The 144179-nt window shown below is 39.0% G+C and overlaps 4 protein-coding genes and 3 pseudogenes across 4 annotated transcripts; 2 read left to right on the forward strand and 5 right to left on the reverse strand.

Moving 5' to 3' along the window:
* Nucleotides 1-9811: 9811 nt before the first annotated feature.
* Nucleotides 9812-10738, reverse strand: LOC123796478 (olfactory receptor 2G3-like). Its single transcript, XM_045803958.1, has one exon. The coding sequence runs from the start codon at nucleotides 10736-10738 to the stop codon at nucleotides 9812-9814; it is 927 nt and encodes a 308-aa protein (XP_045659914.1).
* Nucleotides 10739-16728: 5990 nt separating this feature from the next.
* On the reverse strand, nucleotides 16729-68739 carry GCSAML (germinal center associated signaling and motility like). Its single transcript, XM_045803959.2, has 5 exons — nucleotides 68587-68739; nucleotides 55089-55148; nucleotides 46021-46070; nucleotides 18551-18579; nucleotides 16729-17421 (listed from the first exon to the last, which is right to left on the reverse strand). Exons 1-5 carry the CDS (start codon nucleotides 68613-68615, stop codon nucleotides 17179-17181), a joined length of 411 nt encoding a protein of 136 aa, XP_045659915.2. The 5' UTR covers nucleotides 68616-68739; the 3' UTR covers nucleotides 16729-17178.
* Nucleotides 19989-20771, reverse strand: LOC123796483 (small ribosomal subunit protein uS2B pseudogene; annotated as a pseudogene).
* Nucleotides 68740-84572: 15833 nt separating the features above from the next.
* Nucleotides 84573-85535, forward strand: OR2C3 (olfactory receptor family 2 subfamily C member 3). The gene has a single exon (XM_045804027.1). It carries the CDS (start codon nucleotides 84573-84575, stop codon nucleotides 85533-85535), a length of 963 nt encoding a protein of 320 aa, XP_045659983.1.
* Nucleotides 85536-102622: 17087 nt separating this feature from the next.
* Nucleotides 102623-104800, reverse strand: LOC123796518 (putative olfactory receptor 2W6). Its single transcript, XM_045804028.2, has 2 exons — nucleotides 103892-104800; nucleotides 102623-102640 (listed from the first exon to the last, which is right to left on the reverse strand). Exons 1-2 carry the CDS (start codon nucleotides 104798-104800, stop codon nucleotides 102623-102625), a joined length of 927 nt encoding a protein of 308 aa, XP_045659984.2.
* Nucleotides 104801-121571: 16771 nt separating this feature from the next.
* LOC123796525 (U4 spliceosomal RNA) lies at nucleotides 121572-121653 on the forward strand (annotated as a pseudogene).
* Nucleotides 121654-134056: 12403 nt separating this feature from the next.
* On the reverse strand, nucleotides 134057-135004 carry LOC123796481 (putative olfactory receptor 2W6 pseudogene; annotated as a pseudogene).
* Nucleotides 135005-144179: the final 9175 nt, after the last annotated feature.

The raw sequence follows: 144179 nt of genomic DNA on the forward strand, positions 1-144179 counted from the left end.
ATGAAACGATCCAATGTTAGAATCATCGGCATCCCCGAGGGGGTGGAGAAAAACAGAGGTCTAGAAGAGATATTTGAACAAATTGTAGCTGAAAACTTCCCCAATCTAGAAGAGGAAACAAACATTCATGTCCAAGAGGCAGAGACGACCCCTCCCAAGATCAACCATGACAAACCTACGCCACGTCACGTCATAGTGCAATTCGCAAATATTAGATCCAAGGATACAGTATTGAAAGCGGCCAGGGCAAAGAAATTTCTCATGTACCAAGGCAAAGGCATCAGAATTACGTCAGACCTGTCTACACCAACCTGGAATGAGAGAAAGGGTTGGGGGGACATTTTTAAAGCTCTTTCAGAGAAAAACATGCAGCCAAGGATCCTTTATCCAGCAAGGCTATCATTCAGAATTGATGGAGAAATAAAGACCTTCCAGAATTGCCAGTCATTAACAAATTTCGTAACCATGAAACCAAACCCACAGAAGATATTAAGGGGGGTTCTATAAAGGTAAAAAGGCCCCAAGAGTGATACAGAAAAGAAAGTCATAACCAATACAAACAAAGACTTTACTGGCAACATGGCATCATTAAAATCATATCTCTCAGTATTCAGTCTCAATGTGAATGGCTTAAATGCTCCCATAAATCCACAGGGTTGCAGATTGGATAAAAAGAAATGACCCATCCATTTGCTGTCTACAAGAAACTCATTTCGAACCCAAAGATGCATTCAGACTGAGAGTAAGGGGATGGAGTACCATCTTTCACGCAAATGGACCTAAAAAGAAAGCTGGGGTAGCAATTCTCATATCAGATAAATTGGATTTTAAACTACAGACTATAGTTAGAGACGCAGAAGGGCACTATATTATTCTTAAAGGAAATATTCAACAAGTGGATATGACAATTATAAATATATATGCCCCCAACAGGGGAGCAGCAAGATACACAAGCCAACTCTTAACCAGAATAAAGAGACATACAGATAAAAATACATTAATAGTAGGGGACCTCAACACTCCACTATCAGAAATAGACAGAACACCCTGGCAAAAACTAAGCCAAGAATCAAAGGCTTTGAATGCCATACTCGATGAGTTGGACCTCTTAGATATATATAGAACACTGTACCTCAGAACCAAAGAATATTCATTCTATTCTAATGCCCATGGAACATTCTCAAGAATAGACCATGTTCTGGGACACAAAACAGGTCTCAAACGATACCAAAAGATTAAAATTTTCCCCTGAATATTCTCAGACCACAACGCTCTGAAATTGGAACTCAACCACAAGGAAAAATTTGGAAGAAACTCAAACACTTGGAGACTAAGAACCATCCTGCTCAGGAATGACTCGATAAACCAGGAAATCAAAAATCAACTTAAACAATTTATGGAGACCAACGAGAATGAAAACACAACGGTCCAAAACCTATGGGATACTGCAAAGGCAGTCCTAAGGGGGAAATACATAGCCATCCAAGCCTCACTCAAAAGAAGAGAAAAATCTAAAATGCAGTTTTTATATTCTCACCTCAAGAAGCTGGAACAGCAACAGAGGGACAGGCCTAATCCACGCACGAGGAAGCAGCTGACCAAAATTAGAGCAGAAATCAATCAATCAGAAACCAGAAGTACAGTAGAGCAGATCAACAGGACTAGAAGCTGGTTCTTTGAGAGAATCAATAAAATTGACAGACCACTGGCAAGACTTATCCAAAAGAAAAGAGGAAGGACCCAAATTATTAAAATTATGAATGAAAAAGGAGAGGTCACGACGAACACCATTGAAATTGGAAGGATTATTAGAAACTTTTATCAACAGCTTTATGCCAATAAATTAAGCAATGTGGAAGAGATGGAGGCCTTCCTGGAAACCTATAAACTACCAAGACTGAAACAGGAAGAAACTGATTTTAAACAGTCCAATTAATTATGAAGAGATTGAAACAGTGATAAACAACCTTCCAAAAAATAAAACTCCAGGCCTGGATGGTTTTCCTGGGGAATTCTACTAAACATTCAAAGAAGAAATAATACCTATTCTCCTAAAGCTATATCAAAAAATAGAAACAGAAGGAAAGCTACCAAACTCATTCTATGAGGCAATTATTACCTTGATCCCCAAGCCAGGCAAAGACCCCATCAAAAAGGAGAATTACAGACTGCTTTCCCTAATGAATACGAATGCCAAAATCCTCAACAAGATCCTGGCTAATAGGATCCAACAGTACATTAAAAGGATTATCCATCATGACCAAGTGGGATTCATACCTGGGATGCAAGGGTGGCTCAACATTCGCAAATCGATTGGTGTCTTAGATTTAATCCAGAAGGAAAAAGCCAAAAATCATATGATTCTCTCAATAGATGCAGAAAAAGCATTTCACAAAATATAGCATACTTTCCTGATTAAAACCCTTCATAGTGTAGGGATAGAGAGTACATTCTTCAATCTCATAAAAACCATCTATGAAAAGCCTACAGCAAATATCATTGTCAATGTGGAAAAGCTGGAAACCTTTCCCTTAAGATCAGGAAAACGACAAAAATGCACACTTTTTTTTAAAAGATTTTATTTATTTATTCGACAGAGATAGAGACAGCCAGCGAGAGAGGGAACACAAGCAGGAGTGAGAGAGGAAGAAGCAGGCTCATAGAGGAGGAGCCTGATGTGGGGCTCGATCCCATAACGCCGGGATCATGCCCTGAGCCGAAGGCAGACGCATAACCGCTGTGCCACCCAGGCGCCCCAGGATGCACACTCTTGCCACTATTACTCAACATAGTACTAGAAGTCCTTGCAACAGCAATCAGACAACAAAACGGGATAAAAAGTATCCAAATCACCAAAGAAGATGTCACACTGTCTCTCTTCGCAGATGACATGATACTCTATATGGAAAACCCAAAAGAATCCACTCCCAAACTATTAGAAGTTATAGAGCAATTCAGTAATGTGGCGAGATACAAAATCAATGCTCAGAAATCAGTTGCATTTCTCTACACGAATAATGAGATGGAAGAAAGAGAAATTAGGGAATCCATCCCATTTACAATAGCACCAAAAACCATACGTTCCCTTGGAATCAACTTAACCAGAGACGTAAAGGACCTATATTCTAGAAACTATAAATCACTCTTGAAAGACATTGAGGAAGACACAATAAGATGGAAAAATATTACATGCTCATGGATCGGAAGAATTAACATAGTTAATTCTGGATTAAGAGTTCTCATGTCCATGTTACCCAGAGCAATCTACACTTTCAATGCTATCCCGATCAAAATACCGAGAACGTTTTTCAAAGAACTGGAACAAATAGTCCTTAAATTTGTATGGAAACAGAAAAGGCCCCGAATTGCCAAGGAACTGTTGAAAAGGAAAAACAAAGCTGGGGGCATCACAATGCCAGATTTCGAGCTGTGCTACAAAGCTGTGATCACAAAGACAGCATGGTACTGGCACAAAAACAGACACATAGACCAATGGAACAGAATAGAGAACCCAGAAATGGACCCTTGGCTCTTTGGGCAACTAATCTTTGATAAAGCAGAAAAAAACATCCAGTGGAAAAATGACAGTCTCTTCAGTAAATGGTGCTGGGAAAATTGGACAGCTACATGCAAAAGAATGAAACTTGACCACTATCTCACACCATACACAAAAATAAACTCCAAGTGGATGAAAGACCTCGATGTGAGACAGGAATCCATCAAAATTCTAGAGGAAAACATAGGCAGCAACCTCTACAACATCGACAAAAGCAACCTTTTTCATGACACATCCCCAAAGGCAAAAGAAGCAAAAGATAAAATGAACTTATGGGACTTCATCAAGATAAAAAGCTTCTGCACAGCCAAGGCAACAGTCAGAAAAACTAAGAGGCAGCCCACAGAATGGGAGAATATATTTGCAAATGACACTACAGATAAAGGACTGGTATCCAAGATCTACAAAGAACTTCTCAAACCCAGGGGCGCCTGAGTGGCACAGCGGTTGAGCGTCTACCTTCGGCTCAGGGCGTGATCCTGGCATTATGGGATCGAGCCCCACATCAGGCTCCTCTGCTATGAGCCTGCTTCTTCCTCTCCCACTCCTCCTGCCTGTGCTCCCTCTCTCGCTGGCTCTCTCTATCTCTGTTGAATAAATAAATAAAATCTTTAAAAACTAAAAAAGGACATGTGGTCCATATATACAATGGAATATTACTCAGCTATCAAAAAGAATGAATTCTCAACATTTGCAGCAACATGGACGGCGCTGGAGGAGATAATGCTAAGTGAAATAAGTCAAGCAGAGAAAGACAATTATCATATGGTTTCACTCATTTATGGAAGATAAGAAGTTGGAAGATCGGTAGGAGAAGAAAGGGATAAAGAAAGAGGGGGAATCAGAAGGGGAAATAAGCATGAAAGACTATGGACTCTGAGAAACAAACTGAGGGCTTCGGGGAAGGGGTGGAATGGGATAGGCTGGTGATGGGTATTAAGGAGGGCACGTATTGCATGGTGCACTGGGTTATATGCAAGTAATGAATCATGGAACCTACATCAAAAACCAGGGATGTACTGTATGGCGACTAACATAGTATAATAAAAAAATTATTATTAAAAAAAAAAAAAAGAAAACCCTCAACAACCTAGATTTAGAGGGAACATACCTGAACATAAAAAAGTCCATATGTGAAAAATCCACAGCCAATATCCTCAATGGGGAAGTAGTGAGAGCTTTTCCCCTAAAATCAAGAAAAAGACAAAGATGTCCACTCTCACACTTTTACTCAATGTAGTACTGCAAGCGCTAGCTGCAGGAATCAGACAAATAAATAAATAAAAGGCATCTAAAACATAAGGAAGAAGTAAAACTTTTACTCTTTGCAGATGACATGTGACAGTATATAGGAAACCTGAAATTCTCCACCCAAAACCTGCTAGAACCTATAAACAAATTCAGTAAAGTTTCAGGATACAAAATCAATGCACAGAAATCTGTTGCGTTTCTATACAGCAATAATGAAGCAACAGAAAGAAAAAAGAAAAGAATGCTATTCGTAATTGCACCCAAAATGATGATACCTAAGAATAAACCTAACCAAAGAGGTGAAAGAGCTGTACTCTGAGAAGTAAAACACATTGATGAGAGAAATTGAAGAGGACACAATGGAGAAAGACCTTCCATGCTCATAGATTGGAAGGACAAATATTTTTAAAAAGTCTATATCAGCCAAAGAAATATGCACATTTAATGCAATCTCTATCAAAATATCATCAGCATTTTTTCACAGAACCAGAATAGACAATTCTCAAATTTGTATGGAACCACAAAAGACCCCAAATACCCGAAGCAACCTTAAAAAAGAGAAGCAAAGCTGGAGACAACACAAGTCCAGACTTAAAGGTATATTACAAAGCTATAGTGATCAAGACAATATGGTACTGGCACAAAAATAGACACACAGATCAATAGAACAGAATTAAAAAAAAACAGAAATAAACACACAACTATACAGTCAATTAATCTTCAACAAAGCAGGAAAGAATATCCAATGAGAAAGTCTTTTCAACAAATGGTGTTTGTGGTATAGCATTTAAACTGTAACATGCAGAAGAATGAAACTGGACCACTTTCTTACACCATACACAAAAGTAAATTCAAAATGGATGAAAGACCTAAATGTGAGATCTGAAACCATGAAAGTCCCTGAAGAGAACATAGGCAGTAACTTCGTTGACATCGGCTGTAGCAACTTCTTTTTCGATATGTCTCCTGACACAAGGGAAACAAAAGCAAAATCAAACTATTGGGGCTTCATCAAAATAGAAAGCTTCTGCATAGTGAAGGAAACAACAAAAGTAAAAGGCAACCTATGGAATGGGAGAAGATATTTTCAAATGACATAGCTGAGAAAGGGTCATTATCTAAAATATATAAAGAATTTATACAACTCAACACTCAAAAAACAAATAGTCCAATTTTAAAATGAGCAGACAAATGAACAAACACATGAAAGATGTTCACCATCACTTTCCATCTGGGAAATGCAAATCAAAACCACAGTGAGATAACACTTTACACCTGTCAGAATCACTAGAATAAAAACGACAAGAAATAACAAGTATTGATGAGGATGTGGAGAAAAAGGAATCCTCGTTTCTGTTGGTGAGAATGATAAATTGGTGCAGCCACTGTGGAAAATGTTTTTTCCACTTGGCCTCCTACCAATTATCTACCCTTCTTTAACCTTTGCTCTCTGCTAGGGAAAGCTGATCCCTATGGACTGTATCTCAGGTTTATTTGCTTGCTGAATTCTAGTTGGAGTTCCTGAGTCTAGGCAATTCAAGGCACCAGGAAGACATGAACAAATTTAGAATGAAAACCATCAGGGTAATTTCTCCCTACTTTGTCTCTGTTTAAATACATCTCTGAGAGAGGCAACATCCCTACAGCATGCTCAAAGCAGCTCCATCCACAATTCCCAATAGCCCTCTAGAGGGATGACACTTTCTCCCTCCATTTTTTTCTTTCAGACAATGGGGAACATGCTTCCCCTTGAGCTAATTCCTTGATGCTTCACCACCCCTTCTGCATTCCCAGATTCCCACTCAAAATGGTAGGTATAACTTCATTAGACATCAGACTCACTTTTTCTAAACCATGCAGGATGATTTCTCTTATATGTAAAGTCCCCCTCCACCCATACTTGAATGATTTCTAATGGTATGATTGAGCCACCAACCTACCAGACTACTTTTTGCCTAAGAAACATAGCCCATCTAACATTTAAAGTAATTGCACAGATTTCCTGTTCCTTGCACCAAAACTCACTCCACTGTCCTACGTAGATTTTAAATTAAATGCAACGTCCTCTTGGAATAAGTCCTTCTCAATGCTGTCCGTTTTGCATTGCCTTTATATCCCCATTTCAATCTCTTGCTCTCATTTTGATCGTCTTCAGAAGTAGAATGTCCTATGGTATTCTTCACTGATCATCAGAATTGTGTTCCTACAAAAGTGCTAGGTCGGAAGAATTACAAAGACTTATCAACATTGACTGAAAATACAGAAATGAAATATTTATTAAATACAAGTAAACATTTTTAAATTATTATCAAATAGAGTTTATATGAGTTTTGCAAAGTGAGTCAATCACAGGAAATATAAGAATACAATTCATTAGAAAAATAGCCCAAAAGAAAACTTTCACATAATTTTTAAAGTAAATACAGGGGGAAAAAAGCATCTGGTAGAGTTCAACAGCAACTTGTGGTTTTTCTTAAATCTCAGAAAACCAGAAATGAAATGGACATTCTGTATCTATTAAGAATTATATACCAAAACCAACTTTTAATAATATATTCAGTGGAAAAAACTTGAACACATTACTTTTAAGATTAAAAAAAAGAAGAAGAAAGAAAAAAAGACTGCCTGCCATTACTGCTCCCTACTAATGGCCCAGGTCAATATAAGATAAGGAAAAACATGGTTAATGCACAATTCAAAATTATAAAATAATAAACTGAGTTTACCCTTAACTCGTTATTGCTGGTATATAAAGAGTGTGTTTGAAGTAGCATTGTTATATAAATGTTTATTTGTATTTAATATAGCATTGTTACCTAACCAATTTATTGAAGCTAATCATTATTTATTTGATTCATTCACTTATTCAACAAGTATCTATACAGCCTATTGTAAGCAAATAACATTCTCTTTTAAGTTAGACTAGAAATGACGGTAAACTAGTCTGAGGAGCATTAAGGAGATATATCCATGGATATAATGGTTGATTGGATATGGAAAGTGAGAGAAGAGAGGATTCACAGATGTCTTGTATGTTTCTGGTTGAGGCAGCCAAGCGGAAGGAGAAAACTTTGTCTTTTTTCTTGCTTTACTGTGTATTTTATAGGGACATAATATAACAGTTTCTATACTGAGCAAGAATACTTGGTGGGAAAGTGACAAAAGGACTTCAGCAACATGTGTATTCTCCTGAGCTTTGAACAGTCCTGAAAGTACTCCTGTGGAGTAGGGATGTAATTCATAATGGCCACTGCTTAATCTTAGTGGATGTGGCAGCCTATTGCCTGTCAATGATATTACAGCCATTTTCCTTTCTACAAAGACAGAGAGGAATGCCTATAGGAATTAACTAGATAGTAACCTCCCAGTTTTTAAGTCATGTTGGCTTTTAGCAAAATATACTCATGGAATATAAAATACAAACTCAGTCCACCTTACTATGTCCATATAAATCAACTTGATCAAAAAGTTGATTAATTGAAGCAGATTTTTCAAAAAATTTAATTAATTTAAAAAATAAATACCAAGATTGTGAGAAGAGTTGGCATCATGAAATAATGAATCATGGAACACTACATTAGAAACTAAGGATATACTGTATGGTGACTAGCATAACATAATAAAAAATTATTATAAAAAAAAAGAGTTGGCATCATGGTACCAAAGAAAGAGTTCAAATAATTATGCATTCATTCAGAGAAGTTGTACACCTTTTACAGACAATCCCTGACTTACAACAATTTGACTTACAAATTCTTGACTTTACAATGGTGTAAAAGTGATTCAGTAGAAACCATACTTCAAATTTTAAATTTGGTATTTTTGCAGGATAACAACATTGGTACTTTAGTCTCATGATGCTGGGCAGCAACAGGAAGCCACGGCACAGCCTCCAGTCAGCCACGTGATCACGGAGGTCCACGTGATCACGGAGGTAAAGAATGATACGCTCACAACCGTTCTGTACCCACACAGCCAATCTGTTTTTCACTTTTAAAAGGTGTAGTATTAAATAAACTACATGAGGTATTTAACACTTTTTTTTTTTTATAAAATGGGCTTTGTATTAGATTTTGCCCACTGCAGGCTATTGTAAGTGTTCTGAGTATGGTTAAGGTAGGTTAGGATGAATGTCCAACAGTGTCCAATAGTTTAAATGTATAAAGTGCATTTTTTACTTAAAATATTTTCAGTTGATGATAGGTTTATTGGGGTGCAATCCCATCATAAATTGAGGAAGATTTCTGGTCTGTTCCATATATTGAACACGTTTAGGTAAAGGGAACATTATATTTTCAAGGGTCATTTTTTTTTCTGGCTCTGCAGGCCAAATCCCAAATCAATAAGGTTAAATTAGTAAAAAAGCAAATTTCCAGCTTAATCTAATTTAAAAAACAGTATAATGAGCATATATTTCAAAATGTGGAATATATACCTTGGGATAAAACAGATTTTGTGGGAATGTTCAAGCAAGCTTGAACAACTACTACTCAAAAGTATTTGACAGGGATTTGTATACTAGATAAAGCCAGATGTCTTCCAAGGTCCCTACCAACTTGGAGATTGTATACTTCCAAATAAGCAACCTAAAACTAAAACTAATCCCCCAAAATTGTATATAGGATTGCTTATGTTTTATATTTTTAGGCAATAAATCATAATTTGTCTAGCTCCATCTTCAAAATAGACTCTCAGCTCTGTAGGATGGGTATTTTCATACCCATTGAAAATAATAATGACAATAAAAGAAATTACATAAGTTGACCTTTGTTATGTAGCTAGTTAATTGGTAGAGTGAAGATAGGTGTAGCTAAACTCATTTACCTTATCCTTGTAAATAAGCTATAAAAATATAATAACATGATAAAATGAATTCTGACACAGGAGTTTGGCTACTCAGAAATAAAATAAACTTGACCATTTCTTCAGAATTAAAAGCATCTCATGAATTGTTTGCATTAAGCAGTTCTCCAGTTTCCATCATCTCTTCAAACTCCTTGTTCTTTAATCTTTCCCTATCATCTTCCTCAGTGCCCCTTTCATGTCTTTGTTACGTAATGTGTAGATGAAGGGATTTAGAGTTGGGGTGACAATTCCATACAGTAAGGCCATGAACTTCTCCCGGTTCTGGAAGGTGGCTGCTGTGGGCTGCAGATAAGTGGCCATAGCAGTGCCATAGAAGAGAAACACCACCACCAGATGGGAAGAGCAAGTCCCTAGGGCCTTTTGGCGACCTTCATGGGACTTCATCTTCCACACAGCCTGAGCAATGCAGCTGTAGGAAATAAGAATGAGAGTGAGAGGCACCAGGAGTAAAAGTGCACTGACCAGGAAGAGTTCCATCTGATTAAATGTGGTATCCACACAAGCGAGTTTGAGGAGAACTGGTACTTCACAGAAGACATGGTCTATGACGTTCCTTCCACAAAGGGGAACCTGTGTGATAAGCACAGTCTGTACCAGTGAGCTAGCCAAGCCAGTCAGCCAGGTGGTGGCCGCCAGTTGCCGACAGACACGTGGATGCATGAGAACAGTGTAGTGCAAAGGCCAGCATACTGCCACATAGCGGTCCACAGCCATGACTGCAAGGAGAATGCATTCTGTAGAACCCATTGCCAAGGACACATACAGCTGACCAACACAGCCACCATAGCTAATTGTCTTTTCTGGGCCCTGCAGGTTAAACAGCAGCTGGGGGACTGTGCTGGTGGTGTAGCAGAGGTCCATTAAAGACAAGTGGATGAGGAAAAAATACATTGGGGTGTGGAGCCGGGGATCCAGATGAGCCAATACGATGATGGCCATGTTGCCAAGCAGAGTCAGCAAGTAGAAAAGCACAATGATGACAAAAAGGGTCATCTCTAACAGAGGCTGCTCAGAGAAGCCCAACAGGAAAAATCCACCAAAGGAGCTGGCATTACGAATAACCATTACCTTTCACTGCATATATGAGACTGAATAGAAATCTATACGGTCATCATCTTTCCTGGGTGCCAACCTAAAAGAGGCAAAGAGAACACATTCCTCTCTGTTTTTGTTTTTTTTTTTAATGATTTTTTATTATATTATGTTAGTCACCATACAGTACAACCCCCGGTTTCCGATGTAAGGCTCAATGATTCATTAGTTGCGTATAACACCCAGTGCACCATGCAATATGTGCCCTCCTTACTACCCATCACCGGTCTATCCCATTCCCCCACCCCTCTCCCCTCTGAGGCCCTCAGTTTGTTTCTCAGAGTCCATAGTCTCTAATGTTTCATTCCCCCTTCTGATTACCCTCCCTTTCTTTATCCCTTTCTTCCCCTACTGATCATCCTAGTTCTTATGTTCCATAGATGAGAGAAATCATATGATAGTTGTCTTTCTCTGCTTGACTTATTTCACTTAGCATTATCTCCTCCAGTGCCGTCCATGTTGCAGCAAATGTTGAGAACTCGTTCTTTCTGATGGTTGAGTAAAATTCCATTGTATATATGGACCACAACTTCTTAATCCAGTCATCTGGATTCCTTCCACGATTTAGCTATTGTGGACAAAGCTGCTATGAACATTGGGGTGCATATGGCCCTTCTCTTTACTACGTCTGTATCTTTGGGGTAAACACCCAGTAGGAGAGCACATTCCTCTCTGAACCATAAATAAGCACTTTAAATTTAAACCCTCACCCTCTCTTATGCTTACATTAATATTTTCTTCCTGCCTTCCTTAGGATTTTTGTCATTTACTTATTTTATATATTTACATCACCTGGAACCTTGACTACTCCCATTTTTTTTTTACCTCTGCCTTCAAATATGCATATATCCCCCCTATTTTGAAAATCGGGAACAGAAATTTTCATTCTGAACCTAGCTAAGGACCTCATGTATGTTGCAGCATGCTTGGAGCTTTGTTGGAAGGCTCCATCTGCCAGATCCTTATTACCAAAGAAATTCCTTAAACATCATCCTAATAGGCAGGAAAACAAAAGTACATTTGACCACTTTAAAATGGATTATGTTGGTATATTCACAATGAACACCATCCATATTTTACTTTCCTAATATTTTTTAATCAGTTTATACTTTCTGAAAATTTAATTGAACTATAAATGTGTTGTATGGCACATTTTGTCTACATAATAACATTCATATATTGGAAAAGGACGGAACTATTTGAGATATTTACATGAAATCCAAATAACATTGTTTTCAAGTTAGCACTTCCTCCACGACATAGAGGGAACAGATTGGTAGTTTGGGATCTATGTGCAAATAGTTCTTTCAATTAACTGACATAAGAGAAACATGTATCTGTCTGGTAAAATACTGAAAAAAATCATACTAGCTCCCCTTAAATCTAATTAATAACGGAAAACTTTATTCAATTCTGTATTTATTATAAAAGAGCCACAAATAAGTGATTGCTTTACTTCCCATAGAGCCTCTTGTCGTGAGATCTATGGACACATACACGTGAAGAGAAATAAGGGCATTGTTACTGACATTGTTTACCTGAGGTCAAAAAGCAGGCACCGGCAAAGGGAAAATGAGTCTACTCCTGGAGTAGACTCTCCTTCGTCTCTAAAATGAGCGTGTAAGGAAGTAACAAAGAGGGATATACAGTATGTTTACTTGGCTGAGGTCACTGGGGCAAAGAACCCCAAGGAAGTAATTAAGACGTGTGTTCACTAGTGTATAGTTCATCAGGAATCACTTAGGGAAAAGGATGCCTGTAGGATAGACATTTGTGTCAGTCTAGGGGCGCCTGCGTGGCTCAGTCGTTAAGTGTCTGTCTTTGGCTCAGGGCGTGATCCCAGCGTTCTGGGATCGAGTCCTGCATCAGGCTTCTCCGCTGGGAGTCTGCTTCTTCCTTTCCCACTCCCCCTGCTTGTGTTCCCTCTCTCACTGGCTGTCTCTCTGTCAAATAAATAAATAAAATCTTTAAAAAAAAAAAAGAAAGAAATTTGTGTCAGTCTAATCTTACTACTTAGCAAGGGATTATTTGCAGTTTTCAGCATTCAAATAAGATGACCAACTTATTTCACTAAGCATTACAGTTTCTAGAGCTATCCATGTTGTTGCAAATTGCAAGATTTCATTCTTTTTAACAGATGAGTAATATTCTAACATATATATATATGTACATATATAATATCACATCTTTATCCATCCATTTATTGATGGACACTTGGGCTGCTTACATAATTTGGCTATTGTAAATAATGTGTAATAAACATAGGGGTGCAGATATCTTTTCGAATTAGTGTTTTTGCATTCTTGGGTAAATACCCAGTAGTGGAATTACTGGATCATATGGTATTCTATTTTTCATTATTTCAGGAAACTCTATACTGTTTTTCACACTGGCAGCACCACTTTGCATTCCCACCAACCATACATGAGAGTTCCTTTTTCTCCACATGCTCACCAACACTTGTTTCCTGTGTGTGTTGGGGGGGTGTTTTAGCCATTCTGATAGGTGTGAGGTAATATCACATTGTAGTTTTAATTTACATTTCCCTGATGATGAGTGATGTTGAGCATCTTTTCATGTGTCTGTTGGCCATCTGGATGGCTTCTTTGGGGAAATGTTTGTTCATGTCTCTGACATACACCCTGTCTTTTGATTGGAGCATTTAGTTCACTTAGATTCAAAGTAATTATCAATAGGTATATACTTATTGTAATTTTATTTCTGGTTTTATGGTTGTTTTTGTAATTCTTCTCTGTCCTTTATTTTTGCCTTGCTATCGTCTCCTGTGGTTTGAGGCTTTCTTTAGTGATATGCTTGGAATCCTTTAAATTTTTTATGTATCTGTTATAGGTTTTTTATTTTGTTTACCATTAGGTTCACATATAACATCTTATGAATACAGCACTCTATATTATGTTGATGGTCACTTAAATTTGAACCCATTTTAAAAGCACTAAATTTTTACTCCCCTCCCCATGTTTGATGAATATGATCTCATAGTTTACATTCTTTTATTCTTACTTTCCCTTGACTGATTTTTGTATTTATAATTGATTTTACTGCCATTGTGCTTCAACCACCATACTGATTTTATAATCGTTAGTCTACTACTTTTTTTGTATGTTTGCATTAACTTTTAAATGTTTTCCTTACCTATTATAAATAATGTTCCTACTCCCGATTATGGTCTTTTCTTTCCACTCGCATAATTTAATGTTTTTTGTAATGCTGGTTTAGTGGTGATAAACCCCTTTAACTTTTGTCTGGGAAACTCTAGATCCCCTTCTACTCTGAATAATGAACTTGCTGGGCATTCTTAGATGCATGTTTTTTTCTTTTATTCCATTTTTTTTTCCCTTTGAGGGCTTTGAACCTATCATGCCACTCTCTTTTTGCTGTAAAGTTTTTTTAAAAGATAGCTGATAACCTTATGGGCTTTCCCTTGTTTGTAACTTTTCTCTGCTGCTTTCAAAGTTCTCTATCACTACTTTTTTAAATAAAGATTTTATTTACTTATTTGTCAGAGAAAGAGAGCACAAGAAGGGGGAGAGGCAGGCAGAGGGAGAAGCAGGCTCCCTGCTAGGGAGCCTGATGCAGGACTCGATCCCAGGATCCTGGGATCATGACCAGAGCTGAAAGCAGATGCTTAACCAACTGAGCCACCCAGGCATCCCTCTATCACTGCCCTTTACCATTTTAACTGTTATGTGTCTTGGTCTGGACCTCCTTGGGTTGATTTTGTCAGAGGCTCTCTGTGCCTCATGGATGTGGATATCTGCTTCCTTCTTCAGGTTAGGGAAATTTTCAGCTATTATTTATTCGAATAAATTTTTTTGCCCCCATCTCTCTGTCTTCTCTTTCTGGGATCCTTATAATGCCAATGTTATTAGGTTTAATGATGTCACCTAGTTCCTTATTTTTTTATTATTTTTTTATTTGTTATTCAGCTTTATTACTTTCCATTACCCTGTTTTCCAGATCACTGATTTGCTCTTCTGCTTCCTCTAATGTTTTATTGATTCCCTTTACTGTATTTTTTTAAAATTTCAGTTATCATGTTCTTTATTTCTAGTTCATTTTTATATTTCCTATATCCTTGTTGAAGGTCTCACTAAGATTTTCCATTCTTTTCATAAAGTGAGTATCTTTATGACCCTTACTTTGAATTCTTTATCAGGCATATCCTATCTCTTTCATTTTGTTCTTTTTTTTGTGGCTTTGTCCTGTTCTTTTATATGAGAGATACTCTTCTGTTTCTCCATTTTGTCTGACTCTCTGTTTCTATGTATTAGGAAAGTCAGCTATGTTCCAGATCTTGAAAATAGTAGCCTTATAAAGAAGAGGTTCTATGGTGCCCTGTCATACAATACCCCTTACTCCCCAGACCAAGCACTTCAGGTGTGTTTCCTATGTAGGTTGCATGTGCCCAACTCTTGTGGCTGAGCCATGTTTATTTTCAGTCCAGTTGGCTGCAATGGCCCAACACAGTAGGCAGGGTTTTGTTCCTGTGCTGTTAATGGGCCTGTCTGGAGCCACCATGGGCTTGTAGTTGCCATGTCAGCAGTCAGAGCTGATGCCTGCCTCAGCCTATTTGCTGGGACTGCAGTCACACTCAACTGCAAAGCCCTCTCACTATGCTGCACCGAAGAGACTTTTGTGGCTGTGCTGATCTGGCTATCAAACCAGATGCCTACTCCCAGTCCATCTATTGAGACTGCAGTCACACCATCTTGCAGGGTGCTCTTCCCTATGTTGTCCCCTGAAAGGCTTTCATTGGTGGGTAGGACCAGAAACGAGATGCCTGCCCCCAGTTTACCCACCAGAGCTGCAGTTGCACTCTCTCTGTGCTGCCAGCTATAAGATTCAGCTGCTAGGATGGTTGGTGCACTGGTCTGATTATCTTCCCCTCTCCCTAGGGCGGGAGTCACTTCCAATTGGTGCCTGTTCCTGTTGGAGTTGCTTCCAGGGTGTTTGGGGGGCAGTAATCACTTTGGAGGGAGACCTACAGAGTGGGGTGGGTTGATTGGGGTGGGTCTGCAGGGGAAGATGTGGGTGAGGGGCATGGTGTTAGCAAGGGAGGTGAAGGGCATTCCCGCCAATCCCTGCAAATGTCTGGCTATCTAGAAAGTGATGCCTTTTTGTTCTTGGAGAAGTATTTATTTACTTAAGATTGGTACATAAATCTCCTCTTGCATATTCCAGGCACTTTTCGAACTGCTGCTTCCATGTTGCATCTCAGCAGGGTTATTTTTTTAAGCTATCTCTTTAGGGGTGGAGACTCAGCTTTCTATTGACCCCCAGCTCTCCTGGAGCTAAGCCCACTGATTTTTAAAGTACCTGGAGTCAAGGCCCACTGTAGAAACTCACAAATTTAAGCTCCACTTGTTATCAAGGCCAAATCTTATGGGGACTGGTCTTCGTGCAGGTCCCCCACACCTGGGGTGCCAGGTGTGGAGTCTTATCTTGGTTCACCATGCTTATGGTGCCCCTTGTGTTTGTGGTCAGCCTTGTCACGTGCTTGTTTCCCAATACATCTGCCCTTCCTGTCTTTTCTGATATGACCTCTTCTCTGTAATTAACTATGGAAAATCTGTTCTGTCTGTCTCCAGGTCTTTTCAGAGTTAATTGCACTAATGTGCCTATTATATCAGTGTGTTTGTGAAGTGAAGTGATCTCAGGATTTCCTACTCTGCCATCTTCCCAGAACTCCCAATATGCCTGAAGTTAAGACAAACCCTCTTCACAATCCTTCAGCAGAGGTTCCTAGTAATAGATTAAATTAACTAGTATGTTGTGAACAAAGCTATATGCACAAAGTTTACTTTTTTTGTTTGTTTTTGTTTTTGTTTGTTTTCCTAATCTTTGAACAGAATCCCCTGACTTACCATTGGAGAAAAAGACAGTGGGTAACTAAACTTGATGCATTTCTTCTTTTTTAATGACTTTCAGCTTCCCCTCTCAGAAAGGTCAGTATCAAAACATATTGCTTACCACAGCTTACAAACAAGAATTTCCAATACATGAAGAAATAAAAATTTAAGTAAAAATCAGGTTAGCAGAGGGTCTGGTCACTGGTCTTATATTTTAAAAGTTTATTGAGTAGATTACACCTCAAAAGTGAGATAGATAGTTATGAGTGGAAATTTTTGGCATTTGAAATTTAGAGAGCAGTGTTGGAATAGGAAATTATGTCATATATCTATGGATGTCCATTGCCCTACGAAGGTTCCAGCATCTCCATGTCTTCAAACCTTACAGGCAAAAATACGTAGACTATTCTATACCTTTATGTCCATTTATAGTGCTTAACCCAAATCACAGAGTCGTCATGTTCCAAAGAGGCAGAAACACTCCCCTGTAGGTCACTATTCTGTATCATCTTTGTTAGTGTAAGATGATGAAGCATGAGATTTCTAGTGGGGAAGCACAAGTTCATAATCATGCTCGAGGGTACAGGAAGAAGGCCTGGTAACACAAGTCATCTTGACAAGGGCATATTCTGTTTCTGACCCATTTCTAAATGGCTTCACTCGCTTTGTGGTAGAGTCGATATTCTCATAACCATCATCATTGGAGCTCAGGGAGGGCCTCCGATAAGGTCTGTGACTAATGACGGAGTAGCACAGTTCCTCAGAACCACTGCCATTCTCATTTTCCTGCCAAGCACAAAAATAGTAACAATCATAAATCAAGGATCCAGGACCATCCATCAGATTTAAGCTCAGTGACCGCACCTCCTTTCTTATTGTATGACGGTAATCTTACACAGCAGGTATCCAAAACCCTTTCTCCAAGTCCTAATACCTTACAGACTTCATTTTAGCAAATATGTACTGTGTTCTAAGCTACTATTCATTATTCTTTCATTTCACTTCAAATAACAAAAGAAAAAAGAAGGATATTATTACCCTTCTGAGTATCTAAAAGAAAGTCGTTGTATACATTGTCACACATATTCAGACATAATATATGCAATAATCATACCTCAAGTAAGTAATTAATCAAACTACATAAAAATCAAGTTTCATAAGCAATTTAAAATTAAATTTCTTTTTTTTTTTAAGATTTTATTTATTTATTTGACAGAGATAGAGACAGCCAGCGAGAGAGGGAACACAAGCAGGGGAGTGGGAGAGGAAGAAGCAGGCTCATAGCGGAGGAGCCCGATGTGGGACTCGATCCCAGAACGCTGGGATCACGCCCTGAGCTGAAGGCAGACACATAACCACTGTGCCACCCAGGCGCCCCTAAAATTAAATTTCTGAGCTTAAATACATTCTCAGTTACATAGACCATGAAAGAAAAATGAAAACATTAAGATATTATATTGTAATTAAATCAATAAAATGCTTGTGATGTAATATTAAAAGGAATAAACACTTTTATGTCTATTAATTTCCACCATATTTGTAAATATAAATGCTAATTCCTGGGCTTAAATATTGGAAGGCAACATGGAAAACAAAAGAATTAATGTTTTATGGTAGTTAAATAATATGTGTAAATTTATTTCATTTTAGTTTTGTTATGGTACCTTTGAAAATTAAAATAATAAACTTCAGTAGAATTGGGTCAACAATAAGAATTTGCCAGTCACTAAAATCAGTTAAAATAATGTTTTTTTTAATGTTCTCTATTTCTTCATTAAAATTATAAAGAAAATTATTTAAAGCATAAAATACATTGATAAGCTCATTCAGAAATTACAAGAAAGACCTACAGCTATCCTTAAATAAAGTCATCTGTATTTTGACATTTATCACACAAATTAATATTTTTTATTACCTGATTAGAAGTAGATGAAACTTCTTTACCTGAAGGATTAAGAAAAAAAAAACAACAAAACTAAGATTTTTTGAACTATCACAAGTTGGAGGGAAAGGGGAAAATGATAAAATGCAGTGATAAAACTGCAAGGAAGTCCACCATCCAAGTATGTGACATTATCTCATGTTATTACTGAGGTTCTCAAGCTGAATGACAAGATCAGGAAAGAATAAATGTTAATATATGTGAATATATGTAAAAAAAATATATGAATATATGTTCAAGAAGCATTAATACTATGTTTCTGTGTAATTTGCTAAAATAAAGTAAATTTGCTAAATGAAAGTAGATTTTGGAATTGAGTAATAAAATTTTCTTCACAAACATGCCATGACAATAAAGTATGGCAAGTTCAAAGAAAGAACAATTATGTGTGAAATTTAAGATATAAATTCTATAAAACTATCATAAGGAAATCTTTCTTTTTATCATAAGGAAATCTTAATTCTTACAGATAAATAGTTATAGCAGAGATAGACACTGAAGTAACAAAATTAACTATTTCAAATTAAATACAAATATAAAGATTCAGGTTAACTGCATCTATGAATGCTAAAGTAATTTATATTTTTATTGTTAATCTGAGATCCACAACTAGTATTTTTTTAGAGAACTATTTCTTGATTTGTTCATGTTCATTTTTTTTAAGTTTATTTTTGTTTTTTTTTTTTATTTCCCTTGCCTCAGAAGACATACCTAGAAAGAAGTTGCTATGGACAATGTCAAAGAGGTTACAAAACTAAATGACACATGTGGAATGATAGAAGATATTTGCAAATGACATATTGATAAATGGTTAGTTTCTAAAATATATAAAGAACTTTTAAAACTCAAAAACCAAAAAAAAAACAAATAATCGAATTACAAATAGGCAGAAGACATGAATAGACATTTGGCCAAAGAAGACATACGAATGGCCAACAGACACATGAAAAGATGCTCAACATCATTCATCATCAGAGAAATGCAAATCAAAACTACAATGAAATATCACCGGACACCAGTCAGAATGGATAAAATCAACAACATAGGAAACAACAGGTGTTAGTGAGGATGTAGAGGAAGGGGAACCTTCTTGCACTCTCAGTGGGAATGCAAGCAGGTGCTGCCATTTTGGAAAACAGTATGGAGGTTCCTCAAAAAGTTAGTCTTCATTTTACAGTATAGTTTATCCAGTGTAAGTATTGCTACTCTGGCTTTCTTCTGACACTCATTTGCATGATAAATGTTTCTCCATCCTCTCACTTTCAGTTTCCAGGAATCTTTAGGTCTGAGATGAGTCTCTTGCAGGCAGCGTACAGATGGGTCTTTTGTTTTGTTTTGTTTTTTTTCAACTTTTAGAAACTGTTTATTTTCTGTCAACTTTATTTCAACTTTGCCTTTTTGGAAGAGCAGTTTAAGACCACACAGTGGTTATTCCTACCCATTCAGTGGCCTGAGCAGTGGGAGATGCAGACCAGTCTTTAGTGGCAGGCTGAGCACTCCAGTCTTCATTAGGGAACTACTGAAAAGGCACAGAGGGCACCTGCATGCCTTCGGACCAGTTTGCGACTTCAGGATGAGTAATGGTGAACTCAGGAGCTGGAGCAGTGCATTCACCCTGAACTCCCTCCTTGGTCACAGCATTTTTAGCAGGGGCCTGCTCTTCCTTTTCAATCTCTTCAGAATCTCTGTAGAAGTAGGTGTGCATGGGAAATGGTGCCACTCAGGCACAGAACTTCCCTGGGGCCAGCATCCACCACATGGGACCTGCTGAGTGAGCTCTCTTATTGTTGCAAGGGATGACGATGTCCACACAGCATGGGGGAGAGTCTGTGTTACACAGAGCAATGGTAGGCAGGTTAACATAAGACACCTCTGTGACAGGCTGGTGTTCAGCCCTGGGATCAGGAACCACCAGAAGTCTCAGCTCCCAGAAGGCTGCCTGGATCTGGTTCCTGACAGTTCCAGGAGTGAAGCAGCCAGAAACAGGAGTGGCTCCAGTAGCATCAGCAAACTTCAGCACAGCTGTCTGGCCAGTATTCCTGGATGATATGACACTGATATCAGCTGGGTTTCCAATGGCAACAATGGCATGAGCTGCCAGCAGAAGCTTCTCCCAGGTTCTCCTCAGATTCGTGATGTAGATGCCATCACTTTTCCTTTTGTGGATGCACTGTTCCATTTGGAAGTCAAGGCTGGTGCCACATAAGTGTGTTCCTGCTGCAAGGAATTTGAGGACACCCTCTCCATTCATTTTCAGGACATCAAGGGCTCTGAACTTTGTGAAAGTTTCCCCGTAAGTTATGATGGAAACACAAACAATGCCATAGGGACCCCTCCTTGGGTACTGTGGAAAGGGATGGGCTTGGTCTGTTTTTGTTTTGTTTGTTTGTTTTTGTTTTGTTTTTATCCATTCTGACCCCTTATGTCTTTTGATTGGAGCATTTAGTCTCCATGTACTTTGAATGTAAATTCAAAGTAATTATTGATAGATATGTACTTGTTGCCATTTTATTATTTATTTTGTGGTTGTTTCTGGACATTTTCTCTTGTCCTTTCTTGTCTTTCTATTTTTAGGCTTTGCTGATTTCTTTAGTGATATATTTGGATTTCTTTCTCTTCATTCTTTGTATGTTCATTAATGGTTTTTGATATATGGTTGGTATTACACTTGTATGCAACCTCTTTTGCAAGTAGAAGTCTATATTAATTTGATGGTCATTCAAGTTTGAACCCAGTCTTTTCTCCTTTCCTCCCACACATTTTAGGTATATGTTGTTATATTTTATATCTTTTTTTGTTTTTGGTGTGAGTTCCTTGGCTGATTTTTACAGAAACACTTATTTTTTTTACTGCTTCTGTTTCCTGTCTTTATACTGTCACTTCCGATCTCTCCTTTCCACACAAAGAGTCCTCTTTAATATTTCTTGCAGGACTAGTCTACTGGTTATGAGCTCCTTTCATGTTTGTTTGGGAGACTCTTCATCTCTCCTTCTATTCTGCCTTGTTGTATAGAATATTCTTGGCTGCATATTTTTCCCATCCAGCATATTGAATATATCATGGTACTCCCTTCTGGCTTGCCAACTGTCTGTTGAGAAATCTCAAGCTAGACTTACGGGTCTTCCCTTGTAAGTTAAGGACTTCTTTTGTCTTGCTGCTCATGAGATTTTTTTTCCCTTCATTGCTATATTTTGCAAATTTAATTATAATATTGTTGTTCTTCTGTTTTTGTTGATTTTGAAGGGAGTTCTCTGTGCCTCCTGCATCTGGATGTCTGTTTTCTTCCCCAGATTAGGGTAGTTTTCAGCTATTATTTCTTCAAATAAACTTTCTGTGTCCTTTTCTCTCTTTTTTTTTAAGATTTTTTTTTTGAGAGTGAAAGAGAGAGCATGAGCAGGGGGAGGGGCAGAGGGAGAAGCAGACTCCCTGCTGAGCATGGAGCCCAATGTGGGGTTCGATCCCAGGACTCCAGGATCATGATGAGCTGAAGGCAGACGGTTAACCAACTGAGCCACCCAGGTGCCTCCTTTTCTCTCTTTTCTTCTGGGACTCTATAAGACAAATATTATGTTTGATGGAGTCACTGAGTTCCCTGAGTCTATTCTCCTTTTGCATAATTCTTACTTCTCTCTTTTGTTCAGCTTCACTGCTTTCCATTACTTTGTCTTATAAGCCATTAATCTATTCCTCTGCTTCTTCTGACCTGCTGCTCATTGCATCAGGCCTGTTTTTAATCTCATTTATTGTATTCTTCATCTCTGACTCATTCCTTTGTATACCTTGTGTCTCTGTGGTAAGGGTCTCATGGATGTCTTCTCTTCTTTTCTCAACCCCAGAGTGTATCTGTATTATCATTGCCTTGGATTTTCTATCAGGCATGTTGCTTATATCTGTTTTACTTAGATCTCTGGACCAGTCCTCATGTTGTTCTATCATTTGAGATAAATTCCTGTTTTTGCATTTTGTCTAAGTCTCTGTCTTCTTTTGTGTGTTAGAAAAGCCAGCTATGTCTCCTGCTTCTGAAAATAATGGCCTTGTGAATATGTCATGTAGCACCTGGTACATCAGGGAGTATCTCTGGTGTGAGCTGTGTACATTTTGCTGTTGTGTTCTGGCTGCTCTGTCCTTCAGGCCAGTCATCTGCAGAGGCTCTCCTTGCCTGCTGTGGGCAGTATTTGGTCCCTGACCTGAATATCGTGAGTTTTAACGAGGTGTGCTCTAGTCTGCTTGTGTAATGAGACTTGACACCACCTCCACTGGAAGTGAAGTCCTGCAAAACTCCTTAGTCAAGAGACGTGTCTTCTGGGGAAAGGGACCACTGCACTGGGACTGAGGCAAATGTGACTGAAAAGTGCAGTTCCACCAGAGCACAGGGGTGTGGGTCTTGGGGTAAGCAAGTTAGGCAGCCAGTGTAGGGACTGCACTGCTTCCCACAGATGGATATGTATTTAGGCCCAATTATTTGCCTGCCTTCTCTCCAGGAGCAGCACTGTGCCCTCCAGGCTCTATTCCAGCCAAGCCCTAGCCTTTAAAACTCCGAGTTTTAAGCCTTGCTGGTAGCAAGACCTCATGATATTCAGGTACCCCCACTTTCCAAGCCAGTGGCTTTGGGGAAACATTCTCCTTGTGCATTCATCTGTTTGCTCCTCTCTCTCTCTTGCCCTTCTTCATGAGCAGGTTCCCTCCCTTTCACAGCACCTGTGATCTGTTCTCCCCTAAACCACATCTCTGCACTTCCTTCCCTTTAGTTGTCGAGTTTGTTCTGTCAGTCTTCAGGTCTATTTCTAGGGTATTTAGGATGATTTCCTTGTTATCTAGTCATGTTCATGGAATAAGGCAAGCCCGGGGTCCTACTCTGCTGCCATCTTCCTGATCCCCACAACTAGTATTTTTTTTTAATTAACAATATTGAATGAGAGAGGTCACAGAACACTAAATATGGCAAAAATACCAATTTATAAGCAGAATATCAAGTAATTCTGAAATTTACAACTTAATAAGCTTGATAGTGACCTTTAGTATATACGAGGCACATCTAACAGATTCTGCAAAAACAACATGCTGATAGTTTCTCATAGCTCACTATTTTCAAAAATAAAATGTCATGTTCAATGCACCAATTTCATGTATGGGACTTTATTTATTTATTTATTCATATAAAATAATTTGATGAAACAAAATTTCAATCTTAATATTGTTTTATAATCATGAACTGAGGGATGTCCCCTCTCACCTCTTTTATTCAACATGGTAGTCCTAGCTGCAGCAATCAGACAAAAAGAAATAAAAGGCATGCGAATCAATAAGGAAAAAGTAAAACTTTCACTATTTGCAGATAACATGATACTCTACATAGAAAACCTGAAAGACTCATCCAAAAATCTGCTAGAACTGATGAACAAAGTCATTAAAGTTGCAGGATACAAAATCAGTGTACAGAAATTGGTTGCATTTCTATACATTGATAAGGAAGCAGCAGAAAGAGAAATTAAGGGATGGATCCCATTTACAATTGTACTGAAAATAAGATACCTAGGAATAAACCTGATCAAAGAGGTAAAAGATCTGTACTCTGAAAAGTAGAAAACACTGAGGAAAGAAATTGAAGAAGACATAAAGAAATAGAAAGATGTCCCATCCTCATGGATTACAAGAACAAATATTGTTAAAATGTCTATACTACACAAAGAAATCTACACAATTAATGCAATCCCTATCAAAATAACAACAGGATCTTTCACAGAACTAGAACAAACACTTTTAAAATTTGTATGGAACCACAAAAGACCCTAAATTGCCAAAGCAATCTTGAAACAGTAAAGCAAAGCCGGAGGCATCACAATTCTGGACTTAGTTATATCATAGAGACGTAGTAATCCAAACAATATGGTACTGGCACAAAAATAGACACACAGATCAATGGAACAGAATAAGGAACCCAGAAATAAGTCTGCAATTATATGGTGAATTATTCTTCACAAAATCAGGAAAGAATATCCAATGAGAAAAAGACAGTCTCTTCAACAAATGGTGTTGGGAAACTGGACAGCAACATGCAAAAGAATGAAACGTACCACTTTCTTATACCACACACAAAAAATAAATTTAAAATGGATTAAAGACCTAAATGTGAGACTTGAAGCTATAAAAACCCTAGAAGAGAACACAGGCACTAACTTCTCTGACATTTGTCATAGCAAATTTTTTCTAGATATGTTTCCTGAGGGTGGGGAAACAAAAGCAAAAATAAACTATTGGAACTTAATCAAAACAAAAACTTGTGCACAGCAAAGGAAATAATCAACAAAAGTAAAAGGCAGCCTATGGAATGAGAGAAGATATTTGCAAATGACATATCTGACAAAGGATTAGTATCAAAGTATGTAAGAAACTTATAAAACTGAACACCCAAAAAACAAAGAATCCAATTAAAAATGAGCAGAAGACATGAACAGACATTTCTCCAAAGACATACAAATGGCCAACAGATGTTCTGCATGAAAAGATACCCAACATCACTCGTCATGAGGGAAATACGAATCAAAACCACAATAAGATACCATCTCACACCACTCACAATGGCTAAAATCAATAACACAAGAAACAACAGGTGTTGGTGAGGGAGTGGAGAAAGGGAAACCTTATCACAATGTTAGTGGGAATGCAAACTGGTGAAGTCACAGTGGAAAACAATATGGAGGTCCCTCCAAAAGTTAAAAATAGAACTACCTATGATCCAGCAATCCAAGTACTGGGTTTTCACCCAAAGAATGAAAAAAACGCTAATCCAAAAGGGTACATGCAGCTTTATGTCTATAGCATTATCAATAATAGTGAAATCCTGGAAGCAGCCCAAGTGCCCATCGACTGATGAATACATAAAGAAGATGTGGTATATACATACGATTTCACTCATATGTGAAATTTCAGAAACAAAACAGATGAACATGGCAGGAAAAAAAAAAAAGAATCAAGCCAGGAAACAGACTTTTAACTACTAGAGAACAAACTGATGATTACCGGAGGGGAAGCAGGTGGGGGTATCATTGAATAGGTGATGGGGATTACAGAGAGTGCTTCTTGTGATGAGCACTGGGTGTTCTGTGTAAGTGATGAATCACTAAATTCTACACCTGAAACTAGTACCACACTGTATGTTAACTAACCAGAATTTAAATAAACACATCGTAACCCAAAACTAATAAAACACTGTAGGTTAACTAACTTGACTTAAAATAAAAACTTTTTACTTATTTTTTTAAAGATTTTTAAATTTATTTATTTGACAGAGAGAGACAGCCAGTGAGAGAGGGAACACAAGCAGGGGGAGTGGGAGAGGAAGAAGCGGGCTCCCAGCGGAGGAGCCTGATGTGGGACTCGATCCCAGAATGCTGGGATCACGCCCTGAGCCGAAGGCAGACGTTCAACGACTGAGCCACTCAGGCGCCCCAATAAAAACTTTAAAAAAAAAAAACCCAAGATATTCTCTCCACCATAAGATTCTTAATTATATCCTCAAAATCCCATTTTGTCATCTTAAAGAAAAAATAATTCAGATTTAAACTTGTTATCTTTCGGGGCCTGTTATCTTTTGGGGCCTTATCTTTAGGCCTACCATAAAGACCTAAAGGTAGGCCTTTATGCTGCCTACCACGCATGTATCCCTTATTATTGAGGAAAACATCTACAGATTTGGGAGTATATGAATATTGAATATAAATATATGAATATATATATAATGTATTAATATATTAATGTAACCTGCTCATCCATCCCCCATTTCATAAAATGAAAACCCCCCTTTTCCTAAGTCCATGATGTAATATACTGGGGAGCATCACAACTTTTTTTCTGAAATACAAAAGTAATCTTTTGTTTGTTTCTTATTTAGTAAATCTGGTAGCCCTACTATATTATTCATGAGACTTTAGTGGACTGCAATGTTTTTTCTGCAGTTGGTACCATGAATGATTGAAAGCAACAAACTTCCCAAAGTATGAGAAACTGGTTTTACTTATATCATCAGGTTTGGTGCAGAGGCAGAGAGAACCACAATGGTATTGAAATATGGGACACAAGTGGTCCACAGCACCACTGCTAAGAGTTTGCTAAAGTATTAAGGAGGGCGTGTATTGCATGGAGCACTGGGTGTTATATGCAAGTAATGAATCATGGAACTTTACATCAAAAACTTGGGATGGACTGTATGTGACTAACATAAGAAAAAATTATTATAAAAAAAAAGTTTGCTAAAGTTAACCTGCAGTCATCTCCGTGGAAGAGGCCACCCGAAATGGCTGCTCCAATTGACCATTATGAAAAAAATGAGGAGTACAAAGACTGAGCAATTGCTTCTGAAGCACATAAACACAAATCAAGATACCATCATGACTTTAGATTTGTAATTCAAGAATTAAAAGACCAAGTAAATTGCTCTGAAAGAATATCCTTTGTACCTGAGCCCACTAATCACAGTAAAGGGTAAAATATTTTTCTCCTATATCTATTTCACAGTGAGTGGAGACGAACCATAAACACAGCCTGTGAATATCACCACATAATGAAAACAAGGGTAAAATAGATATATTGACCAATGGGCAACATGATCACATTGATTCTCCTATTCTGCTCTGGTGACCTGGTCCATATGGAATGTAAACAAACTAACCAATAGCAATGTATCTTCCCCAAGGAAATCAGGAAATTAGTGATTTGAATATTGAAAAGATGCAAAGGTGGTGATTTTTAAAAGATTTTATTTATTTATTTATTATTTATTTATTTTAATTTTTTTTATTATATTACGTTAGTCACCATACAGTACATCCCCGGTTTCCGATGTAAAGTTCGATGATTCATTAGTTCCATATAACAACCAGCGCACCATGCAATACGTGCCCTCCTTACTACCCATCACCAGTCTATCCCATTCCCCCACCCCCCTCCCCTCTGAGGCCCTAGTTTGTTTCTCATAGTCCATAGTCTCTCATGCTTCATTCCCCCTTCTGATTACCCCCCTTTCTTTATCCCTTTCTTCCCCTACCAATCTTCCTAGTTCTTATGTTCCATAGATGAGAGAAACCATATGATAATTGTCTTTCTCTGCTTGACTTATTTCACTTAGCATTATCTCCTCCAGTGCCGTCCATGTTGCAGCAAATGTTGAAAATTCTTTCTTTCTGATAGCTGAGTAATATTCCATTGCATATATGGACCACAACTTCTTAATCCAGTCATCTGTTGAAGGGCATCTCAGTTCCTTCCACGCTTTGGCTATTGTGGACAATGCTGCTATGAACATTGGGGTGCATATGGCCCTTCTCTTCACTACATCTGTATCTTTGGGGTAAATACCCAGTAGTGCAATGGCTGGATCATAGGGTAGCTCAATGTTTAACTTTTTAAGGGACCTCCACACTGTTTTCCAAAGTGGCTGTACCAGCTTCCATTCCCACCCACAATGTAGGAGGGATGCCTTTCTCCACATCCTCTCCAACAAATGTTGTTTCTTGCCTTGTCAATTTTTGCCATTCTAACTGGCATAAGGTGCTATCTCAGTCTGGTTTTGATTTGAATTTCCCTGATGGCTAATGATTTTGAACTTTTTTTCATGTGTCTGTTAGCCATTTGTATGTCATCATTGGAAAAGTGTCTGTTCATATCTTCTGCCCATTTTTTGATTTGTTTGTTTCTTGTGTATTGAGTTTGAGAAGTTCTTTGTAGATCTTGGATACCAGTCTTTTATCTATAGTGTCATTTGCAAATATATTCTCCCATTCCGTGGGCTGCCTCTTAGTTTTTTTGACTGTTTCCTTAGCTGTGAAGAAGCTTTTTATCTTGATGAAGTCCCACAAGCTCATTTTTTCTTTTGTTTGTCTTGCCTTTGGAGATGTGTCATGAAAAATGTTGCTTTGGCCGATGTCATATAGGTTGCTGCTTATGTTCTCCTCCAGGATATTGATGGATTCCTGTCTCACATCGAGGTCGTTCATCCACTTGGAGCTTATCTTTGTTTATGGTGTGAGAGAGTGGTCAAGTTTCATTCTTTTGCATGTATCTGTCCAATTTTCCCAGCACCATTTATTGAAGAGACTGTCCTTTTTCCACTGGATGTTTTTTCCTGCTTTATCAAATATTAGTTGCCCAAAGAGCCGAGGGTCCATTTCTGAGCTCTCTATTCTGTTCCATTGGTCTATGTGTTTGTTTTTGTGCCAGTACCATGCTGTCTTTGTGATCACAGCTTTGTAGTACAGCTCGAAATCCGGCATTGTGATGCCCCCAGCTTTGTTTTTCCTTTTCAACAGTTCCTTGGTGATTCGGGGCCTTTTCTGGTTCCATATAAATTAAAGGACTATTTGTTCCAGTTCTTTGAAAAATGTCATTGGTATTTTGATCGGGATAGCATTGAAAGTGTAGATTGCTCTAGGTAGCATGGACATTTTAACTACGATAATTCTTCCAATCCATGAGCATGGAATATTTTTCCATCTTTTTCTGTCTTCCTCAATGTCTTTCAAGAGTGATATATAGTTTCTAGAGTACAGATCCTTTACGTCTCTGGTTAAGTTGATTCCAAGGGAACGTATGGTTTTTGGTGCTATTGTAAATGGGATGGATTCCCTAATTTCTCTTTCTTCAGTCTCATTATTCATGTACAGAAATGCAACTGATTTCTGGGCATTGATTTTATATCACACCACATTACTGAATTGCTCTATAACTTCTAATAGTTTGGGAGTGGATTCTTTTGGGTTTTCCATATTGAGTATCATGTCATCTGCGAAGAGAGACATTTAGACTTCTTTGCCGATTTAGATACCTATTTTATCCCTTTTTGTTGTCTGATTGACGTTGCAAGGAATTCTACTACTATGTTGAATAATAGTGGTGAGAGTGGGCATCCTTGTTGTGTTCCTGATCCTAAGGGAAAGGCTTCCAGCTTTTCCCCATTGAGAATATTTGCGGTAAGCTTTTCAAAGATGGCTTTTATGAGATTGAGGAATGTACCCTCTATTCCTACACTCTGAAGGGTTTTAAGCAGGAAAGGATGCTGTATTTTGTCAAATGCTTTTTCTGCATCTATTGAGAGAATCATATGGTTCCTGACACTTTTCTTGTTGATATGATCTATCACACTGATCGATTTGTGAATGTTGAACCACACTTGCATCCCAGGGATGAATCCCACTTGGTAATGATGGATAATCCTTTTAATGTACTGTTGTATTCTATTAGCCAGTATCTTGTTGAGGATTTTGGCATCCATATTCAATAGGGAAATCGGTCTGTAATTCTCCTTTTTGAGGGGGTCTTTGCCTGGTTTGGGGATCAAGGTAATATTGGCCTCATAGAATGAGTTTGGTAGCTTTCCTTCTGTTTCTATTTTTTGAAATAACTTTAGGAGAATAAGTATTATTTCTTCTTTGAATATTTGGTAGAATTCCCCAGGAAAACCGTCTGGGCCTGGAGTTTTGTTTTTTGGAAGGTTGTTTATCACTGATTCAATCTCTCCACAATTAATTGGCCTGTTTAAAAAATCAATTTCTTCCTGTTTCTGTCTGGTAGTTTATAGGTTTCCAGGAAGGCCTCCATCTCTTCCAGATTGCTTAATTTATTGGCATAAAGCTGTTGATAAAAGTTTCTAATAATCCTTCCAATTTCATTGGTGTTGGTCGTGATCTCTCCTTTTTCATTCATAATTTTATTAATTTGGGTCCTTTCTCTATTCTTTTGGATAAGTCTTGCCAGCGGTTTGTCAATTTTATTGATTCTCTCAAAGAACCAGCTTCTAATCATGTTGATCTGCTCTACTGTACTTCTGGTTTCTAATTCATAGATTTCTGCTCTAGTCTTGGTCAACTGCTTCCTCGTGAGTGGATTAGGCCTGTCCCTCTGTTGCTATTCCAGGTTCTTGAGGTGAGAATATAAAAACTGCATTTTAGATTTTTCTATTCTTTTGAGTGAGGCTTGGATGGCTATGTATTTCCCACTTAGGACTGCCTTTGCAGTATCCCATAGGTTTGGACCGCTGTGTTTTCATTCTCGTTGGTTTCCATAAATTGTTTAAATTGATTTTTGATTTCCTGGTTTATCGAGTCATTCCTGAGCAGGATGGTTCTTAGTCTCCAAGTGTTTGAGTTTCTTCCAAATTTTTCCTTGTGGTTGAGTTCCAATTTCAGAGCATTGTGGTCTGAGAATATGCAGGGGATAATTTCAGTCTTTTGGTATCAGTTGAGACCTGTTTTGTGTCCTAGAACATGGTCTATTCTTGAGAATGTTCCATGGGCATTAGAATGAATGAGTATTCCTTGGTTCTGGGGTGTAGTGTTCTATATATATCTATGAGGTCCAATTCGTTGAGTATGGCATTGAAAGCTCTTGTTTCTGTGTTGGTTTTCTGCTCCGGTGCTCTGTCTATTTCTGATAGTGGAGTGTTGAGGTCCCCTACTTTTAACGTATTTTGATCTCTATGTCTCTTTATTGTGGTTAAGAGTTGGCTTGTGTATCTTGCTGCTCCTCTGGTGGGTGCATATATATTTATAATTGTCATATCCACCTGTTGGATACATCCTTTATGAATAATATAGTGCCCTTCTGTGTCTCTAACTGTAGTCTTTAGTTTAAAATCCAATCTGTCTGATATGAGAATTGCTACCCCAGCTTTCTTTTGAGGTCCATTGGCATGAAAGATGGTATTCCATCCCTTTACTTTCAGTCTGAATGTATCTTTAGGTTCAAAATGAGTCTCTTGTAGACAGCAAATGGATGGGTCATGTCTTTTTATCCAATCTGCAACCCATGGCATTTATGGGAGCATTTAGGCCATTTACATTGAGACTGATTATTGAGAGATATGATTTTAATGATGCCATGTTGCCAGTAAAGTCTTTGTTTCTATAGATTGTGACTTACTGTTCTGTATCGCTCTAGGGGCTTTTTTACTTTTATAGAACCCCCCTTAATATCTCCTGTAGGGCTGGTTTTGTGGTTACGAAATTGGTCATTGACTGGCGATTCTGGAAGGTCTTTATTTCTCCATCCATTCTGAATGACAGCCTTGCTGGATAGAGGATCCTTGGCTGCATGTTTTTCTCTGAAAGAGCTTTAAAAATGCCCCCCCCAACCCTTTCTCTCATTCCAGGTCTGTGTAGACAGGTCTGACGTAATTCTGATGCCTTTGCCTTGGTACGTGAGAAATTTCTTTGCCCTGGCCTCTTTCAATACTGTATCCTTGGATCTAATATTTGTGAAATGCACTATGACGTGACGTGGCGAAGTTTTGTCATGGTTGAGCTTGGGAGGGTTTCTCTCTGCCTCTTGGACACGAATGTTAGTTTCCCTTGCTAGATTAGGGAAGTTTTGAGCTACAATTTGTTCAAATATCTCTTCTAGACCTCTGTTTTTCTCCACCCCCTCAAGGATGCCAGTGATTCTGATATTGGAATGTTTCATTGACTCAGTAATCTCCCGTAACCTGCATTCCTGTGCATGGATTTTTTTGAGTCCAGATTCTATTTTAGTTTTTTCTCCTACTAACCCGTCCTCCTGCCAATTTGTTCTCCTGTCTCATTCATTCTGGCCATCAGAGCCTCTAGTTTTGACTGCATTTGGCTCATAGAATTTTTAATTTCTGCCAAATTCACTCTCATTTCTGCCCTTAGAGATTCTATATTCTCATTAACATTTTAGTTAATACTTTTTTCAAGTCTTCACATCATCTTGACCATTGTTACTCTGAATTCCATTTCTGATAATTTGGTTATATCCATATCCATTAGTTCTGTGGCAGAGGCCACAGACTCATTGTCTTTTTTTTGCTGGGGGGGACTTCTCCTTCTCGTCATTTTGATGAGGAGAGGTTGCGGGGTTGTCCAGAGCCCACATTATTGACCGGGACCCAGGCCGTGCACGCTTGTTTTATAGGTATCTTTGGGATGAGGGCTTCTTGATTTTTCTGCCTGCCTTCTGGTGGAGGGGCCTGCCACTCCAATACTCAGGCAACCCTGTTTGGGTAGAGTCTCCGTGTCCCCTGCAAGGGGGGATGGGGATGGGCACGCTGTGAGCTGGTATTTCCAGGCTTTTGTTCTCTGGTGGCTTTCCCTGGCGGTTTGCTGTGCCTCTTCTGAGAGTCCGAGCAGCAGTGGCCGAATCTCGACCTCTGTCTCAGAACAGAGGGATTGCGGACCATTCTCCATTGATCATCTGGCCACTTTAACTGTGTTTCTGTTGGTGCTGCTCAACCCTGCAGCGTCCCGGGATGTGTGCTCCCCACTGGTCGTCCCAGCCCTCACTTCCAGGGCTGGCGCGTCTCTGTCATTTGTGTTTCTAATACCGCCAGCCCCCAGCCGCCAGCCTCCAGCCACCCCCGTGCGCTCCCGGAGCTCCCGGTCTCAGTCTGGTTCCAGTGAGCACACCGGAGTTCCGTGAGAAGTCTGGTGGCGCGCGCTCCCTGGCTCATGGTCTCAGTCTGTTCTCTCACGGTGCCGTCCATGAGTCCGCCCACTCCCCCGTGCAGGTGGCTACCGCTTCCTGACACCCGAACGCAGCGGCTCCCTCCCCCTTCTGTTTATCTTCTGATATATGTGCGTGGTTTCACGGCTCCCCGCTTCGTACCTCAATACTCAGCGCTGGAGATGTTCATTTGTAGAGATCCAAATGTATCTTCCTGCGTCTTAGGCTGATTCCGTGGATGTTCAGGCTGGTCTGGTACCTATCCAGCTCAACTCAGGCGACCGGCTGAAAAAGTGTTCTCCTACTCCTCCACCATCTTAACTCCCTCCTAAAAGTTTTTATTTAAATTGTACCTAAGACGGAAGAGTAGTAGGGGCCTCTGAGCTTGCCTTGTCCCTTGAACACAGCTAGATCAACATCAAACTATTTTTTTTAAGATTTTATTTATTTATTTGACAGAGAGTGCCCGTACAAGCAGGGGTGTGGCAGACAGAGGGAGAAACAGCCTCCCCACTGAGTAGGGATTCCCAATGTGGGACTCAATCCCAGGACACTGAGATCATGACCTGAGCTAAAGGCAGGCACTTGACCAACTGAGCCACCCAGGTGCTCCAACATCAAACTATTTTGAATAACTAGGAATACTATCTGAGGATTAAGGAAACAATCTGCACAGTGGGAGGGGGAGAGAATGTGAGCTTCAGAGGTATGAATTGGAGGAGAGGAAAGCCACAGAGCTGCAAAAAGGAGGGAACCCTTTTCATGGAGCAAAGTCAAAGAGAGGGAGAGAGCAGGAGAGAGTGCTGCAGGTAAGGATTGCTCAATAAGCCTGGGTGAGGGGATCCTCTGGCTAGCATGGAAGAGATCAGTTCCGTTCCTGGAGTACATTTGGAAGAGTGTGTTTTACCTCTCCAAGGACAAAAGGACAGGTGGGAGCTCAGACATAGGTGCTCACAGAGGGCAGATATCCTGGTAACAGTCTTTCACTGTGATCCACAATAGACTCAAGCCACTGAGCACGTGCTGAGCAGCTGCTCTTCTGGGCCAGAACTGAGCACAAGAGAATCAATAGACACAATACTGTGCTTTTCTGGGACTGAGGCATGCACAGATGGCAGATAACCTGGTCACTTTTCGTTGTGTGACACCATAAACTCTAGCCACAGTACACACACTTTGCAACTGCTTTTCTGGGACAGGATGGTGCTGAGCACGACTTAAGGCTCTCCTCTGGGGGAGAGAAGTGAGGTTGCACCTTGCCAGGCCCTTAACAATTGGGAGTTTTGAATTCCAGCCACTGGCCAGAGATAAAATATGGGAGATCTGCAGAGCCAGGTGCCCCAATGGCCTGGGCACACACAGGTTAAGGGCAGGGATCTGAGGAAAACCTAGAACATGGGAGAGTATTTGCTTTTCTGTGAGGGCCACCTGAATAGCAGCAAGCCATGAATTCCCCTCCCCAGAGATGAGAGGATGGTGTGATGCCATCTTCTTCCTCCACCACCACTCCCTTTCCTTAGCACAGTTGGACTACAGACAGAAACACTGCACCTCCAGTGGAGGCTGGAATCCTCTACCCTGAGCCAGACTCCCTCAGCTCTTGATAGGGGCATTTTTACAAGGGCAAGTCAGCTTGTGAGTCAGACCAGTGAGCCTCTCCCTGAGTAGACCAACACAAGCCCCCCCTGACGCACACATACACATACAACAAGTCTACTGATTAAAGAGTGCTCCAAAGCATCAGCTTCAGTTCTGGCGAAAATAGGATAAGGCTTTCTCTTTTTTTCTTTTAATTTTTTTTATTTTTTCATTTCTTTCTTTTTAATTTTTTGTCTTTTATTTTATATATTTTCTTTTTTTGTCCTTTTTTTTTTAAATCAGGCTTATATTTTTTTTTTTCTTTTGTGGGATTGTTTCCTTCTCTTATTTTTTGGATCAGGATTTTTTTCTTTTCTTTTCTCTTTTCTTTTCTTTTTTTCTTTCTTTACTCTTTGTTGCTTCTTTCTTATTATTTGGAATCAGTCTTACATTTTTTGGTCTGTTTGTTTTTTTGTTTCTTTTTCTTTCCTCTTGTCTTGGATCAGACCTTTTTTTTAATTTTCTTTTCCAGGCTTATCTTAACAAACAAATCAAAGCACACCTAGTTAAAGGTCCAAACACTCCCCACTAAAAGCAAGGGAGAACTATGTAAAGGACAAACCACTGGGAAAGAGCCAAAATGCAATAGCAGAGTGCACACAGCCTAAACCAGAAACACTGGCCAGTCCCTGAACAGTGTATGACTTCTTTTTAATATATCATTATTCTGAGATGCAGTTTTCATAACACTCAAAAGACAGAAACTTAGCCAAAATGACAAGATGGAGTAATTCTCCCTGAAAGAAAAGTCAGGAAGATACCATAGCCAGGGACTTGCTCAAAGCAGATGTAAGCAATATATTTGAACTAGAATTTAGATCAACAGTTATAAGTCTATGAGCTGAACATGAAAAAAACACAGAACACAGCAGAGAAACACCTGCTGCAGAGATAAAAGACCTAAAAAGTAGTCAAGCTGAAATAAAAAATGCTATAACAGAACAGATGCAAAACAGACTGGATATAATCACTATAAGGACTGAAGAAGCAAAGGAGAGGATAGGCGATATAGAAGATAAAATTATGGAAAATAATGAAGCTGTAATGAAAGGGGAAACAAAACTATTAGGTCAGGAAGATAGACTAAGGGAACTCAGTGATTCCATAAAGCAAAATAATATCAATATCATAGGAGTCCCAGAAGAAGAAGAGTGAGAAAACGGGCAGAAGGTTCATTTGAACAAATTATAGCTGAGAACTTTTGTAATCTGGGGAAGGAAGCAGGTATTCAACTCCATGAGACACAGAGGACTCCCCTCAAAATTGACCCAAACAGTTCAACACCAAGATATAACATAGTGAAACTTGTAAAATACAAAGATAAAGAGAATCCTGAAAGCAGCTCAGGAGAAAAAGTCCTTAACATACAAGGGTAGACACATAAGGCTGGCAGCAGACCCGTCCACAGAAACTTGGTAGTCCAGAAAAAATTGGCATATTCAACATGCTAAGTGGGAAAAAATATGCATCCAAGAATACCTATCCAGCAAGGCTATTGTTCAGAATAGAAGCAGAGATAAAGAGTTTCTAAGATAAACAAAAACTAAAGGAGCTCATGAATACTAAACCAACCCTGCAAGAAATATTAAAGGGGACCATTTGAGTGGGAACAAGAGACAGAAAGTAAAAAAGACTAGAAAGGAACAGAGACAATCTTCAGGAACAGCAACTTTACAGGTAATTCAATGGTATTAAATTCTTATCTTTCAATAATTACTCTGAATGTGTATGGATTAAATGCTGCAATAAAAAGACACAGGATATCAGAATGGTTTAAAAAAAAAAAGACCCATCAATATGTTGCCTACAAGAGATTCATTTTAGATCCAAAGTCACCTCCAGATTGAAAGTGAAGGGGTGGAGAACCATTTATCATTGCTAATGAACATCAAAAGACATCTGGAGTAGCCACCCATATATCAGACAAACTAGATTTTTAATCAAAGACTATAATAAGTTATGAAGAAAGACACTATATCACAATAAAGGGGTCTATCCAGCAAGAAGATCTCGCAAATGTAAATATGCCCCTAACTTGGGAGCAGCCAAATATATAAATCAATTAATAACAAATTATAAGAGACTCATTGATAATAATACAATCACAGCATGGACTTTAACACCCCACTCACAGCAATGGACAGATGATGGAGGCAAAAGATAAACGAAGAAACAAGATCTTTGAATGACACACTCAACCAGATGGACTTAAAAGATATATTCAGAACATTTCTTCCTAAAGCAGCAGAATGCACATCTTTTTATTATTATTATGTTATGTTAGTCACCATACAATTCAGAACATTTCTTCCGAAAGCAGCAGAATGCACACTCTTCTCAAGTGCACACAGAACATTCTCCAGAATAGATCACATACTGGGTCACAAATCAGGACTCAACCAGTACAAAAAGATTGAGATCATACCATACATATTTTCATACCACAATGCTAAGAAACTTGAAGTCAACTACAAGAAAAAATTTGGAAGGACCACAAATACATGGAGGTTAAAGAACATCCTAACAAAGAATGAATGGGTCTACCAAGAAATTGAAGAAGAATTTTAAAAGTATATGAAAGCAAATGAAAATGAAAACATGACAGTTCAAAACCTATGGGATGCGGCAAAGAGGGAAGTATTTAACAATATAGGCCTTTTTCAAGAAGCAAGAAAAGTCTCAAATATGAACCTAACCTTACACCTAAAGGAGCTGGAAAAATAACAGCAAATAAAGCCTAAAACCAGCAGGAGAAAGAACAGAGTAAAGATTAAAGCAGAAATCAGTGATATAGAAATAGAAAAACAAAAACAAAACAGAATAGATCAACAAAACTAGGAGCTGGTTCTTTGTTTTTGTTCTTGTTTTTTCTCATTTTTTAAACTTAAATTCAATTAGCTGGAGCTAGTTCGTTCAAAGAATTAACAAGATTGATAAACCCCTAGCCAGATTTATCAAAAAGAAAAGAGAAAGGACCCAAAAAATAAAATCATGAATGAAAGAAGAGACATCACAACCAACACCACAGAAATACAAACAATTATAAAAGAATATTATGAGCAATTATATCAACAAATTTTTAGGCAATCTGAAAGAAATGGATACATTTAAGAACTAGGAAGATCGGTAGGAGAAGAAAGGGATAAAGAAAGGGGGGTAATCAGAAGGGGGAATGAAGCATGAAAGACTATGGACTCTGGGAAACAAACTGAGGGCTTCAGAGGGGAGGGTGTGGGGGAATGGGATAGGCTGGTGATGGGTAGTGAGGAGGGCATGTATTGCATGGTGCACTGGGTGTTATACGCAACTAATGAATCATCGAACTTTACATCAAAAACCAGGGATGTACTGTATGGTGACTAATGTAATATAATAAAAAATATTATTATAATAAAAAATAAAAAATAAAAATTTGTTTCTAATTTTGAAAAAAAAAAGAAACAAACTACAAAACTGAAACAGGAAGAAATGGAAAATCTGAACAGACCCATAATGCTCAAAGAAATAGAATCAGTAATCAAAAAATCTCCCAAGAGTCAAGGGGCCAGATTATTTCATAGGGGAATTCTACAACCTTTGAAGAAGAATTAATACCTATTCTTCTGAAACTGTTCCAAAAAATAAAAATGGAAGAAAAACTTCCAAATTCATTCTATGAGGCCAGCATTACCTTGATCCCAAAATGGGACAAAGACCCCACTAAACAGAATTACAGACCAATATCCCTGATGAATATGGATGTAAAAATTTTCACCAAGATAATAGCTAATGGGATCAAACAGTACATTAAAAGGATTATCCACCAGGACCAAGTGGAATTTATTCCTGGCTGCAGGGGTGGTTCAACATCTGCAAATCAATGTGATACACCACACTGATAAAAGAAAGGATAAGAACATATGGTCCTTTCAATACAGGCAAAAAAAGCATTTGAGAAAACACAGCATCCTTTCATAATAAAAACCTTCAACAAGGTAAGGATAGAGGGAACATATCTCAACATTATAAAGGCTATAAACAAAAGACCCACAGTGAATATAATTCTCAATGGGGAAACCTGAGTGCTTTTTCCCTAAGGTCAGGAACATGACAGGATGTCCCCTCTCATCACTGTTGTTCAACGTAGTACTAGAAGTCCTAGCCTCAGCAATCAGATAACAAAAAGAATTAAAGGCATCCAAATTAGCAAAGAAGAGGTCAAACTTTCACTCTTTGGAGACAACCTGATACTTTATACAGAAAACCCAGAAGACTCCACTCCAAAACTTCTAGAACTGCTACAGAATTTCGGCAATGTCTCAGGATATAAAATGAACACAGAGAAGTCTATTGCATTTCTATACAACAACGAAGCAACAAATTGAAAAATCAAGGAATTGATCCCATTTATAATTGCTCCAAAAACCATAAGATGTCTCAGAATAAATCTAACAAAAGAGGCAAAAGATCTGTACTCTAGAAACTATAGAACACTTATGAAAGAAATTGAGGAAGACACAAAGAAATGGAACAACATTTCATGCTCATGGATTAGAGCAAATATTTTTAAGATGTCTATACTTCTCGAAGGAATCTACACATTGAATACAATCCCTATCAAAATAACAGCAGCATTTTTCACAGAGCTAGAATTAACAATTCTAAAACTTGTATGAAACCAGAAAAGACCCCAAATAGACAAAGCAATGTTGAAAAAGAAAACCAAAGTTGAAAGCATCACAATTCCAGGCTATTCAAGCCATATTACAATGTGTAATCAAGATAGTATGGTACTGACACAAAGCAGACACACAGATCAATGGAACAGAATAGAGACCCCAGAAATGGACCCTCAACTCTATCGTCAAATAATCTCCAGCAAAGTAGGACTGAATATCCAATGGAAAAAAAGTATCTTCAACAAATGATTTTGGGAAAATTGGACAGCCACATGCAGAAGAATGAAAACAGACTACCTTCTCACACTATACAGAAAAAACAAATTCAAAATGGATGGACATAAATGTGATACAGGAACACATCAAAATCCTAGAGGAGAACACAGGGAGCAACCTCCTCGACCTCAGGTGCAGCAACTTCTTCCTAGACACATTCCAAAGGCAAAGGAAACAAAGCAAAAATGAACTATTAGGACTTCATCCAGACAAAAAGCTTTTGCACAGCAAGGGAAACCATGAACAAAATTAAAAGGCAACCTATAGAATGGGAGAAGATATTTGCAAATGACATTATCAGATAAAGGGCTAGTATCTAAGATCTATAAAGAACCCATCAAACTCAGCACCCAAAAAACAAATATTCCAGTCAATAAATTGGCAGAAGACATGAGACATTTCTCCAAGGAAGACATACAAACAGCTAACAGACACATGAAAGGATGCTCAACATCACTCATCATCAGGGAAATACAAATCAAAACCACAATAAGATATCACCTCACACCTGTCAGAATGGCTAAAATTAACAGCTCAGAAAACCACAGATGTTGGTGAGGATGCAGAGAAAGGGTAACCCTCTTCAACTGTTGGTGGGAATGTAAGCTGGTGCAGCTACTCTGGAAAACAGTAGGGAGGCTCCTCAGAAAGTTAAAAATAGAATGACCCTAGGACCCAGCAATTGCACTACTAGGTATTTATCCAAAGGATACAAACATAGTGATTTGAAGGGGCGCATGCACCCCAATGTTTATAGCAGCAACATCCACAATAGCCAAAATATGGAAAGAGCCCAGATGTCCATCAACAAATGAATGGTTAAAGAAGATATGGTGTATATATACAATAGAATATTACTCAGCCAGCAAAAAGAATGAAATCTTGCTATTTGCAATGATGTGTATGGAACTATTATGCTAAGGGTATTAATGCTAAGCAGAATAAGACAGAGAAAGACAAATACCATTTGATTTCACTCATATGTGGAATTTAAGAAACAAAACAGAGGAACACAGGGGAAGGGAAGGAAAAATAAAATAAGATGAAAATAGAGAGGGAGACAAACCATAAGAGACTCTTAACTATAGGGAACAAATTGAGCGTTGCTGGAGGGGAAGTGGGTGGAGGAAAGGGGTAACTGGGTGATGGGTGTTAAGGAGGGCACTTGATGCAATGAGCACTGGGTGTTAAATGCAACTGATGAAGCACTAAATTCTACCCCGAAATTAAAATACACTATATGTTAACTAACTTGAATTTAAATAAAACAAAAAATTAATTAATTAAATTAATTAATTCCAATTAGTTAACATACAGTGTTCTATTTGTTTCAGGTGTACAATACAGTGATTCAACACTTCCATACAACACCTGGTGCTCATCACTCCTTACTCCCCAACTTCTCCTTTTAATTTCCCCTTTTGGACATTTTCACAAATTTAATTAAATGTCAAGTTTAATCACATTTATTATTGTGAATGAGGTCTGTTTACTTGACTAAAGTAATAGGACAGACATCTAACATGCCTTTTATTTTACATGAAGGAACACCAGCACAGCTGCATTAGTGTATTTCGGGGTTTTATCCATTTCTGTCTATCAAAATCTGCTTTGCAGGAATATTGATCATTTCATATATCCACAGGACACAGTAATGGTCTACTACATGGAGAACATAAAGCCAATCCAGGTGAACTGCAAGGAGCAGGTACCCTAGCCTACTTTAAATACACAGCATGTCTAAGGAAAATGAAAGTAGCAGCACCTCAGTGAAGTTTCAGGTGGTTTAGTAGTCTGAATTATTTCAGGGTAAACCCATCCAAATCAATTTGCATCTCTTTTTCCTGTAAAACAGCACAGTATTTGGGAATCTGTTAGAATTTGAGTAAGCCATATACCAGTTGGAGTTGAACCTGAAAAGAGATTCTTCTGTGGTAGAGAACTAAAAAAAAATCAAAATTTTATTCTTTAAAAATATGAATGAAGTGAATGAACTCTAGCAAGACTGATTAAAAAACAGATGGAAAGCACACACACACACACACGCATTCACACACACAGAAACAATGTTAGAAATGAGCAAGAAGGGGCGCCTGGGTGGCACAGCGGTTAAGCATCTGCCTTCGGCTCAGGGCGTGAGCCCGGCGTTATGGGATCGAGCCCCACATCAGGCTCCTCCGCTATGAGCCTGCTTCTTCCTCTCCCACTCCCCCTGCTTGTGTTCCCTCTCTCGCTGGCTGTCTCTATCTCTGTCGAATAAATTTTTTTAAAAAATCTTTAAAAAAAAAAAAGAAATGAGCAAGAAGGCACCACTATAGATCCTGAAGACTTTAAATACATGCAAGGATATAATGAATAATTTTAAGGTTTAATACTTTCAAATTTTAATTGAAAAGGACAAATTTAATGAGAAATGGAACTTGTGAAGCTGACAAGATGAAACAGAAAATGGTAATAGTCTGTAACTACAAAAGTGTTTTCATCTGTATGTTAAAAAATTTCTTAATAAATATCATCTCCCCTAGATAGCTTCACCAGAAAATTCTATGAAAGATTAGAAGAAGAAAGATTAATCAGACCCAAATTCCTCATGAAAGCAGAAAAAATCCAAGGCTGGTTCACTGAGGAGAACCAGCATTTTAGGTGTCCCCAAAACAGGGCAAGTCAGATATCAGAAAGGTGGCTGTGACCTAGGACACGAATAGTAAAGTGTAGAAGTCAAAGAAATGGAGAAAGGAACAATTTTAGGAGGGAGATGTTGAGCAATATTTGTAAGTGCTAGAGATAGGGTAATTGAAATTAAGATTGACAATTGTCCTTTAGAGTCCGTAGTTAATTTTGGCAGAAGCATTCTGCTTTTTTTTTTTTTAAACCCACAGTTAGGAATATATTTTCTACCATGCTTTAGTACAATCATATACACATACATACGATCAATATAATTGTCTCATATGACAGTTTAATGTGCAACACCTCATGATGCTTTTAAAATATATCATTCTATTTATGGATCTGATGACATTTGCTGAAATACATTTATTGCATGGCCCATGAAATGTGCTCAGTGAAACAGTAGTCAGAAGCAAACCACCATGAGCTGAGAGGTGATTAAGAAATGCGAAGTTCCGAATAATGAGACTACTCAATTCTTTCAATAAACCTGGCTGTAAGATGAGAAGACAGCAATAAGAAGTGAGTTTCTTCAAACTGAGGGCTTCAGAGGAGAGGGGGGTGGGAGAATGGGATAGACCGGTGATGGGTAGTAAGGAGGGCATGTATTGCATGGTGCACTAGGCGCTATACGCAACTAATGAATCATGGAACTTTACATCAGAAACCAGGGATGTACTGTATGGTGACTAACATAATATAATAAAAATATTAAAAAAAAAAAAAAGAAGTGAGTTTCTTTCAGATGTGTCTGTCCCCAGGGAACAAATAATGCTATTCATAATTGTTCATTCTGAGTAGTTATATTATTACTACACTTGGTTAGTATGTCAAAAAAAAAAAGTGAGTGCTACAGCAAAACAAAAAAAAGGAAAAGAAGAGAGAAGAGAAAAGGAAAGAAGGAAAGACAGGAAAGGAAAGGAAAGGAAAGGAGAGGAGAGGAGAGGAGAGGAGAGGAGAGGAGAGGAGAGGAGAGGAGAGGGGAAAGGAAAAGAAAAAAGAAAACACAGCTAATTTTTTTAAATGGCCTATTTAAAATGTTTATATAGAAGTTTAAATCAGCAGGATTTGGGTTAATTGCTTCCCATGGAAGTTTATAAAGTGTTGTTCAAAATAAATCATATATCATAGTTTAATTTTGCTTTTGTTTCCTTTGCCAGATAAGACATATCTTTTTTTTTTTCTACAGCTGATGTCAAAGAAATTACTGCCTATGTTTTCTTCCAGGAGTTTTATGGCTTCAGGTCTCACATTTAGGTCTTTAATTCATTTTGAGCTGTGTGTGTGTGTGTGTGTGTGTGTGTGTGTTGCAGAAAAGCGGTTCAATTTCATTCTTTTGCATGTTGCTGTTCAGGTTTCTGGAGACCATTTCACCATTTGTTGAAGAGACCATCTTTTCCCAATTGTTTATTCTCACCTCCTTTGTCATAGATTAATAGTTGTGGGTCCATTTCTGGTTTTTCTGTTCTGTTCTATTGATCTATGTGTCTATTTTTGTGCCAGCAGCACACTGTTTGCATTACTAGCCCTTTGTAGTACATACTGGAATCTGACATCGTGATATTTCTGGTTTTGTTCTTATTCACAACTGCTCCGCCTCTTCAGAGTCTTTTGTGGTTCCATACAAACGTCAGGATTATTTGTTCTAGTTCCATGAAAAATGTTGGCATGCTGATAGGGATTGCTTTGAATCTGTAGATTGCATTGGGTAGTGTGTACGTTCTAACAAATTGGTTCTTGCAATCCATAAACATGGAATGTCTTTCCATTTATTTGTGTTGTCTTCAACTTATTTCATCAATGTTTTATAGTTATCAGGGTACAGGTTTTTCACCTCCTTAGTTCAGTTTAATCCAAGGTATTTTATTCTTTTTGGTGCAATTGTAAATGGGAATTTTTTTTTTAATTTCTCTTTCCTGTACTTCATTATTTGTATAGAGAAATGTGACAGATTTCTGTATATTAATTTATTTTGTAATTTTATATACAATTATTCAATTTATATACAACATTCAATTATATAATTGAAATATCAGTTCCAGTAGTTTTTGGTGGAGTCTATAGGGTAACTATAAATAGTATTAAGTCATCTGCAAATGAAGGTTTTTCTTCCTCCTTACCACTTTGGATTCCTTCTATTTCTTTTTCTTGTTTGATTATTGTGGCTATGAATTCCAGTATGCTGTTGAATAAAAGTAGTAAGAGAAACTATTGGGACTACACCAAAATAAAAAGGTTTTGCAGAGCAAAGGTAACCAACAGCTGAACAAAAGGAAAACTACTCAACAGGAGAAGATATTTGCAATGATAGATCTGATAAGGAGTTAATATTCAAAATGTGGTAAGAACTTACACAACTCAACACCAGAAAGCTAAACAACCCAATTACGAAAATGGAAAAAGGACCCAAATAGACATGTTTGCAGAAAAGACATACAGATGGCCAATAGGCATGAAAAGATGCTCAACATCACTCATCATCAGGGAGCACTGGGTGTTATACACAGACAATGAATCATGGAACACTACATCAAAAATAATAACACACTGTATGGTGACTAACATATCATAATAAAAAATAATAAAAAATGGAAATACAAATTGAAACTACAATGACATATCTGTCAGAATGATTAAAATTAACACAAGAAACAAGAAATGTTGGTGAGGTAGTGGAGAAAAAGGAACCCTTGTGCACTGTTGGGGGGAAAGCAAACTGGTACAGCCACTCTGGAAAACAGTGTGGGGGTTCCTCAAGATTTAAAAACAGAACCACCCTAGAATCCAGCAATTGCACTACTGGGTATTTACCCCAAAATACAGAAACACAAACTCAAAGGAATATACACACCCCTGTGTTTACAGCAGCATTGCTTGCAATAGCCAAAATACAAGGAGCTCAAGAGTCCATTGACTGATGCAGGATAAAGATGATAGAGTATATATAAATATGCAACGGAACGTTATTCAGTAATAAAAAAAGAGTGAAATCTTGCCATTTGCAATGACATGAATGGAACTACATAGTATAATGCTAAGCAAAATAAGACAGTCAGAGAAAGACAAATCCATATGATTTCACTCATATGTGGAATTTAAGAAACAAAACACCAAACAAACTGATGGTTCCCAGAGGGGAGGTGGGCAGGGGGATAGGTGAAATAGGTGATGGGGCTTAAGGAGTGCACTTGTCATGAGCACGGAGTAATGTTTTGAACAGTTGAATCACCACATTGTACACCTGAAGCTAATATAACACTGTATGTTAACTATACTAGAATTAAAATAAAAACTTAATAAATAAAAAAATGTACAATTTACAAGAAAAAAAAAGAAGAAATTCAGGCTACCCAGGAAAGAATTAGAATATTTCTAATACGACAAATAGCTAAGAATCTGCCTTTTTTCTGTCTTTTTCTGTATTTTACATGTCATTTGGTTAACGTTCTATTGAGTTATTAGATTTTTAACAAGGTAAATAAATTACTACCGCTAACAAAAAAAATGAATAAAAAACTTGTAAAAACTCAACATTTTAAGGAAAATGAAATAAATCATATGTAGATTTTACTGTCATACAAAAAGTAATGAGATCAGTTTTGCTAGACAAAAAAAAAAAAAAGGACTAAGACATCCCTATAAGGACTCGAAGCTGTTTTTCCTTCAATCCTAACACAGCATCAGAACTAATTTAGATGTTTAAATTTACAGCTTCCCTTGTATGAAAAATATTATGAAGCAATTACTTACTTTTCTTATCTTGAACTTGATTTTGTCTCTCGAATGTAGTCATTTCCTGCCTACAGGAAAGAGATAATAACATGAGACTGCCCAGTCATGTGAAGCGGAAAACACACTGGAAAGAAAGGTTCATTGCTATCAACCTAATGTCGCTGGTACATTTACAATTCAAATGTTCATTAAAATTAAAAGCTTGCTTACTCTAGTTGTTTCTGAAAAACCAGTTGATAACACTGTGAGACTGATGGGTATGTTAATTAACGTGACGAGGAGGATTCTGTCACAAAGTATACATATATCAAATCACCACACACACTTAAAATATTTTAAAATTTTATTTGTCAATTATAACACAATAAAGCTGAAAAAAACCAAAAATCTAGGAAAAGAGGGGTGCCTGGGTGGCTCAGTCGGTTAAATGTCCAACTCTTGATTTCAACTCAGGTCATGATCTCAGGTTCATGAGATCGAGCCCCGCAGTGGGTTATGTGCTGGGCATGGGTCCTGCTTGGGATTCATTCTCTTCCTCTCCCTCCACCCCTCCACCCTTGCTCTCACACATGTGCACTCTCTCTTTCAAAAAAAATTTTTTAGGAAAAGAATAAGAAGCAGAAAATAAAATTCCATATTTTATGAAACTTAAGGAATTACTAGATTATCATACTATGTATAATACCAAATGTATGAAGAACAGATGTGCACTATAATAAAATTTGGAACAATTTATTTTTTTAAAGATTTTATTTATTTATTTGACAGAGAGAGTGTGTGCTCACAAGCAGGGGGAGCTGCAGAGGGAGAGGGAGAAGCAGGCTCCCTGCTGAGCAGGGAGCCCTAGTCAGAACTTGATCCCAGGACCCTGGGATAATGAGCTGAGCTGAAGGCGGACCTGAGATGAAGCCAGATGCTTAACTGGCTGAGCTACCCAGGCATCCCTAAAATTTGGAACAATTTAAAGGAGAATATTGAAAGCCAATTTATTTCTCTGCTGTCCTTGATGAGGAAGTCTATATCTTTAAAGGTAAATGAGAAGGTCCTAAAAATTCTGAACATGAATTTACAGTGACCAATATTATTAAGTGTGGGTTGTTGATGAGAGAAAATAGAGATTTTCTCTACAGGGACACACCACAACAGAGAGTGAGTGGTTAAGAGGGGATGGAGTAGCTAGCATGTCACCTTTTATTTCTCTGTGTCCCAGACTCCCAAGCTTGAAGGGAAACGTAGATACAGAATCTTGCAATGACCTGCCCACATCAAAGAGGGCAATATGCACAGAACAGAGATGTGTCCAGTGCAGAGGGGAAAGAGTATTTGGTGAGGAGGCAGTCTGAGACCACACAACAAAATCAAAGCCTGAATCTTAGCTTATTTCTTCTCTGTGTCCTCCCCAAACAGATACACAAAGGTACAAGCACACCATTTTATTTCACCTACTTCCATTCAAAGTACTAAGGACAAAGTTGTAAACATTACTAGATTAAAAATAATAATAATAATATACAAAGAAGAACAATGTATTAAAGGCAGGTATAATCATCAGTTAATAATTATTGTTAAAAAATTGTAATAAATGGAGAAAGAAAGTGGCCACCATAAAGCAAGAAGACAATGGAAAGGAATGATTAAAACAATATTAAAAGCATCAATAAGTATACAATCAATTCTTTTTTTTTTTAGTTTCAGAGGTAGAATTTAGTGATTCATCAGTTTCATACAATACCCAGTGCTCATTCCATCAAGTGCCTTCCTTAATGCCCATCACCCAATCACCCCTTCTCCCCACCCACTTCCTCTCCAGCAACCCTCAATTTGCTTCCTATCGTTAAGACTCTTATGATTTGCCTCCCTCTCTGTTTTTATCTTATTTTATTTTTCTTTTCTTTCCCCTACGTTCCTCTATTTTGTTTCATAAATTGCACATGAGTGAAATCAAATGGTATTTGTCTTTCTCTAACAGACTTATTTCACTTAGCATAATACCCTCTAGTTCCCTCCATGTCATTGCAAATGGCATTTCTAAAACAAGCCAGCAGCATGTAATGCATGCTTTAAGTGAACATTAAGTGATAGAAAATGAGAATGTAGTACGGTTATAGAAAGAATAGTAAAATGGAAAAAAATGATCTCATACACACAGTTGTTGATCTTGGAGACGAGAACCACATAAATGAAACAAAAGTATTGAAAGATGTAATAAGATACCTGAAATAAAGACTTCAACCTGAAAATGTATTTTATGGGGGAAAAAACCCACAAATCACATGGAATCTTGAGATATGTAATAGCTTCTGAACTTCAAGAATAAATAATAAATTCTAAAACATCCATGAGGAAAACACTTATTGTAATACTAATTCGTCAATGAGATGAGCTTAAGGTAGCCCAACCTTCCCACCTGAAGCCAAGCCCACAAAGTGGTGAGGAAAATAAGATGACGAGAAGAATTCTATGATTCTCCAAGAAATGAAAATGTGCTGTCAGGTACGTTAGTACCCAGGGAATATAAAACCTATGAGTTCTTTAAGGAAAAGGACAAATCAGAAGATGACTGTAAACTGCATTTGAATATTATAGAATGCAAAGTCATGTTACAAAGAAGTCGATGAATGATGAGTCTAACTTGCTCAGCCAGCTCTGTCACTGAGGGTCTGGCCATAAAATCCAAATCTGTCCAAATTCACATTGTGGATTATCACCGTCTACTACTGACGTCTATCTTAAATAGAATGAGATAGTTCTGGGTCGTGTGGCTAGCTGTAACTTCCAGACTGGAACTATCCCTAGATTTTCTTCCTTCCTTCCTTCCTTCCTTTCTTTCTTTCTTTCTTTCTTTCTTTCTTTCTTTCTTTCTTTCTTTCTTTCTTTCTTTCTTCCTTCCTTCCTTCCTTCCTTCCTTCCTTCCTTCCTTCCTTCCTCTTTCTTTCTTTCTTTCTTTCTTTCTTTCTTTCTTTCTTTCTTTCTTTCTTCTCTCTCTTCCTTCCTTCTTTTCTTTCTGTTCTTTTTTTCTCTCTTCTTCTTCTTCTTCGTTTTCTTCTTCTTCTTCTTCTTCATTACTATTTATTGACCTGTGTTATGGATTAAATGGTGTGCTACCCAAATTAATGCCCAGTACCTTGGAATGCAACTGTTTTTGGAGACAGGGCCTTTACAGAGGGAATTAAATTAAAATGTGGTTGCTGAGGTGAGACTTCATCTAATTTGAGTGTTGTCCTTATAAGAGGAAATTTGGACACAGACAGGCATAGAGTGAAGATGATATGAAGACACAGGGAGAAGACAGGCCTATAAGCTAAGGTGAGAGGCTTCAGAAGAGACCCACTCTGCCAGCACTTTGATCTTGGACTTAGGGCCTCCAGAATTACCAGAAAATAAATTTCTGTTAAATCTTCCAGTCTGCGGTACTTTGTTATGGCAACCCAAGCAAACCAATGAAGCTTTATATGTAGAAATTAATAAGGCAATATTAAGTGTTAATATGATAATCACCCTTATCCTCTTTGTTTCCTGAAAGGGAGTTGCCTGCCATTCCCCCATCTAGATTGACCCTTCCACCACATGCATCTTCATACATGTTAGAAGATAAAGACAAACAAATTGCCCTTCTCTCATTTCAGAACAAAGATGGACAGGAGATGACATGATAAAGACAAAACCACAAACACCAGCAACTCTTATGAAATGTTACTTACTGAAATACTTAGAATCAATATGAAGCAAAGAAAAAAACAGCATTAACTCAAATGAAATAGTAGCAGATTAATTTCTCTCAGACAGAAACAAAAAGTAAGAAAAATAAGGACACAGAATATCTGAAATACATAATTAATCAGCTTTCTCTAATAGATAAATTTCAAATTATGATCCTTAAAAAATTATCATTGGAATCTTCAAAGCCTATGAGGTATAATAGACATAAGTCTAGCTTACACTTATTAAATGCTGGTTCCATCCAGACATGGGCTAATGTCTGAACATTAATCTTTAAAATGTTACTTTTACAACCACAATCTAACGTTGCAGTATTTTTAATTTTAAGACTATTTTCCATACAAAGAAACAATAATTTAAAGAAAATAAGTAATATAAAGTGATGCACAATACATGACAATGAACTTTGATAAAACCCACAAGCAGATACTGATAATAATGCAATAAAATCAGAACTTATTATTAAAAAAATAAAACAATGTTTGGAATTAAAAACAATCAAGTTCAAGAAAACATAAAAAGCAAAGTAACAAAATATTGGGCAATAATATTATTTCCTTTAACAACACATGGGATACAGAGCTAATGGAATACTACTCAGCCATCAAGAAGAATGTAATCTTGCCATTTGCAACAATGTGGATGGAACTAGAGGGTATTATGCTAAGCAAAATATGTCAGTCAGAGAAAGACAAATACCATATGATTTCACTCATATGTGGAATTTAATAAACAAAATAGAGGAACATGGGGCAGGGAAAGAAAAATAAAATAAGATAAAAACAGAGAGAAAGGCAAACCATAAGAGACTCTTAACTATACGGAAAAAATCGAGAGTTGCTGGAGGGGAGGTGGGTGGGGGGAAGGAGTAATTGGGGGATGGTCATTAAGGAGGGCACTTGAACTAATGAGCACTGGGTGTTGTATGAAACTGATGAATCAGTAAATTCTACCTCTGAAACTAACAGAAAAAAAAAGAAAGAAGGAAAGAAAGAAAGAGAACTGATTGTACTTATTGTTGCTTTTAATGTTTTAATCTCTAAAGATTTTATCATTCCTTTCCATTGTTTTCCTGCTTTATGCTACCCACTTTCTTTCTCCATTTATTTATTAATTTATTATATATTATTATTTATTTATTATTTTTAACAATAATTATTAATAGATGATTACATCTATCTGCCTTTAATATGTTTTCTGCTTTGTATGTTATTATTTTTTAATCTAGTTCCTGTTTACAACTTTGTCCTTAGTACTTTGAGTGGGAGTAAGTGAGATAAAATTTTTAATGTTATAGAGCTATGCTACAACCCAGCCATTGCACTACTAGGCATTTACCCCAAGGGTGCAAACATAGTGATTTGAAGGGGCACATGCACCCCAATGTTTATAGCAGCAATGTCCACAATAGCCAAAATATGGAGAGTCCAGATGTCCATTGACAGAAGAACAAATAAAGAAGAGGTGAGATATAGTGGAATACGACTCAGCCGTAAAAAAGAATGAAATCTTATTATTTGCAACAACATGGGTGGAACAAGAATGTATTATGCTAAGTGAAATAAATCAACCAGAGAAAGACAAATACCTTATGATTTCAATCGTATGCAGAATTTAAGAAACAAAACAAAGGATCATAGGGGAGGGGAAGGAAAAAATAAAATAAGACAAAATCAGAGAGGGAGACAAACCATAAGAGACTCTTAACTATAGGAAACAAACAGGGTTGCTGGAGGGGAGGTGGGTGGAGGTATGGGGTAATTGGGGGATGGACGTTAGGAGGGCACTTGATGTAATGAGCAGTGGGTGTTATATGCAAGTGATGAATCACTAAACTCTACCTCTGAAACTAATACACAATATGCTAATTAAATTGAATTTAAATAAAAAATTAAAAGAAAAAATATTGGAGAAAAAGTTATATTTTACATGCCCCCATTTTTATTTTTTTATTTTTTTTTAAGATTTTATTTATTTATTTGACAGAGATAGAGACAGACAGTGAGAGAGGGAACACAAGCAGGGGGAGTGGGGGAGGAAGAAGCAGGCTCATAGCGGAGGAGCCTGATGTGGGGCTCGATCCCATAACGCCGGGATCATGCCCTGAGCCGAAGGCAGACGCTTAACTGCTGTGCCACCCAGGCGCCCCTACATGCCCCCATTTTTAAACAAGAAAAAATTGAAAACACAAATATTAAGTTTTGAATTCAAAGCAATTAGAATAGCAACAATGAAAAAAAAAACTAAGGATAGCAAAAATAAGAACCTAATGAAGATAAAAGCAATGACACAGTGACATCCTGGAAAAAAGCAAAACAGAAGTCAGATCAGTGGTTGCCAGAGGTTGTCAGTGAGGGGAAGGGTGATAAAAATATTCCATATCTTGATTGAGATGGTGGTCACATGACTGTATGTTTTTCTAAACTTATCAAACAATTTACCTAAAAAAGGATGAATTTTACTGTGCTATACCTCTAGAAACCTAAACTTTAAAAAGCTAAATGACTTGGAAGAGCTCATACTATACCTTTGGTAAATATGTTTAAAATTATGAATTAAATGATAATATTCTAGTGAAAATGAAATAACCAAAATGGACTCAGGAAGATGTAGAGAATGGAACTTTAAAAGAACATCATCTGGCCAAATTAGCCAAAATGAAACTGAATTTAGTTCTAGCCCATATAAGTCTTTTTTAAAGATTTTATTTATTTATTTGACAGAGATAGAGACAGCCAGCGAGAGAGGGAACACAAGCAGGGGGAGTGGGAGAGGAAGAAGCAGGCTCATAGCGGAGGAGCCTGATGTGGGGCTCGATCCCATAACGCCGGGATCACGCCCTGAGCCGAAGGCAGACGCTTAACCCCTGTGCCACCCAGGTGCCCCTAGCCCATATAAGTCTTATATAATATATTTGATTGCAATTGTCTCAGGTAGTCAGAACAGTTGAGTTCTTCCTTACCAAACTGACTGGTTAAAGTTCTGTGAGTCCCACTCATAAAATTTGCAGCCACTGCAGAAAACAGCATGGAGTTTCCTCAAAAAGTTAAAAATGGATCTACTCTATGATCCAGCACTTGCACTACTAGGTATCTACCCAAAGGATACAAAAACACTAATTCAAATGGATAAATGCATCCCGCTTTATAGCACCATTATCAATAATAGCCAAACTATGGAAAAGAGACCAAATGTCCCTAGACTCATGAATGGATAAAGATGTGGTGTATATATACACAGTGGAATATTACTCAGCCATCAAATAAAATGAAATCTTGCCATTTGCAGTGGTGTGGATGGAACTAGAGGGTATTATGCTAAGTGAAATAAGTCAGTCAGAGAAAGACACATACCATTTGATTTCAGTCATATGTAGAACTTAAGAAAGAAACAGCGGTGCCTGGATGGCTCAGTCACTTAAGTGTCCAACTCTTGATTTCATCTTAGGTCATGATCTCAGGGTCATGAGATCAGCCCCAGGTCAGGCTCTGTGCTGTTCATGGACCCTGCTTTGGATTCTCTCTCTTTCCCCCTCTGCCCCTCCCCCTTGCTCATGCTCTCTCTTGCTCTAAAAAAAATAAAAATAAAATAAATAAAATAAAATAAAAATTGTTTAAAAAGAAACAAGACAAACAATCAAAGGGGAAAAAAAGAGAGAGAGAAAGGCCAAACAACAAACAGACTCTTACCCTACAGAGAACAAACTCATGGTCCCCAGAGGCAAAGTGTGAGGGGACATGGGGGAAACAGGTGATGGGGAATAAGGAGTGCACTTATGATGAGCACTGGGTGTTGTATGTTAAGTGTTGAATCACTAAGTTGTATTCCTGAAATTAATATAATACTGCATGTTAACTTCACTGGAATTTAAATAAAACTTTAAAAATTGTTTGGATAGGAAGACACCCTGGAGACATTTAATATCTCCTCATTTAGTTACTGTCTGTTTGTAATAAAGACTTGATTGTATTTGACAATGTCAACACTTCAGTTCCTTTAAAGGGAAGATTTGGAGAACATCAGCTAGCACAGATCTCATTTTAGACACAAGAAAGCAAAAGCCAAGTTTAAAAGACTTTATGTTGTACAGGACTGGTTTGTGGCAGCCTGAGAAAAGGAACTTGGGTCAATCACATCACCTCTTCAGGCACACACTGTAAAGGGGAGTTAGTTACAATGATGGCATAGCCACCCCACTGTCTACCTTTTCCTTTGTGCCGACGTAAGTGAAATACTCAGGTAGTGGCTGATTCCTGCAAACATCATTTCATATCAGCAATAAATATGGGCCTTCCCTTCAATCCCTCACCCTTTCACACTTAGAGAGGAAGGAGCCATCTCAGATAAAAACCCAGATCTTGAGATAATATGATTAGGAAAGAGGTTGAGTGCAAAGATATGGAAACCCCACAGTCAGCAAACAAGGCAGGGTTTATCAAAGCTGGGGTAAGATAATCAGTGTCCAGATAGCTGTTGTTTTTCCACTCTTTTTTTTTTCCTTTTTTCCATTGAGTGTATCATAAAGGTTGAGCAACAGATAGGCAAGTCAAGCAGTTGTCAGAGCCTCAAAGACCACATGGTCTATAAAGGAAGATGGATTACAAAAAGCTAAACTAATATAACGTTACTAGGTGATAGAAAGGCAGAGTGGGCAGTGCAGAAAATCCATGCAGTGTGGAAGCAATGTTCCCACGTTGTGTAGTCTGGGATGTTTTCTGGAGGAGAGTGTGAAAGCCAGAATTTCCAGGAAGAGATGCTATGAGGCACAAGCATGGAAAATAAAAACCATGAGTGCTAAAAGAGCCTTGTGCACTAGGGCACTGAGTTCAGGCTGAGCTTGGTGGCTTAAAGAACATGAAATAACAGCAGAATTCCTGGAAGATGATGGCTGAGGGTGGAGGGTTGGGAATGAAATCAGAGAGGTATGCAGGGGTGAGTCCTTATAGGATTGTAGTCCCCAGTGAAGAGTTTGGATTTTATTCTGGAAGCAACAGAGAACAATTTAAGGCTCTCAAGAGAAAGGCATGATGAGAGTTAAATTTTCCAAAGACTATTCTAAGTGTGAGGAATAAGTTGGGGGTGGAAATAACCAAACTAAAATTAGCATCCTTTGTTTCAGCTCTATGTTTGTACATGTGCTTTATATAATCATGAAAGAATGAAATATGTGCACTAATACCCCATTTCTTTTGTTTACAGCCTCCAACTAACCTTCTACCAAGTCTTGGAGGCAATCACCAAAGAATTCTTTGATTGTAGCTCTATGAGGTCTAAAGTAAGATGTTAGCTCTTATGAGACAGAGTCTCAGTCCCTAGTGAGACAGGTACATCTCAAAGAAAAATGCTCTGATACACTGTGCGCTTACCGTTTTCTTTCCACATTGTGGTTTACCTTCTTGAGCTTCTTTTGATTGTTTCTCAGGCAACTAGATGGAAACACATAGAAAAGAGACTCTTATTTTCCCTCGAAAGTTTTCATCCCCTTTTCTTTCTTTCCTTACCAATAAGACAAAGCCTGTTTTTCCTTTTTGACAAGCCTCTCTGTCCTTTAGAACTGGCAGGCAGTCACAAATACAGAAACAGGTCAGAAATTAACCACAGAGCCCAGGCGTACACTGGGTTGGAATATCTATAGTCCGACCTCTCCAGAAGAGGTGGGAGGGACCAAGAATAGAGAAAGATCTTAACAAAAGGAAGGTGTGGCTTCTCCAGTGAGCCCAGAGGAGACCATCAGCTCCCGAGCATCCATCCCGGTGAAATACTTGCACCATTAACTTTGGCCTTCTGAGCCAGAGCAAGATTCTCCAAACCCTGCTGTTTGGCCATCCCTGCACATATAGGACACTATGATCCACACCTACATTCAGAGAAGTTTGTTGTGCATGTTACTCTTGGTGTTTTCCCAACAATTATCATCTTCCTTATAAGAAGCAAGCAAGCACTGAGTGATAGAATTGAGGCTAGAGAAATCAGTGACTTTCATGGTTACACAAGAGTGAGATACAGACCCAAACCCGTGATTGAGTTAATCAAATTGGTCACTATACTGGTTATCCAAACAGTATTTCTTTGAATGGTCTTTTTCTTTTATTATCACATCCCCAACACTTGTCTATTCTCCCACTTCTACATAGGGCTGCATGCAAAATATCCCAGACTATGAGCCTCGCTCTTGCTCACTGTCAATATTTGAAGGAGACATTTCCCCAGTGTTGATGTTTAAAAGTTCAAGAATACAGTTAGATATTAACATATGGGGCCAGTAAGCAAAGAATAGAATTTGTTGAATACCAAGTAAATCAAATTTGAGAAAGAAGGGCCCTTTTTGGATATGTGTTCTGATGTAGCGATTTCTGGATAATATTCACAAATGATTAAATTTGGATGTAATGATTACTTCATAGCATAGATTGCAAATCAGGCAAAAGTTAATTTCAGTGTTCCACGTGTTCTCTTGTGTTTCTCTAGAGTCCAATTTCCTCAATACTCCATTTTTCTAAACTGATCAATGAAAAAAGATTCTGCTAAAATATTTCTCCTTGAGGTTATTGATTCACTGACTTTCCCTTCTCATGGATGTTTGCATTTTAAAGTTAAAAACAGGAACATAAAATCCTTAACATTAGCAGAAACCTAATGGGAATCCCATGCCATTACTACTGAACATAAATGGACACTAAATTCTGCTGTACATGAAGTAATTTTTTCATCAAGCAGAATTCAGATAATGTCAGGCCATAAGTGATATACAAAGATTTGTTGACTGAATTAATATATCATCTTATACTCTATCGTTAAGACAATAGACATTAAGTGAATCTTAAAAATGTATCTTGGTCAGGGGCGCCTGGGTAGCGCAGTCATTAAGCGTCTGCCTTTGGCTCAGGGCGTGATCCTGGAGTTCTGGGATCAAGTCCCACATCGGGCTCCTCGGCTGAGACCCTGCTTCTTCCTCTCCCTCTCCCCTGCTGTGTTCCCTCTCTCGCTGGCTGTCTCTCTGTCACATAAATAAATAAAATCTTTAAAAAAAATGTATCTTGGTCAAAGTGTTGAGATCATGGGTGATTTTTCCTGATTTTCTGTTTGTTTGTTTTCAATTCATTTTTTTTAACTTCTCAAATATTTGGAATTAATTTAAGACATCATAACTCCACAAAGGAAATCTAAATACCAAAAAATCAACAGTTTACATTCTATTTCTTTACCAAGCAATAAAATTGAAAATCAACAATGAAATACCTAAAAATGTACATATGTCTAGACATTAATATAAGTAATCCTTATCTTAAAGAAGGGGATATAAAGAAAATTCCTAAAACACTAATGATAGTGAAAGTCACAGAAGACAATTTCTAGGATATGGAAAAGGGAAATGTGAAGAAAATGAGTTGTTTTCACAAGAAAACACAAAGGATTGAAAATGACAAAGTAAGTAGATATTTCAAGGTATCTGCTTGGGTATAACTTTCAAGGAAAGTTATGAGCAGAAATGAATGTGAGAACCAAATATTAGAAAAGAGTAATATTGGCAAGATGGGCAAAAATCTGGCAGGATCATTTAAGTAAAAAGAAAAGGGGAACGAAACTAACATCAAAACAAATTTCAGAGTAAGTACTACAGAGATACAAAGCAAGTAACATGAACAGTTATATAATAAACGTGATGACTTGAATATCTGAGAAAAACAAAATGCAAAAATTGTCTCTTGAGCATCATCCATATCTCAAAATAGTCTAGCCAACGTTTCCATATAAGCTTTACCAAACTTCATGTGACAAATATATCCTCTTATAAAAGATGTTCCAGAAATGGAAAAACAGAAAATGATGTCAAATCCATTTAATGAGATTAGAAGACTCTTCATTCCAAAATTAAATAATGGGAGAAAATAATTGTAGGTCCAATTTACTCACGAAAATAGATACAATAATCCTCAATAAAATAGGAATTAACTAATTCTAAAAGTTCAGTAAAAACAACACACACATGACAATTGAGTGGGTTTTATCCCAGAAACTAAAGGATAAGTCATCAACAAAAAACCCTATTGCTATGATTTACCACCTTAGGGGTCTAAGAGAAAAATTACAAGTTTATCGTAATAGTTTCAGAAAAATGCATTTGATGGTATCTAGTCCCATTAACAATCAAAATTAAACAATAAACCTTGTTATAAGATGATATTCCTTACTGTGATAAGGTCAATATACCAAAAACATACAGCGAACTTAATGAACAATTCAGAAAAAAAATCTAAGATCATTTACAAGACAAGGACATCCAAGAATATTGAGAGTTTTAAACATAATAATGACATAAAACAAGAAACAAGGTATTAGTTGTAAGATGAAAAAGGAGAGAAAATCTTTAACTTTATAGATGATATGTTAACTATGTAGAAAGCTCGGTAAACTTATAAAGCATTAAAAGAAATGAGGTCAGCAAGGCTGGTAGATATACAATAATCTTACAAAATTTAGTAGCATTTCACGATAGCAGGCTAGAAAATAAAACACTCCCTAAACTGACTGTTGTAAGTGGCTTTTAGAAATCAACCTAACAATGCAAGAAAGACAAAAATTATCACTCTACATTTTAGCATGAGGGGAGACTTGAGTAAATGCCATATAAATAATTGTTTTTATTGAATAATGTGTTTGCATAAACATAACATTTTTCCCTCAAATTGATCTGCATAGTCAGTGTCATCCCAATCAAAATCCAAGCTTGTCCTTTTGATAAAACCAACAAATTCAGTGTTAAGTAAATGTGGGAAGAGAAAGTCCACAAAGAGCTAAATCAGTCTTGAAACAAAGAACGAAGAAGGCATGTCCTGGAAACTGTTAACAGGAAATGTTAACGTCCATTCCACATTCTTTCTGGTCAAAGAGGAAAGCAAAGCGATAGCTAGCTACCTTTCTCTGACTCAGAGCCAGTATTCAGGCTGCAAATTAGGTGCTATCCAAAGTGCCCAGAGGCCTTTTGTGGATCTTCCTCTGACAATCAGGCTCAGAGGTGGGAAGTTTTCTGCATCTACATTCTGGTGTCCATTCTCCAACCTTGCAGACATTGCTGGTGGTAAATTCTTGAATGTGGAATCACTCAAAAAGCCTCCTGGGCAGCAGTAGCTCCTTGGGTCAATTCTGTCGGGTGAGGGTATCTTTACAAGAGCCCAGCCTCAAACCCACACCTTCAGCCATTCCAATGATTTTGTAAGCACATAATTCTCTCTATTGAAACCCATCTTACTTTTTAAAAAAATCTGCCATGGTTAATATCTCCTGTGCTAAGCCTCTATGACGTCATAGAGGATGACAACACACCAGATACCAAATGATGCTACAAAGTCATAATAATAAAAACAGTATGCTGCTAGTAAAGGCAAACAAAAAACAGGTCAATATAAAGATATTGAGTACAAAGAAACATATCTATCTATATGTAGATATTTGATATGTAATAAAAAAGTAACCATAATTCAATGGGAAAAGAGTGAATGTTTTAACAGATGAAGTTGAAAAATCTGACTCACTATTTGGAGAGGGAAAAAAAAGCAAAACCCCTACTTCATGCTATATTCAGTGGGGAATAAAGATCTAAATAAGAAAGTCAGAGAAAATTTAGAGAAATAGCTTTGTCATATAACAGTGGAAGAAAATATAGGAGCCTTCACAAGAGAATGAAGACCCAAAGAAGTGACCAGAGCCAGAAGCTTTCATACCTTTTAGACAAACAATACATTTGTGAAGAATTGGCAAGGCAGAGGGATTTGCACTAGAGAGAGTAAATGGTGAATTAACAAGGTTTGTTTTTACAGCCTTCTCAACCCTAAATTCCCTGTCTCTGGTGATGAGGATGTCTCCTCTCCTTCTGGTACAGGAAGAAAACCCTTTATGTGAGAGATTTAGCTCCTGCTTCCAAGGAAGAAGGGTGAGGGGTTAGGGAGATCAGAGTGACCTTTCTGCTTCTGCCATTTTCTCAAACTCCTTCAGTGTAAGACATTCAGTATGACTGATTTCTGAGCATTGATTTTGTATCCCGCCACATTACTGAATTGCTCTATAACTTCTAGTAGTTTGAGGGGTAGAGTCTTTTGGGTTTTCCAAATAGAGTATCATGTCATCTGCAAAGAGAGACAGTTTGACTTCTTTACCGATTCGGATACCTTTTATCCCTTTTTGTTGTCTGACTGCTGTTGCAAGGACTTCTAGTACTATGTTGAATAATAATGGCGAGAGTGGGCATCCTTGCCGTGTTCCTGATCTTAAGGGAAAGGCTTTCAGCTTTTCCCCATTGAGAATGATATTCGCTGTAGGCTTTTCATAGATGGTTTTTATGAAATTGAGGAATGTACCCTCTATCCCTACACTCTGAAGTGTTTTAATTAGGAAAGGATGCTGTATTTTGTCAAATGCTTTTTCTGCAAGTGAGAGGATCATATGGTTCTTGACTCTTTTCTTGTTGATATGATCTATTACAAAGATCAATTTGCATGGTGCACTGGGTGTTATAGCGCAAACAATGAATCATGGAACATTACATCAAAAACTAAGGATATACTGTATGGTGACTAACATAACATAATAAAAATTATTATAAAAAAAGATATTCGGTATGACAAGTTGCCATATTTTGGGGTAGTGCATCCTGAAATCCATCAACGGATATATTGAAAGAATAATTCCTGCATTCTGCATGTAATGTGTGTAACAGCTATAGGTTTCTAGAAGACGGAACACTCCCCATTATTCATTTAATGTTGAACTCCATAGATGAGCAACAGTTAGAATGCTTTGTTTCATCCCCTTAATCCCCTTTGAGAACCATAGAAGGTCCTGGACACAGCATGGGCTCACTTAACATGGAAAAGAGTCCTATAGAAGACCTCTCTCAAGTAAGTAGAGAAGACCAGTGGGTTTTGGAGTCTTGTTTGGTTCATGTCTAATGATATAACGTACCTTTTCTTACTGTGAAACTACAATCCTTTAACCTTAATTTCAAAACTTACAAAAATTAGAATAACAATGTCTCCTTTATAATATCATTGGGAAGAGTAAGGCCAACATGCTTGGCACCCTTCAATAGCTTCACAAACGTTGTTTCCCTTCCCCATTAATTCCATTGGACGAGAATGACTGAGAATAAAATCTGGAGAGCCTTTGGTACAAGTCCTGTGGCTCTTTTGTTGCATGGCTGACCCCACAGGGGAACTGGGTAATGGTTGGGTCTGGAGACAGTGAAACACTTTATCATAGAAAGTGAAAGTGACTCATGATATAGAGTGAGTGTCTATTTCTTATCCATTCTGTTTCTTCCATCTGGTACACTTGCTGAGGATCTGACAGCCAAGGAGGAAATTGGGAATTTCCCAACTCAGTATCTCCTCACATAAAATCCATCCCTGCTCTCCCTCCATATGTGTACAGTATATTCCAAGATTCTCTAATGATGGAGAGCTCTCTGGGAGATACCAGGAGTAACTTTAAATTTCATTTGGGGAAATACTCTTAGCCTTCTCTTACACCACATCTGTGATCTAAATGACTGACAAACATCAAGACAAATCATTGGAAATGATGTTACTTTTACTGAACCTTTTTTTTTTTTATTTTGGTTGTTCCTGCCAAATTTCAGCTCTTTACCATCTATTGCTTGGTATATTTTAAATTTCTTAGCTTGTCCATTTTTGTCTGCCATTCCATCTAATGCACAGAGGACAAACATTTCTCCCTAAAATATGAGCCACATTACATCTTTCTGCAATTCACAAATATCCATTGAATCACCAGTTCCTATGGGCCTTTGAAGACTGCATCATCAAATGCCTAACCTCATTTCGAACTTCTTTACCCATTGGCTCTATTCTTGAACCATATGCTTGTTATTGACAGCTATTGTCATTCCTGAACCACCAGATACTTCAAACTCATACATTTTCACATCTTGTCCCTTCAGTTAGGAAAAGTCTTTTCTGACTTTCATTAGCTTGTTAAACATTTGCAGCACAAACCATGCAGCCATTCCTCAAGTGTGACCTTCCTTCTGGCCATTCCAAATCAGAATTGAATTCATTCTTTCCTCTCATTTCTATAGCACATTCTTTGTGTTTCTACCTAAAATACATTAACTTCCTTTTTTTTCTTGCCCTTCAAATATTTTATTTATTTGAGAGAGAGAGAAAGAGACAGAGCATGACAAAGTGCAGAGGAAGAGGAAGAGAGAAAGGATCCCAAGTAGAATCTGTGCTGAGCCCAAAGCCCAATCCAAGGCTCAATTTCAGGACCCTGAGATCAGGACCTGAGCCAAAGAAACCAAGCCTTGGACACTTACCTGACTGAGCCATCCAGGTGCCCCGTGGCTTTCCCTTTAATCTCACTACATCTTTCAAAGAAGTTTTAAATTTTTGCTTGTCTCAATTACATATTTTTTTATGGGTGATGGGCATTAACACATTAACTTCTCCCCTATCTGTAAAAGAGACTATGGCGGTATAGTGGAAATGACACATGACCTGACATCAGAAATTTTACCTTCATACTCACTTTACAGTAGTTTACATATTATATTAAATCATCATCCCATAAACCCTGAAAAAAAAGGAAGACAGAAATTACACTATAACTTCATCATTTAATAGCAAAGACCTTGACAAGTTTTCATCTTCTCTTAGCTATGTCATCTCTCTTAAGCTTAAGCTACAGCATAGTGATTAAGTGCAGTGTATCAAAAGAATCAAAATCAAGATCTTAAAGACCTATCTGCACACCCATGTTCATTGTAGGATTATTTACTAATAGCCAAGATATGGAAACAACCCAAATGTCTCTCCGTAGATAACTGGATAAAGAAAATGTGACATATACATACAGTGAAATGTTCATCAGCCATTAAAAAAGAAGGAAATACTACCATTTGCAACTACGTGAATGAACCTTAAGGATATTGTGCTTAAATGAGATAATCCAGTAACAGAAGAACAAATACTGAATTACCTCACTTATGTGTGGAATTGAATATAGTCAAACTCTTAGAAGTGGAAAATGGAGTGACAGCTGCCAGGGGCCAGGGAGCTTTTGCCTAATATATACCAAGTTTGTTATGTTGCATGAATAGTTTCCCAAGATCTGTTGTACAACATAGTGCCTATAATTTAGAATACTGTGCACTTCAAAATATGTTAAAAGGATAGATTTCATGTTAAGTGTTCTTCACACACACACACACACACACACAAGAACACAAGGAAATTGAAAGTAAGGGATGTGTTTAGTACCTTGATTGTGGTGATGCTATCACAAGAGTTCACATATGTCCAAACTCAACAAAATGTACACTTTAACTACGAGCAAATTTTTTGTCTGCCAATTATACCTCAATAAAACTTAGAGGGGGAAAAAAACTCAAGATAACCATCTGTGGGATGTGGAGTGGCCAACTAGTGAACCAACTCATTTCATTAACCTCATGTACTCCTGTCATTTTTGTCTCACTACACACATGCTCAGACCCTTCTCGGGGTCTTTACATATGGTCTTTTGTCTAGAAGCTAATTCTACAGATCTTTGCCTAACCTGCTCATTCTTAATTATGCAGGTCTCTCCTCAGAAGTCAGGTCTCCATAGCATCACACCCTTCCTTCTCCTGGATTTCAGCCATAGTACTTATGACCAACTGAATTACATGATTTATATAACTGTTTGCAATCCCTTCATCCTACTAGAATAAGTTCCATGAGGTGGAATCTTTCCATCTTGTTCTCAATCATATCTACAGTGCATTGAATGAGGTTTCTTGAGAACCACCTAATTCCTGGGAGTGGTTCATTGAAACAAAATATATAGCTTAAGAACCTGAAAACAAGGCCAACTTCAGAGCACTGTAAGTAGTTAAATATCAGCTAATACTGAGTAATCCTACCATGTTCTTGCTAACATAAAAGCATTGTTTCATTTTATCTTCACAAAATCTAGGATCTGGCAATATTCATATCCTTACTTTGGGCATGGGAATATAGAATCAGAGAAACCAAGGAATGTATTCAGTACTATAGGAAAAGCAGGATGAGATTTCCCAGGCGAACTTTTATTGGAAACCATCTGTTTCCCTTTTATCTAATTGTATGAGCTCCAAGCAATGCTGCTAACCTGCTTCCCAAAGTTCACCAATAATTTGCTGAGAGAATATAAGAACACTAATTTAAAGGGATAAATGCACCCCTATGTTTATTGCAGCATTATCTACAATAATCAAACTATGGAAGCAGCCCAAGTATTCATCAACTGATGAATGGATAAAGAAGATGCGGTGTATATGTACAGTGGAATATTACTCAGCCATAAAAAAGAATGACGTCTTGCCGTTTGCAATAACATGAATGGAGCTAAAGAGTATAATGCCAAGAAAAATAAGTCAATCCAAGAAAAACAAATATCATATGATTTCACTCATATGTGGAATTTAAGAAACAAAACAAATGAGCAAAGGGGAAAAAATAAGAAAGACAAATCAAGAAACAGATTGTTAATGACAGAGAACAAACTGATGACTACCAGAGGGGAGATGGGGGAGGGGATGGGTTGAATAGGTGATGAGGATTAAGGAGGGCACTTGTTATGAGCACAGGGTGATGTATGGCAATGTTGAATTACTATATTGTGCACCTGAAACTAATCTAATACTGTATGTTAACTAACTGAAATTAAAATGAAAACTTTAAAAAAGGAACCCAAATAATATCCATATATTCCAATTAATTAATAGCTGTCTAAAATCCTTTTAACCTCTAGGATTTTTTTCCCCTCTTGTTTACCTCCCTTGGAATTTATCTGTTAAAGAAATGTTCTGGATTTTGCTGGTTGTATCTGTATGCTATTGTTTGAAATACATTTCAAATTAAAATTTCCAATTGTTTCAAATATTCTTGTAAGTTGTGGTTATATCTAGATACTTGATCAAATTCAGGGTTGATATTGGAGAAGAAGGATACTCCATAGGTGGTTTGTGGACTTTCCTCAGAAGACACATTATTTTCACCCTACTTTATTAAGATATAACTGACAAATAAAATTGTTCAGTAATATAAAAAAATTACTACAGACCAAACAAATAATTAGTAATAATAACAATAATAATAATAATAATATGGTTCACCAATGAAAGGAGTGCTCTAGACAGAAACTACCCATATTTTACTTACTGAGAATAAAATACCTCCATCACCAGTAAACATATCCAACTATGCAATTCACATTTATTTATTTATTTATTTATTCACTTACTTGCTTATTGATTGATTTCACAATCATAGTACATGAGGGTAATAACAACAACCACGTCATATAGTAGTTATGGAAAAATAATGAGATAACCCTGTGAGATTATTAACACTATGTGGGCAGAGAGAAACCTGAAATGATCATCACTTGTTATTATCAGTGCAAGTTGCTACTGTGTTCAGCCCTGTGAATTCCTTGAGTGCCACTGAATCTGGCTGCTGGGAAGTGTGTAGGAATGTGGGACTGCAGAGGTCTCATTCACAGATACCCACAGTGAGACCCTTGGAGTCAATGTCCTCCTCTATCCTCTTTGTGTCTGTATGGATTTTAAAATAGAACTGAAACTGATATCACACTGTATGTTAACTAACTGGAATTTAAATAAAAACTTAAAAAACAAACAGAACCGAAACCCAGCAAATGGACTTCTCCAGAAAGTCAGGCCTAGGACCCTAAGCAGAGAGTAATGGCTGAAGAGCAGAATGAGAAGGAGTCTTTGTAACTTCAAATGTGAGCAAACCAAAACATTTCCACCTCTCTGAGTCTAAATGGCTTCACTACAACATGGTTGAATTGAAGAAGCATTCTCTCGCTGCTTTAATATTTATAAAGTAAAAGTCCATGGCTGTTTCCAAAGACCGCTGTCTCTATCAGAATATGGTAACAGATGTATATCAGAAAATTTAACAACCAATTCAGAAAGGGAGATAATTAAATGTGGAAAGTTCCTCTAAGTCTCCATATTCTGAAGCAGATCATTTTGTCCTCTGCTTCCCTCAAGTTAGAAATACACATGCTTTTTCAGAATAGCCAAAATTCATTTATAGAAAACCTTTCTGTAGAGCATAAGCACAAGTTTCAGGGATGCCCAAGTTTTAAAGGCACTGTCACTGTAATCAAAGGATCCATAATCTAAGACTTGTACATGTGTAATAATGACACTAGGTAGAATATGGTTAGTGTCATAAATGCATATAAACCATTTATAAGTCATAAAAATGTGAAAGAATAATTCCTGGCAAAGATCAGGAAGATGTCACATTTGGCCAGGGCATTGCAGAATTAATATTTTGACAAGTAAAGATGGTTGAAAATGTACTTTGAAGTAAGAGTTTTGATAGCCAAGCTTGAAGTCAAAAGATGACCCAGTGGTCAGATTGACAAGGGTATAAGGTCCATGTGATATATTTATGGCAGAAAGGGCAGAAAAGTATATTTAACCAAATTAATTTTACTTTCTTTAAATCCCTGTTTTGTTCTAAGTTCTAGGGAGACATAGGGACTGCAAAGATATATTCAAGGCAACAATTATCCTTGAGAGATTCTCTACTAAACAGAAAACAGTTGATCAGAGGCTCATAGCCAAGACAGGTGGTGGAGGCAATGCCCAAAGTGAAAAGAGAACAAGAAGAAGGGAGTTATTAAAACAGAATATGTAAGACCTTAAATTCCAAAATAGATGGTCTACACTTTACATGTCAAGTAGTGGGAAATGGATGTTCTCTGAAACACGGGAGTAATGTGATTAGAGTTTTGCCACGGGCAGATCCATCTAGTTGTGTTAAAGAACACAAATGAATGGTCAAAGGGTACATTAAAAGGTGCTCAACATCACTAATCATCAGGGAAATGCACATCAAAACCACAACAAGTTATCACCTCATCCCTGTCAGATAGCTACCATCAAGAAGAGAAGAGGTATCAAGTGTTGGCAAGGATGTAAAGAAAAGGGAACCGTTTTATACTATTGGTAGAAATAGAAATTGATCTAGCCACTATGGAAAACAATTTTTTAAATTAAAAATGGGACTACCATAAGATCCAGCAATCCCAGTTCTGGATATAGAGCCAAAGGAAATGCATACAGGGTATCAAAAAGATACCAGTACCATGTTTACTGAAAAATTATTCACAATAGCCAAGATATGGAAACAATCTAAGCATCTGCCAATGGATGAATGAATAAAGAAGATGTGGCAGATAGATGATAGATAAATGATAGATGATGATAATGATGATAGATAGATGATAGATTAGATAGATTGATTGATAGATGATAGATAGATAGATAGATAGATAGATAGATATGATGGATGGATATATGGATATATGGGTAGTCCATATATATTATTCAGCCATGAGAAAAAAAGAAATCCTTCCATTTGTGACAACATGGCATGGCATGGCATGGCATGGCATGGCATGGCATGAACTTGAGGGCATTATGCTAAGTGAAAAAGTCAGACAGAGAAAGACAAATATCACTTCTATGTGGAATTTTAAAAAGCTAACTCTTAGGAACAGAGGGTAGAATAGTGGTTATCAGGGCTGGAGGTGGAGGCTTTAGGGAGATACTGTTTAAGAGTACAAACTTGCAACTCATAGATAAATAAGTCCTGAAGATCTAATGCACAAATAGTTATTATAATCAGCAACATGGTATTGTAAATTTAAAACTTTCTAAGTAACTAGATCTTAATTATTCCAATCACAAAAAGAAGTGATAATTTATGTGATGTATAGAGGTGTTGGCTAATACTATGGTAGTAATCATATTGCAATATATACATGTATCAAACCAACGAGTTGTACACTTTAAACTTATATAATGTTATATGTCAATTATATCTTAATTTTTTTTAAAAATCTAGTCATTATATAATATAATAAGACTGGAAGGAGTTAGGGTGAGTGGATGGGAGAGTGGTGTGCTATAAAGACAATCCTTTAAGATTAAGCAAGCTGTAAGAAGAATACTGTCTGTTTTCCATATCTATTCTACAACTTCAAAAGCATTCGAGGGGCACATGGGTGGCTCAGTCGGTTAAGTGTCTGCCTTTGGCTCAGGTCATGATCCCCCTGGGATCAAGTCCCACGTTGGGCTCCCTGCTCAGGAGGGAACCTGTTTCTCCCTCACCCGCCACCTGCCACTCCTCCTGCTTGTGCACTCTCTCTCTGTGTCAAATAAATATATAAAATCTTAAAAAAAAGAAAACCATTCAAAGATGAGGAAGGCTAAAAATCAGTACTTAAAAGCATTTGAGTACATTATTTTGCATCCATAATTTTCAAGAATCTGTTTATTCTCATGCAGACCCCATGAAGTTGATGAACGGGAAGTTAAACCGTATACTCAGATGAAGATAGAAATGTATGGAAAGATCCAAGTGACTACAGACTAGGGTTTCTGGATAAAATGCAGAACGCACAGTTAAATTTGAGTTTCAGATAATCAACAATTTGTTTAGCATAACTATGACCCATGCAATAATGCTCCAAATATTGCATAAGGCATATTTACACTAAAACAACAACAACAACAAAAAAAAGAGTTTGTTTATTTGAAATTCAAATCTGACTTGGCAACCTGTTATTTTTTTTCTAAATCTGGCCACCTACCATAGTTCCAAAGTAAGGCAAAAAGAGTGAGTAAACTGAGGTGGCGAGGGGTCACTCTGTGTTCTGAAAGAATGCTGTCTTCAGGTCCAAACCTCTTAAAGCACCACTGTCTCACTGTTCCAAATGCATACACCCAGGCTCCTGCTCCCTGTTCTTCCAACGAAGGGCCCTGCCCAGCTTCAGTCTTACCTGAATTCTCTCAGGAGGTAATTCCCCATTCTTTCACTGTGACTCTGCTTTTCAGCTCCTGAGTTTCACTCCACTTTCGGCAGTGATGGGCACAATATGAGGCAGGACTTTGCATCTGACCACTGGCTTGTACTCCTACCAACCATGAGCTGCCAAGGGACAGGCATGGTAGAGAAGGCAGGAAACATTCTGAAGGGGAGGGGAGAAGAAAGGCATGTGGGTAAAAAAAAAAAAATCAGGCTGAGAGAATAAATCTAACACTCCGGGTCCACTTTGCTTTCAAGGGAACTCCAGGATTGGAGAATCAGAAGAGGTAGGGACTTTCCAATTCTTCAGAAAGCTTAGATCTCCAGAATACCAATATTCCGTCCTCTTCCACACACACAAAAAGAAAGCCTCTTGTAAGGAAAAAAAAAGTTAGAAATAAAACCTGTTTGCTCCTCAGGTTATAAAAATTGAATCAAATGTAAATGTCTCTCCTAAAAGCTCTGATACTTCAAAAAATAATAATAATAAAATGGGAAAGAAAGAGAAAAAGAATATGAAAATAGAAGAGTATTGATGTTACATAAACTAGGTCAAGGAGTAATTGTTCTTCCTGTTGTTGTTCCAAGGCTAGCATGCAATGGGGAAGGAGACAGGGCCTGACAGACCCATCTCCACCATCTGTTCCCCCACTTCCTCCCCTACACTACCCACCAGAGCCACAGAGTACAAGCTGGCCTCAGTGATAATTTCATGCAGGCAATTAGCTGACTGCTGACCCTGATCTGTTGCTGTTGGGGGAATGAAATAGTTTATTCATATTGTTTCTCACCCAATGGGGTGCAGAACAGATTAAAACTTCTCGTTTTTATCCAACATGAAATCGAAGTTGGAAATTATATGTTCATCTAACCCAATGTTTTGTTTTGTTCTGTTTTTAAACCAAATGAAGGTATCAAGTGTGAGGAAGTTTGTTAGAGCTATCCGTTGGCAGTTCTCAGGGGTCTCAAATGCTTTGCAGTCATTTCTAAAATTTGTATTACTATTTTATGTTTCAATCATAGCATGGGAAAAAAGTATTTGAAGCAGGAGTGTCACAAACCCATGCTGGGTTTATGTTTTACCTAACTCATGTTCGAGAACCTATGTACTAAAACCCTGCATCCCAAACTTTCACATCTTACCAATCCTCAGAGGGCTCTGTTAAAATACTAATTCTGACTCTGTCAAACTAGAATAAACATTCTGCCTTTCTAACAAGCTCTTGCTCTTCCTTTGAGTAGCTAGACACTAGGTCAGCAGCCCTCAGAGCATGGTCCCAGACTGGCAACACCAGCTTCACCTGAACTTACTAGAAATACAAATTCTCAGGTCCTAACTCACACATACCTGCTGAATCAGAAACTCTGTGAGTAGAATCCTCCTGTTGCCTGCTGAAATTTGAGAAGCACTGCAATCAGCTTTTGTTCTGATTACTCATGGAAAAAGTCATTAACGCACAAATGCTCAGTTAAGTAGGTCCCTGTTGGGTTTCAGACACTAAATTGCCAGGAATGGCCAGCAATCCCTGTGCCATCGGATGAAAGATTACTACAAACTTTGCTGTAAAAAAGAGAAGACAAGGGGATCAACACTCAGAGGCAAAGACTCTTTGCTCTTCTTTGCTCCCACTTTTATTGGTCCTTCAGGATAATCACAAATCCTTATCACTGTTTCTCAGCATGTGATGTGTGACCAGGGGTCTCCCTGGAACAGGAGGATCTGTTTACAGGAAAGATATGAGATGCTAATCTTCTGGTTCTACGAGTTCTGCTAAACATAGCCTAAGGGACAATGTGTACATCTCTTAGATCACAGGTCAGCTATTTGGGCTAAGAAAGCTTCTGGGAAGGCAACTCCCCATGGCATTCCAATGGCAGAGTGGTCACGCAGGCCTCCGCATTCCAAAAACCTATATGCCCTTCTCCAAAACCTTCCATCGCTCCCCTCTCTGTGTTACATTTTAGCAAGCCAGGTATTATGACTGATTTCATGCTCTACATTAACCCCAACACTAAATGATAGAGATGTGGTTACTCAGAATATTTTTAGTTTCCTCAGCCTCTTTAACTCCCCTTTCTGTTCACACTAGCATGAATCTATCTGGAAAAGGACAAGACTTTAATTCCACTACCAGTGTCTAACCAGTGGACATCCTGGAACTCATCCTCTTCTGTAGGATGGATAGGACATAAGGAAGTGAGTTTTAGAGAACTGTAAAGTGTTCTGCAGGAATGCTGGCAGTGACTATTCATGAACCACAATAGACATGCACACATCCAACTTCATTTGGACGCTCACTGCCATGTAGAAGAGACAGTAGTCTTTTCAATGCCAGTGTTTCAACTTACCCACTGGATGCAAGTCATTTATATCTCTACAGTTCTGTCGGTTAATACCCTCTACTTGTTCGCTATCCTATTTGGCCTCACTACTTAGTCTTCTGCCTATCAACAAGTTCAGGTTTTACACAGACTACTATCCCATGACTCTGATACTCAAACAACTATCATCTAGGTTTGGGCTTTTAAAGTCAGGAATTTTGAATGGGAAAAATCAGTAGCCGAGAATACTTTGTCCAGCAAGGCCATCATTCAGAATAGAAGGAATGGTACAGAGTTTCCCAGGCAAACAAAAACTAAAGGAATTTGTGACTGCTAAACCAGCCCTTCAAGAAATACTAAGCGCACTCTTTGAGGGAGAAGAAGAAAAAACAACAAAGACTACAAAGGAACAGAGAAAATCTGCAGAAACAATGACAAAACAAGTAATAAAATGGCATTAAATATGTATCTATCAACAAGTACTCTGAATATAAATGGACTAAATGCTCCAATCAAAAGACATAAGTTGTCAGAATGGATAACAAAACAAGGCCCAGCCATATGCTGCCTACAAGAGATTCAAGTTAGCCTGAAGACACCTGCAGATTGAGAGTGAGGGGGTGGAGAACCATGTATCATGCTAATTGACATCAAAGGAAAGCCAGAGTAGCAAATGCTTACATCAGACAAACTAGAGTTTAGACCAGAGACTAACAACAGATGAAGAAGGGTACTGTATCATAATAAAAGGGAGCATCCATAAAGATCTAAGAATTTTAACTATTTATGCCCCTAACTTGAGGCATCCAAATATATAAAACAATTAATAACAAACACAAAGGAACTTATTCATAATAATACAATAATAGCAGAGGATTTTAATGCCCCACTTACAGCAATGACAGACCAGCTAAGCAGAAGATCAACAAGGAAACAATGGCTTTGAGTGACACACTGGACCACACAGACTTAAAAGATACATTAAGAGCATTTCATTCTAAGCAACAGAATACACATTCGTTTCAAGTGCACATGGGACATTGTCCAGAACAGATCACACTAGGTCACAAATCAGGCAGGCTTCAAGAAGCAACAAAAATATTTAGATCATATCATGCATATTTTCTGAACACAATAATGGGAAGCTTGAAGTCAACCACAAGGAAAAATTTGGAAAGACCACGAATATATGGAGGTTGAAGAACATCTACTAACGGATGAATAGGCCAACCAGGTTGGACATTTCCTGGTTGGAAATTAAAGAGGAAATAAATACATGGCAACAAATGAAAATGAAAACATTATGGTCCAAAACCTTTGGGATACAGCAAAAGTGGCCATAGGAAGGAAGTATAGAGCAATACAGGCTTCCCTCAAGTAGCAAGAAAAATCACAAATAAACAACCTAACTGTACACCTAAAGGACCTAGGAAACAACAACAACAACAAACAACACCTACAGACCACAGAAGAAAAATAATAAAGATTAGAGCAGAAATAAATGATACAGAAACAAATAAAACAAACAAAGAAACAAGCAAACAAAAAAAACCACTGTAGACTAGATTGATGAAACCAGGAGTTCCTTCTTTGAAAAAAATAATAAAATTGATAAACACCTAGCCAGACTTATCAAAAAGAAAGGAGAAAGCACCTAAGTAAATAAAATCACAAAGGAGTGAAGAGAAATAACCAATACCATAGAAGTACAAACAGTTATGAGAATATTATGAAAAATTATATGCAAACAAATTTGACAATCTAAAAGAAATGGATAAATTCTCAGAAACGTACAAACTTCCAAAGCTGAAATGGGAAGAAATAGAAAATGTGAACAGACCAATAACCAGGAAAGGAATTGAATCAGAAATCAAAAATCTCCCAATAAACAAAAGTACAGAGCCAGATGGTTTACCAGGGGGAATTCTACCAAATATTCAAAGAGTTAATACCTATTCTTCTCAAACTGTTCCAAAAAACAGAAAAGGAAGGGAAACTTCCAAATTCATTCCATGAGGCCAGTATTACCCGGATACCATAACAAGACAAAGTCTCCACTAAAAAGAGAACAACATCCTAATGAAACTGGATGCAAAAATTCTCAATAAATTACTAATGACTCAAATCCAGCAGTACGTTAAAAGAATCATTTATCATGATCAAGTGGGATTTATTCCTAGGCTGCAAGGGTGGTTCAATATTCACAAATCAATATAATATGCCATATTAATAAAAGAAAGGATAAAAACCATATGATCCTCTCAATAGATGCAGAAAAAGCATTTAACAAAGTACAACATCCATTCATAATAAAAATCCTCAACAAAGTAGGGATACAGGGAACATACCTCAAACTAGTAAAGGTCATCTACAAAATCCCAGAGCTATTATCATCTTCAGTGGGAAAAAACTGAAAGCTTTTCCTCTACAGTTGGAAAAAAGAAAGGGATGTCCACTCTCACCTCTGTTACTTAACATAGTACTGGAAGGCCTAACCTTAGCAACCAGACAACAAAAAGAAATAAAAGGGATCCTAATCACAAGGAAGAAGTGAAATGTTTTGAAGGTGACATTGATGACTGAACGGAAGGCAAGCTGAGGACAAAGCAGAAGCTGACACCCTGCAACCCCCCCCCCCCCATGGGATGTATGTGACATTCCTCAGGCACTCCTGGCTGCCCTAAAGGACAAAGAAACAGTCCTTACTACCTACAGCCCATTGACAAGTCCTTGAAACAGGCATGGTGACATTCCTCTAAGAACTCAGCTGCCTCGATGTTAATACTTTGCTAAGGGCAAAAGGCAGTCCTAGCCTGACCCCCTCCCCTCCACCAAGATCCTGTAAGTCTACTTTAATGTATAAAAATTCCTTTGGAAACTTCCTTTATCTCTAACCCCCCAAGATACGTATTGGCAATCACCCCCCAAGCATATGGCCCACCGATATACATCTGAAGGGTCTCATGACTCAGGTTTTATTAGACAGTAATAAACGACCTTTTCCCAACAACAGCTAGCCCCCTCAAGGTCCTGGAAACCTTGCTTCCAAAATTCCTTAGAGACTTACGCTATCCCTAACCCCCTCCCAACTTGAGGGTATATAATGGGCCATTCCTCACAACCCCGGGGCAGCAGCTCTTTCTGCCCATGGGTCCTGTCCCCGTGCTTTAATAAGCCACCATTTTGCACCAAAGATGTCTCAAGAATTCTTTCTTGGTCATCGGCTCCAGACCCCACCCCACTGAACCTCACTTATATTCCCCAACCTCATCAACATGATATTCTACATAGAAAACCCAAAAGACTTCACCAAAAAATTGCTAGAACTGATACTCAAATTCAGTAAAGTCACAGGATACAAAATCAATGTGCAGAAATCTGTTGCACTTCTATACACCAATAATGAAGCAGCAGAAAGAGAAATCAAGGAATTGATCAGATTTACAATAGCACCAAAAACTGCAAGAAAACTAGGAAAAAACCTAACCAAAGAGGAAAATATATGTACTCTGAAAACTATAAAACACTGGTGAAAGAAATTGAGGATGACACAACACAATGGGAAGACATTCCATGCTCACGGACTGGAAGAACCAATATTGTCAAAATGTCTACCCAAAGCAATCAACACATTTAATGCAATCCCTATCAAAATAGCACCAGCATTTTTAACAGAGAACAAATAATTCTAAAATTTGTATGGAACCACAAAAGACCCCAAATAGCCAAAGCAATCTTGAAAAAGAAAAGCAAAGCTGGAGGCGTCACAATTCCAGACTTCAAGGTACATTACAAAGCTGTAATCATCAAGACAGCATGGTACTGGCACAAAAACTGACACATAGATCAATGGAACAGAATAGAGACCCCAGAAATGGACCCACAACTGTATGGTCAACAAATCTTGGATGAAGCAGGAAAGAATATCTAATGGGAAACAGTCTCTTCAACAAATGGCATTGGGAAAACTGGAAAGCAACATGCAGAATGAAACTGGACCACTTTCTTATACCATACACAAAAATAAATCCAAAATGGATTAAAGACCTAAATTTGAGACAATAAACCATTAAAATCCTAGAGAAGACCGCAGGCAGCAACCTCTTCAGCTGTAGAAACTTCCTACTAGATAAGTCTCCTGAGGCAAGTGAAACAAAAGTCAAAATGAACTATTCGCACTTCATCAAGATAAAATCTTGTGCTCGTCAAAGGAAACAATGAACACGACTAAAAGGCAGCCTATGGAATGGGAGAAGATAATTGCAAATGACATATCAGATAAAGGGTTAGAACCTAATGATACAAAGAATACATAAAACCCAACACCCAAAAAACAAATAATCAATTAAAAATGAGCAGAAGCAGGGCACCTGGGAGGCTCAGTAGGTTAAGCGTCTGCCTCCAGCTCGGGTCATTACGCTGGAGTCCAGGGATTGAGCCCTGCATTGGGCTCCCGGCTCAGCGGGGCGTCTGCTTCTCCCTTTGCCCTTCACTCTGCTTGTGCTCTCTCTCTCTTGCTCTCTTCTCAAATAAATAAATAAAATCTTTTTAAAAAATGAGAAGACATGAACAGACATTTTTCCAAAGAAAACATACAGATGGCCAACAGACACATGAAAAGATGCTTAACATCACTCAGCAACAGGGAAATACAAATTAAAAGCACAATGAGATACTGATGAGGGAACAGAAAGCAGAAACTGACACTTTGCAACCCCCCACCCCCATGGGATGTGTGTGACATTCCTCAGGCACTCGTGGCTGCCCTAAAGGACAAAGAAATACTTAACTTATAGAGACCACAATCCTGTAAGACTTGAATCTCCCTCAGTTTACAAATGTCTAAGCAGTTTACAAGAGCAAAGCATTTCTCAGTAACCTAGCTTCCAGAAGGAAATGTAGATACAATTAAATGTCCTTATAATCTGCAGCCTCCAGGAAGTTCCCAACTATCTTCATGTTAATGCCTTACTAGAGCGTAAACAACCTTAACTTGACCATGGCCAGGCCTCCAGTATCCTGTGAGTCTTCTTTAACATATGAAAGTACTTTCTCAACCTCCCTTTTTCCTTACCTCCCCCAACCCCAGAGTGTATAATCAGCCACCTCTTACTACCTGGGGGCAGCAGCTCTTTCTGCCTATGGGTCCTGTCCCCGTGCTTAATAAACCACCATTTTGCACCAAAGACGTCTCAAGAATTCTTTCCTGGTCGTCGGCTCTGGACTCCACCCCACTGAACCTCACCTATATTCCAAAACCTCATCAATACTACCGCACACCTGTCAGAATGGCTAAAATTAACAACTCTACAACAGGTGTTGGTGAGGATACAGAGAAAGGGGACCCCTCTTACACTGTTGGTGGGAATGCAAGCTGGTGCAGCCACTCTGGAAACAGTATGGAGGTTCCTCAAAGTTAAAAATAGAGCTACCCTATGACCCAGCAATTTCACTAGGTATTTACCCAAAGGACACAAAAACACTGATTCAAAGGGATATAGGCACCCTGATGTTTATAGCAGCACTGATGAGGTTGTGGGATTCAGGTGAGGTTCAGTGGGGTGCAGTCCAGAGCCAACGACCAAGAAAGAATTCTTGAGACGCCTTTGGTGCAAAATTGGTGGTTTATTAAAGCATGGGGACAGGACCCGTGGGCAGAAAGAGATGCGCTGCAGTTGTGAGAGGTGGCTGATTATCTACTATGGGGCTGGGGGAGGTGAGGAAAAAAGGGAGGTTGAGAAAGTACTTTCATGTAAAAGAAGACTTGAAAGATATCAGAGGCCTTGCCATTGTCAAGTTAAGGTTGTTGACCCCTTTAGAAGGTGTTGATAGTAAGATAGTTGGGAGCTTCCCAGGGGAATGTTACTTTCCTCCTATCACGTGTCCTTGTCAGTGGGCTGCAGGTTTAAAAGAAATTCCATTTCACTTACATTTCCTTCTGCCTCAGCTTCCCTCAATTTTATGGGGGGAAGGTAACGTTAGGGCTTCAGGAAACTGAATTACGGGTCTCTGGAAGTTAGACTATTGATAAGAAAGCTTCTTCCTTGTAAATCACTAGGACATGTGTAAACTGAGGGAGACTCAGGTCTTGCAGGATTGTGATCTGTCAGTTAACCATTTGTTTTTCCTTAGCCTTAGGGCAGCCAGGAGTGCCTGAGGAATGTCACTTACATCCCTTCGGGTGGGGGGGGGGGGTGTTGCAGGGCCTCAGTTTCTGTCCTCAGCTTGCCTTCTGTTCCCTCATCAGCACTATCAACAATAGTCAAATTATTGGAAAGAGCCCAAATGACCATCAACTGATGAACAAACTGGTTGTTTCCAGAGGGGTGGTGGGTGGGTGATGGGTTAAACATGCAATGGGGATGAAGGAGGGCATTTGTGGTGAGCACGGAGTGTTACATGTAAGTGATGAATCACTAAATTGTACTCCTGGAACTAATATTACACTGTATGTTAACTAACTGGAATTTAAATAAAAACTTGAAACTTGAAACAAAAAAAAAAAGAAAAAGAAAGAAAAAAAAGGAAGAAGAGAAGGAGAAGAAGAAGAAGAAGAAGAAGAAGAAGAAGAAGAAGAAGAAGAAAATAAAAATCTAAGTCCAGTTTGTAAGATAGCCTGCCATTTGTACTCCTAAAAATGCTTTCTAGCTTCCAGACTTTTCTGAAATTTTTCTTTCTCATTTTAAATTATTATAAAAGCTGGGGCACCTGGGTGGCTCAGTCAGTTAAGCATCTGACTCTTGATTTCAGCTCAGGTCATGTCTCAGGGTTGTGAGATCAAGCCTCACGTCTGGCTCCATTCTGGCCATGAAGCCTGCTTGGGATTCTCTCTCTCCTTCTCCCCTTTGCCCCCACCCCCACCCTGTTCTCTTTCTCTCTTAAAAAAAAAATCATTGTTATAACACGGTACACATTCACTGGAATCTAACTTATGCATCTTAACAACCAAATCAAATTATGTTACAGATTATGTTGTATTTATTTGAATAACCCCCACTGATATAGACGTAAGATATCTTCAAATTCTCTACACTACAAATGATGTCACCATAGAATGTCACCACCTTCTCTATAATTCTGGTACATTTGTAAGAAAATATTATAATAGATTCCTAGTGGAATTGCTGTTCAAAAGATATTTATACACTATTTTAAAAATAGAAAGTAAATAGGCTATTAAAATTATTTTTAAATGCTTTCCTATCCCAGAAACTGCTTAAAAAGTCCTCTGTTCCAGGACTGGGGTTTTGTGATATAGTCTTAAAAATAAAAATCATGATCAAGATAAACAAAAACAGGGGCTCCTGGGTGGCTCAGTCGTGAAGCGTCTGCCTTCAGCTCAGGACGTGATCCCAGCGTTCTGGGAACAGCCCCACATCAGGCTCCTCCGCTGGGAGCCTGCTTCTTCCTCTCCCACTCCCCCTGCTTGTGTTCCCTCTCTCACTGGCTGTCTCTATCCCTGTTAAATAAATAAAATATTTAAAAAAAGATAAACAAAAACAAAAACAAACAACCAGATACACACACACACACACACACACACACACACACACACATTTCAATTGTTATAAGTCTCCTTCCTGGCAGTTTCACCAACAAGGAAATTTAACTCATCACAGGACAGGAGATGAGAACTAGGCATCACAGAAAGAAAGACATTGTCAAAACCATCATATCTTCCAACCTAATCTCTTAAGGCTTATTTATCTTTCTTAAAATTCATTTTCTCTCCCCTAAGTGGCCTTTGACCCTTTACTCTCCCTGTTAAGATGGTGCTTTATTGGGGCGCCTGGGTGGCATAGTGGTTAAGCGTCTGCCTTCGGCTCAGGGTGTGATCCCGGCGTTACGGGATCGAGCCCCACATCAGGCTCCTCCGCTAGGAGCCTGCTTCTTCCTCTCCCACTCCCCCTGCTTGTGTTCCCTCTCTCGCTGGCTGTCTCTATCTCTGTCGAATAAATAAATAAAATCTTTAAGAAAAAAAATTTTAAAAAAAGGATGGTGCTTCATTGGATAGTCACTTCTTTTCCGTGATGCCCCATCACGGTAAAATTAAAAATTAATAAATTTGTATACTTTGTCTCCTGTCAATCTGTCTGTTATCAGTTTAATTCATAGGACCCCAGGAAGTAAGTTTTTAATAAAGTTTTTATTAAGTTTTAACTTAAGTTTTTCCTCAATTGCTTGGCTATTCATTATTATTATTATTATTATTATTATTATTATTACTATTTTGTGCCTAAGAATTTTGAAATTAGTCTAATTGGTCCTCATCAGGAATTTGTGGAGAATGTACTTTGGTAGTCATAAAATATTTGCAAATGTAGAAGAAAATTTTCCTATTATGATGCCACTTGCCTGGAATATATCTCAAGCATGTGCTGTATTTCATCCAGTGCTGCTGCCCGTAAATGACCAGAAACTCTGAAGGACACAAAAGTTGAAGCTAACAGTATTGGAGGTTTGAGGAGTCCTGCCCACCATCCCTTTTAGAATCAAGACCTAACTGCAAACATTTGCCTGACTGATGAATGTTGCAATTTGGTTTAACAAACTGTAGAGATTGGTGGCCTTGTTGTGTCTTTCCAGAATGCAAGTGTTCAACCCCCTTATCAAATGTATGATTTGAAAATATCTTCTCCCATTCACCAGGTTGCCTTTTCATTTTATTGAATGTTTTCCTTCACTGTGCAAAAGCTTTTTATTTTGATGAAGTCCCAGTAGTTTAATTTTGCTTCTGTTTCCCTTGCCTTAGGAGACCTATCTAGAAAAATGTTGCTGTGGCCCAGGTCACAGATGGTTTCAAGTCTCACATTTAGGTCTTTAATCCATTTTGAGTTTATTTTTGTGTATGGTGTAAGAAAGTAGCCCAGTTTCACTCTTTTGCATGTAGCTCTCCAGTTTTTCCAATACCATTTACTGAAGAAATTATCTTTTCCTCATTGTAAATCCTTGCCTCCTTTGTCATTAATTAATTGACCATATATTTTACATATTAACCATTATCATTACTACATTATCAATACTACAAAAAAGTCATAGTAATGAAACCAGTACTGACATAAAAAGACAATGGGACAGAATAGAGGGCCCAGAAATAAATCCACAATTGTATAGTCAACACCAAAATAAACAAACAATATGATTTTTAAAATGGGCAGAGGACCTGAATAGACATTTTTTTAAGGATTTTATTTATTTATTTGACAGAGAGAGACAGCCAGCAAGAGAGGGAACACAAGCAGGGGAGTGGGAGAGGAAGAAGCAGGCTCCTAGCAGAGAAGCCTGATGTGGGGCTCGATCCCAGAACTCCAGGATCACGCCCTGAGCCGAAGGCAGGCTCTTAATTACTGCGCCACCCAGGCGCCCCTGAATAGACATTTTTGCAGAGATGATATCCAGGTAGTCAACTGGCTTATGACCAGATATTCAATATCACTAGCATCAAGGAAAACCAAATCAAAACCACAATGATATATCACCTAACTTCTGTCAGTTTAGCTATTATTATAAAGACAAAAAAATAAGAATTGTTGGGGGTGTGGATAGATGGAGCATGCACGCACTGCAGGTAAGAGTGTAAATTGGTGTAGAATGAAGTTTCTTCAAAAATTAAATATAGAACTACCATATGATCCAGCAATTCCAGATACTGGCTTTTCACAGAAAGAAAATGAAAACACCAATTTGAAGAGCTATGTGAACCCCTATGTTCATTATATCATTTTTTACAATATCTAAGGAAGCAACCTAAGTGCCCATCAATAGATGAATGGACAAAAATGTGGGGTATACATGTACATATATTCGTATATCACATACACAAAGGAATATTACTCAGCCATATAAAAGAATGAAATCTTGACAATTTTGACAACTTAGATGGACTTTAAAGGTTATGCTAAATGAAATACATCAGACGGAGAGAGACAAATACCATGATTTCACTTATATGTGGAATCTAACAAGTGAAATAAATGAACAAAACAGAAATAGACTCATAGATATAGAAAAAAAAATCTGATTACCAGAGATGGGGGGTGTTGGGGGTGGGCAAAATAGGTGAACAGGGTTAAGAAGTACAATCTTTCAGCTATAAAATAATACAAATCTTAGCGATTTATGAATCATTGAACATTATATCAAAAACTAATGATGTACTATACCTTGGCTAATTGAATTTAAATAGCAAAAATAAAAAATAAAATTCTTAATTGTCTTCTCTCTTAAAAAAAAAAAAGAAAAGAAAATCTATAGCAACATGTGCCAAAAACTTACTGTAATGAGCAAATATTTCAGACTCGGTCCTCCACTGCATGATAAATCTTTGAGTAGAGACTTGATTCTTATGTTCTGTAAACAGTGTTTGGCAGTATAAAAACTTAAAATGACGTTTTATTCGTAAAAGCAATCATTAATTCAAAAAAAGGTAATCATTAATTTGATTACAATGAAATTGTAATTATTCAATAGGGAAAAAATTCTCCAAAGAGTCTTTCCCTCCAATTTTACTCCCCTGACATATACATCACCGTCTATCTCCCTCCTGAATGCTCCAGACGATAACATGAGTGTCTTGTGATGACACGGGTTTTATGACACACTAGGTCCTTTGAGAGTGGGCATATAGTTCTCATTCTGGAAACACCGTGAGCCATCCTCACTCCTTTACTAACAGTTTTCATAGGGGAAAAATGTCTTTCTTTCTAACTTAAACCTATTCTGATTTTAAAACTTCAAGAATGTGTTCTTTAGACGTGCATTTGAACAGAATCTAACACGTCTGCCACCAATGACTGGGAGTTTTCCAGTATTTTTAGGGCTTCTCAAATCCCATGACTACCTTCCTACTTTTTAATGCCACATCCATTGAGTTCATGGGTTTTGCCAATCTTTGCAGTAAAAAACTCCCCATTTTTTGACATTTCCACTCTCCATACAGGGAGATGCTGCTACTAGCTCACCATCAGTAAGTGACATTCTTGGGTTTGTCTATTTGTTTGTTCATTTGTTTGTTTTTTACAGTATTTAAGATGAACTGGGATCACAGATTTTCTGGCAATTCCAGTTAAGGTTGACAAACATGGATCCATTTCAATAACCTGACTTGTTCTTCTTGAGGTCTTTGGTATTTTGGCAGGTTACCTACAGCCAGGAGTAGAGTTTGTGACTGCATAATTGATTTAAAATTTGAACTCAAAATGTTTTCACAACTGTCTCTGTGCTATCTTTCTTTGTCATAATGTCACAAGACTTGGGGTGAGATCACATTTTCAAGAATGATTATTTATTGTGACAGTTTGGTGTATCTCTATGAATGAGCAAACCTCCTTTATACTGGGAATGTTATTTTTGTACTGAGAATCTGAATGTCTTGGGTGTAGCTCCAGTACCAGCACTGAGCAGCTCTGGGACTTGGGGTAAACCACTGAACATTTCTAGAAATAGATCAGAACACCACAAAGGTTTCTACTTCCTCAAAAATTCTACTGAACTGTTACCTCGTGATTGACCTTATATTGACAGGCCATCTCTTGGTGACGTTCGTACATTTTCTTCATATGTGAGTCCACAACGTTTACATATCTCCATGGAGGGGACACTTATATCCACAGGGGACAATACAGTTTTGAGTTTTGCCCTTTTCTATGTCCTCATCAGCTCATCTGAAATGACCCTCTATATGGAGAAATCACCTCATTGTGTCATGACTCTGTTGCTCATATCTGTCCTTATTTACTTCTCTCTCACGTCCACATTATGAAACCACCCGTGTCCTTGCAGCTCTTGATGCTTCCCCGGGTTGCAGGGGGTCAGAATCCATTTCCCAGATGCTTTTTCAGAGCGTCAGTGCTGCACTGCTCTGCTACATGCAAAGCAGACAATTGTCTCAGCATTGCGGCTCAGTGAGGTCCACACTGGTACAGCTTCTGTGCATAAATTTCAGCAAATGCCTGAAGCTCTCTGAGCCCCATTTTTACATACACATGATGGAAACTCTACACGTATTTTGAAAATTTGTGAATAAACATGTGTGTTCAAATTTATTTTCCTTGGTCAACATCCAGTTTTAGAGATGAGTAAGTTTCACTCCCTGGAATTTTAAAAGGGATGACCTTTGAGTTTATAGATGCTTTGTTCTTCACACCTGGATGGATTCTAATTATAATGAATTTACTCTTCGTTTTAAAAGACAAGGAAGAAAAACGTAATGTCTTTGTAAGAATGACCCCAGAAGTTTTAAGGACATCTGAAGCACGCTGAGATTGTCCATGTTTCTCTATGGGGATTTCTGGTTTCCCACATTGTCCCATGGTTTGTTTTCTTCCACCTCCATGAGAGGAAGGAATAATCTGGGTCATCAGCGCATGACTCCCAACAGTTCCAAGAGTTCTTTCCTGACGACACTGCCTTGAGAGTACAACTGAGCATTCCTTAACTATGCCTTTATACTGCTCTCCTCCATGTACCCATTCTAATGAGCTTTTTCACAATTTGCTCATTCCGTGACTATTGATGAAGGAATGTTTGTGTTCCAGACACTGGGCTAGGCACTGCAGACCCAGAAGCAAACAAAATAAACAGAAAGCCAGGAGTCCATGGAATTTAAACTCTAGCAGAGTGAGATAGGTACAAACATAATAACTTAGCATAGCATATTTGTTCTATGGTGGTAAGTACTATGACTAAAACTAAAGCAGGAAAGGAAGAGAAGGGAGCTGAGAGGGGTTTCGATATTAAATAGTACCTTTGCTTCAGTGTATGGGGGTGCTGAATCACTATACTATACACCTGAAACTAATATTACACTGTAATTTAACTAACTGTAATTTAAATAAACACTTTTAAAAATACCACTTTTGCTTCAGTGAAAGATGACTTTTGAAAAATAATCTGAAGGAGGTAAGAAATTGAGTTTATGGATGATGTCTGGGGGGAAAACCACTGTAAGCCGTGCTACAAGACAATAGGGCTGTTAAAAGCAATATGGTCATATTGTGTCCTAAGGTAATCTTCTAGCTGCTGTGTTGGGAATACTCTGAAGGGAACTAATGGGGAAAGCAGGAAGACAAGTTAGGATATTAGATCAATAATCTAGATGATAAATGATGGCAGCATAGGCCAGGGTGGCAGCAGGGAGTTTGCAAGAAGTGGTGAGACTCTGAATTTAATGTTAAAGCAAAAATTTGCTGATTGTGGGATTTAAAGGAAAGAGAAATGTCATGGTGGACTCCATGTGGCCATTAACTGAGAGAGGTTGTAGCACAAGCATTATTTTAGTGCCTCTGCAGTGTTTCTTCATAAGAAATGCCATCTTTTACCCAAGAACACCTCATCACTAAACATTCATACTGACTCCAGATGTTGCTACTATAAGTAATATTTCAATAAAAAATCAGTGCCAACAACTTTGCATGAAGGTCCATTTTCCCTAGGCTATGCATATTTTCACATCTCTCCAAACCGGCCTTCAGGAAGATGATGCAACATCACCCAAGGAGCAGTTGAGTAGATGTTTTCAAGGAATAGGGTATAAAATTGTGTTTAAAGTTGGCTAACTGCTATAATCACTTGAGGCTTCATATTCTGTACCCCCACTCACCACAGGTGGTCTTTTTGTCCCACACCTGGCTGCACGTGATGATGGGAATAGCCAATGTAAGTTCTCCAGAAGTCTTTGTACTCCTGGGCTTCTCTGCACGACCCTCACTAGAACCTATCCTCTTCATCGTTGTCTCAGGGTTTTATGTGGCATCTATCTTGGGCAATGGCATCATCATTCTGGTTTCCTGCATGGATGTGCACCTCCACACTCCCATGTACTTCTTTCTTGGCAACCTCTCCTTCCTGGACATTAGCTTTACCACAAGCATTGTCCCACAACTCCTGGTCAACCTCTGGGGACCACAGAAAACCATAAGCTATGGACGGTGTGTGGTCCAGTTCTATATCTCCCACTGGCTGGGAGCGACTGAATGTGTCCTCCTGGCAGTCATGTCCTATGACCGCTATGCTGCCATCTGTAGGCCACTACATTACACTGTCATCATGCATCCACAGCTTTGTCTCAGCTTGGCCCTTGCCTCGTGGCTTGGGGGTCTGACCACCAGCATGGTGGGCTCCACACTCACTATGCTCCTGCCCCTCTGTGGGAACAATCGCATTGACCACTTCTTCTGCGAGATGCCCCTCATTATGCAACTGGCTTGCGTGGACACCAGCCTCAATGAGGTGGAGATGTATGTGGCTAGCTTTATCTTTGTTGTCTTGCCTCTGGGTCTCATCCTGGTCTCATACAGCCACATCGCCAAGGCTGTGATGAAGATCGGGTCAGCAGAGGGACGGAGAAAGGCCTTCAACACCTGCTCTTCCCATGTGGCGGTTGTGGCTCTGTTCTACGGGAGCATTATATTTATGTATCTCCAGCCCGCCAAGAGTAACTCTCACGAACAGGGCAAGTTCATAGCCCTCTTCTACACTGTTGTCACCCCGATGCTGAACCCCTTGATTTACACACTCAGGAACAAGGATGTGAAGAAGGCTCTGGGGCGCATCACGTTAGAGAATTGCTGTGGCTTTGTAGGGTCACGGAGGCATATTTAGAGTCTTCCGTAACTTGTGAGGAGAAAGAAAAGATTAAAAGGTATCAAAATTGACTGGGGGGGGGGGCAAGATACGTGGGAGGTAATTTCTGTTCCAATATTGCTTGAGTTCAAGGTAGCTGACAGTCTGATATGAATGTGCTCTCACACATCATTTTCAGGCCAAGGTAAAGATACAGTATTTTCTGTTTTATTTTTTGCTAATAATCCTATTGTTTTGTTAGTTGTTTATATTGTCGTATACATGTAATATATATGCTAATTTGCTTATCGTTAATTGCTTGTATAGCCATATATATGTTAATTGTTATTTTGTTAATCATTTATAATAATTGCCTTTGGAGATGATGATCTGTGTAAAGTCTTTTACATGTTTTTCCTAATATGTGTAACAACTGCGAAGGCAAATATTAATCTCATAAAGGTTAAGCAATTACAAAACTATTAAGATTTTATGCTGAGATTTAACTCTAGATCTATCTATTATACACATATTCACCATTTTGCCTGTAACCCCTAGCGGTAAATAAGAAATATATATGTAAATTTGCTCTTTGTGTCTGATAATACAGAGTTTCTAGGACTCTTGGAATTTCCTGAATGATCTGGTTGAGGGGTACATCTTTTGTTATTCAGAATGAGGCCATTTCTATCATACCTGATTTTGCCAATGAGCCCTCAAACTTCAGGGGTCGGTGCTAACTCTGGGTGTTAGTGTCAAAATTTCATTTAATATAGGTGTCCAGAGAGTTGGAGAATTGGTTGTCGGTGGGAAAAATCTCACACATTCAGTGTCAGAAGTGTTGGGAGTGAAACAGTTCACACCTCTTTGGGAGGAGGAATTGGAAAATGCAAGCATCTCAAGAGTAGAACTGTAATCAGATTTCCAGCAGGTCAGTGATTTCATCAATAATTTGCTGCACTGATTTATCTATAACTATTGAGCCAGTGATTTTCCTGTTCAACTCTAGGTCTTCCTTTTGCCTGATATGTAAAGATGTTTTCATTCACTCACTTGTACATTTGCTTACTTTTCTCATACATCCAAGCATACATACATTCATTCTTTTATTTTTTTAAGATTTATATATTTATTTGAGAGAGAGAGCACATGCGTGAGCAGGGTAGGGGGGGACCATAGGGAGAAGGAGAGAGAGAATCTCAAGCAGACTCCTTACTGAGCGTGGAGCCTGACATGGGGCTCGATCCCAGGGACTGAGACATCATAGTTGCTCAGTATTGCCAGGCACATTTCTAAAAAAATTACCTGGCTTCACTCACTTAATTTTCACAGCGAAGTTATTAATTAGGCACCATCATTGTCCCCATTTTATAAATGAGGGAACTGAGGCCCAAATTGACAGAGCCTGGATGCAGGAAGCTCATATTTTAATCCAGATGTCAGTTTCAGAGTACCCCTGCTGCTTCTTGAGTACTTTCTACATTAAATGACACAAAAATGTTCACACTGACACAGTCTCATGATGTTTTTTGAAAATAATGTGTAACAATCTAATCAGTACATATTCCCTGGTTTCCAACTATTTCTGTTTGTAGACATATCAGGCTATTTTTATTTTATGTTTTGCTATGTTACAGGATGTATGTAAGTTTCTTTTTTTTATTGAACCATTTTCTTAAAATACTCCACAGAATATATATCTTTGGGGAAAATATTACAAGAATTGCATTTTTTTTTTTTACAAACATTGCCCACATACTGGCAGCTGGAGAGGGAAACAGATTGTTGATACAATTCAATTTACTTCACAAATCTGCCTTAAAAAATGAAATCCACCTGCATACCAAATATTATATCATACCTATTTGTTTTCTTTGATTCTCTATTCCATATTGTACTACCCTATACTTCTCTATAAAGCACTGCAAGTACCAGACTCAGGAGTGGTACTCACGTACCACTTCTCCCTCTGAAGTGAAGAAAAGGGTGTGCACTCCTCTTCTTTGAGCTAATAAGGTAATAGAACCCAAAATGGTCTTCCAACTGCCACCCCACTGCAGCTATGAAGAAGAATGGAAATGAGTCTGGATTTGAACCAGAGGACCTGGGTTTAAAATTAAACTTGTCAACCAATTACAGGCAATTATGTTAATCAGGATCCCACCAAGAAACAGATACATAATTTGGGTAATTTGAATAATTTTAATAAAGAGAAAATCACCTAGAGTGTGGTCAGACTCTAGGGAACTTTCCAGGGGTAGTATATTAACCTGGGCTAGTCCCAATGGGGACCATACTACTTATGGACAAAAGCAAGAGGACAGGAGCAGTTACAGGAACTGGAGGACAGAAGGGCTGTGTGGGGACAGATGTTCAACAGGAGCTGTTATTTTTAGGGGAGAGAAACACCCAGATGTGGCATTCCCAGGAAGAAAAAGCAGGGGTCAATATGTTAATGCAACTCTACTCCATCCTTACTACCTCCTGGCATGGCCCCCCATTGTCTGAATGCAACCACAAGCTAAAGGCTAAGGTCCCGCTGGTGTTGTCCCTGCAGGTGGAGCACAGAGCAAGTTAGAGAAAGTAGAGAGTGAAGCTACTGGGGCAGAGTCCATCTTCATTGCTCTCTGTCTCTATCCTGGTCTTTAATTTAGGTGAAAGTTCACATCTCCAACTTCAAGTACATAGAAACTCCTATTGGTTACCATATCACAAGAAGTGATTATCAGTTAAGGAATAAGCTCTTTGAGACCTAAAATGATAGCTACCACTTTATTGTTTTTCACATAACTTAGTAATATAGAAGGGGACAATAATTTAACATAAAATATAGCTGCTAACAATCCCCATAACTCTTGATAAGTATAAGAGTTTTTTTACCACAGCTATTTTCTTTCACCACCCAATCCATGTCCCCCTAACCTCCTTCCAGCATCTTACCTGGGTGAGGTGAACCATATATTCACCCTTTTTAACTCATGTGGGATTTGAATATTTGATGTCTTAGCTTTATTGGAATGTTGCATGTTTCCTTGTCTAGGACTATTGGGCAAGTACTAGAAGTTTCTCCCCCAATTATTTCCCTTGAAACATTCTATAACAGCTGTGCAAATTTTATATAGATACAGATATAGGTGACATAGATAGATACATAGATATGGAGAGAGAGGAGGATAGGGAGAGGGAGGGGAGAAAAGAAAGATGGAGAATGGGGATTAATCTTAAGGAATTGGCTCATGTGATTTGGGGGTTGACAAATCCAAATTCTGCAGGACAGGCCAGAGAGCTGGAAATTCTGACAGGAGTTAATGTTTCATCTTGAGTCCAAAGGCAGTCTGAAGTCAGAATTTCCTCACCTTCATGGGAGCTCAGTCTTTTCTCTTAAAGCCTTCATTGGATGGATGAGATCCACCAATATTTTAGAAGATAAAATACTTTAAGTCTATTGATTTAGTGTTAATCACATCTTTAAAAAATATCTCTATAGCAACATCTAGGCTATTTGAACAAAAAGTAGGTACGATTGCTAAGCCAAGGGCGCACATCAAATTAACCATCACACTCACCAACCGAAAATTTTCAGTGACATTCTTCAAGCAAATATTTTCAACTAGACTCTTAACATATAGCAGTGAGTGAAGACACTCCTGTCACACTCATTGGTTTCTGGATCCAGGTGTCAAGTTATGGGGAAGGTGGCCTCACGTGCTGACTGCAGGCTTTGGGCATGCACTGCTCCTGTAGGAGAGTAGTGCTTATCTGTACAGCATTGTCTCTCAGCTTACACCATATCTGAACCTTTAGTGGTCTATTCCATCGATCTACTAGGCTGCCGTTTCTGAACACTGAAATATGAAGTAAGAATCATGAATTCCAATAGTGACCCTGATGCTACTCTCCCTTTTCTTGAAAATATGTTCCCTGGACACAGGTGGTATTGTGTGAGATGCCATGGTGGTGGTTAAGGCATTGTAAAGTCCCTTCTGTATATGGTTACTTCAGGAAAGACAGAACTGCACCCAGCATATTTTTGTACCCCTACAAAGACAAACACTACTTAATCCATGATAAAAGGAGTCTAATGCAATACACGTGGCATGAGTGGGGCCCCAGAGCCCTGTGAATGTGCCAAATAAGAGGCTAACCTTGGTTAAAGAAAATTCATAATGTTGAGTCTCTGTCTCTGTTTCCACGTTCAGCTTTTCATGGGCCCAGGAGAAACCCTAATGGCAAGAAAAAAGGGTTGGCTGATACATCCTTGGAGAGTCATCTCATCTACCTTACTATCAAGATCATTCTCTGAACATTTTTGTAGAACACAGATATCTTCATGCCCTATGCCCCTTTCAAGAAGTTCATTGCATCCTCTTCCCAAGATTTCCCTGTTATTAATTTTCCAGTCTTGTTCTCTTCAAATCCCTGAACAAAAGAACAACCTGTTAGCCAAAGCCTCCAAATCAATGCATATCGAAACTTAAGTGTATATTTCCTTCCATGATAAACAATAGAAAAATAAACAACTAGATTAACTGCCTTTACATTTTTCTCCATTTTTTAATTCAAATTCCAGTTAGTTAACATATTATTACAGTGTAATATTGGTTACAGATGTAGAATTAAGTGATTCATCACTTAGAAACAACACCCAGTGCTTATCATAAGTGCCCGCTTTAATATTCATCACCCATCCAGCCCAACCCCCACCCACCCCTCCTTCAGCCATTAGTTTGTTCTCTATAGCTAAGAGACGGTTTTCTGGTTTGCCTCTCTTTTTGCCCCCCACCCCGTGTTCATCTGTTTTGTTTCTTAAATTCCACATATTAGTGAAATTACATGGTATTTGTCTTTCTCTGAGTGACTTATTTCGCTTAGCATAATACACTCTAGCTCCATCCACATTGTTGCAAATGGCAAGGTTATATGCATTTTATGGCTGAGTAATATTCCATTGTATGCATATTCCACATCTTCTTCATCCATTTAGATGAACTTACTTCAGTCTGCCCGCTGGGAAAGCTTCCTTTTACCATTATCTTTTAGGACATTCCAACAGGACCATAGTATGATTATGTTCTCTTCTCTCTGATGCTGGTATAAAATGTAGTTTCAGCAATAAAATGGCACATGTTTTTTCCTCCTTTGATAATTAGGTAAACATTACACAGCATAAATGTTGTGGGCTTTAGAGACAGGGGCTTTAGAGACAGGGGAAGAGAAGTAAGGGACTTTAGAGACAGGGGAAGAGAAGTAAGAAAGTAGGGCAGCAGTTACCTTTGGAGTCAGAGATACATAACATTAGTCCATGACTCAGGAAGGGAGTAATGGAATCCATTAACATTTTTTATTTGATTTAGTACCCACAAAATGAAAAGAAAAAAATAAAAGAAAATAATTTTTAAAGTATTACATAAAAATTTTCAATCTGAAGAAAAAAACTTCAATCTGAATATTAACTTTCCCTAACTACTTGGAAAGATTAATGAAAAATCAATGGGGTTTGCCTGCTTGTGTTTGTGTTCAAGCTCAGTAGACAAGCTTTTAGAGAATCCAAAGACAGCAGCAAGGAAGCGGCAGGAGGACCCTTGGGGCTCCCCATTTTCCCAAACATGCAGGAGCTTCCTGATCTCAAAGCTAGATCTCAACTCAGGATAGCAGTGCAAGTCCTCATCTGTTTATTCAGGGAGAGCCAACCACTGAGGTCCTCGCAGAAGCATGAAGGACAGCACAGGGTGCCCTGCTCTTCTCTCAGCCCCTGTCTGGCACAGAGAATGATAACCATTACTCGTATTTTCCTTCACTTTCCTTCAGCGCCCAGGCTGATGGGTCATTTACTAACCCTACTGTTACCTAAATACTTAACATGAAATTAAGATATCCTCTCTGGAATCCAAGAAGATATACTCGAAGTATGATTTGTGCCTCAGATTGGTGTCCAAAGTAAGCAAAATGAGCACCAACTATTACACAATTTCTGGCCCCACGTCCAGTAGAACTTGGGGAAGCCTCCAACAGAGCAACCCTGAGGCAGTGCAGCCTGAGGATGAGTGAAGGAAGGTCTTCCTAAATAGAGTGAATTTTTTTTTATTGTATTTGGGTATAAGTCCTATAGTCAGAGTAACAGGAGAAAAGATGCTTACATGCCATACTGGAAACCAACCACCTACCTTCGTTTATTGAGTCCCTTTTCTGCCCAACACATCAGAACATTCTAGATTCCATTGCTTCTCTTGTCACTCCTGTTCCTCTTGCTGCAATAAGTTGCACAATCTTGGATGGCTTCTCAGAGAAGCCAACAGATCCTGGATCACCCCAGAACCCCTTCATGGGTCCCCCCTCCTGGATCTCCTTGCATACTGCTTGCTGTGAAGATGGTGCTGAATTTAAGCATGCACAGCCTGGAAATGAAGACAGACTGACCACAGGAACAGAAGCTGATGGAGATGTGTTTCCCCTTCATCCCTCAGGGGACTGATCTGAGATGTATTTCTATGTGGGGGTTCTTCTCACACCAACCAACTCTCTGGGTGTTACAATTCAACCCAATTTGTTTACTCTCTGCCTGGAGATAGTGTCAGACTCCCCAGGTTAAGTGCTCGGTCCCACAAAACCACCCCCACTTTAGAGGCCAATTGCAAGTCCAGGTACTCACCTGAGCTTCTGAACAACCAGCTACAAATCAAGTTCCTACAACTCCCTCTTCAGGTTTAATTACTAAACTGGCTCACAGAACTCAGAAGGGTTTACTTACTAGATTACTGGTCTATTCCAAAGGATATTAAAGGATCCAAATAAATACCCAGATGAAGAGATACATAGGGTGAGGTCCAGAAGCGTCCCAAGCACAGGAGTTTCTGGACCCATGGACAGGTTCTTGTTCACCAACCCAGAAGTTCCCCAAACCCCTTTCTTTTGTGTTCTTATGGAGGCTTCTTTACCTAGGCATGATTGAGGAAATCATTGGCCATTAGTGATTGAGTCAACATCCAGCCACTCTCCCCACCCCAGATAGCAGGGCAGGAGTGGAGACTGAAAGTTCCAATTTTCTAATCATGTGAGTGGTCACCTGGCAATGACCCTGATCTGGTGTTTATCAAGAGATTTTCCAAAAGTCATTTCATTGCTGTAAGCTCAAGTGTGGTTGAAAGGGATTTTTTTATATAAATAACAAATGACAGCCATTTAACTTTTATCTCTGTAAATATTTCAGGAACCAAGGGGAAAAAAAACAATATTATAATGAAAGATTATTGCTCTAATCACTGAGGAAATTACAAGGGTTTGGTGAGTTATATTCCAGGAATTGTGGACTATAGAAATAGACCAATGTATATGTTTTTTATTACATCATAATATCAGAATTTCATTAATCTCTCTGGCCCCCTTGGGACAGAGCACCAGTCATTCTTGGCTAAGGCCAAATCCATCTTTGCCCTTGCCCTGCATTCCTGCTCTTAGGGATCATAGAACAACTGCACTGGGCGCAGCCTCTGCCTTGAGGACACCCAAACTAAGGTGATTTCCTCAATCTCAGCACACACCAATTTGTCTTCCAGTTTGGGACAGAACAGTGGATGAAGTGTCAGGAGGCAGATGGTATCAAAAATGTGAAGATTAAAAATTATAAACACACTCAACATAGAAAGCTCCTCATTCCAAGAGAGGAATGCAAGAATTGAGGAACCAAACCAGAGAGCAGGTTCAGGACTTCCTGGCAATTTTCATCACTGACAAGGTCATAGATATATTTTTCATATCAATATATGCTGTGCACATGTATCCTGAAAACCTAATTACCAAAGGCATTCTCCCATTTTCACAATTAGAAATGAAGCTACATTGAATCTGCATGTGTTAAAATCCTTGCAAACTTGACTACTAGTTCTAGATGATGGACCTTAGAATACTCAGTCAAATGATGCTCATATGTTTATATTTTATAGACATCTTCAAATTTTCCTTCAGAAACAATAAATTTAGACTTTTACCAACCACATTTAGAAAGACATATAGTCACAATTTCACTAACATTGGATTGTATATTTCAGTCTTTGCTTATCAATCTTACATATTATCGATTTATTTGATCAAGAGTGAGTTTTAACACCTTCTGAAATGTTCTGGGGCTATTTGTGGTCTTCATTGATTTATTTTCTTTTTCCTTTTTTTTCTTACTTTTGCTGTATAAATCTATTTTGCTACGTCATCATATAAGCAATGAATAATTTTTCCAGTGGGGTGTTTACACTTTTGCTATTTTTATTTTCTTTGTGGTACAAAAGTTTTATTTTTTGTGTATTAAACTTTGTCAATCATGCACATGTGACTTTTTGTGTTCCTTATTTCAATCAATTCAGTGAATTATTATTATTTGAACATATTTTATGTATGTAGCCTGTCTGGAGATGCAAGAGCAAGGAAATGGTGTCACTGCTTTTAAGAGATGTACAAGTTCACCAAGTAAGCAAGCCAATGGAGAATATAGGTGAAGAAGACCAACAATCCAATGGAGTGAGCCTAGAAGAAGTAACAAGAGATCTGGGAATTGCCCAGTGAGCTCTCCCTGATGAAATGAGGGAGGGAGACTCACAACGAGGGTGTAGAGGAACTCACAAGAGGAAGGAGTACAAAGGTTTAGAGGAAGAAGAGATTCATATGTGGAAAGGTCTGGTGTGGCTGGAAGGTAGTGAGTTCTGAGAGACCCAGAGGTCTAGGTAATAAAGGGTTTTATTTTTTTTTAAAGATTATTTATTTATTTATTTATTTGACAGAGAGAGACAGCCAGAGAGAGAGGGAACACAAGCAGGGGGAGTAGGAGAGGAAGAAGCAGGCTCCCAGTAGAGGAGCCTGATGTGGGGCTCTATCCCATAACACCAGGATCACGTCCTGAGCCGAAGGCAGATGCTTAACGACTGAGCCACCCAGGCGCCCCAGTAATAAAGGGTTTGAGAGACCCCAGGTGAATATTGTTTTGTCTTTTCAGACTATTTGGGAAAGGACACGATTTTATAGTTGGATGCCTGAAGTTGTACTTAGAGATTATGTTTATCTTGTTGCTTTACAGTTTTTTATTTTATGCTTAGCCTTTTATTTTTTTTAAGATTTTATTTATTTATTTGAGAGAGAGAAAGTGAGAGAGAGAGAGCATGAGAGGGGAGAGGGTCAGAGGGAGAAGAAGACTTCTCACCAAGTGGGAAGCCTGACGCAGGACTCAATCCCAGGACCCCGGGATCATGACCTGAGCCGAAGGCAGATGCTTAACCAACTGAGCCACCTAGGCGCCCTATACTTAGCCTTTGAATCCATTCCATCTGCAATGACTGTGTGTGAGAGAAAGAAAGAAAGAAAGAAAGAAAGAAAGAAAGAAAGAAAGAAAGAAGTGATAATATTTCCAAATGTTTATTTAAGAGCTCCCAATTAATTTTATTAGCTATATTTTCACCATTGTCCTTCTATTATACCTTTGCCATACACTAAATTTCCAATATATATACATTTCTTTGGGGGAATATCAATTCTGATCAGGTAATATTTACTAGTCTCTATATGAGTAACATGCTTTTAGTAACTGAATTTATAGGATATTTCAATATTTAGTAGATCAAGGCATGGATTGTTGTTCTTTCTTTCTTTTTTTTCAATTTAGACTTTTCATGGTTGTTACAATGTTTTGTTTTACCAGATTAAATGTCATAACAGGGTCCCTTCCTACTAACTGCAAAAATTATCTCATTGAGATTTTGTTGGTATTGTACTAAATGTGTAAATTAATTTGAGGAGAATTCACATTTTTATAGGACCAACACCACTGTGTACATAATGAACAAAAGCCATGGAGCACAGGGCTTTGGAGTATGGCATTAGGTTATGTCATACTTGCTGTGGAACCTGGCTCCTTAGTGACAATGTGTTCTCAGTTAATAAATCCACCTTGCTGAACGCTGTTCTCTTCATCTATAGGCAAAATGCCTAACAAAGAATTCAAAGTAATGATTATAAAGATATCTTGAACTTGAGAAAAAAGTGGAGGACCTCAGTGAGACCTTCAACAAAGAAAACACACAAGAGTACCAATAAGTTGTGAAGAACTCAAAAATTGAAATTAAAACTACACTAGAGTGAATAAATAGTATACTAGAGGAAGCAGAAAATGGTTCAGTGAGCTGGAAGACAGAGTAATGGAAAGCAACCAAGCTGAACAGGAAAAAAAAAAAGGAATAATAAAAAATGAGACTAGTTTAAGGGAACACAGCAACATCATTAAACATAATAACATTTGCATTACGGGAATTCCAGAAGGAGGAGAGAAAAGGGGGTAGAAAATTTATTTGAAGAAATAATAGCTGAAAACTTCCTTAATCTGAGGAAGGAAACAGACACCCAGATACAGAAGGACAGAAAGCCCCCAACAAAATCAACCCAAAGAGGTCCCCACCAAGACATAGAATAATTAAAATGGCAACAAGTACTTAAAAAAAATAAAAATAAAAAAAATAAAATGGCAACAAGTAGTGATAAAGAGAATTTTAAAAGCAGCAGAGAAAAGAAAATAGTTACAAACAAGAGAAACCCCATAAAACTATCAGCTAATCTTTCTGCAAAGACTTTGCAGGACAAAAGGGAGTGACATGATATAATCAAACTGTTGAAAGGAAAAAATCCTGCAACCAACAATATTCTATCCAGCAAGGCTACCATTCAGAACAGAATGAGAGATCAATGTTTCCCAGGCAAACAAAAGTTAAAGGAATTCATCACCACTAAAACTGTCTTAAAAGGAATATTAAAAGAAATTCTTTGGGTGGAAAGAAAAGACCATAATCAGGAGAAAGAAAACTAGGACTGAAAAAAACTCCACAGTAAATGAGAACATAATAAATGTAGTAGATTAATCACTTCTTTTTTTTTTTAAGATTTTATTTATTTATTTGACAGAGATAGAGACAGCCAGCGAGAGAGGGAACACAAGCAGGGGGAGTGGGAGAGGAAGAAGCAGGCTGCCAGTGGAGGAGCCTGACGTGGGGCTCGATCCCATAACGCCGGGACCACGCCCTGAGCCGAAGGCAGACGCTTAACCGCTGTGCCACCCAGGCGCCCCAGATTAATCACTTCTAAAACCAGTACAGAGGTTAAAGCATAAAAGCAGTAAAATCAATTATATATACAAAAATCAGCCGAAGGAGTCACAAAATAAAAAAGATATAAAGTATGACATCATATATGTAAAATGTGTGGCATGGGGTGAATAAAAATTTAGTGTTTTTATTGTGGGTTCAAACTTAAGAAACCATCAAATTAATATAGACTGCTATATGCAAAGGATGTTTTATATATATATATATATATATAGTTATATATATAGTTATATATATACGTATATAACTAATGGTAACCACAAATTAAAACCTGTAATGGATATGCAAAAAATAGAGAGATAGGAATCTAAGCATATAATTTTAAAAAGCCATCAAACCACAGGGGAAGAGAGCAAGAGAAGAAAGGAACAGAGAACTACAAAAACAACTATAAAAAAGTAACAAAATGATGATAAGAACAAACCTATCAATAATTGCTTTGAATATAAATAGACTAAATGCTCCAATCAAAAGATATAGGGTGAAAAATAAAAGACATAGTGTGACTAAATGGATAAAAAATCAGGACCAATCTATAAGCTGCCTAAAGACACCTACAGATTGATAGTGAAGGGATGGGAAAACATTTGTCATGCAAATGGAAGTGAAAAGAAAGCAAGAGTAGCCATACTTACATCAGACAAAATAGACTTAAAACAGAAACTGAAACAAGAGACAAAGGACACTACATAGCGGTGAAGGGGACAGTCCAACAAGAGGATCTAACAATCGTAACTATTTATGCAACCAACATGGAGCATCCAAATACATAAATCAACTATTATCAGTAAAAGAAGAAACTGCCAGTAATACAATAACAGTAGGGGACTTTAACACCCAAATTACATCAATGGACAAATCATTGAGACAGAAAACCAACAAGGAAACAAGGGCTTTGAATACACAGTGAACCAGATGGACTTAACAAATCTATTCAGAGCATTTCATCGTAAAACAGCAGAACACATTCTTTTCAAGTGCATGTGGAACATTCTCCAGAATAGAGCACATGATAGGCCACAAACAACTCTCAATATATTAGAAAATATTGAAATCATATCCTGCATCTTTTCTAATTACAACAGTACAAAACTAGGAATCAATCACAGGAAAAAATCTGGAAAAAGCACAAATACGTGGAGGTTAAATAACATGCTACTAAACAATGAATGGGTCAACCAGGAAATCAAAGAGAAAATTTTAAAAAAATACATGGAGACAAATGAAAGTAAAAACACTAAGGTCCAAATCTTTGGGATGTAGTAACAGCAGTTCTAAGAGGGACGTATATAGCAATACAGGCCTACCTCAAGAAGCAAGAAAAATCTTTAAAAAACAAAACAAACAAAAAAACCTAACATTACACCTAAAGGAGCTGGAAAAAGAACAAACAAAGCTTGAAGTCAGTATAAAGAAGGAAATAATAAAGATCAGAGTAGAAATAAATGACATAAAGATGAAGAAAACAATATAACAGATCATTGAAATCGGGAGCTGGTTCTTTGAAAAGATCAACAAAATTGATAAACCTTTAGCCAGACTCATAAAATGGAGACACAGAGAATGAGAGAGCTCAAATAAACAAAATCAGAAATGAAGGAGGAGAAACAACTGACACCAGAGAAATACAATATCATGAAAAATTATGTGCCAACAAATTGGACAACCTAGAAGAATGGATAAATTTGTATAAACACATAATCTTCCAAAACTGAATCAGGAAGAAATAGAAAATTTGAAGTTGAATCAGTAATCAAAAAACTCCCAACAAACAACGTCCAAGACCAGATCATTTCACAGATGAATTATACCAAACAGTTAAAGAAGCATTAATACCTATTCTTCTCAAACTATTCCAAAAATAGAAGATGAAGGAAAGTTTCCAAATTCATTCTATTAGGCCAGCATTACCCAGATACCAAAACCTGATAAAAATACTACAAAAAAGAAAAACACAAATCAATATCTTATGAACATAGGTGGGAAAATCTTTAACAAAACATTAGCAAACCTAATCCAAAAATTCATTAAAATGTCATTCACCACAATCAAGTGGGATAATTTCCAGGGATGCAAACACATTTCAATATTCACAAATCAATGTGATGTACCACATAAACAACAGAAAGGATAAAAACCCATATGATCATCTCAACAGGTGCAGAAAAATTATTTGACGAGATTCAACATCCATTCATGATAAAAACTCAGCAAAGTGGATTTGGAGGGAAAATACTTTGCCATAATAAAAGTCATATATAGGAAAAACTCACACCTAAGATCATACTCAATGGTGAAAATCTGAGACCTTTGCCTCTAAGGCCAGGAACAAGACAAGGATGTCTCTCTCACCACTTTTATTCAACATAGTACTGTAAAGAAAAGAAAAAAGAAAAGAAAAGAAGGGAAGGGAAGGGAAGGGAAGGGAAGGGAAAGAAAAGAAAGAAAAGAAAAAAAAGGAAAGAAAAGAAAAAAAAGGAAAGAAAAGAAAAAAGAAAAGAAAAGGAAGAAAAGAAAAGGAAGAAAAGAAAAAGAAATAAAAGGCATCCAAATTGGTAAGGCAAAAGTAAAACTTTTGCTATTTGCAAATGACATGATACTATATATAGAAAACCCTAAAGACTCCACCAAAAAACTGCTAGAACTGATAAATGAATTCAATAAAATCTCAAGATACAAAAATCAGTGTATAAAAATTTATTGAATTTCGATACAGCAATAATGAGGCAGCAGAAAGAGAAAATAATAAAACAATCTCATTTACAATTGCAGAAAAATAATAAAATACCTAAGGATAAACTTAACCAAGGAGATGAAAGACTTGTACTCTGAAGACTATTAAAACACTGATGAAGGAAATGGAGGATGACAAAAACCAATGGAGAGACATTCCACATTCATGAATTGCAAGAACAAATATGGTTAAAATGTCTATACTACCCAAAGCAGTCTACTGATTTAAGGCAATTCCTAGCAAAACACCAACAGCACTTTTCCTCAGAACTGAAACAAATAAGCCTAAAATTTGTGTGGAACCACCAAGGACCTCAAATAGCCAAAGCAATCTCGAAAAAGAACAAAGCTGGAGAGATCACAATCCCAGATTTCAAGACTTACTATATGTAACTCTAGTAAATCAAAGCTCTAGAGATCAAAACAAATGGTACTGGCACAAAAATAGACACATAAATCAACTGAATTGAACAGACAGTCCAGAAACGAGCCCATGCTTTTATGGTCATTAATCTACAACAACAGAAGCAAGAAAATACAATGGAAAAAAATCTCTTCAACAAATGGCATGGGGAAAACTGGGCAGCTACATGCAAAGAATGAAAGGCCACTTTCTTACATCATACACAAAAATAAACTCAAAATGGATTAAAGACCCAAATATGAGATATGAAACCATAATCCATTTGCCATGGCCTGGATGGAAGTAGAGTGTATTATGCTAAGCAAACTAAATCAGTCAGATAAAGACAAATACATATGATTTCACTCATGTGTGGAATTTAAGAAACAAAACCAATGAACAAAGATAAAAGTGACAAACAAAAAAAAATCTTAAATACAGAGAAGAAAGTAGTAGGTGCCAGAGGAAGATGGGTGGGGGGATGGGTGAAATAGGTAAAAGGGGTTAAAAGCACACTTATGATGAGCACTGGGTAATGTAGGTAATTGTTTGTTGAATCACTATATTGTACATTTGAACCTGATACACCACTATATGCTAATTATTCTTGAATATATATATGAAATAAATAAATGGAAAGAAAGAAAAGGAAGCAAGATAGAGTGGTACAGTTGCATAGACTAAAGATATTATAGACCTTAACTAAAATCCTATTGGGAACCATGTGTACAAACTGGAATCACATTTAATGTCAAATCTTGAGAACACTTTGACGTGAAATCGTTTGTGATGGAAAGAGGCTCGCACAGAGATTTCCTTTGTTTATAAGGGAAGGGGGTACATTTAAAGCATAACTAAAAATGATCCAACAATGCAACTATTCTAAATCTGTATTTTGTCATAATGAAGAAAAATGTGTGTCTACATACATTTACTCAAAAGCTTTCAAGTTCTTTTTGGTAAAACATAGAAGTTTTTAATGTTTAACTCCTATGTACATTAGCTATGGGAAGCTGTGTATGTCAGAATATTTATTAGACAAAATTATTTATGCTCACTGATACTTATCAGTGATGTTTTTCATAAATGGCTGAAAATGCTTACAACCTTATCCTAATTGACATTTATCAATCTTGTTATAATTAATACTGCAGGTATATAAAAACTGGGTGGGGCGCCTGGGTAGCTTCATTGGTTAAGCGTCTGCCTTCAGTCATGGTCCTGGAGTCCCGGGATTCAGCCCCACATGCCTCCTCAGCAGGCACTCTATTTCTCCTTCTGCTCCTCACCCTGCTTGTGCTCTTTCACTCTCTGTCTCTCTCACATAAATAAATAAAATCTTATTTCAGGGATACCTTTCTTAAAAAAAAAAAAGTTGCGTGGATTCTCTAAACAGTTAAAATGGTGCTATAGGATTGTTTCTTGGCCAAAAATATAAATGAAAAAAAGTAAATTAATAATCCTAAATGACTTATTTTCACATAGCCTAAAACCTGGTTTTAGTACCGTCGTTTATATAGGACCACAGGACAGGTACATGACATTGCACCAGAAGCTACCCAGAGTACCTGTGCCTATCTTTACAACTTGCAATGCCAAGTACATATAAATATAAATGTGTCAAAACCACCAAAAGGCAAAACCATGAAAAAATGTCAGAGATTTCATAAAAGACACAAAGATTACAACGAACTTCCTTTTACCTGGAGAAATCAGAAAACAAAGTAGTATACACATATACTAACTTGCCCTCCTCATTCTCTGTAATACCCACTTTTTTTTTTAATTTCTATAAATCCAGTGAGGAAGTTGTGACAGAAAATAAAAGCAAAGCTTCTCTTCAAGGAGATGGTTGGTTGAACATAAGAGAAGAAATATGAAAACTGAGTATGAACCTAAAGAATCTAGGGTTAAAAAAATAAGTAAAACTTATGCAAAAGTTAATCCACACATACTTAATTTTTTATTATTTTTTGGAAAGTATTAAGGTTCTCCAGAGAAACAGAGTCAATAGAACATGTACATATAGATAGATGATAGATGATAGATAGATAGATGATAGATAGATAGATAGATAGATAGATAGATAGATGATAGATAAATAGATGATAGATGGTAGATAAGTAGAGATTTTAAGGATTATGGCTCTTGTGATTTTGTGGGCTGGCAAGTTCAAAATCTGCAGGACAGGCTGGGGACCCAATGAAGAGTTGATGTTGCAGCTGAAGTCCAACAGTGGTCTAAAAGCAGAATTCCCTCTTCCTAGGGGAATCTCTATTTTATCTGAAGACCTTCAACTGATCGGATGTGGCCCACCACATAATGGAGAGCAATCTGCTTTACTCAAAGTCTATTGATCTAAACATTAATCTCTTCTAAGAAATACCCACACCCACATCAGGAATGGTGTTTGATCAAATACCTGGGTGCCGTGGCCTAGTTCACCATTATAGAGACTAATTAGTTCCTAGAATTCATTGAAATTTTATTAATTTCATCAATTTTTACAACTTAAAGATTCTCATGTTCACCTTTTGCTGTAAATCTGAGAAAAAAATATCCCAAAGTGAACTCCGCCTTCCCACTGAATGTTGAATCGTTCCTACTTCAGAACTGTCAGAAGGTGAAAACACATGAGTTAATGAAGTACAGGTCCACTTCATCATAATTAGCATCATCACCCTCATCATAAGCATCATTTATCCTGGCAACTCTGGCCTGTGCAGCTGCAGGTTCATGGCTTTCCACCCTCTTCCCGTCCACGTGCTCCCACGCTACTATCTCCTTCTGTGACCCTCGGTTCTTGAATTAGTAAGAACGGTAATCCTAAAGAGAGAGACAAACCAAGAAACAGACTCTTAACTACAGAGAACAAGCTGATGGTGACCAGGGGCATGGGGGTGCGGGTGGGTTAAATGGGTGATGGGCATTAAGAAGGGCACCTGTGATAGACACCAGGTGTTGTAGGGAAGTGTGGGGATGTGGATGGAGCTGAAGAGTATTATGCTAAGTCAGTCACAGGAAGACAAACACTCTATGATCTCAGTCATATGTGGAATTTAGAAACAAAACAGATGAGCAGAGGGGAAAAGAGAAAGAGACAAATAAAGAAACAGACTCTTGACTCTAGAGAACACGCTGCTGGTCACCAGAGGGGAGGAGGTGGGGGGTGGGGGAAGCAGGGATGGGGACAAGGAGGGCACCTGTCACGAGCACGGGGTGATGGGTGGAAGCCATGAATCACTCCTGAAACTAATATTACACTGTATGTTAACTAACTGAAATTTTAAAAACTTCTTTAGAAAAAAAAGAAGAAAGAATTGCATCCCTGTGTTTTCCCCCAGTGCAGATGGACTGCCTGCGTGGGAGCTTGCTGCAGTAACGACTCTTTAAGGCCGTGACTCTCAAACGTCTGTGTCGATGGTTCGCTGTGAGGAACACGTCTGATAGACACGCACACAACTGACCTAACCCTACCCTATGTGATCGTCTCTGAAATGTTCTCTTCCCTTGTTGCCGTGAGTGCTCGTTAAGTTGATTTAATGATCAACAAGTGGCACATGACCTGACATTTTAAAGAGCCACTGTCGTTGGAGAAGCAGGGCAGGAAGACGTGACAGCAGCCCGCGGAAGTCACAGCACCATCTCCAGGGGGGTCGAGAACGTTCCTCTCAGAAGGGTTTATGGGACGGAACGTCAGCATCCCAGCACCCCCTCACACATGCGCACACGTGCTCTGCCCTGCGGTCCTCTCCCTGACGGCTGCCTTCGTACTGACATTACAGGTGCCTGGCGTCCGAGCCACAGGTCCGCTGCAAAGACCACTGTCTCAGGTGAGACGCCCCTGAGCAGAGAGGAAGTAGCACTTCCCGTTCCAGCAGCACAGTATCTCCTGCGGTTAACGCCGTCTCCTGGAACGACAGGGGTCCTGTCCAGCCCCTGCAAGCAGAGACCCCCATGCTTCAGTCTAGGATCCGCCGCACCCACCCTCCCCGTCTGGCGGGCCCTGTGCGCTGCTCCTGCACCGGAGCGCCTCAGTCTCCGCGGACCGACGCACCTGGGCGCGGGGATGCCAGCCTCGCTCAGCGCACTCCCGCGCCGCACACGCCGCAGTCTTTCCCGAGAACCTTGCGCACCGCCCCCTGCACGTCTTTGTTTCTCAGCGTGTAGATGAAAGGATTCAGAGTGGGGGTCGCCAGACAGTAGAAGAGCGTGAGGAACTTGCCCTGGTCCTGGCTGGCCACGTTCCCAGGCTGCATGTACATGTAGATTATGCTGCTGTAGAAGAGGGACACCACGGCCATGTGCGAAGAGCAGGTGTTGAAAGCCTTGCGCCTCCCGGCCGCCGACCGGATGCGCGCGACCGCAGCTGCGATATAGCCGTAAGACACAAGAATCATGGCGAGAGGCACCAGCACAATGGGGATGGCCAGGAAGAAAGCCAGGCCTTCCACGCGGCTGGCGTCCACGCAGGAAATGCGGATGAGGGCTGGCATCTCACACACGAAGTGGTTGATGCGGCGCTGGCCACAGCGCCCCAGGGACATCGTCAGTGGGGACATGAGCACGGAGTTGGCGATCCCACTGAGCCAGGCAAAAGCCGCCAGCTGCAGGCACAGCCGTGGGTGCATGACAGCCAGGTAGTGCAGGGGCTTGCAGACAGCCACGAAGCGGTCATAGGCCATGACTGAAAGGAGAATGCACTCAGTGCCGCCCACAGACAGGAAAGCGAAGAGTTGGACAACACAACCCACATAGGTGATGGTCTTGCGGGGGCCCCAGAGGTGGACCAGCATCTGAGGAACGCTGCTAGTCGTGTAGCAGAGATCCAGGAGCGACAGATTGCAGAGGAAGAAGTACATAGGCAAGTGCAGTCGGGGGTCCACCAGGGAGAGGAAGATGATGGTCGAGTTCCCCGCCACCGCCAGAAGGTAGAAAACCGTGTTAATGAAAAACAGGATGGTCTCCAGCTTTGGCCGGTCAGAGAACCCCAGCAGAATGAAGTCTCCTCCAGAGCTCAAGTTACTCGTTTCCATCACTCTTGGCTGATAAACCTGTTCGCGGAGGTGAACGTGCTGGAACTGTAAGCTGAGGTGCTAATAACATATTTGTCTGTAAAGCAATGAAAGCTATAACTTTTTCCTCAATATCTTATAATCTGGTTAAGTGAGATAAGTGGATAGATCTTTTAAAAAATAAGCTTTTACTGACATAATTAACAATAAAGTAATTTAGAAAAAAAAGGCAAATACTTTTGTATTTTGTCAGAATCCACTAACTTTGAGCCTATTTCTCTGCTCACTGAGAAATTATCCTCTAAAATTTGTGGAACAATAGCTTCCATTAATAGCATCAACTCTCATGCTTCCATGATTATAAATTCAAGTGGGAAAAAAATGTATTGGTGAATTACTCTGAGGTATAGACAGGAATGAGAGACAGCATCAATTCATAAAATACTTAAATTACCTATTCGCAGTCAGGAAAGTCACGGCCTGGGGCCCTGAAATAAAACAGCCCTGAATTTACTTGACTCTGAGCTGCGAATGATTTGGTCCAGTCTCCTGGCCCAGTGATGAAGGTCGAGTTACCCAAGAGACCAAAAGCAGACTGGACCGTGCAGAGGTGAGGGGGTTTTCTTCCCTGCCACGGGCATTCACAGAGTGAGCAGAAATGAGGGACGTTCTTTTGCACATTCCAGCTCAACATACTACTCTGCGCAATGGGTCAGTTGAAGGAAATAGTAAGAATCATTGTGCAAGTTTACTTTTGTAGCAGGTTTGGGAGATGACGGTGTGGTGGTTAACCTGTATTGCTTCATTGAGAGTGAACTAAATATTTACATTATTGAACAGACACCAATCAAATATTTGGCTTGTGAGCTCCTCTAACATTCAGAAATTAACAGAAAAAGATGTAAGTCCTCCATATCGACAATTAAATGCTAGCCGTACGTATACAGTTTCTTGCCATCAACTTGCTTGGGGTTGACAAGGAGCTAGCTGCTGGAGAAGTTAGAATAAGACATAAATTGGGAGTCGCACGCCTGTAAACGCATGCCTACCTGTGAGGCATGTCCACTTGTGGTCCAATCAGAAAGAGCTACAGACCCTAAACTCAGGAAGAAGTTACTGTCTGAGGTGAAGCCATACACAAAGGACAATGAGAGCCAGGGTTAAAAAAAAAAAATCAATTGAAAGTGGTAGACAAACTAGCTTAAGGGATGGCTTGGAAATGGAGTATATTATGAGCACACCATCTCTGCAGAGCTCCTGCTGGAAATGCATACCAAGAGCTAAAGTACGTCAGCATGAATTGCAAGTTTGGAAAATATAATATGGACACAAGGAATATTTTCTCTTTTTTTTTTTTTTAGTAGAAGACTCTTCACACCAATTTTTTTTTAAAGTTAAATTTAAAAACCACGTTGTAATGAGACGTAACATTTGATTTGTAATTACCACACATAAAGGGGACAACACTTTTACTTTTCTTTCTTATTTTTAGCTGAATAGTGATACCCTAAAGATGAGGGCTTGTTATCTATTTAGTTACTTTAAAACAACTCAGCATAAGAGCAATACACATTTGTTACAGAAAAAAGACTATTAAAGAAAAAAAATAATTGTATCAATGGTTATTGATAAACTTGCTTTCTCTACTTTCTTCTTCCAGATTTTTAGAACTTATTTGTATATGAGTCACATACACACATATGTATGTCTGCTTTATTGAGGTTGGCATGTAAAATTGTAAGATATTTAATGTACGCTCTGTGAAAGGAACCGCCATCTAACTCATCCCCACACCCATCACCTCGCATGTTCGTGTGTGTGTGCGTGCGTGCAAGAGCACTGTACTGTCTTAGCATGACGAACTCAACACTTGCCCCATGTGTTCACACACTGCTTTGGTCCAGGTCTGGAGTCTGATATCTTAAAGATACTAAACCAAAATCCATGATCTCAGCAGAGTCACAGGAGTTATCTGAATGGAATTAAGGAAAGAGAAAGTAGAGGCATAATTATCCCCTTGGGCATTTTCAGAAACACGCAAGAAAGTTGTCCCCCCTCTCTGGTGTGGGAGCTCCTCCTGTAGGTGGCAGGCACTCCGGCATAGAGGTCGTGGGCCTCTCATACCCCCTGGACCAGCTAACCGTCCTCCCACCGTCCACCCTGCTCTGCCAACTTGCTTTCCACCTGCTGGCCTGAATGCCATACCCTCAATGACAATAGTCCAGCCCTCCCGGGGACCCCTTGTCCCTTCTACTAGTAAACAGCATTCAGTCTTCTCAACCAAATCCTGTGGGTTTGGTTAGGAATAGTAAGCTTCCTGGGCTCAATTGCCCTTGGGTTGCCTGAACATTAGGTCCATGAACACAAAAAGTTGTTGGACCTACAGCTATCTCATCAAGGTACAAACATCCTTATAATGTTACCATTCCTTTTCATAACCAATCAATATTTTATTTTTGTAAAGATTTTACTGATTTATTTGAGAGAGAGAGAGAGCATGAGCAGGGGAAGAGGCGGAGGGAGAAGCAGACTCCCCGCTAAGCAGTGTGCATGCCACAGGGCTCAATCCCAGGACCCTGAGATCGTGACCTGAGCCAAAGGCAGACACTTAACTGACTGAGCCACCCAGGCACCCCACCAATCAATATTTTAAAGGTGTATTTACAGACTCACCACAGAGCAAGAGGGCTTCTGCCATGAGCTTCACACAGGAGGACGTTTCCATCTGTGTAATTACTCTGGCAAAGGTCTAGAGAGGTTTGCCCACTTCTCATGCCCCCGTTATTAGCTCTGAGGGTGGTGGTATTGCAGATGGGATGAGACAATTACATGGGGAGAGGAGACCTTTGTGACCTCAGGAGAAGTCAGATGTTTGGAAGGGAGGTAAGCTGCACATTTCCCAATGACGGCATGCTTCCCGAGGAGCCCCAGAATTGTCAGACATGTGTTCTAATGGTTTGGCCATTGGAAACGGGGCTGAGAAGTCCATGTGACCTGAGCTCAGTCACCACACCTTAGAGGTCACATGTTTAAGGAAGGTCCCTTGAGTGAATTCCAGCTCTCCGCGCCCACGTCCTCTGCCACAGAACACAGTTAATAATGCCAGATGTGCTCTTTGTTAGGACTTTCTGAATACTGTATTAGTTTGCAGGGGTTGGTCTGAACACTCTCGAGCTTCCTGAAATTTATGTTCAAACAGACTACTAAATATTGAGAAAAGTGCATAGAAATCTAGAAAGCTTATCACACATCTGAAAAATACATTTGCCTAACCATCCACCTCCCTGATTACCTGTATAGCAATGGCCTGTTAGTCAGGTTTGTGGGACTGCAGGAGCATTTAAAGCCCTTTGTCCTGGGATCTGAGGTGTAGGTCCACACACCCCATGGATCCCAGTATGATCACGAGAACTGGTTTCCTTTTACAAGGAAATATTAATGACTGTATCACGGGGTTTTTCGGAGCATTCCTTAAAATACTTGTATTTAAAGGCACTCTAAAGCTTCTTTTTTAAAATGAAAATCAGAATATTTGCTAGGAAAAAATAACAAAATAATTCCAAAAACATAAGACTCATATGTTTAAACTTACAAAATCATCAGTATTCTAGGACAGTGCTCTGGGAGCCCATGACCTCAAATGAAATACACTTGCCAGCAGGTCTTTTTTGGGTAAGTTTTCCCCTCACTGCAGCACCACCATTGTTTATACTGACCTGCACCAAGTTCTCAGAAGAAACGATGAGTAGGTCTGGGACGAGAGGTTGTCCCTAGATTGATGAAGTCACTTCCCAGAGTCAACGCCTTGTGTCAATGGGGCAGGTGGTGGAAGAGGGCAGCCAGGGCATTCCTCCAAGAAGGAAAGCAGTGATCAAGGAAGGCGCTTGCCCTTGTCCTCACCCAGAGTCTGAAGCGGAGGGTCAGCTGAGTTCACGGGCTACAAAAAGCCAGCGGTGGATCTCTTACTCGTCCTGCTCTTGTGGCACATCAACAACATCCCGCTCCTGCCTCAGTTGTCTACGTTCGAACAATGCCTGTGTTCTAGTTTTGGAAGGGGAAATCTGGAGGTATAGAGAATGGTCAGTACAGATGGCAGAAGACAAATGATGCTGGTGACAGATACGAAATGAAACAAGGCAAACAGAAATACCTAAACCTGTACATTAAGTCACTCTCTAGCTGGAGATGGCCAACAGGAATAGAAGCCGTTGCCCCGATCAAGGATCTAGAGTTCTCAATGGAAAAACAAACTGCAAAACCACTGAAGACAAGATTTTAGAATGCTTTGCACAGTGTACAAAGCACAGTTCTTTGAATATTGTTGTATCAATAAAATTAATGGATTCCATTTATTGCTAGCAGCATAAGCCCATATACAGATTATTTTTAGCACCATCTGGTGAAACCTGAGAGGATGTAGCCATTAACTCTTCCCTAAGTTAATACAAGGGCTTGGGAAAGCATAGGTGGGTAATTTGGGAAGCAAAAAAAGGTAAGGTTTTCTGAAAAAAAGTGAACTGGGAAACCCCCGTTTAGTTAAAATAGCAAATCTCTAGGGACGTGGTCAAACTAGTTGCACAACTGAATTATTTGACCAAATCAATATTGGCATTGGATTTAATGTAACTTTTCACATATAACTTGGAAATGAAGAGAGAAAGGAATGTAATCTCCCTGAAATACTGACCCAGGGGAGGAAGTAAGTATTCAGCTTAAGGACAGGCTCCCTTACAAGGGAGGATGAGCACTCCGCAGTCCCTGAGATGGGGTGATGAAACTGCCACCCCAGAAAAACACATCCCTCCCCTTGCTGCCCAGGGAGAGGAGATAACGCAAATCCCCACGCGATCCCAGCGTTCCTCTCACACACTAAACTGCAGGGAGTTTTAAAGCTTTGCAAGTGGTTAGAAAATTAGCATTAAGCCCCTGTAGAGTTCTTAGACGGCTTTAGTTGTTTATGCTATTAGGTTGCCTGAGTTGTTTGGTCTTCTTCCATTCTCTAGAGATGTCAGATCCTAAAGGGAAACAACCCTCCTGAGATTTCTGTGGAGGATGCAAAGGAAGGCAAATCATATAAGCAATAATTTCACATCAGAGCAATCACTAAGATGACTCAAAATTAGAGAGGAGAGAGGAGAGAAATAATCCTCCTAGATAGATACTAATTGTAAATTGCAAAAGACCGATTGAGTACTCGTGTACCTGGAGTCACAAAATGATTTCACTGATATTTCTACTATATTTTGAAATTGTTACATTGCGTTTAAAGGCGAAATATTAAAAGCACAAGTGTTTATATGAACAAGCTGTAATTCTGACCTTGGCTTGATGCTTGAGATACAAAAATGCACGAGGCACAGTTGCTGTCTTGCATATTCACGCACATAATTACTGATCATTGGCATAAATTACAAAGAAGATTTCCATAATTAGCAAATTAGGTTTTATAAACGTGGTCCATACCACACAAAAAATAAAGAGGAGGGTATGCTGGCTTCCATTTTCGATGGAAACCCTTTCACCAACCGCGTCTGTACCTGCCAGGTGCTCAAGCCTTGTCACTATCTATCTCCGATCTAGTAGTCGTTTCTGCAGGTGAAGAAAGAAGACTCTGCCCGGTGTTGTACTCAGCGGTACTCATGCCAAGAAATGAATGCCAGAGAGAAGAGTTAAGATGGCGGAGGAGTAGGAGACACCTTTTTCAGCCGATCCCCCGAGTCGAGCTGGATAGGTACCAGACCAGCCTAAATCACCATGGAATCAGCCTGAGATGCAGGAAGATACATCTGGATCTCTACAAACGAACATCTCCAGTGCTGAGTATTGAGGTACGAAGAGGGGAGCCGTGAAACCAAGCACAGATATCGGAAGATAAACGGAAGGGGGAGGGAGCCGCCAAGTTCGGGCGCCGGGAAGCGGCAGCCACCTGCACGGGGGAGCGGGCGGACTCATGGACGGCACCCGAGAGAGAGCGGACTGAGACCGGTGAGCCGGAAGTGCGCACCACCAGGCATCTCGCAGAACACCGGAATCCCGGTGTGCTCACGGGATCCGGACTGAGGCCGGGAGCTCCTGGAGCGCACGCGGGGCGGCTGGCGGGCCACCTACACGGGGGAGTGGGCGGACTTGCGGTGGGCACTCATGAAACAGCAGACTGACACCCTGAACCGGGTGCGCGCGCCACCAGGCTTCTCACGGAACTCCGGAATCCCGCTGTGCTCACCGGGCATAGACTGAGACCGGGAGATACGGGAGCGCGCGGGGCGGCTGGCGGCTGGTGGCATTAGAAACACAAAGGACAGAGACGCACCAGCCCTGGAAGTGAGGGCGGGGTCGCCGGGTGTGGGGGGCACATCCCGGGACGCTGCAGGGTTGAGCAACACCAACAGTAACAGAGTTCAAGTGGCCAGAACATCAGTGGAGAACAGGCCACAATCCCTCTGTTCTGTGACAATTCAGCCTCTGCTGCTCTGACTCTCAGAGGAGGCACAGTAAACCGCCAGGGAAAGCTGCCAGAGAACAAAAGCCTGGAAATACCAGCTCAGAGAGTGCCCATCCCCATCCCCCCTCGCAGGGGACACGGAGACTCTACCCAAACAGGGTTGCCTGAGTATCGGCGCGGCAGGCCCCTCCCCCAGAACACAGAAGACAGGCTGAAAATTCAAGAAGCCAACAACCCAGGGCGCCTGGGTGGCGCAGTCATTGAGCGCCTGTCTCCGGCTTAGGGCGTGACCCCAGCGTTCCGGAAAGGAGTCCCTCATTGGGTTCCACCTCTGGGAGCCTGCTTCTTCCTCTCCCACACCTCTACTTCTGTTCCCATTCTTGCTGACTGTCTGTCTCTCTCTCTCAGATAAATAAATAAATAAAATCTTTAAAGAAGAAGCCCACATCCCTAAGATCCCTATAAAACAAGGCGCACGGCCTGGGACCCAGTCAATAATTTGGGCTCTGGACAACCCCGCAACCTCTCCTCATCAGAATGACAAGAAGGAGAAGCCCCCCCCAGCAAAGAAAAGACAGTGAGTCTGTGGCCTCTGCCACAGAAATAATGGATATGGATGTAACCAAATTATCAGAAATGGAATTCAGAGTAACGATGGTCAAAATGATGAGTAGAATTGAAAAAACTATTAACGAAAAGGTTACTGAGAATATAGAATCCCTAAGGACAGAAATGAGAGTGAATCTGACAGAAATTAAAAATTCTATGAGCCAAATGCAGGCAAAACTAGAGGCTCTGACGGCCAGGGTCGCAGAAGCAGAGGAACGGGTTAGTGAATTGGAGGATGGGTTAATAGAGGAAAAAATGAAAATAGAAGATGGTCTTAAAAAAATCCATGCCCACGAATGTAGGTTATGGGAGATTACTGACTCAATGAAACGATCCAATGTTAGAATCATAAAATCATAGGCATCCCCAAGGGGGTGGAGAAGAACAGAGGTCTAGAAGAGATATTTGAACAAATCGTAGCTGAAAACTTCCCTAATCTAGCGAGGGAAACAAACATTCGTGTCCAAGAGGCAGAGAGGACCCCTCCCAAGCTCAACCACGACAAACCTACGCCACGTCACGTCATGGTGCATATTCGCAAATATTAGATCCAAGGATACAGTATTGAAAGCAGCCAGGGCAAAGAAATTTCTCACGTACCAAGACAAAGGCATCAGAATTACGTCAGACCTGTCTATACAGACCTGGAATGAGAGAAAGGGTTGGGGGAGCATATTTAAAGCTCTTTCAGAGAAAAACATGCAGCCAAGGATCCTTTATCCAGCAAGGCTGTCATTCAGAATTGATGGAGAAATAAAGACATTTCAGAATCGCCAGTCATTAACCAATTTCGTAACCACAAAACCAGCCCTACAGGAGATATTAAGGGGGGGTTCTATAAAAGTAAAAAGGCCCCAAGAGTGATACAGAACAGAAAGTCACAGCCAATAAACAAAGACATTACTGGCAACATGGCATCATTAAAATAATATCTCTCAGTAATCAGTCTTAATGTGAATGGTTTGAACCTTCCCATAAAACACCACAGGGTTGCAGATTTGATAAAAAGAAATGACCCATCCATTTGCTGTCTACAAGAGACTCATTTCAAACCCAAAGATGCATTCAGACTGAGAGTAAGGGGATGGAGTACCATCTTTCACACAAATGGACCTCAAAAGAAAGCTGGGGTAGCAATTCTCATATCAGATAAATTGGATTTAAAACTACAGACTATAGTTAGAGACACAGAAGGGCACTATATTATTCTTAAGGGAAGTATTCAACAAGTGGATATGACAATTATAAATATATATGCCCCCAACAGGGGAGCAGCAAGATACACAAGCCAACTCTTAACCAGAATAAAGAGACATATAAATAAAAATACATTAATAGTAGGGGACCTCAACACTCCACTATCAGAAATAGACAGAAAACCCTGGCAAAAGCTAAGCAAAGAATCAAAGGCTTTGAATGCCATACTCGACGAGTTGGACCTCATAGATATATATAGAACACTACACCCCAGAACCAAAGAATACTCATTCTATTCTAATGCCCATGGAACATTCTCAAGAATAGACCATGTTCTGGGACACAAAACAGGTCTCAACCGATACCAAAAGATTGAAATTATCCCCTGAATATTCTCAGACCACAACGCTCTGAAATTGGAACTCAACCATAAGGAAAAATTTGGAAGAAACTCAAACACTTGGAGACTAAGAACTATCCTGCTCAGGAATGACTCGATAAACCAGGAAATCAACAATCAAATTAAACAATTTATGGAGACCAATGAGAATGAAAATACAACAGTCCAAAATCTATGGGATACTGCAAAGGCAGTCCTAAGGGGGAAATACATAGCCATCCAAGCCTCACTCAAAAGAATAGAAAAATCTAAAATGCAGTTTTTATATTCTCACCTCAAGAAGCTGGAACAGCAACAGAGAGACAGGCCTAATCCACACACGAGGAAGCAGTTGACCAAAATTAGAGCTGAAATCAATCAAGCAGAAACCAGAAGTACAGTAGAGCAGATCAACAGGACTAGAAGCTGGTTCCTTGAGATAATCAATAAAATAGAGAGACCCCTGGCAAGACTTATCCAAAAGAAAAGAGAAAGGACCCAGATTATTAAAATTATGAATGAAAAAGGGGAGGTCACAACCAACACCATTGAAATTGGAAGGATTACTAGAAATTTTTATCAGCAGCTATATGTCAATAAACTAAGCAATCTGGAAGAGATGGAATCCTTCCTGGAAACCTATAAACTACCAAGATTGAAACAGGAAGAAATTGATTTCTTAAACAGGCCAATTAATTATGAAGAAATTGAGTCAGTGATAAACAACCTTCCAAATAACAAAACTCCAGGCCCGGATGGTTTTCCTGGGGAATTCTACCAAACATTCAAAGAAGAATAATACCTATTCTCCTAGAGCTATTTCAAAAAATAGAAACAGAAGGAAAGCTACCAAACTCATTCTATGAGGTCAATATTACCTTGATCCCCAAACCAGGCAAAGACCCCCTCAAAAAGGAGAATTACACACCGATTTCCCTAATGAATATGGACGCCAAAATCCTCAACAAGATACTTGCTAATAGAATCCAACAGTACATTAAAAGGATTATCCATCACGATCAAGGGGGATTCATACCTGGGATGCAAGCGTAGTTCAATATTCGCAAATCAATCAGCGTGATACATCATATCAACAAGAAAAGACTCAGGAACCATATGATCCTCTCAATCGATGCTGAAAAAGCATTTGACAAAATACAGCATACTTTCCTGATTAAAACCCTTCAGAGTGTAGGAATAGAGGGTACATTTCTCAATCTCATAAAAGCCATCTATGAAAAGCCTACTGCAAATATATCCTCAATGGGGAAAAGCTGGAAGCCTTTCCCTTAAGATCAGGAACTCGACAAGGATGCCCACTCTCGCCACTATTATTCAACATAGTACTAGAAGTCCTTGCAACAGCAATCAGACGACAAAAAGGGATCAAAGGTATTCCAATCGGCAAAGAAGAAGTCAAAATGTCTCTCTTCGCAGATAACATGATACTCTATATGGAAAACCCAAAAGAAGCCACTCCCAAACTATTAGAAGTTATAGAGCAATTCAGTAACGTGGCGGGATACAAAATCAATGCTCAGAAATCAGTTGCATTTCTCTATACGAATAACGAGACCGAAGAAAGAGAAATTAGGGAATCCATCCCATTTACAATAGCACCAAAAACCATACGTTACCTTGGAATTAACTTAACCAGAGACGTAAAGGACCTTTATTCTAGAAAGTATAAATCACTCTTAAAAGACATTGAGGAAGACATAAAAAGATGGAAAGATATTCCATGCTCATGGATCGGAAGAATTAACATAGTTAAAATGTCCATGCTACCCAGAGCAATCTACACTTTCAATGCTATCCCGATCAAAACACCGAGGACATTTTTCAAAGAACTGGAACAAATAGTCCTTAAATTTGTATGGAACTAGAAAAGACCCCGAATCTCCAAGGAACTGTTGAAAAGGAAAAACAAAGCTGGGGGCATCACAATGCCGGATTTTGAGCTGTACTACAAAGCTGTGATCACAAAGACAGCATGGTACTGGCACAAAAACAGACACATAGACCAATGGAACAGAATAGAGAAACCAGAAATGGACCCTCGGCTCTTTGGGCAACTAATCTTTGATAAAGCAGGAAAAAACATCCGGTGGGAAAAAGACAGTCTCTTCAAAAATTGGTGCTGGGAAAATTGGACAGCTACATGCAAAAGAATGAAACTTGACCACTCTCTCACACCATACACAAAAATAAACTCCAAATGGATGAAAGACTTCAATGTGAGACAGGAATCCATCAAAATTCTAGAGGAGAACATAGGCAGCAACCTCTACGGCATCGGCCAAAGCAACCTTTTTCATGATACATCCCCAAAAATAAGAGAAACAAAAGATAAAATGAATTTATGGGACTTCATCAAGATTAAAAGTTTCTGCACAGCCAAGGAAACAGTCAGAAAAACTAAGAGGCAGCCCACGAAATGGGAGAATATATTTGCAAATGACACTACAGATAAAGGACTGGTATCCAAGATCTACAAAGAACTTCTCAAACTCAATACACGAGAAACAAATAAACAAATCAAAAAATGGGCAGAAGATATGAACAGACACTTTTCCAATGAAGACATACAAATGGCTAACAGACACATGAAAAAATGTTCAAAATCATTAGCCATCAAGGAAATTCAAATCAAAACCACACTGAGATACCACCTTATGCCAGTTAGAATGGCAAAAATAGACAAGGCAAGAAACAACAATTATTGGAGAGGATGTGGAGAAAGGGAATCCCTCCTACATTGTTGGTGGGAATGCACGTTGGTACAGCCACTCTGGAAAACAGTGTGGAGGTCCCTTAAAAAGTTAAAAATTGAGCTACCCTATGATCCAGCCATTGCACTACTGGGTGTTTACCCCATAGATACAGACGTAGTAAAGAGAAGGGCCATGTGCACCCCAATGTTCATAGCAGCAATGTCCACAATAGCTAAATCGTGGAAGGAGCTGAGATGCCCTTCAACAGATGACTGGATTAAGAAGATGTGATCCATATATACAATGGAATATTACTCAGCTATCAGAAAGAACGAGTTCTCAACATTTGCTACAACGTGGATGGCTCTGGAGGAGATAATGCTAAGTGAAATAAGTCAAGCAGAGAAAGACAACTATCATATGATTTCTCTCATCTATGGAACATAAGAACTAGTAAGATTGGTAGGAGAAGAAAAGGATAAAGAAAGGGGGGTTAATCAGAAGGGGGAATGAAACATGAGAGACAATGGACTATGGGAAACAAACTGAGGGCCTCAGAGTGGAGGGGGGTGGGGGAATGGGATAGGCTGGCGATGGGTAGTAAGGAGGGCACGTATTGCATCGTGCACTGGGTGTTATACACAACTAATGAATCATCGAGCTGGGGATATACTGTATGGTGACCAACATAATATAATAAAAAATCATTTAAAAAAATAAATAAATAAAATAAAGAGGATGTAATCATTATCTTAATAGAACAATGGTGAAAGGAGATAAATTTTTTGTTGGATCTTAAATGGTATTGACATTGAAGAGGGTGTCCTTAAATAGGAGAGACAGGGTTGTGCCTTTAAAAAAATACTAATTAGCAAGCAATGTAAACAAACAACATTCTGCGTTAGTGAGAAAACAACGCAGTGTGTGTTTTTGTTTCTAATTTATGTTCTGGGCACTATTTTAAGCAATTTAAAAATTGTTTCCACGACTGAGCTCGAGGCCAGGTGGGATTCCTGTAGGCTTGGATTCATTTCCAGACTCTACCACCCGCAAGCTGTGTGACTATGGATAAACTAGGTTTCCTCCCATCCTTCAATATCTGTTCCCACCTTCTTTCAGGATTCACAATCGCATCATATCCCAGAATCGGGCCTCTCTTGCCATCTCTCCTCATTCACAAATTCTTTTGCAGACTGTAAAATCATTTATTTAGATCAAAGCTCTTATTTTGTTTTTGCTTAATGACAATGAATTCATAAAGTTTTCCCTCACCAAGTGAGGGAAAATGTCCAAAACACTCAAAAGAAATATTTCTTTTTCTGTTTGTTTGGTTTTTGGTTTTTTTTTTTAATTTAAATTCAATTAATTAACATATAATGTATTATTAGTTTCAGGGATAGAATTCAATGATTCATCAGTTGCATATAACACCCAGTGCTCATTCCAGCAAGTTCCCTCCTTAATCCCCATCACCTAGTTACCCCATCCCCCACTCACCACCCCTCCAGCAACCTTCAGTTTGTTCCCTACAGTTAAGAGTCTCTTATGGTTAGTCTCCCTCTTATTTTATTTTTCCTTTCCTTCCCCTGTGTTTATCTGTTTTGTTTCTTAAATTCCACATATGAGTGAAATCATATAATTGTCTTTCTCTGATTGACTTAATTCCAAAGAAATACTTCTACCACAGAATCTAGAATATGGTAAAAAGGATCTGTATGCTAAAAAGTGAAAAATCTGCTGAAACAATAAAAGAAGACTTTCCATGGAGACATGCCAAGTACATGGATAAGAAGACTCAACATGGTAGAAATGCGAATTCACTTCAATTTGACCCATCGATTTAATGCAATTCCAATAAAATTTCAGTGACATTTTTAGTGATACGGGAAAGTTAATTCTGATTTATATGGAAAGTAAAAGAAAAATTTATTTTTTTATTTTATTTTTTATAATAAATTTTTATTATGTTGTGTTAGTCACCATACAGTACATCCCTAGGTTTTGATGTAAAGTTCCATGATTCATTAGTTGCACATAACACCCAGTACACCATGCAATACATGCACTTCTTAATACCCATCACTGGCTTATCCCAATCCCCCACCCCCCGCCCCTCTGAAGCCCTCAGTTTGTTTCCCAGACTCCATAGTCTCTCATGGTTCATTCCTCCTTCTGTTTACCCCCCCTTCCTTCTTCCCTTCAGTAAAAGGAAAATTTAGATCAAATTTTAAAAGTAAGAACAAAGTTGAAGAAATCGCAGTGTCTGTTCTTAAGACTTACTGTCAAGCTGAAATGATTAAGACAATACGGCATTAGTTAAGGGATAAACACAGAGGTCAACAGAACAGGAGCCCAGAAATGGACGCACCGAAATGTAGCCAACTGATTTTTGACAAATATAGAGAAGCAATTCATCAAGCATTTTCAACAAATTGTTGGAACTGGACATTCAAACACAAAAAATTATGGTCGTCCAACTAAACTCCGCACCTTCCATTAAAAGAACTCAGATGGATTACAGAGTCAAATGTAAAATGCAAAACCATAAACATTTTAGCAGAAAACAATAGAGAAAAATCTTTTTGGCCTGGAGTTAGACAAAAACTTCTTAGACATGAGACCAGAAAGTCAAATACATTAGAAAAAATGATACATTAAATTCAACCCAAATGAAAACTTTTGCTTTCAGAAAGACACTGTTAAGGAAAAAAAAAAAGGCCAGGGGAGTGCCTGGGTGACACAGTCATTAAGCGTCTGCCTTCTGCTCAGGGCGTGATCCCAGTGTTCTGGGATTGAGCCCCACATCAGGCTCCTCTGCTGGGAGCCTGCTTCTTCCTCTCCCACTCCCCTGCTTGTGTTCACTCTCTCCCTGGCTATCTGTCAAATAAATAAATAAATTCTTTAAAAAAAAAAAAAGAAGAAGAAAGGAAAAAAAGAAAAAAAGGGCCAGAAGAGGAGTTAAGATGGCAGAGGAGTAAGGATCCCCTTTTTCAGCTGGTCCCCTGAGTTGAGCTGGATAGGAACCAGACCATCCTGAACACCCACAGAATCAGCCTGAGACGCAGGAAGATGCATCTAGATCTCTACAAATGACGATCTCCAGTGCTGAGTATTGAGGTACGAAGCGGAGAGCAATGAATCCGCGCACAGTTATCGGAAGATAAATGGAAGGGGAAAGGAGCCTCCGCGCTCAGGCGCCAGGAAGCGGTAGCCACCTGCACTGGGGAGCAGGATAACTCGTGGACTGGCACCCGCAAGAGAGCAGACGGAGACCGTGACCGGGGAACGCACGCGACCATTCTGAAAACTGGAGCTCCGGAGTGCACAAACCACACTGAAACGGAGCTCCGGAGCACACAGGAGCGGCTGGAAGCTGGCGGTGTTAGAAACACAAAGGACAGAGATGCACCAGCCTTGGAGGTGAGGTCTGGGATGCCGGCTGTGGGGTGCACATCCCGGGATGCGGCAGAGTTTAACAGCACCAACAGAAACAGAGTTAAAGTAGCCAGAAGACCCCAGTGGAGAACGGGCCGCAATCCCTCTGTTCTGAGACAGAGGCAGAGATTCGGCCACTGTTGCTCTGACTCTCAGAAGAGGCACAGCAAACTGCCAGGGAAAGCTGCCAGAGAACAAAAGCCTGAAAATAACGGCTCACAGTGTGCCCATCCCCATTCCCCCTCACAGGGGACACAGAGACTCTACCCAAACAGGGTTGCCTGAGTATCCGTGCAGCAGGCCCCTCCCCCAGCAGGCAGGCTGAAAAATCAAAAAGCCCACATCACTAAGATCCCCATAAAAAAAGTGCACACTGATGGGTCCTGGTCAATTATTTTGGTTCTGGGCAACCCCGCAACCTCTCCTCATCAGATTGACGAGAAGGAGAAATCACCCCCAGCAAAGAAAAGAAAATGAGTCTGTGACCTCTGCCACAGAACTAATGGATATGGATATAACAAAATTATCAGAAATGGAGTTCAGAGTAACAACGGTCAAGATGATGTGTAGACTTGAAAAAAATATTAACGAACATATTAACAAGAATATAGAATCTCTAAGAGTGGAAATGAGAGCAAATCTGGCAGAAATTAAAAATACTATGAATCAAATGCAGTAAAACTAGATTCTCTGATGGCCATGGTGAATGAGGTAGAAGAACAAATCAGCGAATTGGATGATGGTTAGTAGAAGAGAAAGCTAAAACAGAAACTTGACTCAAAAAAATCCAATCTCAAGAATGTAGGTTACGGGAGATTACTGACTCAATGAAACGTTCCAATGTCAGAATCATCGGCATCCCTGAGAGAGTGGAGAAAAACAGAGGTCTAGAAGAGATATTGGAATAAATTGTAGCTGAAAACATCCCTAATCTAGCAAGGGAAACAAGCATTCGTGTCCAAGAGGCAGAGAGGACCCCTCCCAAGCTCAACCATGACAAACCTATGCCACGTCACGTCACAGTGCAATTCGCAAATATTAGATCCAAGGATACAGTATTGAAAGCGGCCAGGGCAAAGAAATTTCTCACGTACCAAGGCAAATGTATCAGGATTACGTTAGACCTGCCTACACAGACCTGGAATGAGAGAAAGGGCTGAGGGGACATTTTTAAGCTCTTTCAGAGAAAAACATACAGCAAAGGATCCTTTATCCAGCAAGGCTGTCATTCAGAATTGATGGAGAAATAAAGACCTTCCAGAATCGCCAGTCACTGACCAATTTCATAACCATGAAACCAGCCCTACAGGAGATATTAAGGAGAGTTCTATAAAGGTAAAAAGGCCCCAAGAGTGATACAGAACAGAAAGTCACAATCTATAGAAACAAAGACTTTACAGGCAACATGGTATCATTAAAACATCTCTCTCAATAATCAGTCTAAATGTAAATGGCCTAAATGTTCCCATAAAACGCCACAGGGTTGCAGATTGGATAAAAAGTCATGACCCATCCATTTGCTGTCTACAAGAGACTCATTTTGAACCTAAAGATACATTCAGACTGAAAGTAAAGGGATGGAATACCATCTTTCACGCCAATGGACCTCAAAAGAAAGCTGGGGTAGCAATTCTCATGTCACACAGATTGGATTTTAAAGACTATAGTTAGAGATACAGAAGGGCACTATATTATTCTTAAAGGATGTATCCAACAAGTGGATATGGCAATTATAAATATATATGCCCCCAACAAGGGGAGCAGCAAGATACACAAGCCAACTCTTAACCACAATAAAGAGACATACAGATAAAAATACGTTAATAGTAGGGGACCTCAACACTCCACTATCAGCAATAGATAGATCACCTGAGCAGAAAATCAACATAGAAACAAGAGCTTTGAATGCCATACTAGACGAGTAGGACCTCATAGATATATATATAGAACACTACACCCCAGAATCAAAGAATACTCATTCTATTCTAATGCCCATGGAACAATCTCAAGAATAGAAGCTTTGCGCAGTGGCAGTATCGTAGCCAATGAGGTTTATCCGAGGCGCGATTATTGCTAATTGAAAACTTTTCTCAAGAATAGACAATGTTCTGGGTCACAAAACAGGTCTCAACTGATACTAAAAGACTGCAGTTATTCCCTGAATATTCTCAGACCACAACACTTTGAAATTGGAACTCAACCACAAGGAAAAATTTGGAAGAAACTCAAACATTTGGAGAATAAGAACCATCCTGCTCAAGAATGATTCGATAAACAAGGAAATCAAAAATCAATTTAAACAATTTATGGAGACCAATGAGAATGAAAACACAATGGTCCAAAACCTATGGGATACTGCAAAGGCTGTCCTAAGGGGAAAATACATAGCCATCCAAGCCTCACTCAAAGAATAGAAAAATCTAAAATACAGTTTTATATTCTCACCTCAAGAAGCTGGAACAGCAACAGAAAAACAGGCCTAATCCACGCACGAGATTTCCGTTGATCAAGATTAGAGCAGAGATCAATGAATTAGAAACCAGAAGCACAGTAGAGCAGATCAACAGAACTAGAAGCTGGTTCTTTGAAAGAATAAATAAAATAGACAAGCTACTGGCAAGACTTATCCAAAAGAATAGAGAAAGGACCCAAATTAATAAAATTATGAATGAAAACGGAGAGGTCACAATCAACACCAATGAAATTGGAAGGATTATTAGAAACTTTTATCAACAGCTTTATGCCAATAAATTAAGCAACGTGGAAGAGATGGAGGCCTCCTGGAAACCTATAAACTACCAAGACTGAAACAGGAAGACATTGATTTTTTAAACCGACCAATTAATTATGAAGAGATTGAAACTGTGAAAAAAACCTTACAAAAAACAAAACACCAGGGCCTGATGGATTCCCCGGTGAATTCTACCAAACATTCAAAGAAGAAATAATACCTATTGTCCTAAAGCTATTTCAAAAAATAGAAACAGAAGGAAAACTACCAAACTCATTCTATGAGGCCAATGTTATCTTGATCGCCAAACCAGGCAAAGATCCCTTCAAAAAGGAGAACTACAGACCAATTTCCCTGATGAATATGGACGCCAAAATTCTCAACAAGATCCTTGCTAATAGGATCCAACAGTACATTAAAAGGATTATCCATCATGACCAAGTGAGATTCATCCCTGGGATGCAAGGGTGGTTCAACGTTTGCAAATCTATCAGTGTGATAGATCATATCAACAAGAAAAGAGTCAAGAACCATATGATCCTCTCAATTGATGCCGAAAAAGCATTTGAAAATACAGCATCCTTTCCTGATTAAAACCCTTCAGAGTGTAGGGATAGAGGGTAAATTCCTCAATCTCATAAAACACATCTATGAAAAGCCTACAGCAAATATCATTCTCAATGGGAAAAAGCTGGAAGCCTTTCGCTTGAAATAAGGAACACGACAAGGATGCCCACTCTCGCCACTATTATTCAACATAGTACTAGAAGTCCTTGCAACAGCAATCAGACAACAAAAAGGGATAAAATGTATCCTAATCGGCAAAGTAGTCAAACTGTCTCTCTTTGCAGATGACATGATACTCTATGTGGAAAACCCAAAAGAATCCACCCCAAATACCAGAACGTATAGAGCAATTCAGTAATGTGGCGGGATACAAAATCAATGCTCAGAAATCAGTTGCATTTCTGTACATGAACAATGAGACTGAAGAAAGAGAAATGAGGGAATCCATTCCATTTACAAGAGCACCAAAAATTATATGTTATCTTGGAATTAACTTATCCAGAGACATAAAGGATCTATATTCTACAAACTACAAATCACTCTTGGAAGACATTGAAGAAGACACAAAAAGGTGGAAAAATATTCCATGCTCATGGATTGGAAAATTTAACATAGTTAAAATGTCCATGCTACCCAGAGCACTCTACACTTTCAATGCTATCCCAATCAAAATACCAATGACATTTTTGAAAGAACTGGAACAAACAGCCCTTAAATTTGTGTGGAACCAGAAAAGGCCACGAATCGCCAAGGAAGTGTTGAAAAGGAAAACCAAAGCTGGGGGCATCACAATGCCGGATTTCGAGCTGTACTACAAAGCTGTGATCACCAAGACAGCATGGTACTGGCACAAAAACAGACACATAGACCAATGGAACAGAATAGAGACCCTAGAAATGGACCCTTGGCTCTTTGGGCAACTAATCTTTGACAAGCAGGAAAAAACATCCAGTGGAAAAAAGACCATCTCTTCAAAAATGGTACTGGGAAAATTGGACAGCTACATGCAAAAGAATGAAACATGACCACTCTCTCACACCATACACAAAGATAAACTCCAAGTGGATGAAAGACCTCGATGTGAGACAGGAATCCATCAAAATCCTAGAGGAGAGCACAGGCAGCAACCTCTACGACATCGGCCACAGCAACCTTTTTCATGACACATCTCCAAAGGCAAGAGAAACAAAAGATAAAATGAGCTTGTGGGACTTCATCAAGTTAAAAAGCTTCTGCACAGCCAAGGAAACAGTCAAAAAAACTAAGAGGCAGCCCACAGAATGGGAGAATATATTTGCAAATGACACTACAGATAAAAGACTGGTATCCAAGATCTACAAAGAACTTCTCAAACTCAATACACAAGAAACAAATAAACAAATGTCTTCCAATGAAGACATACAAATGACTAACAGACACATGAAAAAATATTCAAAATCGTTAGCCATCAGGGAAATTCAAATCAAAACCACACTGAGATACCACCTTATGCCAGTTAGAATGGCAAAAATAGACAAGGCAAGAAACAACAACTGTTGGAGAGGATGTGGAGAAAGGGAATCCCTCCTACATTGTTGGTGGGAATGCAAGTTGGTACAGCCACTCTGGAAAACAGTGCGGAGGTCCCTTAAAAAGTTGAAAATGGAACTACCCTATGATCCAGCCATTGCACTACTGGGTATTTACTCCAAAGATACAGACGTAGTGAAGAGAAGGGCCATATGCACCCCAATGTTCATAGCAGCAATGTCTACAATAGCTAAATCGTGGAAGGAATCGAGATGCCCTTCAACAGATGACTGGATTAAGAAGTTGTGGTCCATATATACAATGGAATATTACTCAGCTATCAGACAGAACGAGTTCTCAACATTTGCTGCAACATGGATGGCACTGGAGGAGATAATGCTAAGTGAAATAAGTCAAGCAGAGAAAGACAATTATCGTATGGTTTCTCTCATCTATGGAACTAGGAAGATTGGTAGGAGACAAAGGGATAAAGAAAGGGGGGTAATCAGAAGGGGGAATGAATCATGAGAGACTATGGACTCTGAGAAACAAACTGAGGGCTTCAGAGGGGAGGGGGTTGGGGGAATGGGATAGGCTGGTGATGGGTAGTAAGGAGGGCACGTATTGCATGCTGCACTGGGTATTATATGCAACTAATGAATCATCAAACTTTACATCAAAAATCAGGGATGTACTGTATGATGACTGACATAATATAATAGAAAAATATTTTTTTAAAAAAAGAAGGGGAAATGAAGCATGAGAGACTATGGACTCTGAGAAACAAACCGAGGGCTTCAGAGGGGAGGGGAGTGGGGGAACTGGATAGGCTGGTGATGGGTAGTAAGGAGGGCAGGTATTGCATGGTGCACTGGGTGTTATACACAACTAATGAATGATCGAACTTTACTTCATATACCAGGGATGTACTGTATAGTGACTAACATAATATAATAAAAAGATATTATTATTAAAAAAAACAGAAAAGAAAAAAAAAGGCTAAGTTAGAGGCTGGGATCAAATATTTGCAAATTATACATCCATCAAGTGACTTCTTTCCATAATTGTTAAAGAACACTCAGAACTTGGTGGCTCAGTCCGTTCAGTCCGACTCCTGGTGTCAGCTCAGATCGTGATCTCAGGGTTCTGAGGTCAGCCCCAGATCAGGCTCCGTACTGAGCATGGAGCCTGCTTAGGCTTCTCTCTCCCTCCCTCTCCTTCTGCCCCTCCCCTCCCCACCCACGCATGCACACACATGCACACTCTTTCTAAAAAATTATAAACTTAAATAAATTTTTAAGTTTTTAAAAAGAACACTCAAAACTCTTCAGAAAGAAAAAGTGATTGCCCAATTCTGAAAATGGGCAAAACAAGAGACTGATTTAATGAAAAGGATATATTGTCGAACGTAAGTGTAGAGGCCATTTTTAGGCAAACAGGCTTGAGCAGTGTAATACAGATGGGACCATTGGGTGACCCACCTCAGAATATCCGTACAACCTAGCTGACTAATAGGCTACTTACAATCCAGCACAGGTACCAAAGAAAGGAAGATTCCATACGTTCCCATGCCTCCTCACCTTCCCCCTTAGCTACAGCCCCACCACTGCCCCGCTGCAGACAATCTGTCCTCCTCTGTCCTGCCCACTACTCCCTTGAGATGTATTCAGTAAACTTCCATCTCCTTTGTTCTGCATCAGGTGAATTTCACCGCATGCACCAGCTTCCATCCAATCATCACCCCACATTTGGGGGCCCTTATCTGATGGAGAGATGCCCCACGAAGGCACCCAATAAGCACATGAAAGGATGTTCAACCTCAGTAGACATTAGGAAAATTAAAGCCATGGTCAAATGTCATTGCACAACTATTAGTCTAACTCCAACTGACATTACCAAGTGCTGATGAAGTTGGCAACTGGAATTCTTACACATTGATTGTAAAAATGCAAAATGGTATACCATTCAGGAAAATCGTTTTGCACTTTTTAAAATAAATTATATACTTACCCTATGACCTTGTAGTCCCACTCCTGAGTACTTAACCCAGGGAAATGAAATATTATGTTCCTTTGGAAACCTGTATTCAAAAGTTCATAGCAGCTCTATTTATAATTACCCAACACTGGGAACATCACGAATATCCTTCATCCAGTGAGTGGATAAGCAAACTGAGGTCACCCCCACAATGCAATTCTACTAGCAAAACATAGAATGTACTGCTGACACAATTTGTATAAATCTCAAAGACATTCTGCTCATTGAAAGAAGCCAATCTTTTTTTCCCCCTTTTTCTGTTGTTTTCTTTTCTCTTTTTTAATTTATTTAAATTCAGAGGTACCTGGGTGGCTCAGTTTCTTAAGTGTCTGCCTTCGGCTCAGGTCATGATCCCAGAGTCCCAGGATTGAGTCCTGCATCAGGGTCCTTGCTCAGCGGGGAGTCTGCTTCTCCCTCTGACCCTCCCCCCATTCATGCTCTCTCTCTCATTCTTTCTCTCAAATAAATAAATAAAATCTTTTTTAAAAATTATTTAAATTCAATTAATTAATATATAATGTATTATTAGTTTCAGAGGTAGAATTCAGTGATTTATCAGTTGCATATAACACGTGCCCTCCTTAATGCCCATCACCCAATTACCCCATACCCCCACCCACCACCCTTCCAACAGTTTGTTCCCTACAGTTAAGAGTCTCTCGTGGTTTGTCTCCCTCTCTGTTTTCATCTTATTTTATTTTTAACTCCCTTCCCCTATGCTCTTCTGTTTTGTTTCTTAAATTACACATATGAGTGAACTCATATGATAATTGTCTTTTTCTGATTGACTTATTTCACTTAGCATAATATCCTCTAGTTCCATTCACATCATTGCAGGTGGCAAGATTTAGTTTCTTTCTTTGATGGCTGAGTAACATTCCATTGTGTATATATATGCCACATCTTCTTTATCCATAAAAGAAGCCAATCTTAAAATCAACCAAGGTACCTTATCATTTTATTTGTAGATTGTTTAAAACTCAAAAAGACAAAAATATGATGATTGCCAAAGTTTAGGTTTGGGAAGACTGTCAATGAAGGCATAAGACAAATAAGTTTCGGGGTGGTGATAAAACTGTTTTATATTCTGATCTTGATGGTAGTTACATATATCTATATATGTGTATAAAGTTCATAGAACTGTTCACCAAAAATTACAACTTGACTTTATGACAAATTGAAAAATAAAATTTAAAACAATCCAAATAAAGTATTTTTTTCAGAGACTCTTTTACTCTTATTTGAAAAGCTACTGAATTGGAAATGTTGGATTTGGAGGAAATGGTCAAGAAAGAATTCTTGAGGTGTCTTTGGTGCATAAAGGCAGTTTTATTAAAGCCTGGGAACAGAACCAATGGGCAGGAAGAGCTGAACAGGGTTCATGAGTAGTTGCCCATTATATATATACTTTCAAGTTGGGAGGGGGTTAGGGATAGCTTAAGTCTCTAAGGAATTTGGAAGCAAGGTTTCCAGGACCTTGAGGGGTTAGCTGTTGTTAGGAAAAGGTCATTTATTACTGTCTAATAAAACCTTAGTCGTGAGACCCTACAGATGTATATCAGTGGGCCATATATTTGGAGGATGATTGCTAACACATATGTTGGAGGGTAGAGATAAAGGAAGTTTCCAAAGGAATTTCTATATGTTACAGACTCACAGAATCCTGGAGGGCAGGGTAATGTTAAGCTAAGATTGTCTTTTGCCCTCAGCAAAGTATCAGCATTGAGACAGCTGAGTTCCCAGAGGAAGGTCGCTCTGCCTTCTCAAGGATTTGTCAATGGGCTGTCAATAGTAAGGAAATTTAATTTTTTTATTGCCTTTGTTTCCCACATCAGCCATCAAGTAGAAATGATTATCAAATTTTAGATTCGTTCTTCTGTCTGGAATACAGTATTTCCAAGACCATTAGGATATGAGAAAGAAATAATGGCCTAGAAAATTCAAGACAACATATTTCAGAGAAACATTTATTAACCTAGATGATTAACCCTCCTATTTCTTTTGCCTGAGTGGACTGGCAAAACAGTGCTTTGATTGTTATGTGTAATTACATCTCCAGTGACAAAGTAGAGGAGTGGAATGATTGATTCAAACAATGTGAATAATTTAAAAGAATAAGTTTAAACAGACAATTTACTGACTTAATTCACCAGCTCTTGACCCTCTGACCCATCAAGTAGTTTCCTGCTCTCAGACATAATTAAGTCAGACAGATGAGGCAGGACCCGAGGGATCCAACAGTCTCAAACTTGGCACAGGGCAGTAAGATTTCAAACAGGTTGACCTGTGACACAGATCTCTCAGTGGGTTATCATCTCTTCTGCCCACGTCTGTGGCTCATTCTGATGGAGACCACAAGGAAACCCCACTAGCAAGTGTCAGCTCAGGGGCCTGACTCAGACACGATCACACCAAACTTAATGACTTACTTCCACAACTGGGGGACTGAGTAAAAGTCTGATGAGAGTGAGAGAGACCTTCTGTGCCAGGAGCTCCTTCTTCAAAGGGCAGGACGAATCTGACATAGTTATTTTTATGGGATTTTTTTTAACCTGGTCTTAAAATAATTTCTGAGGTCCTTCTTTCTGATTTGGGAGAAAATTATGCTGTCAGTTGGTGTGACTGAAACTGTGCTCTTCAACCACTGGTTCCAATGTGTTCCTACTACATCCAGAAAAGCAAAGCTAACACCAGAGATTGGGTCTAGGGTATTCTCAGTTGCTCATTGCTCATTTCCAGTCAGAGTCCCAGTCCTGAGTCTATTCCTCTAACATCTCCAAAATCCAATTTCTCTGCTTCATCTTCACCCATTTCCTTCATCAAACTCTCATAAATTCTCACTTGGATTATTGAAATGCTTTTCCTCCTTTTATTTTCTCTGCCATGTCTTTAATTGCAGCAAATGATCTGCCTAAATTGTACCCTATTAATGTCACTCTCTTTCCTAAGTACCTTAATTTCCTTTCCATTGTAGGAAAAATAAAATCCAAGTTCCCCAACTGAGTATTAGTTGAGAGTGTTTAAAGACCTGGTTCTTGTACACATATGTGCCCACAACCATTCCCCTTAGAGATCCTGTATCCAAATACTTCAGACTACTGAGCTCAGGACACGTTCCATCCTCTCCTTGCCTTAGCACCTACTTACTTTTGGTTCTTTACTAGGACACCTTCTTTTCATTCTTTTACTTTCTAACTTATTCATCTTTCAAACGCAGAACAACCATCATCTCCTGCAGAAAACCAAACTTCACCAAATGAAGTGCCCACCCAATTCATCCCATGGCACATTATCAATGTCGGACTGCACTGTCCTTTTCTTAGTGTATCTCCATGGTGCCAGCATCATGTGTGGCATGTCATAGATCCGCAGTAAATACTTGCTGGTTGACTAAGAAAAAGTGAACAAAGTGCCAAATAAATGAATGATTATTAGTCATTGTTAATACCCCCAATTATTTTCTCAAAGCCAGAGTTTTTGGTACATCAGATATAGCATTACAAATATTTGCAATGAGTAGTAATTTCAAATTATAAGATGGTAAGTTATAATAAAGCTTGCTTGTGCTTTATGTACCATTCTTTACTCTTATTATAAATCAACATATTTTCCAAAGGATTTATTATGTATTTATCACTGTGCCAAGCATCCTTTTTGAGAGAAATAGTAGAAAAGTGCATTACTCCTACCTGCAAAGATACTATAATTCATTTAAATTTCTAAGTATTTTATTTTATTTTTATTTTTTTTTTAAATTTTATTTATTTATGTGACAGAGAGACAGCCAGCGAGAGAGGGAACACAGCAGGGGAGTGAGAGAGGAAGAGGCAGGCTCCCAGCAGAGGAGCCCGATGTGGGACTTGATTCCGGGACGCCGGGATCACGCCCTGAGCCGAAGGCAGATGCTTTAACGACTGCGCTACCCAGATGCCCCAAATTTCTAAGTATTTTAAATAGTAAGCAACTTGATCTCTGCAGATCTGCATGTGACTAAGAGTCTGCTCCATATCCAAATCCTCCTGGAATGATGTTTTTCTTCTTCTAAAGGTGACATAAGGTCAAATCCATCAGCCCTGAGCTCAGTGACAGCAGTGTATATTTGGAATCTATTTTTTTCACCCTCCTAAAGCAAATTCACATCAGCAGGCCAGGGGGCTTATGCTTGGAGATGTAAAAGACTCATGTTTTCTTGTGAGAGGATGCCACAATTGCAGGAAGAACAGCAGCTTCGATGAAAATATGATTCAAGCTAGTAGGCATTGATTAAATGTCTTTGATTTGAGAAGAAAGACCCAGATGCTGAAAAGATTACTGTAAGCCTTCAAGGAATTTTCAAATTTGTCAAAGTTATAAGCTTCAGTGATAGCTTAGTATTGGTAATCCCAAATTTGATTGCATACCTGCGTTAGAAACACCAACAAAGCTTTTGTTATTAAAAATTAAATATTAGAGACAAATTTCCAGGGATTCTTATTTATTAGTCTGAAGGACAAGGTTGATATGGGTTTTGCATCACCTGGAAAAGAGTTGTGAAGGCAATAAACCTATGCCGGCCTGGTAAAATAAATTTCCAAAGATGAAGGCAAAGGCAGGATGAGTGAGGACAGCACACTGGCCCTCTCCCCTACTCCACAAGCCCCCTCTCCTTCCCTCCCACACTCTGGCCCCAGCCCTCATGCCCAGGAGAGCACAGTGCAGCCTCAACCAGTGGAACTGGGTCTTAACCTCCAGGCCATCATTGGGGAATCATCTGGTTTCCCCTGGCTTTGCTGCAGAAGAGTTGGTGGTAAGTGTCCTTAATGGAGTGACTTCAGAAGAAATAAATAAGATAAATAAGAGATAAAAAACTGGTTATTTTAGTCTGAGAGGTTAAGACATGGAGGGCTGGTTTTATCAATGGCTGTGCTTTCCCTCACTAACCTACTTCTATCCTTGTCATGTCTCATGCTCTTGGACTTGAGTCATTGGAGTCTGACTCAGAATCATTTGACAATCTCAGTGCCAATCCAGGAAACAGAGATTCAACCCCAAATTAAGCCTCTTATAGTAAACCCTCTTAGACTCAGCTTTTTTATCTAGAATATTAATAGTGTTTACTTCTCTGTGTTATTATAAATATTAGTTTAGATAAAATAGGAAAAGGGCTTATACTGTCATAGACAATGTTCAATAAATTCCACTTGTTACTATCTTGTAAACAGTAAACTATGAAAGAATAAATGAGAAGGGGTAAAAAAAAAATCATCATAGAAGGCTCTGCATGGGTCACCCAGGCAGTTAAGTGTCCAACTCTTGATTTTGGCACAGGTCATGATCTCATTGTCATGAGATCAATCCCCATGCTAGACATGGAGCTTGCTTGGGATTCTCCTTCTCCCTCTTCCTCTGCACCTCCCCCATCACCTCCACACATCTTTCTCTCAATCAATCAATCAATCAATGAACAAATGAATGAACAAACAGAAATAAATAAAAATTAATCATCATCATAGAGGGACAGCTGCCAAAGAAATATTTTTTTAACTTGACTGATAGGATTTGAATATCTAAAGAAAATATTAATGTGTCAAAAGGAATAAAGGAGAATCATGGTGGCAAGAGTTGATCTTACTAACCAAGCTTTAAGTAGAGAAGGTTGTTTGAATCTTGTTTGTTTTTATTAAAAGCAGGTCAGTCAGAGAAAGGCAAATATCATATGATTTCATTTATATGTGGAATCTAAAAATCAAAACAAATGAACAAACAAAACAGAAACAGACTCATAAATACAGACAACAAACTGATGTAGTTGCTAGAGGGGAGGGGATGTGTGAAATAGGTGAAGGGGATTAGGAGGTACAAACCTCAGTTATAAAATAGATTAATCAAGGGGATAAAAAGTACAACAGGAAATAAACTCATTACATGTGTGTGGATGCTTTGCTAGTGATTTTCATGTTACAGAGTCTCAACAAAGAGAATAAGGATAAAGAAAAGGACTGGAATTTAGGACAATAGACAAAATTTCTTCGATCTTCTATTTCCAAATCACCTGGGTGATTTCTTGAGCTTACAATGGAAACTTAAATGTTCTTTTTAAAAAAAAAAAAAAGATTTATTTATTTATTTTAGAGAGAAAGTGAGCATGAGTGAGGGTAGAGAGAGAGGGAGAGAATCTCAAGCAGATTCCCCACTGAGTGTGGAGCCCAATGCAGGGCTAATAACTCTGACATCATGACCTGAGCCAAAATCACAAGTCAGAAGCTTAACCAACTAAGCCACCCAAGCACCCCTAAATGTTCTTTTTTAAGGTTTATTCATTTATTTTAGAGAGAGAGTGTGTGCTCGTGCATGGGTGGAAGGAGGGGCAGAGGGAGAGACCCTCTGAGCAGACTCCCTGCTGAGCACAGAGCCCAACTCAACTTGGGGCTTGATCCCATGACCCATGAGATCATGATCTGAACCAAAACCAAGAGCCTGACCCTTAACCAACTGAGCCACCCAGGTATGCCAAAGGAGCATATTTATAAATATCCATAGGTAACTACCTAGTGGTAGAATTTCTGGATCAAAGGGCTTGTGCATTTTTAATTTGAATAGAAATCACCTTTTTAAATGTTCTTTTGTAATCATAAAGAAAGACCACATTTGGCTACCAAAGAGTTCAAAATTTAACTGCAGGGAACCTAAAATCACAAGAGACTTCTGGCTCCCCACTAAGCAGGGAGTCTGCTTCTCCCTCTCCGTCCAACCCTCCAGCTTCTCATGTACTCCCTCTCCCTCAAATAAATAAACTCTTTAAGAAAAGAAAAAAAGAAAGAAAAAGAAAGAAAGAAAGAAAGAAAGAAAGAAAGAAAGAGAGAAAGAGAGAAAGAAAGAAAGAGAAAGAAAGAAAGAAAGAAAGAAAGAAAGAAAGAAAGAAAGAAAGAAAGAAGAAAGAAAGAAAAATGAGCAAAGGGAGAAAGAGAAAGAGAAAAGGGGACAGAGAGAAGGGGCAGCAAACCAAGAAACAAACTCTTAACTATTGAGAACAAACTGATGGGTACCAGTGGGGAGGTGGGGAGATGGGTGGAATAGGAGGTGGGGATTAAGGAGTGCACCTGTTGTGATGAGCACCGGGTGTTGTATGGAAGTGTTGAACCACTACATTGTACACATGAAACTAATACTACACTGTATGTTAACTAACTGGAACTAAAATCAAAACTTAAAAAGCCAAATAACAAAAAATAAAAACAGGAAACTCCTCACTTAAGAAGAAACAACCTATCTACGCAGAGTCCTATGATTTGACTGATGTTTTGCCCACCTCTGAAAAACCACCATAGTCATAAATAAAGGAGTTTCAAGAGGAGGCCCCTGGTGTTGTCTCATTTTTATTTGACATCTCATGACTTAATCTGAAGACTATGTGCTTTGAATTAGTGCTACTGGTCCCCTGAAGTTGTGCGTGAAGCCCAAAGATGGATAAAAGGCAAGTAGAGAAGAGATTTCCTAAAATAGATGCCTTTAAACTGAAGAAAACCACTTCACATCCAGAGAGCTGGGGATGAGGTCACACTCAAAATCATCACACCCAGCTGTGTTCACTCTACTGTGAAAGTTTGCTCTCCACATCGTCATATACATGTCTAAGAGAAGGACTCCAGAACATCATCTATTACAGCATTCTTCACACTCAGGCTTCCCTGGCCCCCTTCTCTCCCCTCAAGAGCCTCTTCATTGCCCCCTTTACATCCTTGTTCCTCAGAGTGTAGATCAGGGGGTTGACACTGGGAGTGACGATGGTGTAGAAGAGGGTGAGGAACTTGCCTTGGTCTTGGGAGTAGCTATTGGCTGGCTGCAGGTACATATAGATGATGGTCCCATAGAAAAGGGAGACCACCGTTAGGTGGGAAGAGCAGGTGTTTAATGCTTTCTTGCGCCCTGCGGCTGACTTGATCCTCAGCACAGCAGCAGCAATCATGCCATAGGAGATAAGGATCAGGGAGAGGGGCACCAGGAGAAGGGCGACACCCAGGGCAAAGGCAAATGCTTCCACCAACATGGTATCTTCACAGGACATTGCAATAAGAGCGGGCATCTCACACAGAAAGTGGTCCACTGTGTGGCGTCCACATCGGGAGAGTTGCATTGTCTGGGGACACATGACAAAGGAGTTTAGAAAGCCACAGAACCAGGACACAGTCACCAACTGCAGGCAGAGACGTGGGTGCATGACCACAGTGTAGTGCAGAGGACGGCAGACGGCCACGTAGCGGTCATAGGACATGACAGCCAGGAGAACACACTCAGTTGAGCCCAACACCATGTAGATATAGAGCTGAGCCACACAGCCATGGTAGGAGATGGTCTTCTCTGGACCCCAAAGGTTCCATAGCAGCTGGGGGACAATGCTTGTTGTAAAGCAGAGGTCCAAGAAAGAAAGGTTCCCAAGAAAGAAGTACATGGGCGTGTGGAGCCTGGCATCCATGATTGACAACAAGATGATGGCAGTGTTGCCCACAAGAGTCAGGATGTAGAAGACCAAGATAAAAGCAAAAAGAATTATCTCTAATTGAGGGCGATCAGAAAAGCCCAGCAAGATGAATGCTTGTTGATAGCTGTCATTGTCTCTTCCCATAGTCTCCACCAGCTGTTATGGAAACACACAAGCAAGTATTGGATAAGACAGCAAACGAAGACTGTACCCAGAACTCTCCAATTTCTGTGCATGGGTCTATGAAGTTTAGAGAGTCATCTGCTCTTCCACACTTCACCAGCATACACTTATTGATACCTATTGTATGCAAAGCAATGTGTCTGATTCTCCTGGAGGGAAGAGGATAAGTTAACTCAGAAGTTACCCTCCTTTGTAATAATTGTAAATAATGAGGAAGAAGGGAGGAAGGAAAAGTTCTCTAAAAGATTTATTAAAAAGCTGAGTATGTTGCAAATTATTCCCAATTGATCAGAGAAGCCCCTATAAAAGAGTTTAGGTTCAGGGACACTGCTGTACCTGAGAGGTGGCTTGGTTTTTTTGTTTTGATTTTGGTTTTTGGTGGGGTTTTTTTGTTTGGTTTGGTTTGGTTTGGTTGTTTTCCAAATAACAAGTAAGAATTTTACATGTGGCAGATTGAGCAAAATATGTTTCAGGAAGAGAAAGTAGTACTTGCACAGACACAAAGAACCAAATTCATGGATGACATTCAGGGAGTTCACAGATATGCATGTCACACAATTCCTTAACAACACATAATTTTATTGAGATTAAACACAATAACATTTGACACTATCAGAAAGAGTCGAGATGATAGGCTGTTTTCTCCTCTGTAAAAGGCACATCTACACACGTGTGTCCTGATATGCAGTTTCTCTCTCCATGCCTTGGCTTTTCCTAGTGCACACTGAAAGGCGGCTAGATCCTCTCATGTCCCCACCCAGACCTCACAGGTCTACAGGACTCGTGACATCAGCACAAGCCCTGAACACTTTCAGCTCTACATGTTTCCCATAGCTCATGGCAAGCGCTTTGCTGGGGTTCAGCCTTATAGCACTAGAGTTCACCAGGCTTGTATCAGCCGTGGAGATGGCTTTCAGAAATGGCTTTGTACAACATGCAAGAAGGAAGCTGTGAGAACAAGAATACAGAAACATTCTGAGGTGTGTGTCTCTGTGTGGCTGCTGTCAGCACCTGTCTAGCCTGACTGTGAAGAATTTACTAATTCTACCCCGCTGGGGCTGCACTCAGAAATTCTGCCAGTTCCCAATTACTGCTGGAGGCATAGGACCCCCAGTAAACCCCATGAAGACACAGAAGGGGGCAGAGAATGAGAAGCAGCCAGCCAAGAACCAAAGACGGCGTGACCTCACTGCGTGAGTAGAGTGCTCAATGGGTTCCCATGAGTGGAAGGAGAAACTCAACACAAATTGCTTAGCGACTTGCATCACTGAGGGCCTAACTCAGCGAAATTGCCAAGTTATCACATTTATTTCTTTATATTTATTCTAGGTGACATTTCTCAATATGCTGTACCTTCACTGCAAGATGACCCGATGCTCATTCTCACGTTCAACATCCAGAGGCTGTTCTCTGTGTCACCCCACAAATATCTCAAGTATAAATTACAGTACTTGTTTTTTTCACGTGCTTTAGCTCATAGCCTTAGTCCGAAAGATGAAATTGCAAGGAACGGAGCTGCTGGAAATGGAGACTGAAAAGGCATAGAGCTATTCCAAAACCTGTCGTTGCTTCTTTAGCACATGACGTTACAAGTCTGCACCAATTTTGACAGCTTTGGCCTAAAGGTCTGAAGCTGGATTGATTTGCTGGGCTTGATTTCTGACGGACTCTGCACCAAACACTCCGAGGATAATCTGTTGAATGATATTCTGTGCCCACAGAATGGGACTTCATACCAAGCAGTAGAGCTGGTTTTTTGTCTGTTGCAGGTGCATAGCACATCCGAAAAGCCATCATTCTTTCCACATTTACAATAGGTCAGATGTTTCCCAAAGCTTCTGCACCTATAGTTCTGAGCCATCGTCAGAGCATCCCTGCAAGGTGGGCAGGCCAAGCGTCGGGACCTTGGTGTTAGAGAGGTCCATAATGCCAGTCCTACCCATCAGCTAAAAGTTCCCACTCTTCTTCCCTCCCCGTTCTTATTTTAAACTTGTTTTAAAAGTGGTCATTTCCTACTGCTTCTTCCACTGATCTGCACATAAGGGTAACAATAAAGGCCTAACACTAAAATCCATCATTATGAAGAAAACCTTGCGACCATTCTCAGCATTGCTGGGGAAGCCTTGCAATGCTTGATTGGTCACTATGCCAAAACAGAGTGACACGGAGGTGTTCTGTTCACTGGGGAAATCAGAAAGGATGATCTGATGTGTATGCATCAAGGTCAGGGGATGGCTTTGGACTGGCCCAGCTAGGAATAGGGAAGCAAGGAGAATGTACTTTCTCCGTATCTCTGGGTAATAGATCCATTTTGCTCCAATTTGGTGCATTCAATCATTTCTGACTTGGATGCAGTAACTGTGTTCCAAACTGGAGTTAATGTGCAAAGTGGCTTTGAGAAAATTTATTCAGGTGCCCTCACAGATATAAACCTTAATAGAACTAGCACACAAGACAATTCTATATCCACATACAAGGGACCGAAGATACAGAAATGAAACTCATCTCTACCACAAAGCTCCTATCCGTGTCCTCACTCTTGTTTTTCCCAGATTCTGTCAGCCCTCCTTACTTCAATTCCAGAGATCAACCAGGAGTTTTCTTGGGCAGAAGGCAGCTAATTCTACTCCTTTTAGTTTCTGGGTCTTCCAGAAGAAATTCCAATGAAAACTCTGATGAGGGATTGAGCACAGAAATAAGGTCTGCCCCATCGAAGTGGTAATGAATCTTTAAGTAGCAGGGCAGGGTTGAATAGCTGACTATGGGCTGAAGCCCTCCAGACCAGCCTGAGGGGGCATCTCCTCGGCAGCTAAGGGGGAAGTGGCAGAGTGCCACATTTCAAACTAGTATGTTTTATGTCACACACATATATGCAGGTACCCTAGGGCTAAGGAGGTGGCAGGTGACCCCCAGGCAGAAAGGGAAGCATACCATTTCTAAGAGCTTTAAGAATTTACATAAGCATCATTTTATTGGTGCATACCAAGGGGATGAAAAGGCAAGTGTAATAGCCTGTCCCCTTGGGAATTTGGAATAGTCTGGGGGCTTGGTGACAGATAACAGCTTGTTTACAAAGCTAGGACATCAGGGACTGGTGTTCTCATCCAGAGGTTGTCCCAGTCCCCCATGTATAAAGGCCTTGGGGAGGCATCATGGAAAGTTCCCAAACAAGGGACTCAGGTTTTCAAGAAGAGAGAACTGATTTCTGGGCTTCATGTAAAAATAAAAGCAGATCAATGGCTTCATTTGCCCCTGGAATCACAAATTTAAAACCATGAAACAGTAGGGAGACAAGCAACCCCAAAGAGTTGAATCTTCACCCTCCAACATGGGGAAGAATGGAGTAAGGGAAAACATGTAGGAAACTCAGGTCGGTCATTGCCATATTGAGATGCTGAGAGAAACTTCACTTTTTCTTCTTCTACACCCACTGTATAGTACAGCCTCTAAGTGCATGGCTCCATATTGTGAGGCTGCTGTCCAGCCAATCCAGTCCAGTTCAAGTGACCCAATGATATCTACCCCTCTCCTGTCCACAGTCACCGTGAATATGTCTTACCAGGTGCCAAAGCTGCCTTTTCTTGCCCCGTGCAGACCTCCCAAACACGCTAGAAAAATCCCCAGCTCTCGGCTTATGTTAGTTCCTTGTATCTACTTATAAATAGACTGAGATTCACATAAAATAGATTAACTTTGGGCACCAACAATTTTGATATAGTATAATTGTTCATGAATCTTCTTAATTCCTGTGAAGTCTGCATCTTGGTGTTCAGATACATGTATTTGTGTATTTGTTTTAGTTTGGGTATATATGTGAGATCTTGGCAATTAAGTACTTAACATTCCTATTACAGAATGTAAAATTCTTAAAAGCACAATCCTATGCATACTTAGAATTTACAGGAATTTTAGAAAATTATCTGATCATTGAACAGTAATAACAATAATGAGACAAAGAAAATCAGAGAGCGGACGGATAACGTGGCCCCTACATTTGGCCCTGACTCTGCTTGTAGGAAGCCACAAAACACGGGCAAGCACTTATAATCTCCAGGCCAGCAATTCCCAAAGTGTAATCGTAGGATCAGCATCATCAGCTAACCTGGGAACTTGTTAGAATTCCAAACTCTTCTTTTTTTCCTATTACATGGGTCTTTGTTTCTTCCAGCTTTACTGAGCTATAACGGACATACAGCATTGTGTAACTTTAAGGTGCACATCGTGATGATTTGACATACACTGTGAGATGATGACCACAATGGGGTTGACTAGTCCCTCCATCATCCCATATAATTAACTTTTTGCACATGTGTGTGGTAAGAAAATTTAAGTCCCACCCTCTTAGCATCGTTAAAGTATAATACGGTTCTGTTAACTATAGTCATTGTGGTCTATATTAGTCTCCAGAACTTACTCATCTTTTAACTGGAAGTTTGGACCCTTTGGCCAATATCCTTTTCCCCTACCCCACCCCCAGCCCCTTGCTGTTTCTATGCCTCTGTGAGTATGGCTTTTTGTTGTTGTTGCTTTTTAGATTCCACATATAATGAGATCATACATTGTTTGTCTTTCTCTGCTTGATTTATTTCATGTTCTCAAGGTCCATTCATGTTGTCATATCGGCAGGATTTCCTTCTTTCTAATGGCTGTGCAATAATGGAATATTGCATATATATTACATAATGGAATATTATTGGAATGGATATAATATATAATAAATAATATATTACATATAATATGTATTGCAATATATATATATGCCATTCATCCACTGACGGACACTTAGGTTGTTTCCATGTCTTGTCTACTGTGGATAAAGCTGAAATAACCACGACCATGCCGATTTCTCTTCAAGTTAGTAATTTCATTTCCTTTAGATATACATGCAAATGTGGGATTAATGGAGCATACGGTAGTTCTATTTTTATCTTTTTTAAACCTGTACACTGTTTTCCGTAGTAACTGAACCAGTCTGCATTCCTGCCAACAGTGCATGACGGTTCCCTTTTCTCCAAGTCCTTGCCAACACTTGTTATCTCTTGTCTCTGCGATTTTAGACATTCTAACAGGTGTGAGGTGGTATCTCATCGTGGTTTTGATCTGCATTTCCCAGATGACTGGTGATGCTGAGCACCTTTTAATGTACCTGTTGGCCATTTGAATGTCTTCTTTGGGGAAATGTCTGTTCAGGCCCTCTGTTCATATTTTATTTATTTTAAAGATTTTATTTATTTATTCGACAGAGAGAGAGACAGCCAGCGAGAGAGGGAACACAAGCAGGGGGAGTGGAAGTGGAAGAAGCACGCTCCCAGCAGAGGAGCCTGATGCAGGGATCGATCCCAGAACACCGGGATCACGCCCTGGGCCGAAGACAGACGCCACCCAGGCACCCCTACGTGCATATTTTAAACAGGTTATTTGGCTTTTTGTTTATTTTTTGGTTTTTGGGGGAGTAGAGGGGTATTTTGGGGGGGTTGCTGTTGAGTTGTATGAATTCCTTATGTATTTTGGATATTAATCCCTTATCAGATATATGGTTTGCAAATATTTTTTTTCCATTCTGTGGATCACTTTTTCATTTTGCCAATTTGTTCTTTTGCTGTGAAGAGGTTTTTTAGTTTGATGTAGTCCCACTTGTTGATTTTGCCTTTGTTACTTATGCTTTCTTTTTTAAAAAAGATTTTATTTACTTATTTGTGAGAGAGAGCGAGCGAGCACAAGCGGGAGGAGGGGCAGAGGGCGAGGGAGAAGCAGAATCCTCACTGATCAGGGACCCCAATGCAGGACTCCATCCCAGGACCCTGAGATCATGACCTCAGCTGAAGGCAGACGCTCAACCGACTGAGCCACCCAGGCACCCTTGTGCTTTCAGTGTCATATCCAAAAATATTATTGTCAAGACCAATATCAAGGAGTCTTTTTCCTATGTTTTCTCATATAAGTTTTATAGTGTTCAGCCTTGCATTTTGTGTCTTTAATCCATTTCAAGCTATTTTTTTTTCTAAATGGTGTAAGTTAGGGATCCAGTTTCATTCTTTTGCATATGATTGCCCAATTTTCCCAACACCATGTATTGAAAAAATTATTTTTTGCCCCCACTGAATATTCTTTACTCCTTTGTCAGCTATCAGTTGAATTTGTATGCAAACGTTTGTGCCTGGGCTCTTGATTCTATTCAATTGGTCTATGTTCCTATTTTTATGACAGTGCAGACCATTTTTATTAATGTAGTTTACAATCAGGAGGTGTGATGCCTCCAGCTTTGTTCCTCTTTCTCAAGATTGCTTTGGTATTCGTGGTCTTTTGTGCTCCCATATAAATTTTAGGATTGTTTGTTCTCTTTGTGCAAAATTCCATCGCGATTCCAATAGGGACTGCATTGAATTTATGGATGGTTTTGGGTAGTATGAACATTTGAACAGTATTAATTCTTCCAGTCCATGAACCATGAAAGATACCATGGGGGTATCTTTTCATTTATTTGTATCTTCTTCAATTTCTTTTATTAAAGTCTTATGGTTTCAGTATAGAGATTTTTCCCCTTCTTGGTTACATTTATCCTTCAGTACTTTATTATTGTTAATGCTTTTGCAAATGAGGTTGTTTTATTTATTTTTAAGATATTTTATTGTTAGTATATAGAAGTGCAACTGATTTCTGTATTTTGATTTCGTAGCCTGCAACTTCACTGATAAAATTCCAAATTCTTGAGCTGCATTTCAGAGTTGCTGAACCAGAAATTCTGAGTGGGGCCCAACCATCTGTATTTTAATAGACCCTCCAGGTGATGCCCATGCATGTCAAGTTTGAGATCCACTGCTCTATGCCTACATCTCCTTATCCTTAAAGTCCCCTTTAAATGAGTTTGTACCGTTTGAGTAATGATCTAAAGATATTATGTCATAAAGAAAGATTTCAATTGGATCAATTAAACAGATTGTCTTGGGAAATTTTATTATCCATGTTAGATTTCTATGCAGTTTGAACTATAGAGCGTATTTTTATCAACTCTAAGTTCAAAGTTTCCTATTGATGTCTCAGGGGGGATTTTAATATCAGTTAATATAATGAGCTATAAATGCTTCTACTTACTTCCTTTTCTTGACGTGTTCCTGAAGAGAAGAAGATTTTGAAGCAACTCACAAAGAGAATAATCGACATTACCTCATACCTCTACCTGGAAAACCTGGTTAGTTGACAGGAAAATGTCCCAGAAGCCCACTTGCTCAGGATGGAATGTATTTAAGAGAAAAATAATGTGAAACAGCTAAATTGGCCAATAATTTTTGGTTCTTTTGCTGTAAAAGCTTTAGAAAAGGACCAACCGGCGTTTCAATTCCCACTTTGCTTCTCAATAGCTTTATAATTTTGACGGGTTGTCTAACCTCCTCAAGCTTCCTTTTTTTATCAGTAAAATGGGAACATTAATAAACTGTAATTCAAGTGATTGGCGTGATGATGAAATGACAAGATAATTCCATGTAAACTGTTTCTCACAAGGGGCACCTGTGTTGCTCCATCAGTTGGCATCCAACTCTTGGTTCCAGCTCAGGTCGTGATCTCAGGGTGCTGAGATCCAGCCCCATAAGGGGCTCCACACTCAGTGGGGAGGCTGCTTGAGTTTCCTTCTCTCCCTCTCCTTCTGCCCCCCCCCCGGTCTCTCAAATAAATAAACAAATCTTAAAGAAAAATAAAATAATACAATAAAATGTTTCTCACAATGCTCACACATAGTGAAAATTCCATAGACATTAGTTATTAATCACTGCTCCACCAGTGTGTAACTTGCCAAGACTTAAATTTTAGACCTCAGACATGTTAGTGGCACCTCAGTATGTTTTAAACACAATCATATAACTGATTACTAATAGTAGGACACCTTCTCCTATACTCACCAACTATTTGTACATCCTCTTTTAAGTATTTTGTCCATTCTTCTATTGGATTGTTACTTTTTTGTTTCCTTATCTATTTGTAGAATATTTTTTTAAAGAGTGAATGTGGGGGTCAGAGGGAAAGGGAGAGAGAGTCTCAGGCACAGTCCATGCTGAAGCACAGAGCCTGATGCAGGGGCTCAATCCCATGACCCTGAGATCACAGCCTGAGCCCAAATCAAGAGTCAGATGCTTAACTGACTGAGCCATCCACTCATCCCATTTGTAGAAATTTTTAATGTGTTCTGGCTATTAGCTCTTTGCCAGTTATGTATAATACAAATATTTTTATCCAATTTGAGGCATTCCTCTTCACTCTTTCAGCGTTGTCTTTGGATGTAGTCCTTAAACTAGAAAGGCAAAACACCAAAACATTTTTGAAAAAAAGAAAAATAAAAAGGGAAGAATCAGTCTACCTGATATCAAGATTTATTAAAGGTATAGTAACCAAATCTAGGAATTATGAGAGAAGGGATAAACACAGAGATCAATAGGACACAATAGAAAACCCAAAAATAGACTGATACAAATCATGCCTGTCTGATTTTTCACAAAAATGCAAAAAATCAATGGAGGAAAAGTAGCCTTTTCAACAATAGTTGTTGGAACAACTGGACATCCACTGGCAAAAAAAAAAAATCCATTTAAGTCACACACAGCTTATGCAAAAGCTACGGATCATAAACTCAAATGCAAATGGATCACAAATCATATAGAAAGTTCCTACACTTAATATCAAGAGTACAGTCCATAAAAAATTAATAAATTGGGCTTTATCCAAATTAAAACTTTCATTCAGTAAAAGATCCCATTAAGAGAATGAAAATACAAGCCAGAGACTTGGAGAAAATATTTGCAATATAATACATATCTCGTATCCAGTACACATAAATAACTTGAATACCAACAGTAAAAATACCTAATTAATCCAAATTGGCAAGGCAAAGATAACTGATGTCACCAAGATGGCTGGGTAGGAGAGCCAAATTCAGTCCTCCCACAAATATCAACAACCAGACCACTATCCACAAACAAACACAGCTCTGAGAGAGCTCAGAAGTCCACTTAAGAAGTTTCAGCAACACAGTGGAACAAAAAAATCTTAGAATCACTGAAACCCCCAAAGGTCCCAACTCCTAGTGTAATCACTAAGGTACTAGGGCATTAACCCTCCAACATTAGAATTTTGAGGGGGTGAGGAGGAG

The sequence above is a fragment of the Ursus americanus genome, chromosome 5, assembly GCF_024610735.1.
Source record: "Ursus americanus isolate L20-20 chromosome 5, mUrsAme1.1.p, whole genome shotgun sequence".
NCBI lineage: Eukaryota > Metazoa > Chordata > Mammalia > Carnivora > Ursidae > Ursus > Ursus americanus.

What these genes read in the sequence shown, in the direction of transcription:
- LOC123796518 (XM_045804028.2), bottom strand. Translation starts at nt 104,800, where the DNA reads ATGGAAACGAGTAACTTGAGCTCTGGAGGAGACTTCATTCTGCTGGGG.
- OR2C3 (XM_045804027.1), top strand. Translation starts at nt 84,573, where the DNA reads ATGATGGGAATAGCCAATGTAAGTTCTCCAGAAGTCTTTGTACTCCTG.
- GCSAML (XM_045803959.2), bottom strand. Translation starts at nt 68,615, where the DNA reads ATGGGGAATTACCTCCTGAGAGAATTCAG. An exon ending in TACCTCCTGAGAGAATTCAG is followed by an intron (nt 55,149 to 68,586) that starts GTAAGACTGAAG and finishes GTTTCCATCTAG; the next exon opens with TTGCCTGAGAAACAATCAAA. An exon ending in TCAAGTTCAAGATAAGAAAA is followed by an intron (nt 18,580 to 46,020) that starts GTAAGTAATTGC and finishes TTAATCCTTCAG; the next exon opens with GTAAAGAAGTTTCATCTACT.
- LOC123796478 (XM_045803958.1), bottom strand. Translation starts at nt 10,738, where the DNA reads ATGGTTATTCGTAATGCCAGCTCCTTTGGTGGATTTTTCCTGTTGGGC.